Source organism: Pyrgilauda ruficollis, unplaced genomic scaffold (genome assembly GCF_017590135.1).
Source record: "Pyrgilauda ruficollis isolate IOZ18807 unplaced genomic scaffold, ASM1759013v1 scaffold20, whole genome shotgun sequence".
Classification (NCBI taxonomy): domain Eukaryota; kingdom Metazoa; phylum Chordata; class Aves; order Passeriformes; family Passeridae; genus Pyrgilauda; species Pyrgilauda ruficollis.
Window position 1 is genome coordinate 77,171 of NW_024519207.1, and position 101,313 is coordinate 178,483.

Genomic DNA, 101,313 nt, shown 5'->3' on the forward strand with positions numbered 1-101,313 from the left:
GGAAAGCACATCCAAGTCTGAGTGTCACTGAAGCTGTTTGGGATTGATGGCTTCTCCCAGACACCATCTCAGCTGGCTCAGGCTCTGCAGGAACTGGCAATGTGGCTGCTCCCAATTAAACCTTACATTTGCTGCATAAATACCACAGTCCCCATATGACCTGAACTGACTGTCTATTTCATGTTTATATTTTCCGGGAGTCCATGTCTGGTTTGGCAATTAACAGGTCTTTTATTAGATCTCCTTTACTTCCTAAATGCTCCTATTTTCCTTTCTCATTATGACATAACCTTTTTATAGTCAGATAAAACTCTTGTGCAAAATTTAGTCCCCTCACCAATTTCTGGATGTTTTTCTATGTAGCAGCCTTTTTTCAGGCAGGAAGTGGCCTTTGTTAAAACGTGTTGTATTTTTCATTTGTCCTTAGATCATTTCTGAACTACATTTCTAATGGTTTTATCTACTTACACCTTTTTTTCCTTAAAAGCCTTAGCCAATTCTTTCTATTTTGTTCTATTGGTGTAGGTTTTCTTTAATCTCTTCTTTTGTTTAGCTCCTTAGTCTCAACCTGAAGATGAGGGTGATGGGGAAGAAGCAAAACAAATAACATTCCTGAGATCTCAGCCTAAATCACAAAATCAAACACTTGATAAAAGCATGAGCACCTTCTCTTATGAGTTGTTTAACCATGCTAAGAGAAAACATCACTCCTGGCCACTGAGGACACTTGGCTTCCCAACCAGTGGCATGCAACCTCTGAGCACACACCTCCACTTTTATTCAGAGAGACTACTTGCTGAAATTGCTATTAAGCAGCTGGAAAAAAAAAAAAAGGTAAAAATCACAGAAGGGCTTTGTTTTCTGCAGAATCATGAATTCAACTTATCTCAGCCCTTCCAAGGTGTTAGAATTATTTACTAAATTCTGTCTTACCTAAGTCAGGAGTGACAATAAATACTTCAAGGTATTTTGTCATATCAGACAAGGTGTCATGCCCTGTGAGGTGACCAGAGTACAGCAGTATTGTGTCCTACCTTCCTTTGTTTTAAACACAAAGATTTTGACAGAAGACTACCTTCTGTCAGACTACAAAAACGATAGTCTTTCTAAAGGAAAATTAATAGAGCATCAGATACCACATTTCAAGCCTGACTGCATTATTCAAGGTAAAAAAAAAAAAAAAAAAAGCTTTAGTTTTATTTAAAGCACTCAAGGTGTTGTTTTCAAATCTGTGGCTTGTCTCAGTTATCAAGTACAGTATCTTTTGCAATGACTTGCAAACCTACCTCTTAAATTAATAGATAATTTTTAATTGAAGCAAATTCTATGAGAGAGTAATTAAAGGAAAAATCTTCTTGAAAGGATTTTTGGAACATTTTGCAATCCAGCCTAGGTCTCAGTGTGGATCTGAAGCATGAATACATTTGCATAAATGGAAAAGAAATGTGGGAAGGTCACTGAACTTACAGAAGTGTTGGGCTTACTGCATGGACTGAAAGCTTTTGCCAAAGCATTACTTTTGCACTCTGTTTCCCTGCTCATCCATTTCAGAAAGCAACAGTTTTTCACAGTGTTGAAGGTCCTTTCTGCTGCAATCAGGCTGTGTAGCCACCACTTGCTACCAGCTGAGTCCTTGTGTTAAGCATTGGAAATCACTGAATTTTGGTTGTCACAGTTGAACCTCACTATGGGATATACAGGATACCTTTGCAATGTGTTTCAGTGGAGACATCCTCACCTCAGATTTTGTTCACCAGCAGTGCTCCTGAAACAGACTTTTGGACTTGTTTATACTTGCAGCCCCAAATGAAATTGCAACAGTGCATAGGGCAATCCCAAAGTGTGCCCAGTCTAAACAAAATGTGAGGAAAAAATACCTCCCACAGTTATTTTTTCTTTGCTGATCAGGTCGTTCAAGTTGGATGTTAAATGTCTTTTCCAAGGTCATAATAGAGGTATATAGAAAACCTTGGATTGGACCTCATTATCTTGCATCCAGGATTGCTGTCCTTTGAATATTATTTTAGAGCATAGATGTTCTTTGTGTCTCTAAGCCTCTGTCCAGAGGCCCTCTAACTGCTGTCCCCACAGCAAACAAAAGCCACATGCACTCAGTGCTAAGTAGCCATCTCTTTTACACATCACCTGATAAAACGGGAAGAAATTTAATCTTATCAAGCTGTGCAACTGTGCATCTAAATGACTTTCAAGTATCTCCATTTCCATTATCTCAGGGTAGGGTTCTTTTTCTTTGGTTGGCATTGGGGTTTGGGCTTGTGGGGTTTTTTGTTACTAACTGCTAGTTAAGGGAGAATAAGCATCTCCTACTGAAGATGAGACCCCTGGCAGTCAAGGGAGTCCAGACTGACCAGCTCAGATTGCCACTGCAGAGGTTTACCCTGGGGCAGGTGACTTCACAAACCTCTGCTCTCTGAAGGCCGTGTTTGCAAAACTATCACAGAGCAGATATAGTGCATTAGCTTTGCATCTCCCTTCTTTGCAGAAATCAACCCTACCAAACAGGGATCAAAGACTTTTTTTCTTTGTGCCACAGCTGCAAACAGCAGTGTAGGAAAAAAAAAAAAAAGTTTTTGTTTTTTCTTTAAACACTCTACTCTGTTTAAACACTCTTTTGGTTTTGTTTTTTTTTTAACTCACAGTGTAGCTTCTTCATCAGTGTGTGATGAAGCAAGTTCCACTCACTTTATACAAAGTTAGCCACTAGATAGTTGAAAGGCTTCTTTAGCAAAGAAGAAATGGAAAGATTTTTTTCTAATGTTATTATCCACTGTCCAAATAATCAGCAGGAGTATTGCGGTTCGTTTTGAGGTGGGGCACCCCAGGGATGTCCCCGGAGGGCCCCCTGGGCTGTGAGTTGGCTGGCAGCAGCAGGCAGGCAAGGAGACTCCACACGGCTTCTGAGAGTGCTGATTAGATGAAGGTTTATTTGGGGTCCCAACCCCGGGAACAGCACGGCTACTGAGGGAGAAGGGGGGAAGGGGGAGGGAGGGGGAGCCTAGGGGAGGGAAGGGGCAAGAGGAGTGGAAAAGGCTGAGAGAGCGGAAGGGCTAAGAGCCAGACTGATCTCCTAGCACAGCTTAAGAGGGAGACTGAAGTGGGCGCGGAATCACATTGGGCCAATGGGATGACAGGTACAGAATGGTTCAGGGCAGGACCACAGGCTTAGAATATACCATACATTTCGGAGGGGTGAGACAGAGCATACCATTTAAATAAAATGGAATACAACACAGGAGAAAACTGTTCAGCTCTCATAATTTAAGCCAAATAAGTATTAAAGCAATGTGTTGATTTATTAATGACATATAACTCACCTGCAGTACATTTGGGATCAATAACAATAATACCATTATTGGTATAATAAACCAGCGATAAACTATGTCTCCTATAGGCTAAGAAAGGTCCCTCCACAAGCCCTCTTATATGCAGCTTGAGTGTGGGTCCTCCCTTCTTGTGCCTCATTCAGTCATGGCACCTGTTGAGCACCAGCTCCATGAGGAATTCCATAAGGATTATGATCTGGTTGAGGTAAGTGGTGGTAGCAATGCTGACAGGGCAGATTCTGGCAGTGTCAAACCAGGTTTGACTACTGATGGTTACCCTTCAAGGTATTCCCCCAAACCAATATTCAGCTTCTTTTATACTTCTTTTCAGACTGACTGCTCCCTTGTTTAAAGCTCTCTTCGAAGTTTCCTGGCTATTGTTTAATCCATTGATTGTCTCTCTTCCTCTTTAACACCATCGGATTGGAGCTTATGGTTGTCTTCATCTTTCACATCATCAGTTAACATGGACAAATGCCCTCCAGACAATTTTGTGTATTCAACACACACACACTTTACCTCAGACTGTTGTGCTACCAGGTGTTGTTATTCAGGCCATTTGCCAAGCATGGGCTGTGCAAGCACCTATACAGTTTGAAAAGTGCTGTAAATATTAATCTCTTCCCTGGTAATTTTTTATTGTTTAATGTAGTTTACAGTTTAGTTTGGTATCTTGGGGAATGCTTGAAACTGCACTCACCTGCACATTTGTTTCTCATTTAAGTAAAATTAATAGCAGCCATTGAACTAAAGGTTGCTATTGTCACTTCTGCTAATTATACAAAGATAAACACCTGTGGCCAAGCCCAGCTCATCGAGTTGCTAAGCTGTTGGTAAGACATAAGATATAGATCACCATCCATTAGCTTGGCTGCACCCTAGTGTACTGCACAAAGAGTGGGGAGCTGAGGAATCCTTTGCTTCCACACTTGCTCTTTTTTCCAATGTACCATGGCACATCAAGCACAGAGCCAGTACAGGCTGTCAAACTCTACTGAAATCTCTTCAGCAGCTTGAACAGTCATTTACAGCAGTGGAGGGTTGTGTTCCAACTTCAAGGAAGCATCGCTTGGCCTTTATAAACCTATATTTTCACACTTCCTGTCAGAAAGCTGTGACTCCAGAACTAGCCCATGTCATGGGATTGTTGTACTCTGCTACCTCGTGATCCTCTGCCCTCCTAAGCTGGGCTTTGAGCTCCTTTTCACCACTATATGAACTAAGAGCAGGATGCTTTCCTTTTTGCTGGCTGGCTTCTGAACCATGCCAGCTGAGCAGATTTTGTCTCCCAGTCCTGTCCTGTTGGCTTCATGGCACATGCTGGGAAACCAGCACAGACTACACAAGCCACCTGAATTTCATCTGCAGAGCTCCGTTGTGGGTCAGGTCTGAACCCAAGGAGAGTGCACAGGCAATATGATTAATATTTTCCTAGGTACTTACACAGTATAGCCATGGCACAGTGGAGCAAATACTGGCTTGCTTCGGTAACCAGGCTGCTGCAGGCAGGAAGGGCAGCAGTCTGAATGAGAAAGAGCCCAGAAGGGAGGAAAAAAAAAAAAAGAAACTGAGATAAAACAATTAGCTATTGTCTGCAAAATGGGAATATCAAAGCTCCAAACCAAGTTGAATAATGGTGTAACCAAGACTGAAAGCTTGCTCTCCAAGGTTATTAAAGAGTTATACAGTTTCCTGAAGAAATCAAAAGAGGTGACTTGTCAGCAACTGGTTGCAGGAAGACCAGCAGAGATCCTGAAAAAATAAGTTATATGATGACTTGCTTGGGTAAGTCCTGAGGAACCTAAATTTTAAAATAAAATAACTGAGTTGGGAAGGAAGGAAAAGGATAAAGGTTCTGTTGTTTTATCTTGTTCTCTCTGCTTGTTATATTTCTATGAATAAATAAATCACAGTAGTCTGGGAAGCCATTGTGCTGGATTGTTTTCATACCAAAAACCTGGAGGGTGGCAAATTGGTGTGATGCCAATTTTGAAAAAGACTCTGGAGGAGATTTGAGGAACTCTAGGTCTGTAATCCTGATGCTTCTACTCGGCAAATTAAATGAAAATATAATGAAGATTAGAATTAGTGGACACTTGAATAAAAATTATCTAATTAAGTAGAATAATCAAAATTTTTATGAGGAGAAATACTGCCTTATTAACAAGGTCTTTGAGTGATTGAACAAGAATATGGATGGAGGTTATCAAGATCATTCTAACTGCCTGGATTTCCAAAAGACTTGACTAAGCCCATTGCCAAAGATCATTTAGGGAATTAAGAAATCATGGAGCAAAGAGGACAGTACTTTTATTAGTAAATGGCAAAGAGATAGAAAACTAAACAGGAGCAATTGTTTGCTCTTCAGACTAGAGAGAGCTATTTTGGTATTTGACATAAAAAGGGAAAGAGCTGGAAGAGTAGGTGGGTAATAGGCTGGTGTGATATTTCTGATGAAACTAAGTTACTTAGGGTTGTAAGGATGAAGTCAAAAATGAACAAAGATGGACATCCTACGATGTTATGTGAATTAATGAAGAAATGAAGTAACATGGTTAAGAGAGTAGCCTCACTGAAACAATGCTCTTGCACAATATAATGTTACATTGGACAATTAGAGATTAATTTTACAGTGTTATTTGAAAATAGAGGACATTCAAAATGGCATTCTGGGGTTCCACATTTGTTATAGATTAATTACTTTCAGATCAAACACATTGCTTCTATCAGTAGAGATGCACTCTGCTAGCCCTGGAAATTCTGCCTGCCTTCTAAAACTCAGACTAGATTATCTTCTCATTATGTCTGCTTTGATGCCTATGGAAAATCAAGCTGTGAATTCACTCAAGATTCATCAGCACTGAGATCCTCCAGCTGTGCTTTTCTAAAATTTGTGCACAACTCCATGACCCTAGGTTCGGTGATCACTGTGATGAGAAAGCCCTTGAGGGATTCAACACACTCAGTGTTATTGATATTATGTAAACAAGGTGCTTGAAGAACTGAAACACATAAAAGAGTATTTCTGCCACAAAATAGACAGATCTGACAGTATGCTCACAGGAATGATCTCTGTGTAAGAAGATGGCATTTTTACATATCTTCTTTACAGAGTATGACTACACAATAATTATTTTTGACAATACATCAGACTAATGCACTCTGATACATTCTGTAAAATTAATAAAGCCATAGCAATGGCAGGTAGAGCAACGGCATTTTGCTGTTAAATCCTCAGTGATTAGTTAATTATAGAATTAAGAACTATAGAGTTATAGAATTACAGAATTAAGGAATTTTTCCGTTCTCCTGCTAGTACAGACAAACTCCCAAAGGGAAAAATTTTTGGGAAATTTTTTGGGAAAAAATTATTTGTGATCTAATGAATCATAAATTTAAAAAAATAGAATAAAACTAACTACTAGAGCTCCTTTGTAATACAAGATGACAGATCTTTTATAGAAAGAGACAAATTATTCTGTTTAAAGAATCAATATGTGTACACCTCCTAAACTGATTTGTTTACTGTGAGCAGTTTCTTTAAATGCCAGCTGTTGTTTTCAGAGTGATGCTAGTCAAAAAGGATGCACAGTCATTTTAGCTCCTTCACTGAGCCTTAAGAACATTTATTCTAGCTGGTTTTTAACCCAAGAATGAGTTGTCTGCTGAGAAAGCATGTTTTCCTCACATTAGTATTTTTAAATGTGGGGATAAACCAAATTGCATATTCCTTTTTGCTGGATGCCTTCAATTCAAGACACAATGTTCATTTCGTCTTCCTGAATCAATAAATTTCTTTCTAAATCCAGGAGCACCTAAATTTTGCCTTTTCAGTGCTGCAGTTTTTTCTTAAGGGACAATTTCTGAAACTACAGGAAGGTAAATCCTGTATTGTCTCACTAAGTACCAAAACTGACATCTATCCAGAGTGCTGGACAGTTGAAACACTAAGGGGATGGCTCAGCAGCTGGGCAGATTGTAGGTTCACACTCAGTCTACTTTCCTAAGTAGAAAGCTTGTTAACTCTGTGCTAGTTCACACAAAAAGACATAAAACCCACATACAATGCTGACATACCATGCACATGTTCTAGTAGTAGCACCACTTTGAATTTGGTATTTAGAAAGAAGATAAGTCATCCTAATGCCTTCAGCACAGGCTGGTGAGCCAGAAATTCTTCATTTCTCTTGCAGTGTTGTTGTTCTCTACATCCCTGCACAATTCTGCAACCTCATGTGATTAGGCCAACTTGATGTGTAACTTGACATAGGCTCACGGAGAGCAGAGGACTAGAAAAGAACTTGTCCCCTCTAATACTCTGCATAGTATTCACTGCTCTTTCACAACAGGTTGATGCTTTTCAGAGAAAGATGAACCCAAGCTGAAGGATGTCTCAGTCCTTATACACACAATTATTGAGAATTAAACCAATTGTGCAGTTGAAATGCAGTTTTTGCTCATTACAGAGATTACAGACAAAAAGTGCATCCATTTCAGGTTTTAAGTTAATCTTCTCACTGATTTAAAAATGTTAATGGTCTGAGGTATCCATGGTGTGACTGTGCTTAGAATAAAAAAAAGGTTAGATTAATTCAGAGTAGGTCTGCATCCAGTCCACAAAATTTAAGTTTGTTTAGTCATCAAAATCCAAAATAAGTGTCATGGAGAGCTTGTCATGTGTCATTCCTCACTGACTGCTAAGCAAATGTGGCATATTTCCCTTCTTGTGCAAACAGATAAATAAACATTTGAATGTGACAATCAGTAGCTGGCCATTTTTACGAATTTTAAATGAGATGGTTTGGTTTCAAAGTGACAGCCATCAGAGAAGACAAATGCTTTTTGTCTCTACAAAACCTCATGGCATGGTCTCCCACCATGGAGCTATCACTGAGGAAAAAACAAACAAACAAACCCAAAACACAGAAACACCTACTTCAAATCTAGGCAGATCTGCACTACATTGTGGCCACTGCAGTAATTGTGGTTCATTCCCAAACACACTACAGGCTGCATAGACAAAAAGCATAACAAGGATGTTACTGCCTCCTGCTATTATTCCTCAATTGAGGAAATGAAGGATTAATCCTAGACCACCAAAGTTGATTAATCATTAATTCAGTGGAAGTGGGACTAATTATCTCTGAGGATTAGAGCCAAAGTGGTTTGCTAAAGGTCATCAGGAAGTCTTTGACCAGTCTGTGCAGAAAAGAAACTAGGAATATGATAAATATGCATCCAAAAATACAACCAAGCACCATCTCTGATTTGTGTTTACAGCATTTAAGCATCCTGAGGAGACCACTTCAGTGATAACCTCTCTGGTACTTCGAATGCAGCAACGCAAACAACTGACAGGCGACACAAGCTGCAGCTTCACAACTGCAATGACTGTTCTTTAAATTGTGGTCAAGTGTCAAGTGGTTTTGTATCTTCATGAGTACAGGCTAAGGTACCTCACATTGGCTGTGGGTTGAAAACATTCTGACAGGCTCTCACAGCAGAATAGTAGCTGTGGTATAAACTTGCCCTGCAGTAACTTGTTAATGCAGCCAGTCATTCCTTCTGATAACTTCCAGGGATTAGGAGAAGATGTCCCATGGGTGAAAAGCATACACCTCTTTTTATTTTATCCCATTTTTTGTGATAAAGTATAGAAAAATATTTTTATGGGTTTTTGGGGTTTTTTTTGAGTGTCTAGTTTTGAATATAAAATAGGTGTAGTGCAATTCTCTGACAGCAGTTCTGTCATTGCTAAGCTGATTGGAAATTCAGAAGCAGCACAGCTGAGCTCTAGTATAAACTATCAGTAAAAATCACCACTGGGAATTACTGTGTACTTCTGTAGAACAAAATCCATTTCAAATCAGAATGAGACAGTCAAGGAAGCTTGGAAGGTGACTGGGTAGTGTTATCAGTTAAATGGATTTTATAAAATATCAATTTTTCAGAGCTATACTCATTCACATGATATAAGACCAGGCCCTCAGGGATTCTGCATCTCATCAGGAGCAAAGCATGGCAGCAAAGATAGAGCTGGGCCATAAATTGCTCCTGATGGCTTGGTTTCTTGCAAGCCTGCAGCAGTGTAATCACTGAGCTTTCCAGAGTACTTGATCACACAGCTGGCATGTCCTAAAAGAGGGTTCCAATAAAATGCCTCCGACATGCATTATCAGGCAGCACAGAAAACTGCTGTACAAGCAGAACCCTCAGTATGAATCAAAGCTTTGACAGTTCCATTTGGATGGTGAGGAACTTAATGAAATTTTTTCTCTCTCCTCACTTTTGTCTGACATTGTCATGATTTGGATCTGGATGTGGGCCAGCTTTGTGCTGCTCCATGAGTGTGTGACCTGCCAGGGAACACGCCAGCAGCTCTGTTATAGGAGCAGCCCTGATGGCTCCATTCACTGAGTAGCTCTAGGTGGTCCTTTGACAGCACATGGTGGTGTGGCTCTGGCAGACAAGCAGAAAGCTGAGCACAAACTTTCTGCATCCATGTATTTGTAGAACAGGGAGTCCAGTAACTGTTGCTTCCTCCTTATCTTCATTTGCCTCTGAAATGAACTGTTGCTATTACTTTGCTGCTATTTAATCCTTACCATGCTCTTGGCCATCTCCCTGGGCCATCATTCTGCTTCTTAATAAGAAAGTGTGGTCTTGCGTAAGTAGCTAGGTCATCGGGCATTAATGATACAACAAAATGACTGCAAGTTTACACAGACTTCTTTTTTGAGCTACTTCCTTCCTAACTTGGAAGAACTAGCTGTGTTTGCAAGCAGGAATGAAAGGCTCCTAATAAATCCATTCTGTGCTCAGAATAGCCAGTACACACAGCAAGACAAGAGAGCTAGGGCTGAGGCAATTCCATCTCTACACAGACCACTAAAAACCCTTGAAAATCTCCACGACATCACTTTTAAAATATCTTGGATCGTGTGCTTGCTTGTTTTTGAATCTAAAGGTGAATGACAACTTTTCACAGAATCATAGAATAATTTGGGTTGGAAGTGGCCTTTAAGATTATCCAGTTCCAACCCCCCTGCCTTGGGAAGGGACACCTTCCACTAGATCAGGTTGCTCCAAGTCCACAGCTTCTCTGGACAGCTTGTTCCAGTGCCTCACCCCTGTCATAGGACAGATTTTCTTCCTAATATCTAATCTAAATCTCACCTCTTTTATTTTAATGTAATTCCCTCTTGTCCTATCACAAGGTCCAACCCAAAGCCCCAGCTCCCTCAGCAACCTCATCTACAGTTCCCTACATCTGTTATGCCACCAATTCCACAGCACCCTGCACTTGAGCATGTTTGCTGGCCCTCTTCTGGGGACACAGAGGCCAAGTTTTTTATGTCAACCCCCAGACAACGAAAGCTGCCATACCAGAACTTGTCACTGACTTACAAAGATCATTTTACATGATAGACAAAGTATGCTGTGGAGCGTGGGGAACTGAAGGTTAGGGCTCCTGTTCACAGGGTAACTTCTGATTTTACCCAAGGACTCTGTAAGTTGGTGATCACTTCAGAGGAGGGAACCCAGGCCTTCTTCACCTTATAAACTTCTCAGCTGTGAGACTTTGTGTGTCTTTGAGGGTTCATCTCTTGAACCTACTGTGCCTGCCTTCCTGGCTGCTTAGAGGCTTCACCTGTAGGGAGATGCAGTGGATACCCTGACCCTCTCACATGCACAGCACTAAGGCCAACACACTGTTGGAAGGAAGAGTAGATGACTTGCCTCCTCTGAGGGTGTTCAAACTAATTTGCACACTTTCTGGATGATTTAGACTCATAGAAGAGGTGAGCTCTGCTCTGTGAAGTACTTGTGTGTAGCACTCAAGTTGATGGAGGCATTTAATCTGGGTTCCTATCTCTAATGCTGGAAAAGGACTGGAGTTCAACCAATCTTTCCCCATACACTAACTCCTGTGTTTTGTAGATTGCTCTTTGGAAATTACCCAGAACATACCTATGCTTCATGCAGAAAACAGAACAAAGTGCTGGATGCTCTCCTGCATTTGCGTTCCACCACATCACTCTAACAATGGTGTTAGCAGATTCCTGCATTGCTTCATGAACTCCATGTCTTAACTCTTCACACCATCTGTCTTGGCTCCTAATTTACATGTTCTGACTCCTTTGCTGAGGCAAGAGGTCTACTTGTTATGATAATACCTATCTGGGAGGCATATCAGCAGGTCTTGTGGATCTTTCTCAAATTAACTTAAACCCAGAAGTCTCATCAGCTTCAGTCACAGCACTAATCAACTTCAGTCCAAACTCCCTGTAGTAGTTAGAGTCCTAATTTCCAGAAATCTAAAGAGAAGACAGATATTTAACTGCTACTGGGACCTGTATCACAGGGTTCTTCAAAATTCTTGTTCCCCAGCTTTTGAATACATTACCAATACTATGATCCCATGATGAGATTCTTACTTTCTCACCCTCAGTCACCTCTCCTTGGGTTGGTGCCAGCTGCATCTGCAAGAGAATTATGAGTCAATCATGAGTCATGACAAACCAAATGCTGTGCACAATTAATTGCCAACTTAAAGTTTTAGAGATGCTGATCCTGTTAGGGTTGCAGTGACTTATGAGTAATTACAATTCCTAGGATATATCTCATGTTTTCTGAATTGACACAGTCAGATCACAAAATCACAGAATCGTCAAGATTGGAAGAGACCTTTAAAATCATCTGAGTCCAACAGTCAACCTAACACCACCATAATAATCCTGAAACCAGATTCCCAAGTGCCCCATCCAGACACATTTGCAATACTTCCAGACACAGTGACTCCACCACCTCCCTGGTCAACATATTCCAATGCCTAACCAGTGGAAAAAAAAAAATTCTAATATCTAATATGAACTTCCTCTGGTACAACTTAAGGCCATTTTCTCTCATCCTGTCACTTGATGCCAGCATAGGCCGTTCAGAAATATGTACATATTTACATTCTCATGCAGGAAAATCAGGTGCTACAAGCCAAACAGGAATCTGCAGTTTATAGTACACACTTATAATTCCAATATCAGCAGTTGAACACAGAATGGTTATTCTAGAAATTTTGTGTGCTCTGCTCTTTCTTACAAATGGCTCTTAGAGACCCAAGGCTCACCTATGCTTTAGACACTGCTAATACTTGCTGTAACTGATAATAGCAGGTCAATGATATAGGACAGTGTTTGTATAGAAATGCTCTTTTGGATGCCAGTATTATTTGCCATGTAGTTCTAGAGAAACACAGAATGGCTTGTGTTGGAAGGGACTTTAAACATCACTTAGTTCCACCCCTCTCCCCATGGACAGGGAAGCCACTCACTAGATCAGGTTGCTCAAGGCCTGATCCAGCCTGATCTTGAACACTTCCAGGGTTGGGCCATCCACAACCTCTCTGAGCAAACTGCTCCAGTGCCTCACTATCCTCACTATCCACAAAGAGTCCTTTTTTTTGAAGGTCTCTTACGTTTAGGAAGTAAAGAATTTCTTCCTAACATCTAATGTAAATATCTCCATTTTTACTTTAAAAATGTTCCCCCTTGTCCTATCAATCTGCCTGTGTAAAAAGTCACATTTCTCTTCTTTATAGACCCACATTAGGTACTGGAAGGCTGTGATAAGGTCTCCCCAGAGCCTTCTTCAGGCTAAACAGGCACAACTCTCTCAGACTACTATGTTTTAAGTTTTTCAGGTGAGACAACACTGACCATAAATGAAAATCTTTTGCCTACTGTGGACGCAGTTGGACCTGACTTCACTCAAGACCCTCAGTTCTTAAGGTACCCCATGTGGAAAGTGACTTTTGGGGAGGGGAGTGCCCCACCTCAAATTCTGTTTATGTCTTTGCTTTGAAGATTTCTGTAGACCTTCCTGTAACAATGATAACCTCTTCTTCAAATTGTTTTAGTGGAAGAAAATCTTCTCATACTACAGTTGACAAACACAATAGACTTCAAAAGACAACAGAGGTCCCATTTTCCTCTTCTAAAACCTTTCTATATTAGATATGGCATAAAAAAAACTATGACCCCCCATCAGGTCCACTTGTCCATCTTTTATTCCAAAACATTTCACAGAATGATTAATAGATAAAGATGAAATGTGTTTCTGATAGCAAGAACAGCAATCTGCAAAAAGGGATGGCCAAGTATTAAAATTCTATGAGAATGCATCTAGCATCTGCTCCTGATACAATGCCATGCATTCCTTATTGCATATAAAAATAGGCATGGCCTACTGCTTCAGTACTCTGTTGGTGTTTGGTTCTTGAAGGTATTTGTCTCAGAAATCTGTTACAAACAGTATCCTGAGTTCTTTTATCTGATTCTATGAACTATGAGAAATGACGGTCACGTACTGCTATTTCCATTTTTCTCTTTTTTTTCCACTGAATTTTTCCAAATCAGTTCTTCATGGGAAGATCAAGACCAAGATTTATGTGGACTTATGCCAACAGACAATTTGGCCCCAGGTTTCTTTTTGTGTATGATGAATTGACAGTCTTGTACCTGTAGCCAAAGGGAACAGATGGAAGAAATTATAGTGACAATTCTGTTCTAGTTGTATGCTTCAAAAAACTGCAAAATATTGCAAGGAAGTTTTTTCCTCATAAGATTTTATATATCTGATGGAGGTATTAGGAAGCCAAAAGTGCCCATTTTAGCACAATTTCTCAGTACCACTTTCATAACAGTTCGTGCATTAACTGTTTTGTTGTTTCTACTCATCTCCAGTTTCTGAAAAAAAAAAAAAAGATAAAAAAAGGGAAAAAAAAGAGGTATAGATACTGACATTTTGTTACATTTTTTTTTATAAACTACAGTGAACTCCATTGATTACTCTGATTGTGGCTAATGCAGGACCCCTGGGGTTCAATCAAATCTTCTGCTGAGGATCTGGAGCTGTGGACTCAAGCCTAGTTTACAGACACAAGTCTGGAGCCAATTCCTTGCTGATCCAGCTGTAAATGGATATGGAATCATGGCCAGACAGGCTGCAAGCTGCTGTCTACAATAACCACAATGCCCTTTCCAAACCAACACAGCAGCCTTTTCAAGACACTTGTCTCATAAACCTCATATTCACTAGGATATTTAGCTATTAGTCTGAACGAATTCTCCTAGAAATGTTACTATGAAAGAGTCAGCTTAAGAAGAAACTGTAGTGTGATCAAGAAAAATATTTTCCTCATGTTATTTAAGAATATTAAATTTGGCCAGAAGAGTCAGAAGGATCCAACTAGCCCAGGATTCAGACGTACAAAGGCGTTACCGTACTGTTTGTCACAGGTAGCACAAGTGTAACTATGTGCCTCTTGCAATAACTTTTTTCCCAGCAGCATGGTTCATAAGTAATTGCCAATATCCAACAACTGGTAATTGGACTGGTGCTTCTGGAAATCAAAGAATCTGAATACAAGGCCAGTGATGACAAGGCCCTAGGAAACCACAGCACCTCCCTTTTTTATTCCCTTTTCTCTCATTCACTGATGAAAGCACCATCCAGTGGAGTAGAGCAAAATTTTAGTCAATCCTGTGCCTGTCACAGCAGCCAAACTTCAAAGGTGCCAGGAACAGATGGTAATATCCCCTAGTTAAGGGATGTTTGGTGAAACATTTTATAGAGCAGATTGTGGCACTGAATTCAGTAAGGCTAGTTTTCTCTTGAGAGGATAAAAAAAGAGGAAGAAAAGGAAGAAAACAACAACAATCCCCAGGAGAACAGCAGTTAGCATACTTGATGAAGGCAATAAGAACAGTACGCTCACAGTAGTGCTTCCTCCAAATGTTCTCATGGCAATCATCCAGCAAATAATAAGTTGAGGACCTCCTGAGCCAGAGATATTGTCACTATGTTTATTAGAAGAGTATTACGCAACTGTTTAATGCAATTGTGGCGTACACAATGGATATCTTAAGCATAGGTTGTATACCGTCATGCGTAGTACTACTGCACATAACACAACAGGTTTGCATTTTACTTTGGCTGAAGTTCTCTTTCATTAAACTGTCCAGTCACTCTTTGAATTATCTAAACTTGTAGCAACCACAACTTTCTGCAGGGAAACTTTTCACAGCTTGATCGACTATTGTATGAAAATTCACTTCTTTTGTTTGCTTTTATCTAGTCATCTGCTTCTTTCATTTGAAGGTCTCTTGCTTTTGTATGGGATGAAAGAAGTTATAATAAAAATTTGTAATTGTCTTTTCTAGCCACTTGTTTTCACAGACTTTTCTACAGTTATCCTTCAGCCAGTCTATTCAACTTGTCTATTTACAGCAGTTCCTTACCTTTGACTGTCCTTATCCCTTATCTCTGTAGTTCTTGCAGTTTTGCCATCACCCTTGAGACAGAACCAGAACTGTACTGAACACCTCCAAGAGGCAAGCTGTGCATATTATTTTCTGTTTTGTTTGCCAGTGCTGTGCTAATAATTTTTGATTACACTAGCTGCTTTTGGCTTGCAAACAGAAAAATTAATAGAAAAATATTAGAAAAACAATAAGAAAATAGCCTAGCTCATTCCTTAGCGCCAATGAACTGATGCTGGGATAAGAAATGCAAGAGCAGCAAAGATACTAGAGGTGCAAAGAAGTCATACATATGCTCATAACTCACATCTCTTACTGACCTCTGAGGAACTGTCTTAAATGAGAGGTTTTATTAGAAATAAAGTTTTGATTAACCTCATCACCTCCTTGGCAGCATTTACTGCTCTCTGGAAGGGCTATGACATTTCCAGGGGGTCAGCATTTGAACAGTATTTCAAGACTCATTGTACCAAAAGGAGATTTAGATTAAGACTCTAAGCTCTCACAGAGGACTGTCTCTTAAGGAGCTTTAATAACCTGGCTTCTGAGGCTACTGCTCCCTGACACCGCTAGCTACCACCCCAGTGCCTTGGTGCCTCCAGCAATTCCAAGTTTTTTATTTGGGAGGAAATGCTTCCACATTTTATAATTACAATGATCAAGATGGATTTCATTTTGAGTCGGCAAAAGGTTTTGAATACTAAAGTAATTCTTTTAGTTCAGTGTTTTCCATACAGATTTGGTTGGAGTCAACACAAACACAAGGCACTATTTGGAGAACTGCACTGTGAAAAGGCTTCTTAGAATTTTCATGGTTTTGACAAGTAATTAGGGTTTGAAATCTGAGTAATGACAGGCAGAATTTTAATCAGGAAACAAGAAAATGAATATGTAAAGAAAAGATACAGTTCAGCATCAACTGAATGATAGCAAAACCAGAAGTGCCTTGGTTGTGCTATCAGAGATTTAGACAGACTTTTATGGTACTCATAAGAAAACTGGGAAAAGACACACTTGAAAAAAATACATTTGTTGAGAATGACCAAAAAAGGAAAAATACGCTAAAGGAGAGAGGACTATTAATAAAACTAGGTATGGGTGATCCATAACATTTTCAGCACTAGGTTCAGCTTGATTTACTGAAGCCATTCAAAGATGCTGATGCTAAAGGGACACTCCCAGTTCTTGGGCCTTATCTATGGAACAGATTTGTTGTGGAGAAAATGGAAAAGAAGTAGAAGTTTTAAAAGTACATTCACTTGTTCACATATCATTCTACATTTAGACTCACCAAAATAACCTATCACAGCTCCACCAGAATCATGTAGCACTCACAATGTCAGGCATCCCTTTCTCAGGAAATTTGGAACATTTTAATTCACTGGAGAATCCCGTGAATTTTTCTGAAGACAAATTTAAATCCCTTAGCTCTGAATCAAGAAGATAAGTTAATTTCGAATCAAGAAGATAAATTAATTTCAAATCAAGACTAGAGTTTGCTATTTCAGTAACAGCTCTCTAGACTTTGCAAGAATGAGGGGGGACAGGAAATTGCCTCCTTCCTTACTGCACTGTAGTTTACTTCCTGACACCACAATCTCTGAGAGAAGAAAACTCTACTCAGCAGGAGTGCAATGGTCCCTTCTTATTATCAAATTTTCAGTTATCTAATTGATTCTTTTATCATTGTGTTTTGGGACTGGTGAGAAGGGTTGATTTCCTAGACTTTTTTTTTCATTCAGGCATTTAACAAAGAGGTTTTCACCTGTGTCTTTGGCTTTAACTTACTTGGTCTGTTTAACAGGCTTTTAGCTTATATAGATAATTTTAGCTTATGCCATTTTCTTGTGATGATTCTTGGCAGTGTCAGTTGATGATTCTGGGACTTTTGGTAGGTGCAGCATGGCAAATAGAAGAGACAGTCTCTGTGTCACAGGAATTTCTGGGTAAGTACCAGACAGAACAGGATCCAGTAGGTAAAACATACCTCATCCACATGAGAATAGGAACCTAACACATTTTCATTTCAAGAATTTTTTCTTGATGGATCATACCTCATTCCTCTCCTCTCCTCCCTCTCTCCTCTCTGTGAAGTAGAGGTGTCTTTTCTGCAAATAACCTCAAACATTCACAGATCAAGTTGCAAAAACAGTTTTCCTCAAACTAGAAGCTTTTAATCTTTAATTTTGGAACACATTAATTTCTTTAGATGGATATCAGTATGGACTGATATCAGATAGTGGGACTAGAAAATAATTAGCTTTCATACAAAACCTTTAACGGGAAAATCCAGGCCAAGAATATTCAGAATTAGAATTTTCTCCAATTTCTTTCCCCTGGGCCAGAAGTCACAGAATGGCTCTAAAAAAGCAGAAATGACACTCTGCATGGTACAGAGAATTGTGTCAATGTACACTACACTTCCTGATTTCTGCCAGCTATAAACCCCTCAGCCAAGCCCTTCTGCTGGGAAGCCTGTGCATTGGCATACACATGAAAAGAGCAAGAAGAAATGCTATTTTAGGAGAGAATGGAACTCAAGGTACAAAAAGCTTCAGAAAGTGACCTTTGCTGTGAGACTGCTTTGTCCTTTCATGGCAAGGACTGCTAGAACTAGCAGCATCAAGGGTTTCCTGGATCTTTGGAAAGACAGAGACAGAAAATGTTGCCTGTTTCTTCTATTGTTCCCACATAATCTGCAAAACCTATCCCTCACCTGACTGTAATGCTGTGGTCTCAGCCTGCTGGACAGTCACTACAGCAGCAACTTCTCTGTAAGAAAATGTTTCTCTTTGTAAGATCATTCAGGTTGGACCATTTCAGATATATAACTGGATGTATAAAAAGCTACCAGGTCTTTCTTTGCTGGGCCTATTTTGAAATGTGAAGTAGCACCATTATCTGATTTTCAGTTTTGCATGAGCTATGCTTTGCTCCATCTAATTCATAAAAGAGCAGGTACAAATTCCCAAACTGCTGTCCACTGTCAAGAAATTAAATAACCTTGTGGAAAGAAAGCCCCAGTAGTTGCACAGAGGAGAATGACTGCCACAAAACCATGAGCCTGTCTCCACAGCTGAGGAAATACCCAGATGTGAACATCCCATCTCTGCTTCTCTCAATGCTCTAGAAACAAGCACAGCACAGGAAGCGGTGCTGACCATTTTGCTGCTACAGAGAATTCCTGTTAGTGAGTACAGGGAACAACTACAGAAGTAATATAAGGGAAGAGATGGAAAAGAAGATGTTTCCTCTTTGCTGAAAACTTTACATAAGAGAGGAATGTTTCTTTCCAAGAACGGGGTGAAAGGAAAAGAAATCTCTGCAGGACATCTTCCCACTAGATTTGGCTTGACCTGTATATTTAAATAGCAGTTTTACAACCTGCTCTAGCTAGTATGACTGAGATCTATGGTCTTTTGGTATTAATAACCTGAACACTATCAAAAGTTAATTTTATGGTGACTATAGTTGACTGAAGGAGGTTTACAGAGTTTACCATGAGAAGTGTGTATTAGATCATCTGATTTGAATCTCCAGTATTTCACAGGCCATTTCACAGATGTATCACACAGCTCCCCTTTTATTGTGCTATCTTGTGATTGACTAAACACATTTTCCAGCAATTTAGCTAGGCTTGAATCCAAAACACAAAAAGCTAGAGAACCCACCACTGTTTTATTAGCTTAATCCAGCCATTAATCACTTTCACTCTTAAAAATTTGTGACTAATGTCATTTGAATCTGTATGACTTTAGTTTCCAGAAAATTGTTGGGGTTTTTTGGTTGGTTGGTTATGGTTTGGGTTTTTGTTTTTTTTTTGTTTTTTTTTTTTTTATTCTCCTGAGGTTTTCCCTATTTAATTCAACTTAATTTAATGCAATTACTATTATTTTATCTTCAAAAACCTACTTATATTGATGTTATCATGTGTCAGGTTTTTGGGTTTTTTTTTGAATGAACTTCTATTTTTTTTAATTTGTCTTTTGCAGATGTTCAATATTGCCCTAAGTTGCTAGAGAACTGGAAAACACTTTTAATTTCCTCTTATGATGGAAAAAAGCATGGCATATTTTCAATTAATTAACAGAAAGATTTATTAAGCCTTTATTTTTTTTTCTTCATAATAACTTTATCATCTCCATTTAACAGCAGGCCTAGGAAGAACACATTTTCTAAAAATCTTCAGCTTTTCATTTTTTCTGCATGATGCTAACATTTTTCTACATTTCATGATCATATATGCCTCCTTACCTATTTTTCATTACATATTATTAAATATTCACAAGGCCTGCCCTGGCTTCATTACTGGGCCTGATGCCTTGTGAAGGCTGACCTAGAACAGAGGCTAGATGGAGTTAAAGGATAAAGTAGGTTTTTATTAGGAGTACTCAATGGATACACCTTGGGCAGCACAAGAGCTGAGCCAAGGCCACACCCAAGATGAACCCAAAATGGTCACAAAATGCACGACCGGTCACAGGGTCTCTCACATTTATAAATTCTGGTCCATTAGCATATTGGAGTTAATTACAGCTTTAATCCCTGAAGTTTTACCCTTTTTGTCTTTCTCTCTTCAGTCCACCTTTGTTTATGCTCTTGGGCCTGAGATCTGATTGGCTGTCCTTGGGTCCCCAGCTAGAGAAGGAATTTTTTTGTCTACCTACTTTGTGAAGAGAGCTTACCATCCTTTAATATGAAGCCCAGACCCACACACTGAAGCAGCACAGAATCTGAAAAATATAAACCCTAAAACCTGAGGCATCAGGCCAAGATTGGCTCTAAGCCAAAGATGTTCCTTCTGATAGACTGGAACTTTTTTAACCATCTAATAAAATTTTCTTTTAAATCAATTATTTTCTAATTTTTCCTAAACTATTTTGGTCAATATTTTTCTGCTTTAAAGTTAACTCCTATACACTTGATAAGCAACCTTATGTGTAACATATGTTTTTATAATCACTGTTTATAGTGATTTTTTCCCACAGTGACTGCAATTAGTCTTGATTACTGGCTTCCTGATTTTCGACTCTGTGATTAATTTTTCTTTATCATAATCTGGCACTTAGTATCCCTCATGTAAGTAAATTACTATCTCTAATTGTTAGAATGTGTAATAATGCCTTAGCAGTGGGAGTCTAAACCTTCCCTTGCTCTTCTATGCTTTTAATGTAATAGGATGATGTATTTGTTATAAACTGTTCAAAGATCAAAAGTGTTGATTTGCCTGACTAGGACTTGCCTGAAAGACCATTACTTAAAGTACAGTCACTTTATTAAGCAGGAGTAAAGAAGGAGATGAGACCAACAAGGCTAGACATGGGTTAAAGAGCAATTCTTGTGGATTACATTAATATATACAAGTCATGCTGGCTGTCTTGCCTGTCGGCAAGCTACCAAGAAATTAAGGATACTATATACAAGCTCAAGTCTGATGCTTGACTCGACAGTGGAAATAGGCCAAAGTCAGCTGCAATTGGTCATGTAATTGCAAACATTTGACACGCTTACCCTTGTAACAGGAGATCCAGGTCATGGGGAAACTAGGAGCACAAAACACAGTGAAATAAGCTGTCAGCCTTTGGAGATCCTACTGTGGTCAGGAGTGGTGACTTATTTTTGTTTTACTCTTTCTTTTTTTTCCACAAGAAAGATGGATCTTCCACACATTGTCTGTAAAGTAAAGGTATTGTGATTTCCTTGAGAGTAAGGCTTGAGTTGTAGAAGAATTGTCAACAATTAAAGGGTTTTCAGTCCAAATTCTGCTTTGAGTGGTATTTGTGCAATTGTGTGGAAACTGGCAGGGTTGACTTTTTTCTCAATGATTTCAGTGTGGCTGTTAAAGCTTTACATCAGAGCTGGATTTTGCAATTAGCCATTCCTCACACTAGACAGTGAACAAGTATATGTAGACATATACTCACTTTATTCATACTGTTTTGAAAACAATCAAATCAATAGTGCCTATTTAAAAGAGAAAAAAGGGCAGACTGTAACATCTAGACTCTCTGCATCTAAAAATCTTTTGAAATACAGGCAGTTTCAGGGGAGCGCAATGATTTAAACTTCCAGCTTGTGTTTGTTATATAAAACACAGCACTGGCATTTTTCACCACCACTAATCAAGTCCAAAATCTGCATCTGTGTACTCCTTACACTGCAGAATGTCAATTAGTTTTATCCTCAGAGTACTGGTCCAAAACTACTGGTCCTCCTCGTTTCAGTATAAAAAAAAAAGGAGAAAACTCTTGATCAAGTGACAGTGCCAAAGAGAAGCAAAGAGGAATGAATTTACAGTTTTCAGACTTTGACACATTTCTAAACATGAATTATAATTCTTCATTGAGAAAAAGCAGTTGAGCAGGAATTACCTGGCTCTTATTCAACTTTTAAAAATTACTTGGAATAAGACTGTCTTCAGTGAGCTATTGTGTGACAAATAACTTATTATAAGAAAATAATACCAGGGAAACCATTTTCTTTATTACAAATAATCGTTCAACAGTTACAATGTAAGGATTGTACAGCAGTTGCAATATAAAGAGGAACATTTAGAAGTGGTGGGAATTTTTAATGTAAAATATTCTGTTGAAAAGATGATAAGTCATAATTATCCTTATGTCAATATATGAGGAACTAAACAAAATGTTTGAATGGTTTGAGAATAGTCAAATTGCATTTTTTGCTTCCTACTCTGTTTTCAATAGTTTAAATGTCAGCTCTATATAGGATGCACAAGACAAATCTCTAGGTTGCACACTTTTCCCTTCCAAAAAATATTCAACAGATTGTGTGGCACAGACCACTATGTTCACAAAAAAAAAAAAAAAAAGATGTTGAATGCTAAAAACTCAATAAGCCTACAAGTTGCCATCTATTTAGAACACAAAACCAGCCTCACAATTACACATACAAAGCCCTCATGGAGAACTTGTACTTCTCTCAATGTTTATTATGCAAAGAACCCTCAGCACTTTCCCCATGTTTCCCACACAGTTATCCATGAATCTCTCTGCTTTCTAAGGCAGACTTGCAGACTCAACATTTTCTCTTGTAGGACATTACTTGTAGCCCTTGCCAAGTGAGGAACCCTACTCTTCTGCAAGTTACTCTGTACCGTTCATAATCTTTTGACCTATTGTCAACTCATAAAAAACATTACAGAGAACTCCATCACTACAGCCCCAACACCTTGATTTTCCTGTACTGAACAGTTACAGAAAATCTGCAGCAGTTAGGGCGGCATAGTTCAAAAAGGGAAAATCGTGCCCTGCTTCTTTAAGGAGATTGTCTCTTCTGCAGGCTGTAACACAGCAACTCCCTTACAAGGCTCCATAAGCATCTCCTTCTTGGAAAAATTCTGTATCTGAAGTTGACCATCTCCAATGTACAAAGGGATATAATCTTTACTGACATTCCTGTACCAGAATATGCAACCAGTAGCATTTCTCAGCATAACTATTAAGTCTGCAGAGACCAAACTAACTTCTGGGTTTTTTACTGTATGCCAGTAGCTACTTCTAAAACAATAACCAGGATCTGGACAAGGTCTGAGTGTCTCCTGCATAATATTAGCCATTGACTCCAACTGGGAGAAGTTCAGCCTGTGGATTACAACATTTATCCTTCTGGCAGGAATGCATTAAAAATTATGCAGAAACAGATGTGCCTCAGCCAAATGGTGACACCAGGGACTTTGGGGTTACACAAAAACCTTCTGTAAAAATACATGGGAGAGTTCTTTTGCCTAGAAATTTTGATGCTTAAGAACAAGTGTGTGACACGCCTCCAGAAATATGTGCATCAGGTATATGTAGCTGCAATGCCAGAATGCCAAAATGATTGTAGATCAGTACGAATGCTTGAGGTGATGTTGCATGACAGGACCAATAAATTTAATGTTTGAGAAAAATGTTTAATGTGAAGTAGCAGTCCCAGGGCATCTGGTAACTAACCAAGGAACTGTCCCTAGATCTCTGAAAGAGAAAAAGGATAAAGGCAATTGAATTAGAAGACATAAGCTAATGACTACGGCATGTGCTGATGGCCCCTTAATAAATCCCTTTTGAGCTTCCTGAAAACTGGTTTCAGGCTCCTGTACTTGGAACCAGCTTGATATAGTTGGAAGTCTGGGTCCTGACTCCTCCAAAATTAAACTGTTTAAACATCCAGCTTTAATAGAATGGCTTTGAAAACAGCTGGGTCCCCAAGGGTGTTCCAACAGGCTGTTGATCATGGGTGCTTCAGGGCCAGCATTCAGGTCCGAATTAGACATGTTCTTGTTTGCCAAGATGAAAGGCAGAATAGCTGGATGCATACAGTACAAAACAGCACACTTGTCTAGGAAATGCTATTTCTGTACCTAAATAAAGTCTTGTAATGTCAGTCTGAGAAAGGAGAGAATAAACAGCTTCTTAGGCACAGATACAATTTACTGAGGATCAAGCCATGCTTCAGTCCTGTACAGTGATAGCTCCTTCCCCTCTATCCTGCAAAAAATAATTCCTTTCAGTCTGATAGTCTGAATCTGATCATAATAAAGTCCCTACATATGAACTTCCTTTGTACCTGTATTTGCTAAGAATTTCAAAGAGAACGTGTAAAAGTTATTGAGCAGAATACAACAAAATATTTGACATTCCATGAACTGTACTCCTTTCCCCCTGACTTTCTGTAAAGGAAAAGAAGAGAGGGCTAGGAAAGCATATAAATGAGGAGCCAACAAATCCTATTTACTGACAGTTGTTACTATGCAATTTCATAAACCACGGCATCTTGACTCTCCTGTGTCAGGAATACTTTATGCCTTTGCCCTTCCCTTTGTGGGTACCCTCTACATCACTGAGGTACAAAGAAGACAAAGTGATTCTGATTTTCTCGCTCTTTAAAGAACTGTCACTTAAAGAGAGAAAATTAAATACCCACCCCACCACCCTTGATATTGAGAAACAAAACAGAAAAGCCTCCATGACTGGGAAAAAGAAGGGACAAAGCTGCTGTTTCACAGCTTCAACAAAATGCACAAGAAATGTGCAAAAATAGCTCTAGTTCAAGAAAGAAATTCCTGTTAGCAGGTTAGAGGCACCCTTTCCACTGAGGGGATTCTCAAGTGTGAAATACCTATTTCAGAAAAACTAGACACCTTTGATAACACTTATATGTGAGAAACACGTGGCATTAAGCCAAAACAGAAAATATAAATTTTGCTGTCCAGATAACCATGCCAGAAATAAATATTCCAACTTTTGCTTGAAATGACATGCAAAACATACTTGTGAGAACTATACAGAATACTGCTTGATTGAAGTGATAAATTATTCACAGAACACGACCTGTGAATAAGTTGGCGAGTGACCTCAAGGTGTGACTACCTTAGATCATGAAACAGAGTCCATGGTGAGAAGCTCAGCAGGACCTGGCAGTGCTTGCTCACAGCCCAGAAAGTCAATCATATCCTGGGTTGCACCAAAAGGGGGTTGGCTATCAGGTCAAGGGAGGGAATTCTGCCCCTCTACTCCACTCTTCTGGGACCCCACCTAAAGTGCTGCATCCAGCTCTGGGCTTCTCAACATAAAGGTGGTGAGATTTTGGCACAGGTTGCCCAGAGAACTTGTGGATGCCCCATCCCTGGAAGCATTAAAGGCCAAGACTGTGTGGGGTTTTGAGCAACCTGGTCTAGAGGAAGGGGTCTCTGTCCATGGCAGGGAAGTTAGAACTAGAGGATCTGTAAGGCCCCTTCCAACACAAACTGTTCTGTGATTCTGTGAACATCAGCACTAAGGCCAGAACACATGATCAGTGTTATCAGTTGCTACAAAATAAGAAGGAAAAGATGCTGATGTTCAAACACAGGTATGAGTTGTTTGTATTTGGCAATAGACAGAGCAGCTAATCACTTATTTCCCTGCCAGGAGACGATTGCTTCCCTTATCTAGAGCTTTGCTTCCATCTAGTTTTAACTTTCTTAATAAACAAGGCTCTCCCTACTTCTACTGAAAGACAATATTCCATAGTCTAAAACTGAGCTCACTGCTTTTCTTTTTTCATTTTTGCAAATGTATCCCATTTTTGATATTTACTGCTTTATTACCATAGTGACTATACCTTCTTTTTTTTTACAGTAAGCAATTTTCTGTTATTCATGGTTTCTTGGCTATAAGGAGAGAAATATTTTAAAGTAGGCCCGAATTCAATTATTTAGATTGAGAGGGAATCAGCCTGTGAAACAGTAATAATTAGAATTAGCAATGCTGACTTTTGCCAAGGTACTCACTGTTCCATACCACAAAGGCATATATAACAACTCACATAGACTAGGAGACAGCTCAGGACATGTCCAAGGATGTTGGCTCTGCATGGGGGGACAACATCCAGAATGACAGTGACCCTACCCAGAGGCTAAAAGCAGTAAACATGATCCATTCATTGTGAATGGAAATCACCTAGACTAACAAAATGGCCTGCAGTTAAGTTTTACTTCAGAAATTTAAAACAACATCAAAGAAACACTGTTTTGAAAATTAGCAGTGTTCCAGTAACTAAAGCTGTGGAGAGAACAGGGACTAATAACTGCCCAGTGTGAGGTTCAAGGTATAGTCGAATGCCTGTCCTGAACACTTTTATTCATGTCTATTTTTGATTGGTTTTACTATTGTGTAAATCTTAATTTTATTAAAAAGCTGATTTACTTATGTCTAATTATGTGTAAATATATGGAATGGGAGATTTTCTTTCAGCATACCTATTTAATTTATCTGTTGTCATGGGACAAAGGTAACCATGTAAAATGAGAGGGGCACGGGGAAAGAAACCTATTTCTAATGGCCATTTTTGTCACACATATACTAAAACCAGAATACATATCATAATGCAAACCAAACTTTCGTTTAGTTAGTTTTTTTATTTCTATGATTGCAAAAATAAATTTGTCTGTAATTCATAAAGCCTAATGAGTTTCTGATAACACTCATTTTATATACTTGAACAGTGCAAAGAGAGATGTTTATAAGATTTGATGAAATTGGCATCAAATTTCTGTACACTTATCTGAAAAGCAAGATTTAACAGACTGATTACAGTAGCTTAAACTCCTTTGCTTTGCTATTTGTGGTAAGATTTCAGCACTCATTGGCATCTGGGCATTTGAATCAGTGAGCACATTGATCACTCTGCACATCACCTTCCTTTGAGGGCAGATTTGTTTTCAGACTGCTGAGCTTTTGAATCTTTCCATGACTGTATCACTGTGCAATTTGGCTTGAACATCAAGAGCAAGTAGGAAGAATAAATGGGGAGTTGGCTAAGCAGTACAAGGTACAACAAAGCAGAAAAACCTCTCTTGACTATATACTTGCATTTGGATTCCCTCATCAAACGATGTGTTTCTAAAGAGATGTATTTTAAAAACTATTAGTTTTCAGCTTCCTCCAGCAGTCTTCATTCATGCCTGTTTATCTTTCCAGTACCATTCATTTCTATTTTAAAAATCCAAATGCTCTCCTTGACTCAAGCTGTTAATTTTATGACAAATAACCAACAGCAATAAGGTTACAAGATACTTTGCATTTAGATTATATTTGTTGGGATTATCACAACACTGGATGTATGAATTTCAGAGTCCCATGTCTCACAGAAGTTCTTAGTATGGTCTCTGCTCTTACAGCACACGATAAAGGCAAATGCATCTTTGTGTGATAGATAGACAGATAGACAGACTGATAGACATTAACTGAACAAAATTCATATCATCCCTTATAGAAGAGTGCTAAAGTAACTTTAACAATTTGAAAATATTTCTTCAGCTATAATCATTAGTACTATCTTGGTTTGTAAGCAGGACAAATCAGCTTCTTCAATGATTATTGCCTTTCTGAATCTTAACAGGTATGTTTTTTAAAACATGTTGTTTCCAAGACAATTAAGAATTGCATGGTAAGAACTAGCACAGAACTCTAGAACACTAAAATGAACTATTTCACAAACACAAAAGAAGAGATAGCAGAAAATCAGAGAATCTATTTAAATATTTATTTAGAGATGTCTGCCTGAGGACAAATGAACTTATTACATTTCAGTAAATGAACTTATTACATTTCAATAATTGTATTTGTCCTCTCCTTTTAATTGCACCTGAGAAGACAAACCACGATGTGACTGCACCTGGCTGGATAGCAGTGATGGACAGATCGCTGATAAAATTTTCCAAACATGACTATCCCTCTCCAACAGCCGGATTTACACAAGTGCAGCCCAAGGAAATAACTACTTTTTTTGATTTTTTTTTTTCCATCAGAGTGTTTCTCTTTTCTGAGCAAACCAGGTAGAAAAGAAAAAGAGAACACCACTGGCAGCTTTTTAAGAAGGACTTGCTTTGTTAGCTGTCACTAATTTACTACCTGTGTATGTTCCTGTGCCCTCAAGCAAGCAGATTACAAGGTTCTGGGGCTAAAAAATTGGATAATACTTCACATTCCAGTACAGTAACAGACTCAGCAAATATCAAATCAATTTGCTAATTAATTAACCCCTTCAATATCTTTGTAATGTGCTGTTAGTTTTCTCAGGCTTTTTGTTGCTCTTTTTTCTTCAGAAGAGGAAAATGAGAACAATGGAGTTGAAGTATGTTTCCAGGCATAGTATCCAATGAAATCCACATGTGTTACCAGTGTCTAAGGTAGAATTCAACTTATTCTACCAAGAGAGGGAGTTTTCAGCAGAGCATTTGGTTGGAAACATTAACTCCATGAATAATTTTCTCATGTAGCCTTTAACTGCTTCAGTCTGCTGGAAAGACTGGCCCATGCCAAACCCTTCTGTCTCAGTGGGACTTTACAGAAGTGGATGAACAACTCTTCTTCCTGGAATTTAAAGGTTATCAGTTTCCTGTTTCTTTTAATTAGTTATCATGTGTGTACAGGCAGGGAGTGTCGCGGAAGAAAAATGTGATTTATTTTGGTTCATTATTACTTTGGAGTTTTATTTTAATTAATGTCAGAAGAACTTCGAATTTTGGGAAGACATTCTTTCAAGATGCATTCAAAGCAAAAGAAATAAACTAAAATTATTTCAATGGGTCCATAATGTGAAAAAACCCCAAACATTTTGTGATGACATCAAAATAGTTAAGAAGCAGGAGGAAAACAAAGCTATGTGATCAAGGCTGAGTCCTAAAGAAAGCTTCTGGTAAGTTGTCCCAGCAAGGCTGTAACAGAGATAAAAGACACTGGAGCAGATGTGGGGAAAGTAAGTCTCCACTGACAAAAATAGTCTGTAATTTCTGTTTAAACTCTGGAGCTGGAGGTCATCTCTCCCGTGACTGGTCAAAGGCAATGAGGACAGAGTTACTCAGTTCACTGCAATTTTTCTAGGACTATACCATCATTAACTATTTTGACAAATGAGAGAGAAATGTATTATGACAAGATTGAGAGTGAAACAATGGCTACGACTGCGAACAGCACAATCATTTATCTTAGTGACAGGAAAAGGGAGCTGTGATAATTGCCGGGGAATAAATGTGTTCTTTAATATGGGATGAACTGCAGTGTGCAATGAGAAAGGCAAGAACCCACGGAAAGTAAGGAGGTAAGACAAATAAAGGGGGGCCAACAGCAGGTGATCAAGGAGATGGAAGTCAGTGGGACTTCTCTGCAGCCATGCAGAAGTAACCCAAGGAGAGAATTGATACCCAAAGGAAGAAAGGGCAAGGAGCAACATGCTGACAGCCACATGGGCTGTCACTAGAGGCAACAAAAAGGCTAAGTGGGAGAAGCCAAGCTGCATCTCTGTATCTGCACTCTCAAGTGACAGTGGATGAAGAGCAAGGATACAAGTACAGCCGAGAGACAGCACTTGTGAAGATCAGCGGCAGGAAAGCTTGAGTCTGGACAGCCATCACACGACCACAGCAGGACAGAGGCTGAGAAGACTGACAGGGCGTAGAATCCCAGAAGATGACGGGATAATGTGTATGCCTCAAAAAACGATAGCTGGATAGCAATGGAGCCAACCAAGGACTTTTTGCACTAACAGACGAGGATTGCTGGTGTTAATGCTCTGTGAGAAAGAACAAGGTGTGGCTAGAGATGGGGCGCCATGCAGAGGGAGGGCGGCACTTTCCCACAACAGCCTTCTTGTAGTTCCTGGAGATGAGCTGAACACAGTATCACACACACACGGGAATGAGGGCAAGGTGTGGGCATGGGCTGTGGGAGGAGATCAAGACCATCGAAGTTCCTTGAAGCTCTCTGAGCTATTTCCCAAAAGATCTGAAAGAACAGACTGCTCGATAATTAATTTGCATAGAAAGCTAAACCTGTCCATGAAAAGGTACCCCCCGCCCCATCCAAGCCTGGGCAGCACCTCTCTTTTCTTTTCTCTCCTTTCTCAATTTTCTTTTCCTCTCTCTGGCCCCTCACCTCCTCTAATTCATTTTTTCTCTCTTTCCTTTCACCCTGCTCCTATATCCAGAACCCACTGCCGCGTGCTTTCACAGTGCGTCAGGGACTAAAAAACCAATTCCCACGCCAAGCGTGCACCATAGTAATACAACTTTCTGATTCCTTGCAGGCCCTCTGACTTCCATCGCTCCTTTCCATCACGAGTATCTACCACCCGGGGCCAAACCACACTGGCGGTTCTAACACAGTCTCAAGCGCTTCACACCGCCGACGTCGCTATAGCCGCCACGCAAATACCCCCACAGCGCCACAGGGGGCGGTGCCGCCATTACCGGGGCCCCGCCCCGAGCACGGCCAGGGCGCGTGCGCCGTGCGCGCGGGCGTGCGCGGCGGCGGAGGCGCGGGAGCTGCGGGGCCTGGTCGGGCCGGGCACTGCCGCCCTGCAGGGCAGCCCCGCCGCCGCTGCCGCCTCCTCCGCCTCTTCCTCCTCCTCCTCGTCGCCGCCGGAGCAGCAGCAGCTGACGCTGCTCGTCATGCAGCCGGGCGGCGGCGAGGAGGCGGCGGCCGGGGCGGCGGGGGTGGTGCTGCAACCGAGCGCCGACCCGCAGCTGCCGCCCTCCGCTAGCGGCGGCCTCATGGTGTTCTACGAGCTGGGGGCCGCCGGCGAGGTCGAGGTGGGGGAGGAGGAGGTCGAGGCGGCGGGCGGCGAGAGCACGGCCAGCCTGGAGGAGCTGGAGGAGGAGGAGGCGGCGGCGGCGCCGGGGGCTGCGGGCGGCGAAGCGGCGGCGGGCGGCGAGTGCAAGAGCTGCACGTACGAGGGCTGCAGCGAGACCACCACGCAGGTGGTGAAGCAGCGCAAGCCCTGGATGTGCAAGCGGCACCGCAACAAGATCTACAAGGACAAGTACAAGCGCAAGAAGAGCGACCAGGCCCTGGGGGGCGGCGGGGCGGCGGCCGCGGGGGGCGGCCCGCGGGCCGAGGTGAGGCGGGGGGCGGCGGGGCCCGGCCAGGCCGCCCTCGGGTGCCGCGTGGTCCCTCGGAGTTGGGGATTCCTAGGGGTCTGTAGGGATCTGTCCGACGGCCTGAGGAAAGGGAAGAAGTTTAGGGCCGTCCTACAGCTCGCTCTTCCTCCTGTTTACCAGGGCAAGCTCCGTTTGTTTTCAGCTCTGACGTACAATTGTAGAAACGTGGAGCTATACCAGATTCCAAGAAAAGAAATACCGCTAGAAGATGCTTCCCTTGCAGCGTGGCTTTTTTTCCCGTGGTAGGAAAGTATAGATCTAAGAGAGATGTTAAGACTTGTTTCTCAGCTGGTGCTGAAGTGTGGGGTTTTAAAGTCACAAAGGCTGTTGGGTATCAGGTGTACAAAACTCAGTTGTGTAGGTTCTTCAGGATGCTTTTTAGTTTTCACTTTTAATTAAATGATAGGTAAATATTTCGACCACTGCTAGTTCATACTTAACTTGTATAAACTAATGTGTATTAGTTTAGATGGGGAAATACTATCAGTGGGAAAACTGATGGGAATGTTCAGTTTTTTAAATACTCTTTCCTACAGTTTGTGACTCAGCTAGGACCATACACTTCTGTGATGGTCGCTTGTACAGAGTTACTGTTTCAGATCTTGTGTTTAGATGAAACAGAAAAAGGGAAATAGTTTTACACTTGAAGGTGCTAAGTTGTTTATGCTCAAAGGGATAGGTGTAAAATAGTGATTGTCAGAAGAAAAAAAAAAGTCTTACCTGGCCCTCCTGCTGTGTCTGGAGTCATGTTGCTGGGAACTGATCTAACTGCAAACTGACCACCCAAATATTTTCCTGTTTCTGTTTTTTTCTTCGTGTAAATAGTAACCATACAGGGTGTCACACGAAAGGATCTTCTTCTATAGGTCTGTAAAAGCCATGAGGCAGGTGCTTTAAAAAAGGGAAGTGTACATGATGTTGCTAGGGAAGATTCTCTCATCTTCTCTTTCAGTTCAAAGGTCTTGCTGAGGTTTTCCTGATACAGTCTGTAACTATAAGTGATACATGTTCCATATAGTATTTTAGATTTTTGTTGAACCCTGAGCCTCTGTTACATTTGGTGTTTTTTTCAGGCCTGCTACCTGGTGTGAATACTCATGTGTTTTTGAATCTTGTTGGTGTCAACCTAATTTGACAGGTAGTGTTTACATTAGAACAGTTCCTCTTGTGTTTGTGATACTTACTCTAAGTTTTTTCCTTCTCACATTGAAAAGGTATGCTTGTTTCCAGTGAAAAAGTTACACACTTTTTATCATCCATGTTTTGTGGGCCAATTCTAGTAGCTACTTCTCATTTCAATGAGATAAGAGAAGCTGCACACATTATTCAAGAGGAGAATGAATTCTAGATTTATATACCAGCATGACTTTCCCTCTTCTCTCTTCCTTCCCTGATAGTTCATCTTGCTCAATTCATGATGTGTCTACACAAATACTTGTGCTAGTTTAGGAAAGGGGACAATATGGGAGAAGGGTAAAAATGCTGCGTTTCATGTAGTGATGAGTTGAAACTTTTTGATCTGTAGCATGAAATAGTGATTATTGCATGTTGTAAGAGGGTGGGAGTTTTTTTCCCAGTTTGTTTGTGCAGGTTGCTTTCAATGTAAGGAAATTAGAGCCTGAACTTGCAGAGGAAAGCAGGGTATTTAGTGCGAAATTTACTTACTTTTTTGATTTGGTGTTTATTGAGGCCTTTTTCAGTAAAAGTTCCTAGTAGAAGTTTCATTTTTCACGTCTGTGGACAGGATAGAAGTGAAAGATACTGGGACAGTGTTTTGTTGTTCCTGCTTTTGAACCCTTTCAGGTAGATGGAAGGATCAGCAAGTTTTGAATGTCATACACATAGGATTCAACACCTTTTGTATCTTCTTTAGAGCAGATTGTAGAGCCATGTTGTACTAGTATGTCTGATTCAGATGACTGGTGATTATACAGGGAACAGAATAAACTTGGGGGGAAAAAAAAAAAGCCTGTGGCTTTGGCAAGTTTATCGTAGTGTTCTGAAGTATGTTTTGGTTTTGGTTCTACAAGGATTATTGTCATTCCTGCCCAATTACAAACAGTAAATATAATTCATTTCCACAAGATGGAGGCTGACCTGTTGTGAATTACTTCATTTTTAAGAAATGCAATCAAATAAATTGAAGCCATTAACTAGCCCTAGTAACCTGTCCAGTTTTGCAGTATAGAAGACTAACTCAGCTGCATTGCTTCACGCTTGCTGGTGAAATAATGAAAGGAAGTGGAAAGAAGAGGCCAGGTCTTGAATAGATAGATTTCCATTCCTGTGGTGTTACTTTGCTCTGCAGGTTAAGGAGGCAAATGTTCTTTGCTCTTGGGATTTTCTGCGTATGACTGTATCAGAGTTCATAGTCTGACTTCCCTGGTTTTTTTGTTCTGTTTTCTGTTATGTGCAGGATAGTGTTGAAGGTTCAGTGTCTGTCACAAAGCAGAGAACAGGATCCATTGGAGATCGCCCAGCAAGACCTACTCTTTTAGAACAAGTATTGAATAAGAAGAGGCTGGTAAGTCTTGTTTTTGAGAGGTTTTGAATTCAAATAAGTAAAGGCAATGTAACAGTGTTTACCTGTCACCACTGTGAAAAAAGAAAATCAGTTTAATAAGCATGCACTGCAAGTACCTATTTTCAAATTTGAAACATGCTTCGGAGATGTGTGCTTCAGTCTCTCTGTGGAGGATACTAAGATGACTGAATTTAATGATCTGAAGTTTTGGTAGTAACAGATGTGGTGGTTTCTTTAGGGGTAAATAGTGCCTACAGTGTAACTGAGATGGTTTTAGCTTGTTAAACCAAAGCCTTAGGTAGAACAAGGAATGGACTTTAGATGTAAGCTTTACCATGATGTGTTTTAGAAGTTGTATCATACCAAATCTGAAGTTGTGTATACATGTGTTGATAAAGCAAGCTCTAAGCAAACAGTGTGATTTATAATATTTGCAGACTGCATAAATAGCATGTCTCATAAGTTTTTTAAACACTGGTTTCTCTTTAACAAGTTAAGCCCAGAGCAGGGAAATAATTCCATACCTACAGTTTGTTCAGCTTCTTCATTACAACTTTCTTTGTTGCAAGGTTTTGCAGTCCCTATTCTTCAAAAGCTCTTGGGACTGTAAAAGCTACTGGGACTGTTTGTCTTCTCTCTGTTACCTGTGCATCGCAATTTAACAATCTTCATTATAGTGCTGTAGTGTTTGTTCAGAAATTTGGAAAGCCTTGAAAGAAACGTGATGTCAGTCTTAGGTATACAACTACCTAGATGTATTTCTTGATAATTCTTTCTCAATTGTAGCACTTTTTTTAGTGAGTATGTCTAAAACTCAGAGGAGTATTCATAGCTTTTCAGTTTTTATGAGGAAAACAAGTAATGAACTATGGAGTAGTTTTCATATTATCTCTTGTTCTTCACACCCCACTTACTGGCTTGCTGTCCCCTTTCCTGGCTGTTTCTATTGACATGGCTTTTAACTTAATTTGGAAGGTATCTTATGAATGAAACATTATTTTTTATAGAAGTACAGCAACTAGAAACTCTTTTAATAGTAGTTCAGAGCTTTTGTACTAATTATGTCAAGGCTCTTTAAGAACTCAGGATTCCTTTCAGTATTCCTGAAATTCAGATTCTCCTTGATCTGGTTCTTGGTTCTGTCTTTCTCCTCTGACTTGCAGTCAGTTCTCCTCTGACTGCAGTTGCAGTACCTGTTTGGTTGTATCACTGAAGTAACCATGGATAATGAGCAAGCATCTAGGGAATTCATTCAGCTGAAAAATAACCCTTTTGCTATATTAATTTTTGGAAGGAATCAAGTCCCAACCTGATTCGCCATTTTACCTTACAATCACTTGTGCTGCCACCGTGCAGGAATGGGAGCGAACAACCAGAGTTGTATTACAGACTGCAACTATTCAAGCCAGGAGCCAAATTCAAATACTTTTAGATACTTTTGTCTTTTGATTAAATGCAGAGGAGTTTTTTCAGTCATTCCCTGTGGATGGACTGCTGTTTTGAAATGTTGGGAAATTCTGGGCAGTCAGTGAAAACCATAGAGTACTTGAGTTGGAAGGGACCTACAAGGATTGGATTGAGTCCAACTCCCTGCTCCTCACGGGACTGCCTAAAACTAAAATATGTGCTATGGGCATAGTCCTGATGCTTGAACTCTGATAGGCACGTGAGCTTTGATGCAGGATTACAATATTTTATTCATTTATTAAACTGGTTTTGAGAGATCTGCAGTGAGAAATGTAGAAATTAGCTCAACTGAAGCACAACTGAAAGATGTTTTGGTTCTAGTATGTCAATAAATGACTCCTGTTTGCTATACTTACAGGGGTTTTTATGATATTAAGCAACAGCAGTGGGTAATGTGCAAATTCATGTAATGGAAAAATATTACTATGGTAGCTATTTAACATATGTGAGTTTTGTAAAGTTCACTTTCTCTCTCTTTCAGTCCCTACTCAGAAGCCCAGAAGTGGTGCAGTTTCTACAGAAACAACAGCAACTGTTAAGTCAACAAGCTTTGGAACAAAGACAGCAACAGTTTCAAGGAGCACCTGGGTAATGAGGAAAGAACAATGATCTGCAGATGAGTCTGGTGCTGAAGGAGGGACAGGATCTGTATTTTGTATAAATACAAAGGATGTCAGTGTTTAAACAAAAATGGAAGTTGCTGTTGTTATGTATTTGTTTCTTGTTGGCACTTTTGAGGTTTTGAGCTGCTTGGGTGTCTGTAGACTTGTGAGCAAGTCATAGAATGGTCTGGGGTGTGTTATGGAAACTCCCAGTCTGACCATTCACAGGACTCTGACAGTCATTCTCCCGGTGCTAGAGACTTCAACTTCTGGGACCAAAGCTCCTTCACTGTGGATAGCTCCAGTCGTCTGAGAGATGCCCCACTGAGAGACTCCCTGCACACCTGGCTTGCAGTCAGACCAGGTTTCCTTACTGGTTTGACCCCAGGTCTTTATGGAACCTTGTTCCATAAAGTAATTCATTAACAGTGTAATAACACAAAAGTAGCCTGGGCTGGTGCCTCTGAGGAGGGATCTCCGACAAAGGAACTCCTGGGCTTTTATACCATCAGTGTCTAATGCTCTTCCTCTTGAGTCTTCCCTTCTGAGTCTTCCATTCCTGCCATGTCCCTGTGTCCATTCACCTGGCTAGCCACTCACCTTCATGCCTTTTGTTATACAAAGAGTTGGCAGTTCACTGCCTCCTGTCTTCACTCCCACCCAGAGCTCAATTTGCATCTGTCTGCATCTCTAACTGCAACTTACAAATCAACTACCTGCACCAGATGTATTCCTCAACAGTTGGAAGGGACCTTGAATGATCATCAAGTTCCAGCTCCCCTGCTGTGAACAGGGACACTTTTCATAACATCAGGTTACTCAGAGCTCTGTCCACCCCAGCCTTGAACACTTCCCAGGGAGGGGGTATACATACCCAACTTTTCTGAGCAACCTGTTCCAGTGCCTGACGACCCTCACAGTAAAGAATTTCTTCCTAATACCTAATCTAAATCTACTCTCAGTGTGAACCCATTCCCCCTTAGTCCGTCTTTACATGCCCTTGTAAAAGTCCCTCTCCCATCTTTCTTGTAGGCTCCCTTCAAGTAATGGAAGGCTGCAATTAGGTCACTATGAAGCCACCTCTTTTCCCAGCTGAACAATCCCAATTCTCTCAGCCTTTCCTCATAGGAGACGTCTTCCATCCCTCTAATCAGCTTGTGACCCATCTCTGATTTGCTGTAACAGGTGGATGTCCTTCCTGTGTTGTGGGTTGCAGAGCTGGATGCAGTCCACCAGTTGGGATTTTCACCAGAGCAGAGAGACTGTGATGGGTTGACTTTGGCAGGACATACAGATTTATAAATTTTCATTAATGGCTATCCCCTGTCCTTTCACAGATAGGTATTATTTTCCCGTCTCAAGAGCATCCTCCACCCTTTCAGATGTCCAAAGTCAGGCCATGACTTGGGTTAGATTCCATCAAGATGGGTGCTCAGGACAGGAGAAGTAGCACACTTAATTATTGCTCGCCAACGTTGGCCCTGTGCCTCCCACTCTCCTTACTCCTCACAAAATTCATGCCTCATCAGTTCATGTCGTTTTAGCTGCTTTACTTTTGCAACATACAACTTACACCACAAATTATTTTACCCCCAAGGTTAGATTTCCTTGGAGCACACACCAGGTCTCCCCATCCTTCTGCATTACCCACCAAGTACACCCAGGTATTTGAGCAAAGACAGTCCCATAAACAGGTTTGCCTTTTCCTATAGGGAGAGAAATCCACCCCGATTTTCCCAAACACTTCCTATGTATAGTATGGGGACCTTATCTCCTCCCCAGTGGATAGGGGTTTTGTTAGGGCAGACCAGGGAGGTTTGCAAATCTGGTGTTAACCAGCCAAGTGGCTTCTGTTAAATTTACATCCCGATCCTTCCATGCCCCATTACCTAACCCTTAACACAGTCTTCAGCGGTTCATTATACCACTCAGTCTTTCCAGAGGCTTATGGATGATAAGGGATGTGATGCCCACTCAATGCCATGATTTTTTGCCCAAGAGCTTATTAGGTTGTTTTGAAAACTAGTCCCATTGTCTGATGAGATTCTCTCTGGGGTTCCATGTTGCCACAAAATGTGTCTCTCAAGACCTGAGATGGTGTCTTTGGCAATGGTTTACAGGGTTTGTTGCCAGCCAACCAGTTGTTACCTCTACCACGGTGAGTATGATTCACATATTTGGCGTGTTTTTGGGCATGTGAACATCTCCCTGATTTACCTTTCCAGTCATGTTTTCGATATGTGCGCTGAAGTCCTGCCCCAGTGCAGGTGCAGTCCAGCCCAGATGGGTTTATCCTTGTGTTGCCAATTGATCTTCTTCCATCTTTTCAGCCACTTCCATAGGGCATTAGCCACCATCCAGAAATCAGGATAGAGATAGAAGCAGGTCACTTTTCTCATTCAGCAATCTCTCAGGCTAGTTCAGATGGCTTTCACCTCTGCAAAATGGCCTGACTCACCTTCTTCAGCAGTCTCAATGACTTGTCCACCTCTGATGGTTTCCTGACACACAGCAGGATCTGTCACTAAATAGGACATAGCCTCTTTCATCTTCTGGTAACTCGTTGTGCGTGGGTGCTTCTTGTGCACAAGACTCCTTCTCTGGCAATGCTCCAAAATCTTTGCCTTCTGGCCAGTCCATGATTTTTTCCAGAATTCCCAACTGAGTTCATGTAATCAATGCTACCCTCTTACTCTATGTAGCACTGACTGTGTGATCTGTTGCGGGGATGTTTCCTTTGAAATCTGGAGAAGTCTTCTCCAATTATTTTTAAACCTTAATTTTAATATTTAATTTGTTAATAAAAACTTATTTATGGTAGCAGTGTTTAGCTGTACACCCTTTTCTAGCAAAATTATAATAAATTAACATTTTTCTATATAAACATTTACAGTTGAGTCAGTCTTTGATGACAATCATTGATGGAAATCAATTACTTTCTGTAGACATTGTGAAACAAAGTTCTGAAGTTGAGCCAGTCCAGTGGGATTACCTAACAGCAATTGCTCAGGGATATGAGAAATTTATGTCCTGTAGAATCTTGCACTAAAGGCAAAGACAACTAGCCATCAAGAAATCAATCCAGCAGGTCAGAAAAGTACAAGTAGGTGATCTGTTTTTTACCTGCAAGCTGAATAGGCTTGAAATGCTTCATTGTGCACAGCATGTGAAAGAATTTGCATTTAAAAGTTCCTAAAGTGATAAATGGCAAAAAGCTTTAAAAAGTATCAGGTGAAAAGTATGAAACTGAGAGTTGGACCTTGTTACATGGAGTTATTTGAAATTACTAACTTCTTATATGTGAAATATAACTTAATTACAGATTAGAATGCCACTAATTTTTAAGTGACTAAATGTTAAAGTTTTTAACTCATAATAGTAAATAATTCAAAATCTAGTCCTTTTCTTCTCAAAAAGGTATAGTTAAAATTCTTTTATTAAGACAACAGATCTCTAATCAGCTGCAGTGCTAGACTTCACAGGTTTTCAGCCAGTTAAAAAGAACTTGCAATTGATTGGGTTAAGAATCCAAACACTGTATTACGTGTGTAATCCAAACACCATATTATGTAAGTGTTAAATCCTGTGTTTTATTTATAAAAATCATTTTGTATTAAGCCACATTTTTGAATAGAGGTTATCCAAATGGGTTAGGTGCTTATTATCAACTACTTTTATATTGCAGCAGTTTGATCCACTAAATAATATCTCTTCAGCAGTATTTGTTAGTCTTACGGATTTTTACATGCTCTGCTTTTTGTATGTATACAACTTGTTCTGTAGGGATTTATTGTATTTAGCATTGTGCAAGTTGTTCTTTAAAAAAGAACTTGAAAAACTTTGTATAAACAGTTCTGGACCAATAAGTGAGTAAAATCTTTGGTTTTTCTTTTAAAAAAAAAGGCTGTTCTTTTTTGTTTTGTTAAATTTGTATGGGTTTTTCTTCCTGTGCTAAAACAGCCAGCTCTGACTAAAAGGAAATTTTGTGTTTCAAGGTCTTGTTATAGAAAATTATTTTAGATTTAAGCAAAATTAGGTTACTTTTCAGTGCACAAGAATATATGTGAAAACATAATTGGCAAAAATTGTATTTGATTTTGTTATAAGTGGTCACCTTTTAAAAGGAGAACAGATCATTTGTGTGGGCAGATCTGATAAAACTTTTTTAAAACCAAAACCCTCAGGGCAGAAAATTGGCACAGGGAGTGTTTGTTAAGACAGTGCTGAACAAGTTGTCTATGTCAAAACAAATGGCAGTTGCTGAAGCTGTGCATAGAGACGTTCAGTAGAGTGCAGCTCACCTACCCTCTATTTTTGGTAGTCTGTGATAGCAGCACCATCAGGCTGGTGCAGACACTGGGAGATGTGCTGGTAGCAGTGCTCTCCTGTTCGGGCAGAAGATTGGATGGGATTTCCAAGACAGTGCTGTCTGCATAGCTCTGAGGCCCATTATGTTGAGTACTCCCTTCTGTTATTGCAGAATAAATCTGAATTTTAGGAAGATGGAAACACACTTCTGTAAGAGTACATTCTTACTATATCTCTCTTTGTCCTTGAGCAATTCAAGAACTGCGCAGCTGCAAGTCTGTCTTTCCACTAATGTCAGTCTGGTCCAGAGGGAAGGCTTCTGTCACAGGGCAGCATCACTGTTCATTTACTGCCTGTCAGATCAGAGCTGTTCCCATCCAAAGAAAACAACCATCCTCTTGAATCATCAAATCTGTTACAGGACAGTGAGGGATTCATATACATGGGGATTTTATGCTGAATTAATTTTCAATACATTTTCTTGTGTCAAGCGTCCCATTACTCACTTAGTGCAATGACTGATTCCTCTTGCCTAAGACTGATTTGTATAAAAAAAGGCTTTCTAAATGCTCCAGTTCCCAAAGTCACTTGTGGTCATACTGGGACCTGCAGCCAATCTCTTTAAAAGAGAAGAATGGGAGACAACCAGAGAAGGAATTCTTAAAACAGAAATATCTTTATTAACAGTAAAACACAAGACATGAATAATCCCTTTTACAATAGAATAATTCCGGCCAAAGAAAGTGGAGTGCGTTAAAAAGTGTATTGTTCAGACTAAATGTGTTGTCTTCAGAATGCCTCAAATCGAACGCAGTGGGAGGAATGCTTGGGAAAGTGTCCCCTTGGTTAGCAGTCGTTCCATCTTTCTTGGTACGGCATGGCGTGGAATAGAGTACTCTGGGGCTGGTTGGAGGACTCCGAGCTGCCTGGATCTCTCACACTCCTGAAGCTATGTGTGTGATTTTTCATTCTCCAGAGGCAAGAGCCCAAGTATTGTTCTTTATACAGCGACCTACGCTGGTTGACAGAATGTCACAAACCGTGAGTAATACTTGTGGATAGTGCAGATGTTTTGCTTTGCTTCTGATGGAAAACAGAGGGCAGAATTATTCACAGACATGAGTGACTCTTGTTAATCTGTGGATGATTCACAGTGCTTTTCTCACCAGACTGATAGATTATAGTTGACACAACCCCATAGTTCACACTCCATGCTCAAATCCACCATTTTAGCCCCTTGCATAGAGCTTTGCAACTTCATGCCTTCACTGATCCACACAAAAAGGCCCGTTTCTTCATTTTCTTGTCTTACTTCTCAACCCCATTTATATCACAGAGGTGATATGAAATGAAGGTGTAAATTGCTAACACTGACTTCTCTGCAGAAAGCAGGCTGTGGTACATTTAACTTGTACTTTAAAAGTATTATAAATAATTAAAAACTCCAATTGCTTGAGTAAGTGAAAAAAAAAATTATCTGAATGCGCAATTATCTCTGCTCATCATTATGTTTGTTCCCTTGCTCTTGTTTGCAAAGCTCCTCATGGACATAACTGTGAATTAATAAGACAACACACACTTTAGCATCGAATAAACCACTTTGAATATGATGTGCTCGCTCACTATTGTGAAAATGCAAGGGGTCAGATTCCAAGTTTTCTCTAGCTTTTCTTTGCTGATGAGGTCTGTATTTAAAATTATTAACTGGTTGGTCTATTTCACCCTATGCTATTCATATGCAATATTATTTCAATACTAACACAGAATATAAAATAGCAGCATCCATGGATAATAAAAACACTATGACTGAAGATCAAAAATGTGTTCACAATTAGCTGCAAATGTTCACATTGACTGTAATGGAAGAGTAGCTGACTCTGGAGGACATAGTGGTTATGTCTACCTTGCGTGAGAGACATGGCCTGCAAATTAGATCTGTTATCTATACAGGCATCAAGTTTGCAAGCGTGGCCCAGGTGCAAGTGGAGGTGTCCTCTTGTTGGGATTCTCATGTGCCTCACCTCCCTGGCAGAGAAATGTGGCATCAGTATGGCAATGTAATGTAAGGCACGCCTGGGCAGGGTGTCTGGAAAGCCCTGGAGTGAGCACATAACAGGATTCTGGCTGTTCCTGGCTGTTCTGGAGCTTCCTATGGGTAGATAGATGATGGGTACAAACCAAAGGCTGTGTTCCATGCTGGTCCCCAACATGCAGAATTGTCTGTCTGTCCTAGAGACACAAAGCAATTTCTCTCAACGGAACAAAGACTAAATGCCCACTCAGGCTTCCTGTGCCTTGCAGAAAGGTACTCCTGGAGCTGCCATGAGGAACAAGCCCTGTTTCAGTGTCTGCAATGAAGCCTCCAGGTTGAGAACTTTTTAATTCATAGATCTCAAGTCTCACAGAACCTCTTTCCCCGCTGCAAGATGGGACTAACTTTGTCGAGCTCTTTTTTCATGGTAACTTGAGCTCTTAGTTGCTCTTAGGGAATCACACTTGTCCATCCTTATGTACTGTTAAAAATCTGATTTCATAGTCAGGAGTCCTCATGAAGGTTCCTGCTGTCTTGTTTTCCTTTGGGCACTGCAATTTCCCACCTTATCTTGAAATGAGCTGGTTTGTTGCAATTCCCAGGTTAGATGCTCTCTCTATATATAGTCCACATCTTTCAGTTGTGCTGTTTCTGTTTAGATTGCATCTTTCTTTGATGAGCACATACTGGATGTGTCCTTGGACAGTGCCCCAGTACTGAGTGCTGAGCTCCTCATTAGTCTTGAGGCAAGGCAGAGGATAATCTTCCAAGTGCGGTTCCCAAATGCAACCAGAGCGTACTCTCTGGAGCACATGGGACACCATCTGCCCCACTACATCGGATGGTTTAATCAGGAAGCTGGCATGTTCTCCCAGGGCAGGTGTGTAGGAAAAACCCAAGCAAGGGTTGTGGTACTGCAAGCTGCTCCTAAAACAGGCCTTGAGTGGCTGCCTGAGCGTGTACTGCCTTATACCTCCAGTGATGACCACTGGGCTTATCTGGCTGTATGCTCCCTCCTCCTCCTCAGTCTCTTCATCATCTCAGTGCACTTCTGGCTACTGGAACACCCATGAACTATAAATCCTTTATAAAAATTTTCTCAGCCCCTTCAGTGAGGTCTCCACTCAGAAGGGCTTGAGTTCAGATGTTCAAGTAACAGCTGCTTCTCCAGGTTTCTCCAGAGCAAGGAAGTCTTGTTTCTGGCTTGGCGGGCATCTGGGACATCATTGCCATCAAATAGTTTGATTATCTTTAAAGATGATAAGTCCCAACCTCGTGCCATGGGCAGGGACACCCTCCTGTAGATCAGGTTACTCAAAGCCCTGTCCAAACTGGCCTTGAACAATTCCAGGGACAGGGCATCCACAACTTCTCTGGGATAGCTTTTCCTGTGCCAGTGTCTCCCCACCTTCACAATGAAGAATTTCTGCCTAATATCTTAAATAAAACTACCCTCTTTCATAAAGCCATTACCCACTTGTCCTATGGCCTTCTTGTGATATAAATCTACATTTTAGACAGCACTGCTCAACTTTGAAAAATGGTATTTAATTGCTCAGCCTTATGACTCATTGATCTTTTTTTGTTGTGTTTGATTTTGCTTGTACTAAGTTAGGTTATGGGGAGCCAGCGGAAGAGGTGAATAGTACAGAGGATGTAATGTTTCTTTCCTTTGCTAAGTACCATGTAGTGCTAAAGTATTCCTTAAAGTTATAGTTGTACCAGAGCAGTCTTGATCCAAGAACATTAGTTTAATACTTGATACCCCTTTAAAGTTCCTAAATTGATCAGGGTTTTTTTATTAGTTGTTTTCATGCAGTCAAGAAGCAAAGTCTCTGCCTGAGCTACCTCTGTAAATCCAGCTGTTTGTGCAACTCCTTAGTCACTGGTGAGATTCATTTGTAGAGCTGATAGACAAAGGTGGGTGTTGTAAGTCAGGAAGAACAAGGGCAGATTAGATAAGGTTACAGTCACAAATGCCTTGTTTTCTGCATTTTAAGAGGGTGAAGATGTGTTTACAGCGAGAGATGTTTGTAGTGCTGATTTTATGCTGAGGGAACGCTAATATTAAATAGCTGAGGGGAAACATGTTTCATCCTGAAAGTGCTGCTAACAGAGAGCCCCTCCTGTGGCAACCAGTTATCACTGAATCTCCACAGAGACCCAAAGGATGATGTATATTGGAAGGGATCTCACCATGGCATCAAGTCTGACACCCTGCTCCAGACAGGGACTGCTTAGACAAGGCTGCTCAAGGCAGTGAAAGTCTTGACACCGTACCCGCTGTAGACATGGAAGGGATTTCCTCAGCTCCAGCTGATGCTACTTTGGGCCACAGTTTCCTTTATGCTTCTGGTACATTACCCTTCAGACTGAAGCATTCTGATGAGGAGTAAAGACATTAGTGGAATCCCAGCTGATGGGGAGGGCAAGCACAAGCCACACCTTGCAATGCTACAGTCACTGCTGTGCCGTACCTGGGCAGCTTTTCCTAGCAAGGGGATGGGACTGGGCCACCCAAGCAGCAGTGCCATGGAATGGCTCCAGATAGTCAGGGTGTAAGATTTGCTTCTGTCACCTCTGGATGCAAACAGCACATTAATACTGGTGGTGCCGAAGAACTGGCAGCAACAGAAGTAATCTCTCGACTATTTAATAGGGAAACAAGTGGTCTATGTACCATGCTGAATGTGCTTTATGCTTCTGCCTCATAAGCTCCCACTGCTCCCTGCTGATGCATGGTACTCCTCCACAGAAACTTTTAAGAGGCCATGAACTGTTGATGACTCAAAAAAACCCATTTTAACAATCTGCCTTCAACTAAGTAGTCTTGCTGTAAGTGGTTTTAAATCTCTCAAGAAGACTGTCTCCAAAGCCTAAGCATTAATGAGTAGAACATTTATAAAGACCATAAACTGACTACAGGTTTAAAGGTTCATGAAGACCTTTGAGCAGAAATTATCTTCTTCCAAAGTGGAGAAGACATTAGAGATACAAAGTTATATTGCTGTAAATTATAAGAAACCTGAATTTTAACCAATTGGAATTCATATATATTAGAGACGCCAGTAGAAGAAACTTTGTTAAAAAAGAAAGGGAAATAAATGGTTTATTAGCCTTACTTTTTTATCTCTGCATCTGGGCAGGGGACATCTTATTTACTTTTTTGTCTCATCCACTGTTACCACTCCTCCCATGTACAGTGGGCTTTGGGGAGGAGCTGTCATCTTCTGTGTGTGCACAGCACAGTGGGCTAAACCCCCCTAAACCATCAGAATAGGAAACAACTGACACAGTGGTATCAGCCTTCCCAAAGGCTGAAAACAGATGGCTGTTGCCAGAATTGCCCAGAATCGAGTGCTTTGATCCAGTTTTCAGCAAATAGTTAAATTTGCTGAAATTCATCTCATTATAATACAAGTGTTTTAAATGGGTCAGAAAAATCATGCTCCAGAAATGCCTCTTTTCTTATTAGTAAGGCAGTTATTAAAGTGACTACCTTAAATGAGATGCATGTATGGACTACATGGAAGCCAAATCCTATTTGTAAAATGATTAAAGGTAGACATAAAGGACAGAAAAACTGCTCTAAATTGACCAACTTCCATTTAAACCAAACATACACTTACTGAGGAAGCATCATTACTAGGCTGAGAAAGTCACCACACCTTCATTAGGGTTCCCCTCATCTATTTTTTAATACATCCAGTGTAGCAGTCTGCATTTCAGCTAATGACCCTGAGTTCCCCTTGTACTCACTGGGAAGACACAAGCATGCTGAGATAGGAGTGCATTTCACCTGCTTGAAATACCTTGTGATGAAAAAAATAATGCCTCAGAAGAAATTGCTTCTCTTCACTGGCCATCCAACTTTTCTCTGCAGCCTGGACAGAAAACTGAGTTCTGAAGCTGCCCAAGAGCAGATGCACCTCAGAACATTTCCCTTTGCTCTCTGTGAGGAAGATGACAATGCTGGGAATGTCTAAAATGATCTCCTAGGCTTCTCTCTATATTAAAAGGGAAGGAGGCTTCAGCCTAAAAGGCAAGGAAGGATCTAGGATAAGGGACAGAGCTAGATCCTGGACAGTAAAGGTGATTTATTCTGTCTTTAGCTGCTAAAAAAAAAAAAAAAAAGAATGAGCAAAATTAGAAGGTGCTCATCCTGGAGTAAAGGTGCAACTGGAAAAAAATCACGCTAAAAAATGTTACCAGTTTCTGATCACTTATGACAGAGAGAGCTAAGGAAAATGCACTTTTCCAAACTTTTGATGTCTATAAAGTCTGCTAAATAGTAGATGGCACACCTGAAATTTCTGTATATGATTATTATTGTTATTGGATTTCATTGCTGAAAGAGACTGTAAAGCTTTTTCTATCTCACAGTGACACTGCTGACATCAAATGGTGACAGAATGGAGTTCTTTGCACTTAAAAATTTCCTACACAACTTGCTATTACTGCTCAAACTTAACAACAATTTTTTCTTCTGTGCCCTGCTGAAGCTGCAGGCAGCTAAAGGTGCATTCAAAGGAAGTAACACTGTTAGTTTACTCACTGCCTTTCCAGTGAATATTATTTCCTTTTGCATGTGTGATACAGCTGAAGATTCCAGGAGTCCTCTTCTAATTATGCAGCAAAATGTCTTGCACCAGATATTGTGTGAGAAGAAAAGAAATATTCTGAAAAATACAGAATTTCTGAAAAAAACTATTTTTTTTTTCTATTAGTATTTCTACTTGTTCTGTGGAGGAATGATTTTGGAGATGTTATCACTCCTTCTGACCCTTAAATAAAAACAATTTTCAGTGGACTGTTATGCCTGTAAAGAAATAATCCTCAGCTCTTTCATCAAAAGGAAAGACCATCAAAATGTTGTAAGAGTTTCACCTGTCTTCTCAGGAAAGGTTTCCAAGTGAACAGCATTTTGCAAGGATGGGATTAGGGTATGGGCAATAGGTTTCCCTGCTTACAGAAGGAACACAGACAAGGTTCTGCACATAGATTCACTCTTTACTTGTTCATGGCTTCACCATGCCTCACCATCCTCTGCAGGCAAGGCAAAAGCTCAGCAAATGAAGAAGCCTGTACCTAAGATGATAAACCATCCACAGGGATGTATGGACTGACTGGAAGGGAAGCCCTCTCAGTCAGACCCGAGCAATGCTGTCAGATCCCGAGGACTGGCCCAGTACAGGGGATGGACATGGCTGACTCCCATCTCCTTCTCATTGTATCCTTTGAGTGTGGGGCTTTCTGTTCCCAAGATGAATGAAAAAGTAATTATTTGCTTCTTCAATGCACAATTCATTTCCCTTTTCTGAATCACAGTTCAAGTCCCTTTTAGCTGCACCCTTTAGGTGTATCAGCACAACAGTCTAAATACAGACAGTCCTAACTTTAAAACAAACTACATCAACACTGTAGAATGGACAGGATTTAGTTTACATGTCGGACACATATGCAAGTATGTATGTACTTTGCAAAAAAGCACTGGAAGTTAATTAGTTTTTTTAACTCATGGGCATATATTTAAATTATTATTTTTTTCTTAGAAGCTTGTTGCTTTTCAGTGCAGCAGTACCGTACCCTACTATGTTAGCAGTATCAGACTACTCAGATTGTCCAGAATGCTCTGAGATAAGGTTCCTGTGATGAACATGCTCCCTCCTCCTGCCAAATCCCAGGAGAGACAGTGTGCATCAGCTCTTCAGAGGATTTGTTGTCCCATCATGCTTTGTAGTAGGGAGACACACTGGAATGGCAGTTCAGTCCTCCAGTTCACTAGATAAAAGTCATCTCATATGTATAAGTCCTGTGCACCACCTCAGGTCCTCTTCTGGACTTGAAATCAGGATGTAAGATGAATATAAATGGCACAGAGATCTGATTTCTGCTGCCTGCAGAGGGGTGAATTTCACCTACTAGGAACAGCGACAGGCAGGTTTCTGAACCCATGTGAAAGTGCTGGAAATTTGCACCGTTTACTGGCTTGGCTGGGGAATGAAGATGCTCACAGGAAATGTTTGACACTTTTGCAGGAATTTGGCTTATTTTGTACTAGAGAACAGATATACTATACCCAAATTTCTAAACTTATTGTACTGGCATCAGAGTAACTAGAAACCACAAAATGAAAAAAAAAATAAAAAAGAGAGTAGACTATGTATAGATCTATTTACATCTACATATATCTACATATAGAAGCTTCTGTTCAAGGGAATTCTATAAGCCACTGCCTGCAATAGCATCCATCCTAAGGGAATTCTAGAGATGATTCTTAAGAGACTGAGGAGATGGGGTTGTGAGGTGAGCCCATCTGTGTCAGCACCTTATCCAGCCATTGCAGTGGTCCATGAAGGTGGATCTCAATCCAGCAAGGCGTGCTTGTAACATCTTGGCGATGATACTCTGCTCCCCAGCCCTATAAAAGGACCAAAAAGTGAGGTGAATTTTTAAAAAAAAACACCCAAAACATTAAATCATAACTTCAGTGCTGATAGTCTAACGCAACTACACATAGTCCAACCACCCAAGTTCCCAAGATTTAATGTTTTATCCTAGGGATAATTTTCTTTAAAAACTTTGCTCCTTTTTAAGGTCATTTTTATCATAATTACCAGTGACTTGATGCTATTAAATTAAAAATCTCAGTCACACTTCCACGTGCAGAGAACAACTGGCATGGAAAGGCCTGTTTCCAAGCTTGGCTGCCTGCAAACAGCCCACGGGGAATGGTCTCTGTTGTCTGCAGACCAGGGACATGTCCAGGGAAGTCTGGCAGACTGCTGTCTGGCACCGACAAAAAGCAGGCCAACCTCTTTCATTAAAAGGAACTAGGAATGGTCCTGGGCACTGCTTCATATATTGGTAGAGATTCAAAGTACTTATCTAAACATCTTGAAACTTCCACCAGTTCCTCTGTACCATACTTAGCCTATCTATAAATATTTCCCATGGGTTTTCCATCCTTGAATATGTCTTCTTTGTCAACAAGAGCTCCCGGCTGTCTGCCGTGGGAAGTCTGCAGTAATTTCTCCAGCTCTCTTGGGGAAGATAAGGGATATGAAGCATCTGAGAGAAGGTGGAGATGGGGTGCTGGCAGGAAGAAGAGAAAACCTGAAGTACCCATGCTTCAAGGAGCAGGTTTAAGTTAGGAAAAGGCTTTTCTCCCAGCGGGTGGTTGGGCACTGGAACAGGGAAGTGGTCACAGCAGCAAGCCTGACAGAGTTCAAGAAGCATTCAGATAATGCTTGTGGGTGTGATTCTTGGAGTAGTGCTGTGCAGGGCCAAGAGCTGGACTTGATGATCCTGATGAATCTCTTCCAACTCAGCATATTCTATGATTCAAGCAGGCACAGTGTCTAAACAGTGCTAAGCGGGCAGCCTGATGTCACAGCAACACAAGGCATGCGAGTCACAGCCCAGAGTCTTGCAGCTCACCAGATGTCTCACTGGCAGAACTGAACTCAGATTTCCATAGGGCAATGTGCAAAACATGGTCCCACTACAGGATGAGGATCTTCATTTGTGGGATGCTGATCAGACACTGAGTCATACCTGTCATTATGATAGGCAGGCAGGTTGGTGTTCTTGTAATGAAAAAAGGACATGGAGGTATATTAAGGCTGATGGCTGCCAAAGTCACCAAAATTTGAGAGTGCTGAGCAGCTCAGACAACTCTGGCTGCCAGTGCAGCCACTTCTTTAGATGATAGCTGGAACAACTAGGATCAACACTAAAACAAGATGTCACCATAAGTGGTCTGGATAAAATCCATGCTAATTAATGAAGAAAAGGGGGAAGAAAGCTATGGAAAGATAAGAAAGCTAAGAAAGATATGGATCCACGAAAGCCCAAAGGGTACTTCCAAACAGACAGAATTTTTCTGAACCGCAGAGCATTTATCAGACTAGAAAGAGCCTGTGTTCACAGAACCTCAAACTGATGTTCTGTAAATGTTTGTATAAAATGCCAGCACAGTCAGATTTCTGAGATGGTGAAGTCACAAGTACTCAACTGCAGTGAAGATACACAGCCAGGAGAGCAAGTGTCAGAGGAGCTGGCACACCTTGCTGACAGGCAGGACAGACAATCCAGAGGAACAGCAATTACAGGATTCAAGCACAATGTGCCAGATTTGGGGGAGCCTGGCAGGCGGCTGGCCATCTCCCTCTGCTGGCAACTCCCAAACACTCCCAGCGATGCTGTCTCTGGCTGGAGAACCCCCAGGAGAAATGCCAGGAGGGCAAGGACTCTGGTGCTCCCTGTACATCACTCTTGGGTTGCAGGTAGCTTCCTTCATCCCAGGACTGAGAAGAGCCCAGAGCTGGAGTTCTCTTACTGAGGCAATGAAGTGAGTACAACTTTCAAAGCTGCACTGGTGTTTTCCACCAGGATACTGGTAACTTCATGGGTCCTGCTGCTCCTGCCAACACTTCCCACATCCAGAGGGCAGCAGCTCTCTCCAGCCTCCATGTCCCAGAATGCTGAGCTTTCTAAGTTCCCCTTAGCCCAAAGACCCAAGGAGATGTGGGAGGTATTGAGCTGGGTTCAGACCTCAGCTTGGAGAAACTCTCCTACTCTTCCCTTTGTGCTTCAGCTGCCTCAGCTGTGGAGAGGTGGCAAGAGCCATCCTGCTTTAGTTATCAGCAGTGCTCAGTGGATGGAAGCTGCTCTCACTGATGATACACCCACATTTGAGCTACTCTCAGCTGCTCTGTGGGCACAAAAAGGGCTTCAGAGGGGACAAGACCTTCACCTCCCTCTGTTCCATGCACTGCATCCAGAAGATGGCACAGTCCTTCCAAATTTCTCATGTCTTGGTCCCTACCTATCCCTGCCTCCCAGCTGATAGCTCAAGCATTGGTGGGGTCAGAGGCAGTGTCTCCAGCCCTTTGGGCTGTAGGTGACCAGCAGTATCTGGACATGAGTCAGCAGAGAAGCCACAGCACTGCCCTGCACATGAGGACTCTCTTGGACTATGGCTCTGACAGACAACAGGCCCCCCTAGACACTGCATCCCCAGCATCCAGGATCACTCCTGACCCCAGATGGAACACAGGAGGGCTCACTCCTTGGAAGGGAAATATTTTGGGAAGACTGAATTCAGGAAAGAGTATTTGCAGGCCAGGAAGAAAGAGCCTAGATGAGATTTGCATAGCAATTTTCCAGACGTCATGGGAAAGAGTTCAAAATAACTCCTTGTACTGGTCTTCTGGTGCCTGAGGCACAATAATAGCTGCTATTATTTCAACAAAGCAAGGTGATAATATAGCAGCAGAGTTATATAGTGCATCAAAACCACCATTTCTGCTGCCGTGCTGGGCATGGAGGCAGATAACACATCAAAGAGCTTGCCCCTGAATCGCTGAGATAATGAAAATATTGTGTAACTGGCTACACTGCCTTTACAAACAACATGCCCATTCATGTCTTCCATTAAAGAAAATGCTGTTTGTTGGGTTTCTTGCTTTCTTTTTTTTTTTTTTTTTTCACTAGTGATATCAGTTCACTCCCAAGAACAAAGCAACAGCATGGGCATGGGCATGGAGATTTTGGCTTGGACTCTTGGGAGAGATTACAGGGCACTCTTAATGCTCTTGAAGACTTAAGAAGATGGGTCCTCAAGGATGGCTAGAAAAAGTTAGACCAGAAAGATATGTAGGACTCAACTCATCAGCTCTGTAGAACTTAAGGAACCTGGACTCGAGCCTCAAGCACTTTTTGGTATCTTAGATGAGAATTCAATCATCTCAATTCAGTCATTTGTGTAAAAACAAATCCGCAAGACAAAGAACATACTCAAGTCATTTTTATGGTACCTAGCAGGACCGAGGGCTTCTAATGGTGCATCTGCTCTAGTTTACAGGCTGAACATTGCTGCCATCTCTCCCCAGCAGCACTACAGCAAGCTGGTCTAGCATCATCTGGAAACTATCTTGAAACACTTGCCATTCTTCAGGGGTTAGATGCTACAACAGGCATGTAAATAAATCCTAAGTGCTAAAAGGAGTTAAGAGATTTTGTTCTGGTGAGAAGGCCATTCAGAAGATTTGAGAAAGTCCCACAAAGACTGATAGGTTTCCCACAGAGCAGTCAGAATGTGAAATTCAAATATGAAGGACATCAGAACAGTAATGGATTTGGTAGCCTCCTCTCTCTTCCAAATAACAGGGGGAAGGTAAAATGTTCTTTTGGGTTTTCTGTTCTGCTTGAAAGAAGCCCTTCTGGTTATGTGGCTGGCCAGAGTGAATGTCATCAGAAAGTAAGACAATATTTGTCAGGGATTGGGCAGATGGCAAACAACAACAATTCTCTACAAGCTCAATGAGGGATGAAGAAGGATTCAGTGTTTCTTGATTAAGACAATATATAGCAGTCTGTGGTACTGGTGAGACTGAAAATTAGCCTAAATACATAAGAACATTCTTTTCAGATCAATGGCTCTGTTGAGCTCTATTGCAAACCAGTAACAATAGGAGAGATCACAACTGCCTAAGATATGCTACAACATTTATAGGTTGAGCCCGTCTGAGTTGAGCTTTTTGAACAATCAGTGGGGGAACACCCCCATGCATTCTCTACCTATTTTCCACAGGGAGACTAAGGAGCACCTAAATTTTGTAATCTAAGAGATTTTCAGGTTGACCATAAAAGCTATTGATTTTGAGCACCTGTAAGTTTAAGGCAATCCTGAAAACAGGCAGTATGAACTGCTATTTGAAAGTTGGGTATCTACATCCTCCCTTGGAACAGATTTGATGGGATCTAGTTTTGCACCAAAGGAGGTAAGAGAAATCAAAAGCAAGGATGTAAGAGAAAGCAAAGAATCCTTACTTTGACAAAGCTCATTCGAATTGTACACATCTTGGTCAGCTCATACACCACTTCAAAACCATGATTGACTGACTGGGCAAGAAGCTGGGCAAAGAGCTGGTTGTTGAAGATCTTGAGGCTACAGCCACTGGGGATCTTGCAGACCGTGGCTGGGTGGAAACCATGCTGGTAGTTACAGTTGCGGCTTTGCACAAAAATACTGCTGTCACTGACACATTCAGCATAAACCTCCCCACCGACATAGTAAAGATGAACACCTTAAAAAAAAAAAAGTAACATATTATTTCTCCATTGTTCACAATACACTTTATGCCAGTAATTAATTATTTTACTGGTTTGGGCTTACAAGACCAGGATTCTTCCAGGATCTTTGTTTCTCAGTGCAGGTTGCTTTACTTTTACCTAACAGCATAGTACTTTATGACAAAATACACATGCATAAACATCAAACACTTGTCAACAATATCCTAGACATCAATCAAAACTATCCAAGACCTGAAAAATCACTATTGCATTACACAGCTAAATGTATTTTCGCTGTTAAGCAAATGCGCACTGGCCGAGACCCACTTCACTGCATGCAGTTGTTTTACTACAGGATCCTACTGTCACCCATTTAAAACACAGCATGGCGTGTGCTTAAAATACTTTTCTGTATTTTGCTTTATCTGCCACATCAGAACCATGTATTTGCATTTACATGATATGACTTACTCATCACATCCTGTTCCAAGTGATCTTTAGCAAGAAAATGACTGATTTTCTTCTGAAATTTTCAGTGCCCAAGTGACTAACCAAGACTAACTCAAATTTTGACTGTGACTTGGGGAAATTAAGGTGGAAGCACTTCTATCCCTTCAAATACTCTGATCCACCAAGGATATCTGCTTGCATGAAAACATACCTGAATTGGTGGAAGAATTTATCTTAGTCTAATTTAGCAACCTTGAATTTGGGGATCATCTGTAAGATGATAATTGTGTAGATGCCTTCTCTAGCTGATAGATAGAGAGAGGCACTGTAACCAGATGATTCACTCCATCTGCTACAGAGTGCAGGCTCAGAGCCAGCTTAAAGCCATGGAAGTCTGTGCAGGTGCTGAAAAGGCTCTCCCATTCCCTGCCCCTGCTGACACACCTGCTTTCATGCTGGCAGCAACAGCTGAGGACTGGGAAGCTGTCCAGGCTGAGGAACTGAATCAGCTAATAAACTTAAAAACAAACAAAACAAAATTTATTTTCAGTGAGATCTTGTGAGATCTTCATCTGTACAAGTGTGGTAATGGGGATCCTGACTGCTTGAAAAGTGAGCAGGAAGCCACAGCCTGAAGGGGGACAAGTCATCCTTCCTATGGCTAGATTAGGGGAAATGAACCCTTCCCAGGGCCAAGAGAGGCGGAAGAACTCAGTTCTTTGTTCTTGTAAAAACCACCACTAAATAAAAACAAAATCCTCCTCTCTAATACTAGGTATGCTCTTCAAACACACACAAATGTTCACAGAGCCTCAGTAGACTGCCTGCAAAGCTACTGGTAACTGTGCTTTAATAATGCAGCTGTAATTAGTTTTATTCCTGCTGTCTTTCATACAAACAATGACTGGTTACATATTCCCAGTCTGTTCATCATTCTGAAGTCATAACAACAAGGGGCAGCAGCACATCCTTAGGACAAAACCAACCTCTAAACAGAAGTGGGAATGGCACGGGGTGAAGCAGGTTGAGTGGGAAAAGAATCTGGGAAAAATACACTCTCCCATAGTCTACCAGGGTGACTCAGATGGGAGCCTTAAAGTCTGTCTTCAACCCATCACTTGACTTCTGAGCACCCACAAGATCTGAAATGAGCTGCGAGTGGCAGGGCTGTGGCTCGGAGCACACTCTGGTGCTGCACTGGGAACAGCAGCAACAGGAAAGCATCAGCTCTACCCGAACCAGGTACTGTGGGGTGCTGCACACCGTGGCTGTTACCACTTGACTTTCCTTCCCATGGAAATGGATAAAAGGGAAGGACAGAAAAGATCTTGATGGAGTCCATATAGCTGTCTGAAATAATCAGATGAAGTGAGAACAGAGGGTAGGGAGATAAGAATAAGGACACAAATATTCAAATATTACCATATTTCAAATTTTCAGGAGTAGCTACTGACTTAAGGTAACCACTAAGGTGAAAAATTTTAAAGGCTGAGTTTTCAAAGTATATTAAGTAACACATTTTCTGAAAAAAATGAATGCTTTCAAAGGCATTGCCCAAACATTGTGCTACAATAACAAAAACATCAATGCCGCTTCTGAAAACAGAGGTTACAAATTGTTTTCTTCTTGTTAACTTTTTTAAAGCAGTAAATACAACACTAATCAGTGTGTATTCCTATTATTCTAGTATTCATTCACTAGAGGAAAGCACCCTAAAGGAAACCAGGCAGCTAAATACATATTTGTAGAAGACCAAATCAAAGGTCCGTATGTTTTAGTGGTATTTCATTGCCTCTGCAGAAACTGAAAATTCAGCAGCCTCCAAGCATCCACATCTTTTTGACACCGATTGAAAGTTACTTTTTTGTCCTTGAAGTCTGACTGCTGAAACAGGTCCAATTGCTCGTAGATGTTGCATTGTGTTCTGGATTGTTTTTAGCTTTGATGTGGTATTTCCAGGAAATGGTCTCACGCTGATACTCTAGATGACAATTCAATCACATATCTTTATCCTACTGAGCTAATCTTGTTTACTCACTCTTTTTTTTCTCCAGTGTTAACATGTGACAATTGTATCCATTTCAGCAGCTTTCATCTGTCCACCATGCCTTTGCACTATTGGCTTCTGGAGCTGCTCTGTGCTCTTCTGCAGGCCTGCACTGGTGCCACTTCTATTCCACTTGTATATGGTTTTTTAGGATTTGCATAAACAGGGAAGAGCAGTAAAATTAAGGACCTCTGATATATTAAGCTCCTCTCTGGGCAACCTGCTCCCTTCCCTTGGGCACATTCCTAGTGTAGGACTTTAAAAGACTTCTAATCAATTAAGACAGATCTTCACATTTAAATGGATGAAGACCATTAGCATTTACCCAACTTTATTTCTGTTCTGTCTCCTCATCTTTTGGGGCAGAAAGTCACAGACTGTAACATTGCCAAATGACAGCTGGGAGCTTTTGTCATTCTTTTAGGGCCAGGTTCAGCTTTGATCTACATCCCTCCGACAGCTTACACTGACAGGGTGTAAAGCTTTGCTTTATTTTCTAAGTACGTTAGAACTAGATGTACAACACATTTGCACTCCTCACAACGAACCATTATAGCACACACTTGTAGCATCTGCAACATAAGTGTTTTTCATTCTGAGGAAAAGTGCAAGAGCTTAGCACAGCATTGCCTGTTCCAGCCCTCAGGTTCACTGCTGTTTGCAAAAAATGCATCACATTTGTCTCAGAGCTTCCTCGTATTCAGTCATTCAACACTAGACTATCATGAGCCAATTAAAATATTGCTCTAGGCCTGGGAAATGAGGTGAGGTTGACAAGATAATAAGAGTGGAACAATTAGAGTTAATTAGCCCAGTGGGAAATACATTCCCAGGCAGCTACTGGTGAGAGGCTGGGTTGGCAAGATAATGAGTCTAGACTGGATGTACCAGAACGGGCAAAGCTTCATCTGCATGGAGAAGTGGCTGGCACAGGACTTCTGACTCACCACCACAAACAACAGTAAGTTCTGGGAGAATATCAAACCCTACACAGCTCTGGGGAGCTGGGATGGAGTGTGTGTGGCCGTGTACATCCAGGTGTGCTCTCCTCATGCTCGGCACCAGCAGCATGTCACACTGCATGCTGAAGGTGCATGTACACCAGAGCTGGGGCACACAGAGCTGCACCAGCAGCCACTGGCAGGAGAATACAAACTTTAGTTTTACTCGTGAAAAGCTGACAAAGCAGGGAATCAGACTGGTGGGGGGCAGGGGAGGGAAAGCTACAAACACAGTTCTACCAGAGTTCTTCAGCTAAGTAACTCAATTACTAAGTGTTTCATCCATCTCCCTTTGTTATTTGGTGGGAGGAGAAGCAGCCCTGAGGCACCAGCAATTATCCTTTTAGTGGCATTTCAATGGCAATATTCCCAGTTGCCAGAAGCTCTAATAAATAAAATGAAAATACATACTGCTAAATTAGAACACACAACTATAAACAACATTTTTCTCTTTGCTGGCCAAGTAAATAGCTTTTGTAAGGAGTTACTCTGCTGATTGTTATCCAGTCAGAAAAGAACCTTCTGCTTTTCTTCTATTTCAGAAGTAATGTCAGAGGTTTGATTTTAAGGCAAGCACATCTGATGGATCAGCTAGGTTTGTTCATGCAATGCATGGATCTTCTGAGCTCTGAATATTAATCCTGAGAAGAAGGATTTCCTCTTACCTTTTCCTATGTGTCTCCTGGTGTTTTCTATAGTAGAATTGCGGTTTACATTTGAGAGTAGACCCAGGCAGAACCTGTTTTTGTTATTTGAAGGATCTGTAAATCCATCTATAAGGATACTTCGAGAGGAGGCCTGGAAAGTCTCCCCTACCCGGTTGTTGAGTTCATAGTAGGCAACTGAGCACCAGTGTTGGGGTTCCTCATAACAAACAGGCCGAAAGTCTGTAGGAAATAAAGTTAAGCACCTGCTCAGGTTTCAGCAATATTTTTTAAACAATCTTTCTCTGTTTTCTTTCATTCCCTCCCACTCTCAGCCCCCCATCTCTTCATCTAAACAGTCACTTATGTCATACTTTATCCCAACAGCAGCTTCCATTGCTTCTTGATTTCATGACTGAAGTCCCAAACATGCAAAAGGTTGGTGCATCAGCTTAACTCTAAGCCTCAAGGAGCCCCACTTCTTAAAAGTGGAAACTCTACTGCACTAAATCAACTGCACTGACAATCCTCGCTGAACTGGGGCCTGAACTATACACTGAAAATAGTAAGGGGTACATCTGCTCTGCACACCAGCAGGAGATAGGGATGACAGATGAGCTCAAAGCAAGTCAAAACTGAGCCAAGTTTTTGGTATTAGGCCTTCAGCCTAATACCAAACTCTGTAGTTCAGAAGTAATAAATCACTCCAATTTTTGCACACTTTCAGGCTTTCTGCTTCCATGTGGGACTGTAAGCAGGAATGTCAGCAAGGTCATTTCTTTTGGATCTATCCCTGCCCAGGTTTTCTAAGTCAGAGACAGAGAAAGACTCAAAAAGGTAACAGAATCTCTGAGCCTCATTTGTCATACAGGAATTATTAGGAAACTTTATCCTGCCTGGTCACCACAGGCATGTGAGCCCGCCTGCCCCCAGAGCACCTCTGTGCACAACCTCTAATAAACTTCCAACTAATATTCACTAGGATAATGATCAGGGATGGTAGACTGTGATAAAGAGATTAAACTAGCTTGACAATTTATTTATAAGTATTGGTGTCTGATAACTTATTATTATCTGGCCATTCTGTGTCCTCATCCATAATTAGCACTATCACCTCACATTCCTTCTGCTCCATTTCCATGCTACATACACACTCCTCGCTGTTTCAGAAGGCTGGCAATATTTTTTTAATGTGCATGTGCGTGCAGTGTTCAGTCCTCAGTCTAGAAATGACACTTCTTTAGGAACACAATATGATGGACTAAAAGAACAACTACTACTACAGTAGCAGGAAGCCAAAGCAAATGCCAGCAGAGGAACTCCATTTCCCCTTCCTACTCTGCAGCAATGGGCTCTGAATGGTGGGTACTAGCCAGTACTAGCCCAAAGGTAGCAGAGGCCGTGCTGGAGAGGTCACCAAGTTGCTTTGAGGGGTGCAAGCAGGACCCCAGACCCTTCTTTGACCATTAATGCCTCTCCCACCAAAAAAGACAGCAAAGACTTTGGTATTGTGCCAAAATATCTTTGTACTCCACTAGAACGTGTCCTTTTCTTTTCTAGCCAGCCAGTAACATAACATTAATACAAAAATGGCAGTAAAAAGCTCCCTACCGTAAGGTTTTAAACTTGAAACCTAGAGCTGAAGGTGATAAAGAAATGAGGTCCGATATTGATAATGCTTTTGTGTGTTATATTGCCCCACCATCCCCGATTTGATATGCTTATCTTTACAATGTAGATAACAGTGTTTGCCTGCATTAACAGCTTTTTAACTGTAATAGTCCATGGATGCAAATAAGGTCTAAACTCTGTAACTTTGCACATAATTCATGGAAATATTACATCAACCTATCCTGCTAGCTAATGGATGGGTCTAGCACACAGCCTTACTGCAAAACTGCCTGAAACTTATTACAGATCACTAACCCTTCTTGTGCAAATAACAATTTTTTTAAACAATTATTTTTCTTATAAGTTCTTATTTAAAGAATAGTACAAATGGTATTTACTTTCAGCTTCTCCATCGGCAGATTTACCTCCATTGGGCAAAGACAGCACTAGCTGACTTTCAGCTATTGCATCCATTGACCGTCCATTGTGGATTCCTGGAGGTTCTCTTGCATGGTAGGGCGGAGGTGGAGTTTCCACTACAGAAAGAAAGAAAAAAGAAAGGAGAAAGAAAGGAAGAAAGACACCTAAGTCAGTATGTTGGTAAGTTCCTCCTGTTTTTTTCCTGGTGAGTATTTTACTACTTCAGTACTGTTCGGCTTGAGAAGACTGGAAAAAGCACAAATCTGAATCTGGCCTCCCTTCAGTCTCCAGATTAAGACCATTGAATGTTCAGCAAAAATGGGAAGGAAAAGCTGTCATGTTGGACATGCAGTGCTTGAAAGAGAGAGGGATGGTCACAACAGTGCCTCAGGCCTAGACCCATGTAAAATCAAGTTCTCTGTTAACACCAGTTGTTACCCTAAGAAAGTAGTGCACTTTCATCCGTTATTTCCAGAATTCTGTCTTTAATTTAAAACTTGAGGAGGACAATTTAAGAGCAGAAACTAACTTGATTTGATCCTCTGGGAGAAAGCTCTCTTTCTTCATAATCTGTAAAAAAGCCTATGGAAAGCTACAGAAATCCGACTTGAAAAAACTCGCTCCAAACTTGTTCTTTTTAGCTCTGTCCTGCAAGGGAAATCTGTCCTTCTCCTGGTTTGTTCAGTTTCCCATCAAAGAGCAATATATGTCATGAAAACATTGGGAGGAAAAGTATCAAGTCACAATTGTTCTGCTCTTGATTTGTTTCATTTACAGCAACATGAGCTAGAAAACAGAAGGTGACCCTACAGTGGGGATTACGCAGAAAGGCTGGAGGCTTTAGAAAGCCAAATTAAAAAGGACTTCATTTTCATATTATAAAATAACAACATTCAGTGATTAAGCACTAAAAGTGTATAGTTTTGCCTCATTTGAAGAGAAACTCAAGGGGCTTGTGTGAAAATTATAGCCATATACAAGCTTGCAGGGCCAAGGGCCTCTTTAAGAATGGTTTAACTTGGTTCCAGACTGAAATTCCCTCTGGTGTTTGGGGTCTGTTGGCTGGCCCTCAAAATGGAGCAACTTGACCCAGAGTGGATAACTGTGAACTGTATCATGAGACAACCACTGAATCTTACAAGTAAGCCATGTTATTCTATTTAAGCACTGTTCAAAACCTAGGAATTTCATACACTATGTAATATTTCTAACACTTAAATGACATAACCCTCCAACAAAAAACAGTAAAACAAAATCAAGAAATAACGGAAGAGAAAATAAATTACAGAAAGGAATATAATCTCAGAATCACATGCCATATGGGTATTTTTGATGTCTACTCCTAAGCTAGTCACATTTAGATCTCCTTATGTCCACTAAAGCAAAATAGGAACCTGCAGACACATACAAGTGTATTGGACACATACAAGAAGATGCAATGAATCTTGTTTTAGGAGTGTCTGTTTTCCTCCATGGCTTATGGGGAATATATAGAAAATTCCATGAGATGCAGAAACCTGCATTGTTTACATCTATATTTGGTCACAGTAATCCCTCTCAAGGTTCTTGATGCAACTCCAGTTTGCTTTAGATAGCCTTCCATCCCTGATTGTTACACAGGCAAATCATGCTTATCAGTGTGCCGTGTGCTGTGATATACTGAAGCTCAGGTTGAGCCACTTCCATTACTAAGTAGCTTTGCAAGGTCCCAAGTTCAGTTAAATGCACGAGTGAGAGTCATTACACAGCTGGAATGGGCCTGATTTACCTGTCAGGACCAGCTCCACTGAATCCAGCTTAGTTACACACAGGTGAAAGAAAAATATTGGAGAAGACAAACAAGTCTTGCTACTTGATGAAATGTTTCAGTGTTGCTAAATATGATTTAATCAGAAATACAGATCTAGAGAAGAAATGAATGAAGGCACATTCAATGAATGAAGAGGGAAGGGAAAACATCACACTGTGTTGAAAGTATTAAACTTAAAAGGAAGTTCAAATGCTACAAAAACCTTGTAAAATAAACATCTTTCTTGCACTTAAAATGAAATAGGCATATCATTAAAGACCTGAATTTAAATGGTTCATAGTTGAGACACTAAAATCTTAAATTACAAGATTCTGACCTGAATTCATCTTTGTGAAAAAGCTGACATAACTGAAACTATTTGAAAGTTAAAGTGCTGAAGTGAATCTGAACCATGTTTTGATATTAAAACTAGCTCTTAGCTGTGTTGCATTAACAGCAAAAGCACAGTTAAATTTTCAGGTAATTAGAGCTGAACTAAGTGAGGAGTTCACAACACAAACAATCTGAGTGACATAAGCCTGCTAATCTCAGAACTGTGGAACATGTTCCAAAGTCACAGGAACTTGCCTGGTGACTTCCCCAAGTGTTGGGCCAGATTGTTAAACACCTTAACTTTCTGAAATGTATACAGTCAGTCGGATTGCCATAAACTTAAAAAAATTTCTGCACACCAGTTTCCTCATTTTATCCTGTCTCCTTGATGGAGTTTCTAGAGGTTCCTACCCTGACCATCCTAGGTCCCTAACTTAGGTCTTGCAAGTGCTCTTTTCCATGAATTGCACCAGAAGCTTGGATGGGCAGCTTTGGATAGAAGGTGGCCTGCCACACCTGCTTGTCTCCTCAATTTTTCCCCAGAGTAATCATGACATCTCACCCAGGCACTTCTAGGAGCAGGATGACTACAGTTCTCAATCTCCAGAGCATCTGTCAGAAGGACTGAGATACAATATACAGGAGACAGTCACAAGAAATCACATTCCAAGTCTATTCTATCCAACAGTTTAATCTGCAGCTACAGTCTGGGGGGAGCACAGATTTGTCACCTGACCTCAAATGCCTCAGTCAGGGTGTCCCAAAGCTCATTCTTACCCGTGAGCTGATAGGGACTTCCTGGTCCAGAAGAGCTTTCTGGTGAGTTGGGGTAGCTGATGCTGTTAGGTGACTGGGAGAACATGTGGCTGGGGGATGATGGGAAAGGGGTGCATGGAGGATGCTGGAAAGAATCCGGATAAGTGGCATTGTGTGGCATCAGTGGCTCGCTGTGCAGAGAAGTGTTTCGGAACTTGGCAAGGAGGCTGAGGTGAGGGTTAAATTCGCTGTGTCTTGGAACGAGTACAGGAGGTAGCACTGAAAACAAAAACAACAGAAAAAAATGGTTAAAGCTGTGTTCTTGAAAGTATATCTTGTTGTAAGTTAAAAAGAGGCATATTCCATGCTGCTCAAATGTTGCTGTCTGTATACAAGTCATTGAAGAGTAACAAACTTGTCCAAACCCAAGATTCAAAAGCTGAATTCTTGGACATTTTTCTCCAGATCTGCAGCCAGTTACAGCAGTTGCACATGCAAAATAAGGAATCTTGACTTGAGAAAGGTACCATAAAATTCACAAATATGGCATGCAGAAATTCAGGTGGTACGTCTCTGCCTTTCAAAATTATCTGTTCCTCCCTTCTTCAAAAACTGAACACATCAGAAGTTTTCTAAATATTGTCACCAGGATGTGTCAAATTCACAGCCAAGTTTAATACCAATTAATAGTGCTCTACAATACACTGCATATTTTACTACCAGTGTGTTACAGATAGGAAAAAAGAAGTACAGCCCTGAAGCCAGACACCAGATCTGAAATGTTGTGAGGTACTTGAAAATGCTGTCAGACAGACAGTGGGATCTTTGAAAGGAAATGTAAATGGCAATTCAAACATTGCAACAATATCAATTTAGGTCCTGCAATATAGTTAGAAAAGATCTCGCATAAGAAGGCAAATGTCAGTGGTTCATATTTAAGACATGAAAAATGCAGGCCAGAAAACTGAAATCCAAATTAACCCATTTAAAAATTAGTCTAGAAGATACTGCCCTTTCACAAACTCTCTTCACTTTTATCTCACACTGTCAGCGCTGTTAACAGCATTGTCCCTTTGAGAAACCCAGAGCTGATCCAAATTACTCTGGATTCTGACACATGAGAAGCAAGAGTAGCATTAAGACTCAAAACATTTTGAAAATCCTGACTAGTGAGATACCTATGAAGATGCAGTCCCTAGACTGGAACACAAGGAGGCTTGCTGAATAATTTTGAATATGAGAATTCAACCTGAGGCTTTAACTGTGTCTTTCATAGTCCTTAGTGGGGAGAGCAGCCCCTACAATGGGTGATTCCCATACCCCAAAATTTCTCTATTATTTACTAGCTCACATAGTTCCTAATTATCTTAGTTAAGGCTTTCAGTACAGGTAGGGGGAATGAATTCCCAGTTGGTATCATGCAGATCTAAAAGCCACCAAAGAAGATAAGGAGGCAATTTGAGTTATTGTGAGAAGGATGAATTGTCCCAGCATTAGAGACAATTCAGCAGGCTTGTACTGACTGACCTAGTATCGAGAGTTCCTCTGGCTAAAACCCAGCTGCACATCATCTTCCAGTCTATCCTTACTAGTTTATGGAAACAAATAGCAATGTATGCTCTTGTTTTCAAATGTTGATGGGAATATACAGTTTGAACATGTTTTAACATATTGCTTGGGCCAAAAGGCTGTCTAGGTAAGGCAAATTATTTTGGGGTAGGTTAGCTAACAACTTTTAATTACAGCAAACTCTCATTTATCCAGCTTAATGAAAGAGTGGAATAATTGCTATTGAATAAAGCAAATAATGTATAGATAATGCAAAACATGTGCATGAGAAGAGGCTGCCGGAACTCTTCTTGGAATGCACATCAGTTGCTCAGAGAGCTGGGGAGTTTACAGTGCCTGGTGCTAACAATGGGTTTACAGCTTCTTGCTCAATGTAGCACCATGCTGCAGTAGAGGCAGGGTTAAACAACTTTTCTGCCCACCCACTGGAATATACCACTGGGAATTTGCTAGTCACCCATGACCTGAAGAACTGAGCCCTAACATTATGCAAAAGATTGGACTGATGGCAAGGAGTTCACTGCAGAAGTTATCTTCTCACCTGCCCAGGAATATAGGCACTGGGATACCTGTTAAGGCACCACACATACATGGTTCTCTGGCACAATGCATTGCTAATTAGCCTCTGGCCAGGACAAGGATTGGTACTCTGGAGACTACTTTCTTTCCTTCTGCCCCTCATATGCCCCTATTTTTGGCATGAACAATCTGCTGCCACTTTCTTAAGTTGTTTGGTAGAGAAAGGTATTTCTGCTTCTTTACTGTTCTTTTAGCTTTAAACATCCAAGGAGTACTCATACAGGCAATATATAGGAATACAAGTATTCACATCTGGCATGCACTGCCCAGTCCCCTGTGGATCTCTTCACAGTCAGTGGAGAGGAATAAAATATTTTACTGCTATGTACTGGGACAAGACCGGTACCATCACTGCAGATATGGTTTTGGTGAGCTGTATTCCTCCCATCCCTTGCTCCTGTGAACAGCTCCAGGCTGTGAGCTGTTGCTGCTTCTGGAGTTTTCCTTTGCTGCTTCTGAAGTTTTCCACAGCAGCTCCATGAAACGGTTATGATGTTTGTCAGGTCTGCTGCTGATCAGCCAGCTCTGACTGGCTTCAAAAATGAGGAGCTGATGATCCCTTTGCACCCAGCAGAGGTGCTGAGCAAGGGGCAGCTGTGTGCAGCAATGTCCTGCAGTGTTGAGAGGCTGACACCTCACTGGGTACCACAGCTGAGGGAGCTGCTGCCTTCAGCCCTGTGAGAACTCAACTCCTTCTCTAAATGAAAGCTGAGAATCTGGATGTGTGAACAGCACTTGCCAGGGAAAGCCTTTGATTTGCCTTGAGTGAGTCAGCAGGAAGAATTTTCAAGCCTTCAACTCCTTCCCAGCTCTGACCATGGCACTCTTAATTTCTGCTCTGTTGAACAGTTTTTTGCCACCTCACTCACTCTTTCCACTGACTGTTCTGTGACTGCCTAGAGGACTAAAGCCTCTGTGGTGGGGAAGCATTCCGAGATGTTCTTGTTTGTGGGTAAGAATATCCCCCAGGGCCTCGTTCTCCTTGTTCTTTTGGTAACATGTCACTCTCCAGGGCTCAACCACTCTGAAGGAAATGTGACCAGAGGCATAAAACTGAGTAACTGAGTGTTTTGGGACCTGTTTGTCCTCATAAATTACCCACATTTTCTCCACTCTTTGGGGTCCTTTTCTTCTACCTGCTACTGTCCACCAAGAGCCAGAGGTGGATCCTTCCTTCTTTGCATGCTGAAGTGTTGATGATCTTTGCTCAACTAAAGACAAATATGGTCATGTCCTAAGTCCTGCTACTGCTTTTCATACCTTTCTCCCACTCCCTTTAGCATCAACAGTTCTTGATGGGAACCTGGCTGTGCCTGTGACTTCAGATGCTATCAAGGAAACTTATCTACCTCATTTTAATTTCAGGTACAACATCCACACTGCGATTTCTCACACATTAATCCATCTCTGCATAGTTTACTACTTTTGGAGACCGCTCTTCAGTGATATCCATCTCTTCTCTGTGCCCATGACTACTCCCAAACACATGGCCAACAGTGAAGCCATCAGGTGGTCTTCCACCTGGGAGGCTGTCACATATTAGTCCCACTCAGCCTTCATGAAAGCAGTCAGTTAGTCTAAGTCAAAAATTCTCCTGTCTACAGCAATGGTGCACCCTCAAATTTGCAATACTTACATATGAATGATCTCTTATAAAGAACAATAGGGTACATGTTTAGGCAGCTTCTGTTGACAACAAACCAGACTTCTGAGAAGCTCTTTGAAGGCAACAATGAAGGGGGAAGCAGAGCATAACCAACATACCTACCTCCTTCAGATTAGGTGGCCTAACTCATCTCTGCAGTGAGGTGTTGCACACATAGAGGAAATATTTTTTGCTTTTTTTTCTAAGTGGCACCTGCTATTCAGCAGACCTGAGAAGTTGTAGCAGCAATAAAAGCCATGTGTCATCTGCGCAGTTTCAGTAGCAGAACCTAAAATGGGACTGGGCAGCCTGAGGACGGAGAAGAGGTAATGAAATCCCTAAATCTCTGACCAGATTTCAAAGCTGTTCTCTAGTAACAGAGGTCTAGGGATTTGCCAGGCTGTCAAAGAAAGGATGAGGCCCTCCCATCTTTGACACAACTCATTCGTTCTGGATTAAAGTTCATGGATCTGGTCGTGGAGTGGTTGATTCAGCAAGAAAGACTGCAGTGATGGAAAATGATCTCCAAAAGGGTGGACATTTGTATGAAAATAATACTGGTAGGTGGATTATAAAAAATACAGCATTGACTTAATCAATGGGAGATTCTTTGGCTCCAGAGAATGAAACTCGGAGAATCTCATATAAGCCCAAGACCACCAACAGCCAAGATGCAGATTTCCTGCAGTTTAAAGAGAACTGTTGTTTAAACAGACCAGCACCTAAATCAACCACTCCCAGCCTTTTCTGTGGTGATCTCACTGCTGCCACTTTCTCATGAAGCTCATTTGTTTCCTTGCCTTGCCAACACCTTGCAGCACTGCTTTCTAACTGGAGCGGCATTGCACCACTTGCAGTGGTGCAAGTTCTCTCTCCTGCTGCTGCCCCAGAACACCTGAGTGGGTTGCACTCTTTGCTATATGATACAAACATTCTATAGCTGTGAGCTTCAGCTTCTGAGTTGTCCCTGTAAGCAGAGTTGTAGGAGTGAATACAACAGCCTGAGAACAATTTCTGCGTCCTTGGAGATCTGGCACAGCACAAACACAGTTTGTGTCCTCACAGTTGCACTCACTTTCACCTCCAAAACAAGGTGGCCAAGTCCAACGTGCCCAAAGTCCCTCCTGTGGGCTAACCCCTGCACTCTGAGAGCTGCTAGTCCACACAAGTCCACAGGGGTGAAAGCTGTTCCCGGGATTGTGTTACCAATTCAGCAGTACCCAGACCTGCACCTTGTCACCTTCTACCTTACTAGCACGGATACTGCCAGTCTGCACAGACAAACAAGAGACATGTTCACAGCTGAAAGCTTCTGAGTTTCAGGATCAGAACCACAGGCTTTGACAGCCATTTAGCCGCTGCTGGACCATTCCATTAGCAGTATTTGTTAGCTGGCACTGAACAGATGAGAAAACCAGGGTTGAAGTCAGCATCGTTCAATGCTGTCAGCTACTGCACTGAGGAGACTCAATTAACCGCACTGAAGTTGCACCAGAAGAAATTAAGAGACACTAAAGACTGCAGCCTGCAAATAAAGAAGTCCAATAAACAAAAGATGGGATATTTTATGAGCATCTTTTCTTAAATTATTGAAGAGTTTACTTTAGCAAGGCATGGGATTAGCTCTTTCCCCTGAAAACTGTTGACAACAAGCACCCATCAGTGTAGCTGTAAAATATAAAAGTTTTGGCAATGTTTACAGCAGATTGGATATGACTTCACAGTGACAGCTCTGCTGCACTGGGAGGATTATCAGAAGAGGAAGCAGCCCCTGGTGTTTAACAAATGTTAACAAATGTCTTTCCCTTATTTCATCTGTGTGAAAAGAAACATCCCACAGTTCACTTATCTGATCCTAATGTCACCTCAGAGTAAAGTTCATGCCAGACAAGGAGTAATCTCAGAATAAAAAGTATACACTTACCAACTGTATCCATTAGTAAATTAAATTACCGTGATTTTTGGCAGTAAGGGAGAGCTAGGTTAGACATTAGAAATCATTTTGAACTGTAAGGATAGCAAAGCAATAGCTTCACTTGCCTGGGGAGGTTGTAGAGCCTTTATCACATGGGATTTTTAGAGCTCATTAGGAAAATATCTGTCAGGAACGTACCTGGTAATTTGGTTTGGTTTGGGAGTCTGGACAGAGGAAAACAGGATGACTGCTCAAGACCTTTGCCAGCCCTGCTTTCCAAGATCCCTATAGAAGTCAACACTGAACACTACAATTTTTTAACAGCTGTTTCATTGACATAAAGCCCAATTAAATTACTTTTCACTTTTAGTGAAGTTCAAAGAGGATTATCAGTAGAAAATTTCAAATTTTTATGGGAACCTGGTGGATTTATTTCACATAAACTCTCCATTTAGGTAAGTAAATCCCACTTAAGGCAGGCCACCAGGTATTTTAGGAAGAATCAACTGACCTGGTTTCCTATTCATTGCAAAATATGCCATTTTACTGCAATTCTTATCTTTAAAGAGAAAGCTAGTGTTTCCTGGGGCTTAATGAGTCAACTGTTGGACTTCAATGAGACATAAATCTCACCACGTTGGTGAGGCCAGGCTGGTGCTCAGACTTCATGCAAATGGCCACCAGTTCAGACAGCGAGGATTCAGCACCCACGTCCATGGAGAGGAAGCTGCTTTCAGCACCTTGGACAAGATCCGGGTGCCCTCAGGGGTCCGACAGGACTCAGACCCCAACGGGAAAGGGGCTCCTTACTCCCTCCCTAGTCCTGGCTGCCAGAGCTGTGATAGCAGCAGGCAGGGCAAGACCCAAGATCCTTCCATCAGATGGAGCCTGCCTTTTCACATTTCAGAGCACTGCTGTAGGATGCACCAAGATTAGACCTGCCGGAGCAAGAGCTAACACAGAGATGCGAATCATTTGCAGATGACATAATTACCTGGGGTTTCCACCCGCCGGTAATGGTAGGGGTTGATGCACACTTCTTTCTGTTTCGAGCCAAAAGGGAACTCACAACATTCCAGTGGTTTCAACTCATGGTGAGATTGTAAGTCAGGCCAGCGCCACACTCTGCAATATATGACGTGGGGAAGCCCCTTGCGGTGAGACACCTGCAGCCGCCCATCCAAGGAACGTGGGATTGTGACACATTTACTGGGCTGACCCGGGCAGCTCAGAGCCCTCTCCAGTTCTTCCATGGCTCCTTTTTTCTTCTTTAATTTCTTCACCAAGGAATCAACAGCTTTTTCTGCCCACTTTTCTTCTTCATCTCCTTGTTTCCAGCCCAGCAGCCGTTTCACTGCGGGGCTGGTGAAGGAGAACAAGGAACTGATAGGGGTGTTGGAGTGCATAAGAAGCAGAGATTGCGCACAAGTGTCAACAGAAGCACAAACTGTTCTTCTGCCTTGCAAGGCCTGCACAGAGTTTCCACAGTGTTGTGATGGACACTTCCTTCAGTGGAAGAAGGAAGAGAAGTTCTTTCACACGTACGTCTTTGTAGTCTTAGGCACTGGTTACAAGTAGTCCGACAGGGTGGGTCTCAGAACTTTCCAAACATCCAGAAACTACTGATGAAGCCTGGAACAGCAACACAATACATGGTTAGGCTTCGCACACTATTTCCATTGTTCCTTCAATAAAATGTTTTGAAAGAGAAATCACTCAAAATGTGTAGTTAATTTTCAGTGGTTTTCTGTTTGGTTTTTAATGTTTATTTTGGGCTCAAGCCTCTCTTCCACACTATCCGCGCCACTCATTTTAGAGTTGGACCATGGAAATTGTAAAGTATCCAGTCACTTCAACTTGTGTTTAGAGTTTAATGCACCAGGAAAATGGTTGCAGGACTAAGATTATTTTTAGTACAAAAGAAAATTTACCCTCTTTTTTATATGCTGGTAGCTGTAGGTTCAGCTCAATCATCTTCCATGAAAATAAATCTGTAATATCAAATTCTATGTAAACAATGAGCAGAACAGTGTTGGGATTTCAACTCGTTCTCTGCCACTCCAATCTCACAGTACTGTCAAGAGTTGTAAAATATTAACTGCAAAATTAATTTAAACTTCTCCTAGATTTCATTTAAGTATTTTTAAAGATTTACTAGTATTCTCTAAACTTATTTATATTTTCTTACATGGAAGAGAAAAGCCTTTTTTGCCTATACAGTCTATTTCTCTCTCTTCAACAGTTCACAGCTTTCTGGATCCAAATCACAGACTTTTGGACACAGTTTGTGCTGGATGGATCCTGCATTTTTTTTGCTAGGAGTTGCTACATCTGAAAAAGAAAAGTCCAACAGAAAGAGTTTAGTTCTTGAGGGTTTTTCCTTTTTTTTTTTTTTTTTTTTTTTCTTCATATAGCTGGAGCCAGTCTAATTTTAGCTGAAAATTACATATTTCCACTGGCTGGAACTCTGAGTAAAAAATGCCCTTGTATGTCAAGCTATTTACTGCTTTAAATATATTTCATGGACCCCCTGTGCATAGCAAATCCAAAGGTCTGAACTACACAGAGGGCACTTAAAACAGGAGAGGGGGCAGCTTCCAAATGGATGCCTCTAGAAAAGCAGCTCCATGACTGCCCCAGCCCACCCTTGTGGATCTTTTTGCCCCACTAATAAAGGCCTGCTCACAGTCCTCAGCACCACTTAGGTGCAGCCACTGAGGAGACAGATGTTGCCCAGCACAGGGAGTGTCAGAGCTTCACAAACCATATTTTTGTGCAATTTCCTTAAATGTACAGGTCTTGTAAGAGTTCAAAGGGTACCTGGGGACGCCGTGTGCAGGAGCAGGTACAACACAGTGAGACAGGAGGCCAATCCCAAAGACTGGTTCTTTGGCATACTCAGATACCCTCGGCACCACGAGCTCTGGAGCCTGCTGCAGTGTGAACACACATGGCCCAGGGTAGCACAGCCTCTTGGGCAGTCTGTGATGTTTACTGAGGACCAAGGACTGCCTAGAGCTGTTTTTCTCCCAGCCCTTCTGTTTTGTTCTCATGCCCATCCCTATGCCACTGCATTTCCCTTTGAGATGTCCATCACCCTGAGAAATGCAGATACATGGAAACATAACAAGCTTTTTCCCTTCCTCCACAAAAAAAGCAATGGTAGGGGAAGGGGCTTAAAGTCCCAAAAGCCTTCCACTGCACTAGGAGGATGGAAGCACTTGGCGCCACAGAGAAGAATACATGAAAGCAACTCTTTGGTAACAGCAGCTGCTCTTCCCCAAGACCATATTTTCCCAAGCACCATGAAAATATGCACAGAGGAACTAAAGAACAGGAAAGAAGAACAGGTACACATTCAGGCAGGTGCTTCAGGCACCCACCAGAGCACTGATCTCTGGCTTATGCAATTTCTACATTATCAACCTATGTGTGTGTCCATTTGTCCTCAACTGACAAGAGAGGCTCTTGACAGAGCACGGCAGAAACCCCCTTGCTCATGTCCTTCAACAGTCAAAAATCGATTCCATAGAACTGTGGAAGCCTGTCCCACCACACAAAAAGAAACTTCAGATTCCAGATTTTTTTCCCTGCTCCGCACTAGTAAAAGTCCAATGACCTGGAGTATTTAACTGGATAGTTACTAATGCCTCTATACAAAACCAAAGTCTATTCCAAACACTTAGAGGGTATATGTGAGAATGAAGGAAAATCAGAGTGATTTATCAAAGGAAATAACCCCCTCTATCTGTTTGTAAAACATAATGTGGATAAAATTTAGGCAGGCAGGCTCCAGTCTTTACAGGAGCAGGTTCAGGCTGCAGAACCCAGCACCAGCCTATCCGGACATCCTGTGCAGTGGAGGTGTCTGTCCCTCACTGCCCTGGTGAGAACCTGTGGAGGATCCACCATCATACTGCTGTCATTGCCTGGCAGCACCAAAGCCCGTCCTTACATGAGAAAATAAAACAATGCTGGGATCACTGTGGATCAACCCTGAAAGCAGCAACAGGAAGCAAGGAAAGCCTGGGACGAAAGCCCACCGGACCAGTAGCAGTGTAGAAGTCTCTGCTCTATGCTGGGAGGGAAAATGGATCACACTTCTTATCTGAGGAGGTCTCCTGGGCACTGGCATGTGTAAACAACTGCTCCTGATAAGTTAATGCAACATTACAATCATCAGATGTGAAAACATACATGTTCACATAAAAGTATTGTCCCGAGATTTTCTTTTCCATTTTGACTAAGGTTTAAATAAACACATTAATCTCGTTCAGTCAAATTAAATAACTCAACAGTGACATCAGTATGAGTCTGAGCACTATTGTTGCTGGTGGGAGAGTCGCCAAGACTATGTGTATAAAAGCAAAAGCCGTGCTTTTCAGACCATGTGATGTAGTCTCAGATAAGTACATTGCACAATTTCCTACCATGCTCCCCCCAGTTTCATCTAAAGTCTTTTTTCCCCAAATTCAACTGACATGTAAAATATAAATGATATTAAATAAACAGCTTTCAAATAATATTATCAGAACATCCTAGTTTAATGTTATTAAATTACACAATACTGCACACTATTCAGCAGACTAAGCCCTGTGTTGCTATGCTTAGATTCTCCATTGCGAAATAGCGAGGCAGCCACTCTGCTCCAGGGCTGCAAAGACAGAGATGTCAATTCACAATTTGATTTTAACAGCCTTTCAGGACAGCAGTTGCTTAAGCCGTAAGCCTTTGGTAACAGGCAACTTGCCTATCCAACTGGAATGTTTCAAACCCACATTTGATGTATTTTCTGTGCTGATTATCCATTGTGTTTCTCGATGCTCAATGCAGTTTAGAGTAGCAGTGGGGAGGGAAGTGTTACAGTTTTGATCCATATTCCCAGCACATGTCCATTATACAATGATGGAAGTTCTGGTCTGGTCAGCTCTATCTCCCTCAGTGACAATATGATGTGCTATCATAAGGATGAGTCAGGCATCATTCAGGATACATTAATACAATTCCCTCCTCTGGGACTACAAGGAAGGCTTTGTCTATCTGTCAGCTAAGTGACTGGTCAACACCAAACAGGGTCAGTCTTCCATGCTGTAAATCCTTATTCCATCACTGAGTACAGCCTAAGATCTGAAGCTTGATTTAGAGAAGAAGTAGTAAACATATGGGACATGAGCATGGACCCACCCTTTTTTTTTCTGTGGCCTGCAGGAGAAGGTGGGACTGGAAACATGTCAGCCCAGTTCACTGGCTCCATTCTCCCTAAACACAGGGTTGTCTACTATTGCTGTGGCACAATAGTGGTGGGAAACAACTCTGGGCACAGGAACTTTATTACCTGTAGCATGTTATTACCACAGCATCTGGAATGGCTTTGGTCTGTTCCAGCAGCACTCCCCCAAACCACTTTTGTGCATAGTTCAAGAGTTAGGAGGGAACAGGGGTCACTCCCAATAATAAGTCAGCATAGAGCCACCATGTTTTGGAAGGTGAGACAACCATTGCACAGAAGTAAACCTCAAGGCCAAGAACAGTATAAGGTATGTTTCATTTATCAGTATAGAAGCAGTCTTTCAGTAGAATTTTCTTGGCCACGTAAACATGCCCAAATTTTTGACACCCTTATCTGACCTACTCATCCCCAAGTCCCTAAATCTGTATTTGAGAAAAATATGTGTGTACATAGCATGGACCATTCTACATAAAGGTAAATATCTAGGAAAAAAAAAACAAAAAAACAAACAGCAAAATCAGGCACTGCATACAGCTCATGCTGAGATGAGGCACCTCAAGTCTGAATGACTGCAAGGCTAAGAGCCAACAAAATGGGCATGAAGTGGAAGAGACTAGGATAATTTTCCTCTTCCTATGCCCATTTTTCACCTTCTGGTGTAGAAATAACCTGTAAGTCCTGAGGTTAACAGGAGAAATGTGCTGCTCCAGGAGCTTCACTTCAGTAACTTTACTGTGGTACTAAAGAGCCTGACACGCCAGGGGCAGAGGAAAGCCCATCATAACTGTGAGTTTATGATTTCCTAACTGGAGCCAGGTCTTGATGAAGTCAATAAGAGGGGTTCCAGAGCTCATGGAAATTAAACATGCCTTCCTTTTGTGTCTAGAGCAAACATGCTGACATCTCCACTATGGAAAGATTTTATTAAGTTTAGATTTTACCTGATGTAAAAGGGATCCACTGTGTCAGGGAAGATTCACATCACACCTCAGCAGAATTCCTGTGCAGTGCAACATGCTGATGAAGTTTCCTCTAATTCAGTTGTCATAGAATCACAGAATCATAGAATATCCTGAGCTGAAAGGGACACACTAGGGTCATCAAAGCCAACTCCTGGCCCCACACAGGCTACCCCAAGAGTCACACCATGTGCCTTAGAGCGTTGTTCAAACACTTCTTGAACTCTCTCAGGCTTGGTGCTGTGACCACTTCCCTGAGGAGCCTGTTCCAGTGCCCAACCACCCTCTGGGTGAAGAAACTTTTCCTGATATCCAACCTAAACCTCCCCTGACATAGCTTCACACATTCCCTCAGGCTGAGGGAATTTCGCTCCCATAGACACAGCAGGGAAATTGTACCAGTCCTTGTTAAATATCACTCTAAGCTTTCCACAGAAGTCAAAAAGGAAAACTTTCAAGGATGCTAACAACAACAGACTTATGACACCACTGTGTAAAGCAAAGTGTCCAATGTCCTTCAAAAGCATATTTTTGTATGTGTATGGTGTGGGCAGATGTGTATGTACTTCTGGTCATCTGGGTTCAGATGTGTATGTACTTCTGGCTTCTGGCATAAAGCTTCAAGGTGCTGCCTCCACTCCAGCACTTGCCTGGTGAGAGGCATGGCTATCTGTCTCGAGAATGCCTGACATCATCAGTCTCAGTGTCACTGCAACAGCTAAGTAAGGCCACAGAGGGAGATTTCTCAGAGGGTCGTCTAGACATAAGCTGTGCAGTTCTTGGAGATGCATGTGGCTGGAAAACAGAGCAGTGAGACAATTATAGCTGGAAGTCTGACACTCAGCGACTAAATCACAACAGAACTGGAAGGGAGAAAATTGTTTCAGTTGATCAATGTGAAGAGGAATGCAGTAAACATGCTCTTAGTTATTTTTACCTAGCACTGATTCAGTTATTTCTACCTACTATGAAAGAGAGAAGCATGCAAGTTTTCTTAAATCAAATGATTCTTGGTGTGTTTTCAAATGTGCCCAGCTGGCAGCAGCCTGCACACACTCAGGGCTGGCAAAGAACCTCCCAAGTCAAATCACTGCCACTCGCCATGGGGATCTTCTACACATCAGCAGGGAAAAGGGTTTTAAAACAAACAAACAAACAAACAAACACACACACACACACATAATTTTTCTGAGCTTGTGTAACCACTCAAGTATTACCTCATCTACTCAGCATCTTCTCGTGACAGGAATAACACATTCTTGATACAAAGGAGGAAAGATTCAAGTATATAAGCTGCACACCTTAGTATAGCTATGTGCACTTCCATACAAACAAACACCCACAGAAGCATTTCAGAAGCATAAATTCTGTCACAAAAGAAAATTAAGTACCCAGGTCATGTTTGGTATGCCCATGATGCCTGATTAGGAAGCAATTCCTGCTGTGGGACTGCTGTGGGACTGTGGATGAGCACATTGGCAGATGTTTCAACAAAGCTTCGTCAGTGTGACATAAGATGGGGAGAAGAGAGGTGCATGGGAATGGTAACAATACCCCCATGTGCAAAGTCTGCTACAGACAGGATAGGGGCAATCCATTTTTCATGTCCACTTGAAAAATCAGGGGGAGCATAAGAGTAGGATAGATAAGTGTTGGGACAGTTGCTGCTGTCTGCCAGTGCATTTTACACAGCTTGCTTCAAGAATAACTGTGCTGGCCTCAGGGAGGAAGAAGAGACTGGAAAACCCTTTGAGACGAGCCCTTATGACCCTACATCCCCTACTAGAACCAAATAAAAGTGTCCCTCTCTTCTGGTGTAGCACTGGGCTAGCATGGCTACACTGGCTTTGACCCCTGGGCAAAGCAGCATCCAGCTGCTGAGGATGGCAACCCAAACCAGAGGGCTGAATGTTCCCACCAATTTTTGCCTTTGAAATTCTCCCACAATATCTGAAGGCACCCCAAAAAATTATCACAACCAAAGTCTATGTAAAAATATTAAACTGGACCAATTTATCACTATGATCTCTCTCCGACTGCACTTCCTTCCTTGGTATTAATTTTTAAAGGAAACCAGTGACTGTGATGTTTATAAAGAGTGAAACACACAGTATTCCCTGTCTGGGCCACGCCACAGTTTCTAAGATGCAATCCCACAGGGACACATCCTCTTCTCTGCTTCACACCCTGCTCCCTGCAGGCAGGAAGAAGACCCATTCACCCAGACCCTGCCTTACCCCTTCCTGAGGCTGCCCTGCTCAGACTCAGACCAGCACTTCTGAGGAAGAACCCCTCTCTCAACTGCTTTCCTCCAGCAGAGCTGCAAGGTAAGGAGCACTCATGCAATGGAGGAGCTCTGAGGATGTATCTGTGGGAGAAGGTAGGAAGCATTGAGGTGATGAGGAGGTGGATCAACCTGCCCTAGGAAGCCAAAATGTCTTCTCATGGCTCTCACTATCCCCATTTTACAGCCAGTCAGTCCCGCATTCTTCACATACCCACCATTCCCAAAGAAACTGCAGCAAAGCCCATTGGTGTTTCTAAAAATGGAAGGGTTAGAAATATGCAAAAAATAGAATTCCTGTTTTTAAAATAAAAGTTGATTAGTCTCTGATACAAAGCATGAAGCCAAGTGCCTCCAGAACAAACACTTCACAAAGGAAGAAGGGGACTTGAAAAGAACTTCAGCTTCCATGCTGATCTAACGTTTACAGCCACACTAACTGGATCCTGTAATCCTTGTTATCAATCACTGGCATTCTTGGAGTCATTCCCAAATACTCATTTCAGGAAAAGGATTTGCTTAGATTTAGATGTTAAGAATGTTGTGAATAAGGATACATCTAAAGAACAATTACTTCACCAAAGATGTGGCACTCTAGTCTGATGGGAACCTCTTCTGGAAATTTAGTGTCTTAAATTGTCAGAAGAGAATACGCTTTTGCTTTTGATTGTGCCTTTACAGTGCACATAGGGAAAAAGGACAAAGCAAATGTTGTCCTCACATTGTATGGTAGCACATCCCACCTCAGGGAGGCCTGTCTGAAGCATTACTCAGTTCTGGTGTTCACATAGCAGACGTCTTTTGCAGATGACTTAGCATCTCACAGCTTAGAAAGTGAAATACAGATCAATACATTGTATGGATCCTGGATAAAAAACTCAAAAGGAAGAACTTCCAGAAATGCTTCTCCTCTGACTGGCAGCAGGCCTGGGGAGGAAGCGGCAGTACTGCTGGCCACATCTCCTTCTCTGCAGGTGAGACAACCTGGCCGACTGCATGGGGGGATAGATTTCACACACAAGACACTTTCTGTACACATCACAATAGCAGTTGTCCACGGAATCGCATTAGCATTTCATTGTGTTCAAACCATATCACGTTCAAATCTGTTTTTCCTAAAAGGCCTCCATTGTGCATCACTGTGGGAAATTGCTAATGCAATAAGATTGACATATAGGTTCTCCTGCATGAACATCCGCAGTAATCTGTGCTAATTGAGCCCTCAGTGGCTCGTGAAAATCTGCAGGGGGGAGGAAGGGTGGAGCATCCACATGGCCTACATCTTGGAGAACTGCAGCAAATAACTGTGTGGAGAAGAGGTAAACACTAGTATTAGTGTGCTTTATCCATGTAAAGATCTGATTCAGTGGCAAGATTGCCTTGGTCAAGGGACCAGGATATTTTCTGTGAAAAATATCTGGATATGCTTGGACTGTCTGTGGAAGTTATTTCCCAATAACAGAGCTAAGAACAAAAGCAGCAAGAACTTGCCTATCTAGTTCCCTCCTGTGGGGGAAAGGAGATAGCTGGCCATTCCCAGAGACTTCAGCTGAAGATGTGGGTGCTCAGATTCTCTGTAAACCAGAACACCTTCTTAGGGGATTAAACAGGTTTCATATGCCTACATTTGAGCCCTGGGAACAAAAAAAAACCAAAGGCTGGATTCTCTTTAGCATGGAAGATGGCATGTCATGTTAACTACCAGCTTCAGAAAACACTGAGCAGAAGGCACAAATCAGGGCCTGAGTCTTTAGAAGAAATATTTTACTCTTCTTCAAATCCATCTCAGGATTCCAAGGAATACTCCATCTCTTCATGGCTGTTGCTGCCCTTCCTCTCCCCTCCTAACACTCAGCTCTGGTCCATGCAGCCCCTACAGCCCAAGGCTCCCAAGGAGGCCACCACCAAGAAGCCTGAGGTGGTTCTGTAGGACCATGCAGCAGGACAGACATGGGAGCCACAGGCTGCAGCCTCCCACAGCAATGGATTTTGGTTTCTCTACTCTAGATGTCTCTGTGAAGGTTTCATGCCCTGTGTGAAGTAATCCAAGATCTGATGATGAGAGAGAGACAAATCAGCTACCTCACATACGCTGCAGGGTGAGAAACTGCACCTTGGCAGCAGGGCCAGAGTAATTTGACAGAGACAAGTAGGTTTGGATAGGCAAGACCAGCAAGTAACCATAAGAGAGTTTTGAAAAGCCACATGAACTGCTTGTGCCTCCGGTCAGTTTTGTGCCTACTGGGCAGTGTGTGGGATCGCTTCCTGCCGCAGCCCTCAGGGTAAACAGTCTTCCCTCAGGTGCCTTGATTTCTGCATCTGTCCCACAGGTACCCTGACAGGGATGGCTTTGTAAAGCAGAGTCTGATGAGGAATGCTGCAAAGGAATGCTTAAAAGAAAAAAAAAAAAAAAGGTTTTTTTTTTTTTGGTTTGGTTTTGTGGTTTTTTTTTCTTAAGGGAAGGCAAGCAAGAAAACACACATAAAAAAAGATTAGGCATTGTTGAAATGTATTGACCTCAACTGAAGGGTTATTCACATTATAAAGGATTCTTCATTAGGTGGAGCTTTGCTGCTTGCAGACAAGGCCTTCTGGAAAGGGCACCTCCATCGCCAGCTCCTGCCTGCTGTTCTGCACAGCATGGCTGCGTGACCCAGCACACCACCAGGCCGAGCAAACACAGAACCAGCGTTATCAAGAAGTGGCCAATCTGGCTTCCATTGTAGCCAGGTAATGAGGGTGAAAGGAAGCCTGAAGAAGAACAAAATCTAATGACCCACGGGTCTGTTAATTTCTTTTCCTCCTCATTTCTCTCTTTTAATGGACAGTGAGCTTGAGACCAACAGTTGTGGGGAACTCAAGATGTGGGGAATATTTTCAAAACCTATACAAAGGCCAGGCACATAGAGAGACTCCAGAATGGGAGATGTTTCAGGAAGAAAAGGAAAAGATGCAGGATTTTGCACCTGGGAGCAGAATGTAGGTGGGAGAAGAGAGCTTGTTGGGAAATGGGAGGTTGCAGTATCAAGCTGGAAGGTTGCCACAGTGTGGACTAACGCTTTGGCAGCTGCAAACAAAAGGAAGGAGGAATGTAAGAAGTAACACGAAGAAAAACTGTCAAGAGATATCTGGAAGTATCACCACCTGTGAGGAATCAGAAGAGGCAAAGATGATGCTAAGTTTGGCAGAGGGAGGATGGTGATGCTACTGACAAGGAAAACAGAGTGGGAAGGAAACAAGTTCTGGATAGAAAGATGTGAAAGATAATACTTTGCTTCTCCCAATCAGAAACACACTTCGATCTTAATGCTGTCTCAGAAAAACAGAGATCAATTATCAGATTTTCTTCTTCCGTTTTTTTCTTGGTTTTTAAAGCAGAAGTGGCTGCATAAATTGGGAAGTCTCCTTCACTCCATGTCCACCGCCACCATGTCCTTGCTGTGCCCTTGTTTGGAGGAAATGAACCTCAAAGAGAACTGCTCAACCTTACACCTGTCTAAGGTGCAGAAACCTGCAAATGGTCCTGTAGAACAATCCACCTGCTATTTCACCTGCTTTAATTAAAATGCAAACATGTATTAGTCAGGATCTCTGTCTGGGCTCTGATCCTGCAATCTATTAAATCCACTCATCTGCAAAAGCCAGATTTTTAGCAGCTGTAATAAATACACAGGGCCCAAGTCTCTTTAAGTCACCTTTCCACCTGTAAAATTCCCACAGCATTAACCATTCAAACACTGCAGACAAAATATAAGATGGGAAATAATTTGGGATATTTTTGAAAAATTAATTTTGTTGCAAAGTCTAGTGCTTCTCACAACTGTTCTCCAAGACAGTAATAGGACCGTGATGATTACCTCAAATTGTTGTTGTTATTACTATCCCTTGCTGCTCATGCACAGTAACACTAATGGTTCTTTATACCCACCTGTATCAGGAAACCAGGCAGTTAAACAGAACAACCTTTACTACGTATATTTTTGCTGTGTTGTTTTCAGTTAAAATATTTATGATGCATTATTTGGGGTTTTTTTTTTCCTTCCCCAGCCCTGTAATTATTATTTGTAAAGGGTATATATTGCACAGAAAATGGAATCTCTCTAGGCTATCACTGTATTTTTTGCAGCAGACAAATTACAGAGCATGTATATATATATACACACACATATATATATATATATATTTGTTTCCCCTTACTCTTTTAAGTTTCTTTGAAACAGGGTGCCCAGTACTGCTGATGCTGGAATTACTGTTAGTCAGTATCAGCCCTGGTGATAAACTCTAGCTAGTGTTTTGGTTAAAGGTCACTTGTAATTAGTAGTCATTGTCCTTTGAATTTAACAATGGAAAAATAAAACTTTATAGCGACAGATTAGCCTGGCCATCAAAATTACAGCACTTTAGCACTCAGGAGAGAGAATTGCATGACACACTATCTCCCCGTCTGATAACAGCAGATAGCTAAGAATTCAAACACGAGACGCAGAAAGCCTGTAAAAGAATAAAAGGAGAGAAAGGAGAATTAACTGCACAGATGTTATATGATACATTATACTGACACTTCCACACTCCTCTTTTAGTGAGCTGGGCCTCGTCTTGTACCCACTGAAGCGAAGATGGAGCACTACTGCCCATTTTTGTGAGAGTAGCTTTCAAACCCGAGGTGCTACCGAGTTCCTCTACACCACATCCCCACCTTCTGCAGGTACTTAGCATGTGTGTGCATGACTCTTTAGTGAAATACTAATTCCCAACTTCTTCACAAAGTTGTGCAGTTGACAGCTTTGTGCATATTCGTTTCAGTTGCTGCAGGTAAATAAAAGCTCTCTCCACCTCGTATCAGTTTACAAATCTGACACAGATTCAATGCATCCATCAGGAAATCTCCTGGTTTGCATATATTATATGGATATGATAAGGATTTGTGATAAAATACACTTGACCCTTATTCCAGGCACTTTTGCAGAATTACTGTTTATCAGCTTATGTGCGAGGTAATAAAGTGAAGAAGAAAATGTTTCTAATTCCATCACAAAGGACAAACGGGAATGGGAACTACTGCTAAACCCAGTAAATACAAGATACCGTTCTTGATACAACTGACTTTAAATGTATTTTTGGGCATGTTTATTTTAGCTACTAAGTCAAATTAACTCAGGATTTAAAAAACCAAAAAACAAACCACAAACATCCCCAGTGTCTGCTTTAAAATCTAACAAGAAGCAAAGATGAACCAGCCAGACACTGGTACTTATCAAATCTGAAAGAAGGGAGTTGTCTGGCTGGATTAAAACGGATGAGGTTTGTTTGAGTGATGACATTTGTCCTACTGTTGCTGAGGAGAAGAATTTTGTATCACTTTCTTCATCTTATGCTCCCGAAGATGGGAAGATTAGTCCTACCACACAAATACTTGCACGTATAGAGGGGCACATTTCCACACGTCAGAGATGCTGGAGTACTGAAACTTGCGTTATCTGCAATGCCCTTCCCAAACCACTGCAAACTTGAATACATTCCCAAGCCGTGCACATAATTTCCCTCTTCTGCCAAGGGAGAGCTCCTTCACTAAATCGTTGACCATTCTAGGCTGAAATATTTCTTTCACTAGTTTATAAGATGCAAGTAATTAACAGCGGGCGTGCGTGTCTGTGCTGTGTGTCCACACGTGTCCATGTGTGTGTCATTTATTTTTATTCCCACTAATGCCTCTTTAAAAGCAGACCTGGCTAGCATGAAATAAATTTACCCATAAAATCAAACTAGGAAAACACAAAGTTACCAAACAATTGTTACCAATTAGCCGAACTCCGAATGTCTCCCCACTTAGAGCTGCCTGGGCACGGAGATAAAATTACAGTGATTTGTAATTTGCCATATCGAGGGCTATTGTTTTTGGAAATGTTGGTTACTTGCTAACCAACAAACGTGTAACGTTTTAACTTCGGAGCCAAAAGACAAGAGGCCAATCAGAGTCACAGTTCGTAGCTGGAATAAAAAACCCGAATCCCAGCAATTCTGCTCCGTTTTGCCCGGGAGCGTGTCCAGGAGCGGGATTTCTTGAACAGAAAATAACCTCTGAAAGGAAAAGTATTTCCAAACGTGTCATGTGGGGCTCTGTTGTTTCTTTTCTTTTCTTTTCTCCTACTTAAACGAGAAAGAAAGAAATCCTGACAGCGGGAAGACTTGTCAACGTTTAGCCATCCATAAAAATGTTTTTCCCCGCGCTCCTCCTTTCGCTCGCCGTCCTGGCGTCGGTCTGTCTCATCTCGCTGCTCTGCGGCCCCAGCCCCCGCCCGCACACCGCCCCGGCGCAGCGGGGCCGGGGCCGCCAGCCGGGGGGACACCGGCCCGGGGCGCCGCCGCGGCTGCTCCGCCGGGCGCACGGGGGGATGCCGCGCCCGCCACCGGCCCGCCGCCCGGCACCGCTCGGGGAAGGATGCGGGACAGCCCCGGCGCGAAGTTTGGAGCGACGGCACTGTCTCCCGTCCCCTCTGCTTCCCCCCTCCGCCCTTCCCGGGACGCGGCCGGGAGCCCCGGCTCTTACCTGCCACGGGCGCGGGCTGGGGTCTCGGCGCGCCGCGGGCGGGAGCGGGGCTGCAGCTGCGCGGCGGCGGCGGCGGGGCCAGGGCGCAGCGGCAGCGGCAGCGGCAGCAGCAGCCCCGGCCGGCGTCAGTCAGGCGGGAGCCGTCACACACACGATCGCACACACGCGAGGTCGCTCACACACACTCGAGATCGCTCACACACGATCGCACACGCACAAGCGCGCATCCACACACTCGCACACGCTCGCACACTTGGCACCGCTCGCACACACGCACATCCACACCGGTACAGATGCAGATACAGATACAGATACACGCACAGGCTCAAGCACACACGGACGAGCGCACGCCCTCGGTGAGTTACACACACGCTCACACTCACACCCACACGCACGCTCGCACCATGCACCTCTCCGCACCCGCACGCCGCGCCTCGCCGGGCTCACCGCTCCGCACCCGCCAAGTTGTGCCTCTCCGGCACACGGGCTCGCCGTGACAGAGCTCACCCGCAGGCACAGGCACACACGAAGCACCCCCGCCGAACCCGCCCTTCACACTCCCCGCGCCCCGCTCGCCCCCAGCCCCGCGCCCCGCGGGAGCGCAGCCGCCTCGGGGCCGCCATTCCGCCGGCCCGGGCTGCCCGCGGAGGGGGTGCCCCGATCGCTGCCCTGCCCGGGGCCGTGAGGGGTAGCCGAGGAGTTTGTGTGTGACCGCCGGGCCGCCCCGGGACAGGTCCCTCCTGAAGTGCCCCCGCAGCCGGCCCTTCCCCGGGGTCCTTCTCGCCAGTCCCCGAGGATGGACAGTGGCCAAGCGGGGCGTGGGCCAACTTCAGCCCCGTCCTGCGCTGCTACGAGTGCAGCTGACCCGGCATTTGGGCACAGGAGACAAACGCCGGCTGCGGGCAAAGACTTGGAATCAACGTCGTCCCTCTGGGACGGCTGGACAGCACAGCTGCAACGGGCTTGGGGATCAGACTGTGCCTTCCCGCGCCGGGCTGTGCGGAGGTCCCATCATTTCTTGGACTGGTCAGAGAACACCAGACTGCAGCTGGCACTGATGAGCAGATGCATTTCCTGCTCCAGAGGTTACCTATTAAACCCTCATATTCCCTAGAAGTAAGCATCTCTAGCTATGTAGCATGTTGCGTTAGCCGTAATAAGGAAGGGCTGAAAGAAGGGAAGTCAAGTAGCTTCAAGGACACTAGACATAAAAGCTACTCATGAAACTGGGGCTCCAGGCAGTGCTAGGAACAGGTACTGTCTGAACCTGACCCTGGCTGCATTGAGGGGCTCCAGTTAAATTGCACTGTGCCTTTTGAGGTCAATCAATAAATATGATTAAAGATACCATCCTGCTGACATTTTCACCAAAATTTTTTACATTGTAAAACATGACAGCAAAGCTAATGTTCTTTGAGTAGACATCAAAAAGCCACAATACAATTACAGCTCCGCAGCGCAGTTTTATCCAAGCATGCGTGCGTGTGGGCTGTGGTGCAATAGGGAGATACAATGTAATGCCCCAAAATATCTCTGTTTCCTGCTTCGGACTGTCTTCAAATACCGGCGGCTTCCCCACTGCTTGTCAGGCTTCTTCTACAGGAGACTTCTCGACAGATGAGTGGCAGAAGAGATGCTGTTAATTAAAATCACTGTAAATATTCATAAAGTGCCAATCACACATTCTAACTGGGCGTGTTTTCAGATTTTATGTCCACAATGCTGTTTATTTTTAACTGAAGACATCACACTGCAAATGTGTACCTGGGCAGTTGTGAGGGGTAGGGGATTGGGTCGGCAGAGGTGTGGTGTGTAACTTACTGAGGCACAACCAAATTCTGCTGGGTCTCACTGCATCTCTTTCAGGTGTTGAAACCTCTGGTTTCTCATGCCTCTACTCAGAGTTTCTGCTACCAAAAAAGGGGTGGCAGGACAAGGTGGGACTCCTGCCACTCTGGTGCACAGCCTGCTGTGCTATCTCCAGTCTGTCTTCATTGGCAGGGTACATTAAAACACCAGTACTGCTACTGGAGTGATCCCAAACAGCAGAGCTGCTGCCTAGGTTAGGCAGTCAGTTCCTAAAAACTTACTTTGATTGAAACTTCCAGTTAAATGGGCATAAATTATTTGTAAAATTATTTAAAATTATACGCATTCCTGTTTGTGTGGTGGCAGTTTTAACTGTGCCATATTGGAAGAAACTCTAGCTAACAGAGGTCACATGTGTGTGTTTATACATATATATATATATAACTGGAGTTTGATAAAGTATAGATTATATAGCAGGCAACAATTTTTTTTGCATGCAGTTGTATTTCTGATCATGTGGCATGCACACATACATGTTTTTTTACAAGAGCTGAATATATGCTGGTGTTACCTGTGATCTGCTTGGAACCTTTGGAATGAGGGATCTCCTCAGGAGCAGTGCTCCTGTCCTTTCCACCTGTCCTTTCCACTCTCTCCACACACATTTTCAGAGCCCAAATCCCTGAGCCCAAGTCTTCTTCTGCATGGCTTTTAAAGCTGGTGTCCTCTTTGCATGGCTCTGCTCCTCCTGCCAGGGTGACTCATCACCTGTCACTCCTCTGCACCACCTGAGCTCTGCTAATTCCATTTCTCATTTGCCATTATCTCTCTCCAGTGCCTCATTTCCCATCCTGCCCTTTGTAAAAGCCCTTCCTTAACCTGCACACGATGTAACTTTCTTTCTCAAATCCCCTCCTGCAAAACATGGACCAACCTTCTTTACTCATAAAACAAAACCTTATTGGAGTATTCTTATTTTGGTCTGTATTCTGTCTTTTTGTACTGGATAACTCAGTAAAGAAAATAATCAGTATAAGGTTATATAGAAAATAGTAAAGACTGGATGTAGCTGTAAAATGGATGGAAAGGTACTAATGTCTTTTAGCACTGATACTGTGTAAAACATAGAATAACATGATTTTTCCACTTGGACAGAACTGCAAGTTCCTGAGAGCTGTAAATATACTGACTCTGTAGGTACTGCTCCAGGGCTCCAGTGAAGTACTGGCAGTGTCCACCACTGAACAAGGAACAGCTGTTACAACAGCAGTGTCGTGTGCCGGGCGATGGAGATTCCTCAAACAGCTCCAAGTGTGCTGCTGCGGGCACTAGAAGACTCCTTCCTAGCCACAGTATCTTGGATTTACTGCATGAGTTACAGTTTCCTCAAGGGCTTTCTCCAGGCAAAAACACAGCAGGCACTTGCCTCTGGCAGCAGATTTTTGGGAACAGCAACATAGTTGTGGCTCTGTTGCCCGCTTTGCCTGTGCCAGAGCCCTGGAAAGTGAGGGCTGTTCCTGTATTGCAGGGTGGAGTCAGACATGTGGGGTAGCATTGCCAAGAAGAAGGTTATTACTCAAGCAGCAGCAGTCACCATCTCACTCTCTCCATGGGTGCCTGAACTACAAGCCCAAGCCCTGCCAGAATGCCTAGCTCCACACCTTTTACTCCCCTTCCCAGGATAGAGCTGGACCAGCCCCAACTCCTTACCCTTGGGTTTGACTGTTTGATATTTCTTGTGCTGTCTAGAAGCTTGGAGCTTACCCTGCTTCTTATTCACAGGCAATTTGGGTATCTCAGTATCCCAACTAAGGTCCCAACAGTTTGGACACATCTGTATCAGGTTTAAAAGCACGCACTTGAACCATCAGGGAGTCTTCCTTCACATATCTTTTCCAGCACGAGCAGGATGAAACATTTGATTTTGCAAACATGTTTTGTGCTACTCACATAAATTTCCTGCATGTTTATGGTTTAAGATGCTAATTCTCAGAAGAAAAACAGGTGGAAAAAGCAGCTGCAATCTTGTGCAACCTGTTGGTGAATGCAGCATTGCAGAGACTGTGCTGGGCAGCTGGGCGGTCCGTTCTGTCACAGAAAAGGCATTGCAATTGCTCCTCTCACTGCTCTTTGCTCCAGATTGTGCAAGTGAAGCTATAAATCCAGAGAGGCAGAAGAAGGACGTAGGCAGGCAGGTTTGGAGGTGCATGCCTAATGGGAGAGAAGGAATAAAGGGAATCATCAGTAGAGTGGATGGAGTAAGAAGGACCACCTGAGAAAACTGAAAAACAATATTTCAGAAATACTGGGAGACACAGAGGTGAGAGGGCTGAGTGGCTTCAGGTAGTGCCACCAGGATGGGGATTCTGTCCCTTTTGGGTCAGATGACTAGTAAGATCTGAAATTTGTCCTTTAGCTTCATGGCACTTTTCATCCATGGGGGTTGAAAAAGGTGTCAAGAAGTGAATGAGCATACTGTGGTATGGGCAAATGACTTTATTCTCCATACCTTTCAATTATCAGATGAAAAAGTATTTGGTCTGGCTAGGTTACTACAGTTTTCATAAGTGGAAAGGATAATTTCCTATCCAGTACCATAACAAGATTTTTGTTAGTGTGTGTATGTAAGTACTGGCTAAAAGAATGAAATCATATTTGTTATTAAAGATTTTGGGGGCAATTTCTGAGCTAAAACCCCATACATTCTAAGGAATTCAAGGGAAATTTGTCTTCATCTTACACTAAAGCTCCACAAGGTCCCTTGATTTTTTCCTTTTCTTTGATCCACATACAATGACTTGGCTTTAATTCTCCAAAGCTTTTAGTGCACTGAGATCCAGCTACCTGTCTTGTTATTCATGTTGAGTTTGTTCTCTGCTGCAGAGAATAAGACTTGAGATGCTCAGAACAATATGATTCTTGAGATGTCTTTTTACTCCAAGATATGTGGATTGATGCCAGACTAGCTGAGATTAGTTGGAAGATCTTCCAGTTGACAGAGTCTGTTACTTTGTCCTCAAAACTGTGAGACCATGTGGAGGAAGAGGACAGAGACAACCTACTGCACTTCTTGTTCCTTTAGCATAGCAACGTTGATAATTTAGTAAACCTTAGAAGGCAAAGTCTGGAAGGATTCTTTCCACCTTCTTTAGCCATCACTGGCTGAAACCTGTGATAAGTCACCTCCCTGATGTTTGCTTGACCTGGATGAAATATTTATGTGCCTCTGGCTCAGCTGGCATTGATTCAAGAACTGCTGTAACCCCCTGCCTTCATCTTCTGAACTTCACACCTAATGTTGAGAAGAATCAGCCATTTTATCTAAATCCATTCTTTATCTTACTAATGTGAGCAGTTTTCTTGTTGCTGAGGACTTGCCCGGATGAAAAGAAAGAGTATGGAAAAGAAACAATATTCAAAGATTCATTGGCAGTAAGAATGAACCACTGTCCTTTGACTTCACGTATATACAGAGGTCCCAGGATTTCCCTGAACTTTGGCATCAGAGCCAGCAGCTATGGTTGAGCTAGAGGAAATCTTCTGGAAAAAGAGATTTTGAAATCATTAGTGATGGAAAATCCATTACAAGTCTTGTTAAGTTGTTCCGTGGTCAGGCTTGTCCTTGGCTTACAAGGTAGCATAAGCACAGGCTGTAAAGATAAATGGCTTTCTCTGCTCTGAATTTTTCTAGCTTCAGCTACTAGCAGTTTGATCTTGTGTCTTTTGACATGGGACTCAAAGTTCATTATTTCTGCACGCCTGTTCCCTTACAGCCTGTGCTTATGCTCTACCTTTTCCTTCATACACTTAGCAATGGCCCTTAAATATCAGGTGATTAAATAACCTTAAGAGTTGCTGGGCTCCCCTTTGATTCCATTCCAAATTTTCAACATTTTTCGAATGGTGGACATCAAGAACCCAGGTTTCTCCAGCTCTACGAGACATCAGAGGACATGCACAGAGAACAGTTGACCTTATATGTCTCTGTTTCAATCTTTGGAGATCACACCAGTATTTAATAATTTTGTCTTTTGCTGAGATGAAGCCCAAGATTTATTTAGGTTCTAGGTTAGACTCCCCATCCTCTCATACCTTGACCTGCAAACATTCTTTACTCCAGAATGTCACATTACAGACAGGAACAGAGTGTGCAGAAACATGCTGTTTTCTTGAGCCTGGCTTACAAGCAAGTACTGGAATAACTTCCCCAGTGCTGAGGGAGAAATTCTACCTCTGAAGAACAGATTAGGCAAAAAATCTGTCAGAACAGCTGGTTCTTTCATGGAAATGGGGAGGAATATAATGACTTTGAGGTCCTCACCTGCGCTACTGACAGTCTAACTACATATTCTCTTCAATTTTTTTTCTCTTCCTTTTTCAACAATGCCATAATTTGTGTCATTGACAAAGTTCTCAGTAACAACTTCATAGATTCTTCTGCGTCATTATTAAAAACATAGTTAAATACTGTTGGGTCAAGAAATCATCTCTTTGAGCCCTCATTAAAAATCCATCACGCTGATAAAATTTTCCCCATTTATGGTGACATTTTCAGACCTAGGAACTAGTCAGTTTTTAATCAATTTAAAATAATAAAAATTCAATACAGCTTACATTAATTTCTTAATTAAAATGTCAGGTAGCGTGAAGCTGAATACCTCTGAAAATTCTGTAATATCAAAGTCATTTCCTTTATCAGCTAATCTTTTAATTCAGTTTTCATTTCATCAGATGTATTTATTGAGTGGTGGTACATATGCCATCCTCCTCCCTTAATGTCCTTCAGTGTCCTCCCTTAATCCTTCAGTGACCATGACTTGTTTTAACTGTTTCATTGTTTTACCTGGAACTGTTTTTAACTCTGAAAGACCTCTAATCCATAGAGGTCTTTCCATAGACCCACATATTCCATATATCTCAAAATGCTAACATAATATTAGCTTTCTTCTGCTTTAATGTTCCTAACCTTTCCAAATCTGTTGAAGTAGTGTGTGTTGGTCATAGAGCTCATTGGTGCTAGCATTTAAAATCCTTGAGAACAAGATGATAGGTGCTGAATTTTTAAGACCAGGGAATCCAGTAAGCACAACTTTTCACAGGAAGCTATTGACCTGATAATTTCAAAATGTCTTAAGTCAGGGTTTGCTTTTTAATTACTTTAATTAATCTGGAATACTTAACCCCTTTCTTACTGTTACTTTTGCTATCTATGGATTTATCCTCCTTTTTTTTTCCATTATGATTTTTTTTTCTAAAATCTCTATTTTTTTTGTCTTGTGTGTTTTATACAACATATTTGCATTCATACTCATTCGGGGTCTGTCTGTTCTCTGTTAACCAGAATAGCCTCTATTCTCAGTTGGATTGTGGTTTTGAAAGTATCTCCTGGAATGTTTTAAGCAATTCCTAATTATTGTTTCCTTTCTATTTATTTTCTTTCTTTTCAGCTGATTTAGCTTCAAAATGCTTTCAGCTTTGTAAGACTGAATTTCTGGTTTTGGTTTGTGGTTTTGTTTGGTTTTTGTTTTTTTTTTTAAATTTTAAATTTATTTCCAAGAACATGTAGAACTGTCTGAACTATCTCCTGATCACACATCACAAATGCAGTTAAATCATGATACCTTGCAATTAAGCAATCTTTGTAAAGCAATCTCTGTATTTTAGTGATAGGCTTCTCTACCAGTCAAGACGTGGTCCAACACATATTCCTTCCATATTAGACACTAGATTTTCGAGGCCAGGGAAGCCATCCTCAGTGAACAGAACTTTTCGAAGAAACCATTGACCTGACAGGGTATCATTCCTGACCCTTTCTGGAAGCAGATTTAAAGTGAGTCCATAGAGAGATTTTTTTTCCCCTTGGCCACACTGTCAATGAAGAAGAGGTATGAAGAAAATTGTGGAAATATTGAGTGGGGTCATCTTGATGTATTAATTTCAGTTCTGATGTGCCTCCTTCTGTTTGAAAGTCAGCTTGAACAGCTCCATCGCTCTCTACAAGTGCCTGAAAGGAGGTTGTAGCAAGGTGGGGTTGGCCTCTTCTCCCAGGCAAAACTAGTGATAGAGTTGTTACACATTGGAACCAGCTCCCCAGGCAACGGTGGAGACACTATCCCTGCAAGTGTTCAAAACCTGAGAAAATGTGGCACATTGTGAAATGACCTAGTGGGCACGGTGCTATTCAGTTGGAGGTTGAATTTGGTGGTCTTGGAGGTCTTTTCCAATCTAACTGGAAACTTTGTTTTATCTTTATCTAGTGCAGCAGTTTTCCCTAAAATGTCCTTGTGAGTTCTGTTTACTTAGAAGGTATTGTTGCTTGGATTTTCACATGCTTACATGGTTTCTTCATATTCTTGCTCTAGGAAGGGAAAAGAATGGTCACAATGACAGCAAGACAGTAATTCCCCCCTCCCCCACCCTTTTTCTTTTTTATGGACTTACAAGCTCATTAACAAATTTCTCAAAACAGAGACTGCAAAGATGTGTTTCACTTTTGGAGAAAGCCCATCTTGGAAGGTCATTTGAAACTCTTATCACTAAATGGTGTCTTCAGCCTTCCTTCTCCAGATGAAAACATGTAAAGATGTTAAAAATTAATGTTGATTGCAAATGTCTCCTTAATAATATTTTTTTTTAAAACACTCCCATGGTTTAAAGAAAGACAGTATATGTTCCTGCCAGGGGAGAAAAAATACATCTTTATAAACTAGACTATTTAAACCTCAAAATACAAAAAGGAAAAAACCCTCAGTGATACATGATAGACTAGAACATTGTACTGATAAACATATCTTATTTGTTCAGTGTTGGCATTAACGCAGGATGCAGTGATTAGAAGAGAAAATGCCATCTGTACTAGAAAACTCAAAGTATTTTAATTAAAAACTTGATTTATATGGATCAGATTTATCTGTATTTTTATTATCTGGCAGAAGGAAAAAGAACCTCACAAACTTACAGTTGCTTCAAGCAATAGGGGTCAAGCAGTGCATCATTTTACTCTGTGTTTGCTTTAAAACAAATTAGGTACTGACTGAATACTTTGCTTAGGAGTTCCAAGAAGGAGACCACTGCACTCCAATCCACTGCTTGCAAATATGTTGTTGTCTTGGAGATCATGAAGTTATTGCCACTCCATAGGGGAAGTCAGAACAGTCTGCTTGGAGGTCTGTGCCTTTCAAAGAGAGATGCATTTGGTAATTTATGCCCTGATTTAAAGTTGACTGCAGTTCATAGGAACTAACATTAAGTTATAGATCAAGTAGTTATTAAATAAGGATTGCAAGACTAAGCATGTGATAAATTCACTCCCCTGGGAAACACCTGGCACCAAATACCAGGCCTCATATTTAATCAAGTTATCAGAGAAGCTGAGATACATGAAGATCTGTTTTACTCAGCATCTGTTCAGTGACTATTAGACATCTGAAATGTACAAATCCTGAAGAATGTTTTTATACCTACAAATATTTTTAACCCGCTCAATGCCTAGGATTAAATGTTTTGAGATAGGTCCTTAGTCTTACATTTTCTAGTCTTACCGTAAAAAAACCCCTAAACAAACCAAAAGAGAAATAAGGGGAGAAGAAGCTATTTCTTATGGAGGAAAGCAAGTCAACATTTAAAGATTTGCCACTAAAACATACCTGTAGGTATATCACTGTATGAACTACAGACAGGAAAAGTATTTATTCCTTAAATCATAAAGCAGCTACTTATTTTCTAGAGTCTTACCACATTTGAATTACAGAGATGATGTACAGTACATGAGGCATATGCTGTTGCCATTTCATGGTGTCTCTTCATCTTTTTACATGCTCCAGACCATATTCCAGAAGAATTTCTTAATTCCTTTCACAGAAACATCTGTCCAACTGTAAAACCGACCCCTTTTTTTTTGTTGTTTTGTGGCTTCTATCACAAGACTTAAAGGCACCATATTTTACAATCTAACACATTTAGATTCAGTGAAACTCTATGTTACTGCACCCTAATGTAATAATGAGAAATGTAATTAAAGTCACTGCTATAATAACATCTTATCGGAATGCACAATGAAGATAAACTTGCTTATTCCAGAGACAGAGGGCTTATTGCATAGGAAGCAGTTTGTTCTGATGGGTTCTTTGATCTACAACCGGTATTTCTGTTAACTGGAGGGGTGAGGAAGGGCTCAGTATATATTGCCACATTTTCCTTTGGCTGCCAAAGGGAGGATAATTAAAATAAAGGGGGCTTCAGGATCAAAGAAATGGAAAAAGTTATGCTGCCTAGTCAACAAACTGAGGGAAAAAGTTTTTTAAAAAGATCTTCATTAGTAAATATTTAGAAGGCCCAGATGCTGAATAAACACTCATTTAGCTACAGAGTTCAGCAGAACAATTACTGTATGAAAAAAATCAAAAGATTCAAAAGAAAAATAAAACTGGGTTGGTGGCTAGTATGTAAACTGTGTGTAGAAATACCACAACTATGCACAAGGTATCAGGTTTTCTTCATAAAGGGCGAGAAATTACTCTGACTCATCTCTCCATATTTTGTACACAAATGAGACTGGATAGCAACTGAAAGCCTCAGAGAAGGCTCAGAAGTCAATCCCTGGGAACTGGGTGAGATAGTTTCAGCAAACTGGCCCTTGGCACTGTGTATATCAAACTAGGGTGCCCAACTAGCTCCACTCTCTTCCAAAGAAAGCACTAACAAGCACAAGGAAAGAGAGAAAAAAAGGAGTGATTTCTTTATTCTGCACAAGGCTTGCGAAAGCTGGAGCACAACATTAATTGTTTATTCCAAATACTTAAACAGTCAGTGCAAGGGTCCATGTTTGCAGAGTCCAAGTGGAAATGACTCAGCATGCTAAAAAGAAAAAGAGCAGGCTGTCTTGTTGTAATTCACATAATTAAAATATTCTGCCTAAATGCATTACATCGCCCCACACACATCAAAGGCTTGTGTTTCCTCAAACTCTCCATTTACATTTAGGGAAGCAGAGTTCTTAAGCTCTTATGAGAGAGAAAATATGATGTGGTCTGGGCATCTCTGCCTTGCTGTGCATAACAAATCATAATACTGTGTAACATACCAGGTCCCAGGCAAAGATGCCTGATTTTCAATACATACTGCAGCAGAACCACTGCTCTGTTACCCTTTGCTGCGTGAAGGGCCGTGTGTCCACTTCAGTTTGTACACCAGCCTTTATTGACATGAGCCTGCCTGTGGGCCCACCAGCAGCCCAGCAGTGCTGGAAAACTAGGCTGCAGGTCTTAAGGAGTCAGCAGGAATTTATATCCTAGCTGGCATATTTTTAAAGTTTTTTTTTGTTTCCTTGCTTTTTGAAGGCTGTGTGGGGAAGTCCTGGGAAGCAGAGGTCTGCCCAGAAGAATGGCACTTGTGATGTGAATGGGCAAGGGCCTGCTGGGTCACTGTTGGCATTTGGATAGGGCTGCTCTTTTCCTCTGTGCCTTCAGATAGCACTGATGAAGGCTTCATCAGCATATGTGAGGTGTTTGCTCTCTGGCCTGGCAGCCTCCAGGTGATAGAAAATGCAGGTGGAGAGGCAGCAGTTTAGGGAAATAAGGACTCAGCAATCCGCACAATGGAAAGAGCAGCAGCTGTGGGCTTTGGGCCAGTGACAGTCATTGCAGAGGTGAAAAAGCAAGGAGGAGCCAGCAGTAATGCTTGTGTGCTGCTTGCGCTGGGACTGACCGGATCGTGGGTGCAGCCTTGGGGGTTTGCTGGGAAGAGACATTGACAGGGAAGATGAGGAGCAGGCACCTAGTGCTTGTTGTACCCTCTTGTATCATGCCCTGGAGACAAGTGATATAAGTAAATGATGAAAAGTTTTAGAAGAAAAGGTGGTTGCTATTTTCCCTTTATAGCCCAGCTGGGCCTACAGCTGGGATGGTTTTAGGTCAAGGATGATAATGTGAAGAGAGTGAGGGTAGGGGCCAGGATGTGGTAGTGTTACCCTCTGGTGTGAAATCAGGTCTTTTCCCTGGATTAGGGGGCTGTGTCCTGGCTGACTATGTGATGGACAGTGTCTGGACTCTTCTGGTGGGGGCAGTCCTTCAAAAGCTGGAGCCTGTTACCTGGCCCACATTCTTCTTGGCTGAAGCAACATCTCCCTTCAGGTTTCTTTAATAGTTTCGTATTTGGTAATTTGGTATTTCCAGTGGGTTGGTGCTATTTACTGGGGTATTGTACTGTGTATCTTGTGAAGACAAGACTTAGGACTGACCACTCTAAAAAACTACCACAGAGGTCAGGGAATCAAGAAATGAGCATGTTTTAGAAAAATCTTCTTGTTCGGTATTTTCCCATGATACTCCCAATGTAGTTTTCTCTAGCAGCAGTAACCAACCATTCTGTGGCATTTAGTCTTATGCTACAAAACATCGGTTTCCCAATTAATTTTCCCTCTTAGTGAAGAGTTGGGGAAGAGATCTCGTTTCCACAACATGGGTGTATAATCCCTTTTTTTTACAGCTTTGATGAATTAGAGCAGTTCTCCTTGCCTGCCTCAGCCCCTCAGCTGAAAGCTGTTGGGCATAACAGCTGGTGCTTGGTACTTGTAGGAGAGTGAGAACCAGACTGTCATCTGAAGGAGGTAGGAAGTAGGGGCTGTGTCACCACAGCAATATAATGGCTACAACAAAGTGTAGCAGGCAGTTTTTGGATCTTGCTTAGCTTAAAGGAATTTAATCTGTGGTACCTCCTTTCTGAAACAGTCATTGAGCTACGGAAAGGTCCAGCATGAGGCCGCTGAAATCTATTGGGCCACTGTTCAGCAAGGAGTGCAGGACTCCTGAGGACACAGACAAAGTGGAGAGGTACACACCCTCCCTTTTAACAGAAAAATGTGTTTGAGAATGGAAGTCTTGGTTCTCGTCCATGTGCTGGAAACTGCTTCACAACACTTTGCCCAAGAAGCAATTGAGTAAAAAATGCCTCTGCAGCACTGGAAACAAGACAGAGGACTCCTTTCCCAAGGGGATATTTAAACTTTTCATTGGAAAAGATTTAAACTTGTCATTCGACATATTTTGTCAGCAATGATTTTATTACTCAGTGGCTATTAATCATGGACCTTACTGTGGCATTCATATTTCAAGTCATTAGCCTTTTATTTTCTGGCAAAAATGTAGTACATCTGTAAGAGTGACTGTTCCCTGCTGTTGAGAAAGCCATGGCATCATAAAACTTGAGAAGCCTTGCACTAATGTAATCAATCTACTAAATGACAGCTATGTTTGAAATACAGTGTGCATGTATAATGCCTCACAATGGAAAGCAAAATACTGGTAGCACTGCCATGTTGTGGCTCCACACCAGCAATTTGGGGAGTTTCTTGTGTGAAACTACTTCCATGCTGCAAACCCTTCTTCTTCTTGAAGGTCTGCTCCCTCAGACTTGGTGGTGCTTCAAATGGTGTGTTGGCCACATAGCATTTTGATGTCAGGTTTGCATCCTAGCAAAATGACAACCACATCTTTTTTTTTTTTTTGTTAATTACATTATCTCTCAGATATGAAAGATAATGTTTGCCACTAACTTTACATCCAGCGAATGTTTCCTGTAAGTTTTTTTTACTGAATCAATTTATTTTGAAGTTCTTTACGGTGATACTAACGACAAAGACAACAGCCATCTTAAGAGCATTGCATACTTTTATTTGTCCTCTTCTTTGAGAATGAAGAATTAATCTCTACAGACCCAGTCCCATTTAGTATGGGATTCAACTCTGAGTGAATATATAAATGCAGATTAAATTGAGGGAAAAATGTTGACAAGTCTGCAGCAGGAACATGGCAAGAACAAACCTTTTGTAGAGCTAGGAATTTCCTAAGAAACTTTTAAGGTCCTCGTAAATTATTATCTAGGCACAGCTGAGAACATCAGTCTACATTCCTGTTGAATTTTCCTAACTCTTAAATATCTGACTGAGTGCAGCAGTGGCTTTATGAATGACTATTCTGCACATTTTTTTCCCCAACATCAAACATCTTGCTTGATGGAAAAATAAAAGCTCTTGCACATTGCTCGAACTTGTGCAGTGATATTATCCATTAGATTTGCACTTAGTAGCAAAGACAGCATTCTCCCCAAAGTAATCACAGTGCATAATAAAGCTTCTTTCAAGTGGGGAGTGTAATTGCCTGCTGTTGACTGCACACCTACAGAACTATAAGCGTAATGCTTGCATTGATAGAGAACATCTCAGGAGCAGAGGAGCCAAAACCCCTGGATTTTTAGTGCAGCCTGCAGGCAGGGTAATTGGGGCCCAGGTAGTTGACAAAATGACTTCATATTCCCTGTGAATGTTTGCTGTTCACAGCGAGGAGCTTCTATTCCGACATATTAAAATCTTTTGTCCTACCACTGGAAAATTCAGCAGAGGTTTTTTGAGGGTAATTAAATTATCATGCCCATCTTCCAGATTAGGGCTAGACTGATTTACTGTATAATCTTGGGTAAATAAGGAGTAGCCAGGAATAGAAAGAATGCTTCATTATTTTACAACCTAGAGAAATCATTACATGTGAAATTAGATTCTTGTAACCACGCAGGTTTGTTCAAGGCACTCCTGAAATTCCTTTGTGATGGGCAAGGGTGCACACAGCAAGATCACTATTCCCTCACTACTTTCTCCACAACCTTTCAGTACTGGAGGCAGAGCATCCATGGTTTCGGAGAATGGAGTGGGCCTTACACTGAATTTTCCTTTCAGTCTTCTCAGTGTAAGATAAAACCCCATTCTCTTGCCTCTGAATGATTGTTCAGCGGTGCCTGAGCAGTGACCCTGCTTTATCACGATCCTCTTCTACTTTGTGGAAAGGGGAATGTCCAGGATATGAAGTTAGCTGCTCCCTGGTTCTCATGAGGCTTCGGAAGGCACTGGCAAGTATGTGAAAGACATATTACACATGTAGAACAAAATGGTGAGTAACATCTCCACTCTGCAGTATTGCTGTAGGATCTGACAAATCACAGCATTCCTTATTCTTTGTTTAATACTTAAAGATGAATGGCTCTATTAAGTTGTCTAGCTCTATTTATTCATTTTGGTAAACAGACTTTTTCAGTAATTAATTCGTTTGATAAGTGAACTGAAAAGGTCCAGATTTCTTCTGCCATGGGATTACTTATATGCAGATATGAGTGTGGGTGCAAGAACTTCAGAGGTGTCATGGAAATTGAGGCAATACATGAAAACAGGAGTAACACATGCAGAAGTTGCTTAAATCTAATATATTCTTGTGTAATCAACCATTCATTTTTTTTCTAGCTTTCTAGCAAATACTGGAATGAAATTGCTTGCTGTCTCCTTTATGAGAATAATTTTTGTATTTGTCCTTTCTGTAGTCCCCTTGCCGTACTCCTGCAGAAAATGGGCTGTTTTTCATTCTGTTCTTGTTCTTATGAAGCATTTAATTGAGAAACTATATTGTCAAGAATGGTAAAATTAAACATAACATCAGAAAACATTTTTGTGAGATCAGAATTTTACTGTTTGATTGAAAACCAGTAAAGGTTGTTCTAATCTCATCTGTGTTTCATCTTTCATTATCACAAAACCTTTTACCAGGGCAGAACCTAGCCAGACTTGTAAAACAACCAAAGGGAGAGCTGACACAGTTTACTACCACTTCCAAATTGTATGACTTGGCTTAAAAACTGGAAGATGGCCATGGATATGGTTTTGGTTTTTTGGCAGCAAGATATGGAAGTTATCAGCAGTTCTATTGTTGTTGAGACCTTAAATGGCAGACCTAGTCAGCCAAAAAGAGTTATAAATTCCTTGTGGTTTTGACCTTTTTCCTAGTCTGACAGCAGATGATTGAGAGTATGCAGTGGGTAGTTTATGACAGCCTGTGCTGCGCAACGAAGGCTGTAGCGTGGCTACAGGGTGAAGCCTGTCCTTGACATAATTAGCTAAACCTTTCTCTACTCTACAAAGATAGGAAGATAAGGATTAGTCCCACATGTGGAAGGCTGCTTTCCAGAGATGAGGCAAAGCGAATTTGCCAAAACTCTTTGCAGAACTCCATGATTCTTCATCATCCTGTGGTTCAAGTACCACTTCTGATCTCCAGTCCAAAAGCTGACACTCAATATTTCTCTTTGTTTTGTAACGGGATCTTTATACAGTTCCAGAATAACCCCAGATGAAATACCAAAACATGGCAAAAACCAGATGGGACTGCCAGAGTTCATGTCACCTCATTCTTCAAGAATATTGCATAGAATGTGCCAGCAACAAAGGCTTGGATTCAGTCTAGATATTGAAGTTCATTCTGCTAAAACAACAAATTGATGAAAATCCAATGGAGGAAAGTGATCTTGACAGCAGAGCATGAAGAACCAAGGAAGGCAGAGCCTGACTGATGCAAAGGGAGGTACCTGAGGGAGAGTTAAGGTCATGTAGGTAAGAAGGATCACCTGTGGCTAAGCCATTTTGGAAGGATGTTTGCTTGGTTTGCAGCTGTTTCTTTAACACTGAAGACTGTTCTGGTACTTGGAAGACTAAGCCCAGCAAGCAGGACTGGAAAGGTTTTGTTTGTTCCTATTTTACACCAGGGAAATATCTAATTATGCAGCCAGGGCAGTTGAACAGATCCATGAACGAAAAGTTAAGTAGATTAAAAAACATTGAGGGAAATGGAGGCTAGTTAGCCCTTTCTTTTCTGATGGATCTCTTAAATGAAATCATATTCTAGCACACCCCTCTCAGCTATGATCTCACAACTATTACTAATGCTTGGTCATATGAAAATATAATTTCTCTCCCAGTAAGAAACAAAGGTTTGTCTGTAGCTTCTCCCCTGAGCCTCAATGACCCCTTGGGCTTGTGTGCTCAAACTCCCTTTTGTGCTGTTGGGCAAAGCAATAGGCACGACTTGGTACCATCCCATTCTTAACCTCTGAATCTCTATCCCAAAGAGGTAGATAACTTATGGTCCAGCTGGCAGGGTGCAGCCTCCAGCAGTGCTGGAATACTACTTTAATTCATGCCCCTTGAGCTATTACAGACATGCCACTGCATCCCTAAGAAACACACACAGATCATAAATAAGGTTAGATGTTATTTTAAGTAATAAACACTAAGATACAGAAATTTCATTGCAGCCTTCTGTCTTTGTCTGTCTCTTCATTTCGACTATTTTTAGTTTGCAGTCAGCATTATGACTGTGAGCTCAAGGAACACTTGGACAATAGGTACATAAATAATTATGGATAAGTCTCCAGAGCCTTAAACATTAGCAGAGAATTTAAGTTAAATACTGACTGGTACTATTCTGTGGCTTGGAAATACAAACTGTACTTATACACATTGCTATAATTTTATTTCCCATGACCTGGACATTGGTGGTGATGGAAGGGTCTGCACAGAAACTTCAAGAACTTCAAACTGATGTATTACTGAACACAATTCTGCAGAACAAACTGGTGCCATCTTCTATGTTTATCTGCTTATACTTCTCAGCAGTGAACTTTGAGCTGTCACAGAAAACATATTGCACATCCACAGACATGCCTGAGAGGAAAAAGAAAGATTTTTACTGGTTTTCCAATTGATATTTAAAACGTGAGTTCAAAAAATAGCTTGTAAGGATAAAAGCTAAGTCTGTAACAAGGGATAATGCATGGCTAGTGCTTTGGGTTGTGATAAAAAACAGTAACAGTAAAGAAAACTCATGCAAACTACTGAACATTTTCTAGTAACTTTTTTTTTTTCTGCATGTGTTTTTCAAAGAGGACTCTTTAATATTGTGGCCTTTTGAAAAAAATCTCTTGTGAAGTATTAGTAAAGTGGTGCAGAAAAGTACGGTTTTGACGCAGAGATATAAAAGTTTTTTTTCTTAAATTGAAATCTGTATTTATAAAAGCACTGCCTACGCAGACACTGATATTGGTAAGGATGTTGCAGAACTACCATGTAGATTTTCTCTATTTGTTTTTATTTTCTTTTCACAGTCTGTGAGAATACTTCTGAGTCTTTGGAGACCTGGGTCAGGACAGTGAGTAATATAGAAGACTTTCACCTCCTGCAGGTCACCTCTGCAAATGCAAGGCTAGGAAGAAATAGTAAAAGTTAAGACTCCACTGGAATACAAATAAATGTATCTCTGCAACTCTACAAAGAGAAGCATGAGGACAAGTTAGGCAGAGCACTGGTTTGAACGGCAGTCTTGGTAATCAGGGGGGCTCTTTGTTTATATCTGAGGCACTTAGTACTCTACACAGTCTCTGCAATTAAGCAGGCCTGCATCAAATGTGAATCAATCAATCAATCAGCTTTTCTCCTGCTAGGAATGACTGAAACATTCTACTCAAATGTCTCATTTCACGTTGTATCACTTTGTAAAACCAAGTGGGGTCCCTGGAAGACGTCAAGATCCAGAGTCAAATCTTTCTTGATGGAACAGAGTAATTCAAGGTCTCATTTTGAGAGGGCAACAAGACCTCAGGTCTTGTATGTGCTTAAAAAGGGAGGAATTTTACTTTTCCTGCCCTTGGACAGTGAACTACCCTCCAGGTGACAAGTCAGTCTACAAAATTGTTGTAAATCACAGCTACCAAAGGGGGAAGCTCTCCTTTTGCTGCTGCACCCTCTGCCTGTTAGACCATGG

General features: G+C 41.6%; 2 protein-coding genes across 2 annotated transcripts; one reads left to right on the forward strand and one right to left on the reverse strand.

Moving 5' to 3' along the window:
* Nucleotides 1-3,489: 3,489 nt before the first annotated feature.
* Nucleotides 3,490-35,764, forward strand: LOC121353247 (regulatory factor X associated protein). The gene is made up of 4 exons (XM_041466930.1): nt 3,490-3,629; nt 30,230-31,040; nt 33,499-33,606; nt 35,555-35,764. Exons 1-4 carry the CDS (start codon nt 3,490-3,492, stop codon nt 35,663-35,665), a joined length of 1,170 nt encoding a protein of 389 aa, XP_041322864.1. The 3' UTR covers nt 35,666-35,764.
* An 11,265-nt stretch (nt 35,765-47,029) lies between these two features.
* SMAD9 (SMAD family member 9) lies at nt 47,030-82,972 on the reverse strand. The gene is made up of 7 exons (XM_041467089.1): nt 82,874-82,972; nt 68,848-69,485; nt 62,167-62,424; nt 59,246-59,383; nt 57,258-57,479; nt 52,852-53,108; nt 47,030-48,436 (listed from the first exon to the last, which is right to left on the reverse strand). The coding sequence occupies exons 2-7, from the start codon at nt 69,257-69,259 to the stop codon at nt 48,293-48,295; spliced, it is 1,431 nt and encodes a 476-aa protein (XP_041323023.1). The 5' UTR covers nt 69,260-69,485; nt 82,874-82,972; the 3' UTR covers nt 47,030-48,292.
* Between the last annotated feature and the right edge of the window lie 18,341 nt (nt 82,973-101,313).

Excerpts from the sequence above, each read along its gene's own strand:
- LOC121353247 (XM_041466930.1), top strand. The coding sequence starts at position 3,490 with ATGGCACCTGTTGAGCACCAGCTCCATGAGGAATTCCATAAGGATTAT. Across the intron at positions 3,630-30,229 it reads ACTGATGGTTACCCTTCAAG|GCCCTCTGACTTCCATCGCT; the intron begins GTATTCCCCCAA and ends GATTCCTTGCAG. Across the intron at positions 33,607-35,554 it reads TATTGAATAAGAAGAGGCTG|TCCCTACTCAGAAGCCCAGA; the intron begins GTAAGTCTTGTT and ends TCTCTCTTTCAG.
- SMAD9 (XM_041467089.1), bottom strand. The coding sequence starts at position 69,259 with ATGCACTCCAACACCCCTATCAGTTCCTTGTTCTCCTTCACCAGCCCC. Across the intron at positions 53,109-57,257 it reads CAGGAGACACATAGGAAAAG|GTGTTCATCTTTACTATGTC; the intron begins GTAAGAGGAAAT and ends TTTTTTTTTAAG. Across the intron at positions 48,437-52,851 it reads TTCGAATGAGCTTTGTCAAA|GGCTGGGGAGCAGAGTATCA; the intron begins GTAAGGATTCTT and ends GTCCTTTTATAG.